General features: G+C 39.2%; 4 protein-coding genes and 1 long non-coding RNA gene across 21 annotated transcripts; 3 read left to right on the top strand and 2 right to left on the bottom strand.

Annotated features, from left to right (window-relative positions):
* Positions 1-67,017: 67,017 nt before the first annotated feature.
* Positions 67,018-90,232, bottom strand: YTHDF3 (YTH N6-methyladenosine RNA binding protein 3). 15 transcript variants are annotated; one of them, XM_032222999.1, is made up of 8 exons: positions 89,947-89,991; positions 88,444-88,468; positions 85,826-85,857; positions 83,575-83,660; positions 76,872-78,476; positions 72,170-72,238; positions 69,138-69,192; positions 67,024-68,174 (listed from the first exon to the last, which is right to left on the bottom strand). In XM_032222999.1, coding segments are annotated over exons 3-8 (1,836 nt in total). In that variant the 5' UTR covers positions 85,845-85,857; positions 88,444-88,468; positions 89,947-89,991; the 3' UTR covers positions 67,024-68,172. The 15 variants fall into 15 exon arrangements, with proteins under 15 accessions (XP_032078884.1, XP_032078890.1, XP_032078889.1 ...); XM_032222998.1 differs by lacking the exon at positions 89,947-89,991 and adding an exon at positions 89,726-89,792; XM_032223001.1 differs by lacking the exon at positions 89,947-89,991 and adding an exon at positions 89,374-89,718.
* RNF4 (ring finger protein 4) lies at positions 89,811-100,057 on the top strand. Of its 2 annotated transcripts, none has more exons than XM_032223010.1 (2): positions 89,811-89,899; positions 97,147-100,057. In XM_032223010.1, exon 2 carries the CDS (start codon positions 97,193-97,195, stop codon positions 98,045-98,047), a length of 855 nt encoding a protein of 284 aa, XP_032078901.1. In that variant the 5' UTR covers positions 89,811-89,899; positions 97,147-97,192; the 3' UTR covers positions 98,048-100,057. The 2 variants fall into 2 exon arrangements, with proteins under 2 accessions (XP_032078901.1, XP_032078900.1); XM_032223009.1 differs by lacking the exon at positions 89,811-89,899 and adding an exon at positions 90,251-90,341.
* LOC116512492 lies at positions 98,521-108,312 on the bottom strand. Of its 2 annotated transcripts, XR_004255888.1 has the most exons (3): positions 108,227-108,312; positions 102,347-102,553; positions 98,521-101,668 (listed from the first exon to the last, which is right to left on the bottom strand). It is a non-coding gene; the product is annotated as an uncharacterized LOC116512492 (long non-coding RNA). The 2 variants fall into 2 exon arrangements; XR_004255887.1 differs by having other exon boundaries at positions 98,521-102,553.
* A 223-nt stretch (positions 108,313-108,535) lies between these two features.
* Positions 108,536-122,621, top strand: TTPA (alpha tocopherol transfer protein). Its single transcript, XM_032223012.1, has 5 exons — positions 108,536-108,880; positions 113,260-113,413; positions 116,100-116,293; positions 117,485-117,595; positions 119,109-122,621. Exons 1-5 carry the CDS (start codon positions 108,680-108,682, stop codon positions 119,277-119,279), a joined length of 831 nt encoding a protein of 276 aa, XP_032078903.1. The 5' UTR covers positions 108,536-108,679; the 3' UTR covers positions 119,280-122,621.
* Positions 122,622-127,665: 5,044 nt separating this feature from the next.
* Positions 127,666-142,739, top strand: GGH (gamma-glutamyl hydrolase). Its single transcript, XM_032222245.1, has 9 exons — positions 127,666-127,872; positions 131,157-131,268; positions 132,217-132,267; positions 133,757-133,841; positions 134,571-134,709; positions 135,772-135,878; positions 137,059-137,146; positions 139,223-139,360; positions 139,939-142,739. The coding sequence occupies exons 1-9, from the start codon at positions 127,767-127,769 to the stop codon at positions 140,058-140,060; spliced, it is 948 nt and encodes a 315-aa protein (XP_032078136.1). The 5' UTR covers positions 127,666-127,766; the 3' UTR covers positions 140,061-142,739.
* The last annotated feature ends 1,440 nt before the right edge of the window (positions 142,740-144,179 follow it).

The following is a 144,179-nucleotide window of genomic DNA, read 5'->3' as shown; positions in this document are numbered from 1 at the left end:
CCTGCAGGAAGCCAACTCCAACCTGACATCTAAAATTGAAGTGCTACAACAGGACGTTGAAAACGCAGAAAAACAACTCATTATGACAAATTATAAAAAGATGGAGCTTGCTTTAAGAGTTAGGGGATTACGTGAAAATGAACGGGAGAACTTGAAACAGACTTTTTCAGAGGCTTTCAGTCGTTTGGTGGGAAGTCCGGGACTTAACTTTGATTGGCAGATCCAAAAAATTTATCGCCAGAATTCATGGGCGGCAAAACAGAGACAGCTTCCGAGAGACATAATTATATATTTCGCTACAAGAGAATCCAGAAATGCGATACTACAAGAGTTTTATAATACCAGGCTGCGAATTGATGGACAGGACTTGATTGTTTTCAAAGAAATACCACCCCAAATGTTAAGAGCTAGGAGAGACTATGCTTTTCTAACTAAAGAACTCAGAAACCGTCAGATACAGTATAGATGGGATGTGCCATTTGGTATTATAGTTACATTTGATGACCAAAAATATCGTCTTAACTCTGTTTGGGAAGCCCAAGATTTCTATTATGAGACCCTAAAGGCGGGACACCTTGAATCACCTGGACTTGGAGAAAGACAAAGAGAAGGAGAAGAGAAACAACAAAATACACAATTACAAGATAGGAAGTATTGCTTTCCCCTTCCGGAAAAGCAGAAGACCAGAGAACAAGGATCTAGCCGTGCTCCCAGACGAATTGAAAATAAAGTGGATCATAGCAACATCTATGAACATCAGCCATTGATTAAGGAGATATTCATGAAACCTTTATAAACATCTTGCTATATTAAATAGCCTTAAAATGATATAACTTCTTTGCAAGGAAATTATACTAAATTAACTGATTTAAAATATTGGCTTAATTCTCAACTTGAACAATACTCTGTAACTTTTGTTTTGCATAAAATGGTATAGTTGTATACAGATGAAGAGACATTAATGCTGAAAGAACTGATGCTGATCTCCTTGGAAAATATATTGTAGGGGACTTAAAAAAAAGACTTGATGGATAATTTTGAACTTTTATATAAATTACTAATGAATTATTTTCCAGGGTGAGGAGGGCGGAGAGCTTGGTGTTTCTGGATCGTGGTTCAGGTTGGAGGGAGTTGGGAGGTGTGGTGCAGACGGGAGGGTAGTGGAGGTTGAATTAGAGCTTATTTTGAGATAGAAAGTAAATTGATTTTTGTATAAACTGTTATTTGATTATAATGCCTGGAAGGATACACCCAGGGAGTCTGTAGGAAGGCAAAGCATATATGAGAGGAGTACGGATGAAAATAAAATATATGTATGTGTATGTATATGTGTGTGTATATACATACATACATATACATGTGTATATGTATGTATATGGACACGGATAGAGGCAGGACGAGAAGAGTTGGAAAAGGAAACTGAGAGAAGAATTTGAGATGTGTTTACAAAAGGGACAAATTAAAGGTTTGGAATCAGACAGATATTTAGATAAAGAAATAAGGCCCCTAGCTAGAGAAGAATTCTATCTGGTTAACTTATTTGGTTTCAATACAGTTTGAAATCCTGCAAGCAATTAACCAACTGAGATTAGGAATGGCGTACATTGTTCAAGTCTTAATAATGATGGGAAGCTGAGCGCAACGTAAAGAGTTTATTGATTTTTCCTTTTTTTATTTTATTATTTCCTTCTTTTTTCCTTTTTTTTTTAATCTCTTAATTTTCAATGTACTTGGTTTTAATATACTCTAGACTGTGTTTGATAAAAAGCTAAGCCGGGTATGGAATCTGGGAAGTCTGAAGGGGGGTAGGGAGGGGGGATCATAGGGTGGAGGGGGGTGGAGGGAGGGGGGAAACATAGTTTCAATTTTCAAAACAACAAGAATGCACTTGTATACTGTTGCTCTTTTCCTTTCTTTTATTTTCTTTTTTTTTCTTTTCTTTCAATTTTAGTATAAAATACAAATCGAATATACTAATGAATAGCAGAAATACACCGAAGTGAGGAGTAGAGGGAAAGAAGAGGGAGGAGTAGAGAGGGAGTGAGAGGGGAATGGTAGGAGGGTGAGATGGAGGGAGGGGGAGAAAGGAACGTTAGAGGGGGAGGGGAAGTAGAGGAGGGGATTGCGGAAGGGGAGAAATGAAAGTTGGAGGGGGAGAAAGAAAGGGTGTATGGAGGGTTGAAGTGTTATGTTGGTTTTGTATTTTGGAATATAAGAAGAGTTGTGTTTATTGTTTCTTTAATTGCACAGTATATAAGTGATTGTATAAATTGAAAATGAAAATGAAATAAAACATATATTGGAATAATAAATAATCAACATTCCTAAAAAGGTGCAATCTGTTTATCTAGTTAACTTTACTATTTTCAAAGGCAATTTTGTTAAAGAAAAAAATATTCTGTTTTCTAAAAATTATTTTCTGCTTTATCCACTTGGAACATGTCACTCTCCAACAATGATAACTTCAGATTTTTAAATTCAGAGCTGAACCTCCCTCAGATTTTAAGAAAAATGATTCTGCAACTAAACTGTTAGAAAATAACTGTTTGGCACCACAAAATTGAGATGTATTCCACATTGTTAGAAAGCTTTCCCAACTTTTAGCTTTGTTGAATAGAAGAGTTAATACTCTTCTATTCAACAGTACTACAACAGTAATCAGTATATCTCTAGCAGCTGGCAATGGACATTGCAGTCCAACACATCTGGAAGCACCAGATTGGCAAGTGTTGGTCTTACAACATACTTTGCAAACAGTGAGTTAGATAACATAGTTTTCCAGCCATAAACAAGTACATACTATTTCATCAAGCAAACAGTCAAACACAAATAGCAAGCACAAGTCTAATTCATCTGGCAACCTGATCTTCCAGCATTATCATATGAATGGAAGTATCAGACACATTATGGCAGATAGGCACAATGTAAATTAGATTTGTAATATGCAACATAATAAAATATGGAAGCCAAATTACTATCTACAATGATTCCTACTAGACCAAGGTTTACACAACTTGCTATCTTCTAAATACAGGAAAATAGCAAAAAACTGTGCTGTGGGGAATATTATTGCCACATTGTTCTTAAAGTCTGATGGATCTTTTCCTCTGGATTTTAAATTAAGGCCCATGAACTTATTTTTGTTCTTCACAATCTTAATTCAAGAGGATATTATAGCAATACCATTGGACAGGTGCCAAGGCTGAGTTTTAAATGCAGCTTTGTTTGAATAGATCTGTAATGGTCACACATTAACATTTTGGCTCAATTGGTAAAACAAAATGAAACCGCACCAGGAAACAGTCTTTAGATTTCTTCCTCACATTGATTAAAAATGTATACATGATAACTATACAGTCAGATTCAGTTCAAAGCATGATTTTTTTCAGTTTATTTATCCATAGCAAAGATTATCGTCCTTGTACTTCTGTAGAATTTGGTATACAGTGTCTACAGTGTCCAAATTCTGTAGAATTTGATATACAGTGTCTACAAATGTTTGTATTTTTTGTTAAAGGTCATAAAAACGATCAGGCACGGAGTTTTGGATAATTGTGAATAGTTTCAATTCAGCCACTAAAACTTTTGTCTAAACTTTCATCTAACTGTCCACCACTATGATTCACCATCTTGCATTAGGTTCAGAGTAACTACTTATCACAGTGAACACAATTTTAGCCTCAAAAATAGTTCCAGTGAATTTCTTAGTATGATTTGTTAGAAACATTTATTGAAATATATATTTATTTAATGAAAAGTAATTGGGTCGGTTTGTGCAGCATAGTAAATCATAAATCTCTGGGATAGCCAATAGCTTTATGAAGTAGGAAAATGTCTGGAACGAAAAGCATTAAAATTAGGAGCATAATTGATACTCTTAAGGCTGGTATTTGCATAAAAAATAAATAAAAACAAGCATTATTTAGGAAATAATGTGGCTATAAGAAATTCTATCTATACTTAAGAGACAGTTGATAGTTAATTGGTAGTGACTCTTCCCCTAAAGGCCAATTCCTATGCTCTCCACATTCATTAAGGGCTTTCTTCTTAGTGAGTTAGGTAAATAGCCAAACCTCATAGCTCAGAAGAGGAAGAAGACTGAATTGAAAGTGAAAGGAAATAATAAAAGTTCTGAGGATTTTTCTTAATTAAACAGGAAGGATGTTATATGAAAACATGCCACCTCTTTTAGACAAGCAAAGGACATAAGTGTGCAGGGCTCCTCTGCTCTCTCTACATCTATTGTCCCTAAGGATCAAAAGGTTTATAGGTGTAGAGAGCTCATGGTTTACAGTAGAAATACTGGGCTCACAAAACATACTTGACCCAAACTATCATTTTACATAAATCAGATCAGAAGTTGTCTCATAGCTTTCTTGTGCATTTCTATAGATGTTTGGTCTGTGTAATTCAGGAAATGTAACTGGATAGCCCTTTGCTTGATCTCATGGGATTATTTTGTTTTCCTAAAACTATTTATTCCAGGAGATTAAAACAAAACAAAACTGGGCAAAATGACATTGATCACATGCTTTCAAGGGCTAGTTAGATGTTTGTTGGCTTTTGTCCTGATTTAGTTGTTTCATACATAACAAGGCTACGCTCAGAATTAGACATCTACTGTGTTTTCTTTTCACTTTTGGGAAAGGAAAAAAAACCTAATTATAATTACATAAATTCAAGTATAAAATCATTCTTGGCTCTTGTGCCAAGGGTTTTGAATGTGAAACAAATGAGTGTATTGGCATTCTATAAATAAACATGGAAGATTAAGTCACTATAGTAGAATGATTTTTGATTGTTAAGATGTATCCCAGTCCCCGTTTTATCCAGTTCCATAGAATCCTAAAGGGTCATTTTAAGATTCCATGTTCAATTATATGATGTTTGAGTTAAAAGAGCCAATTTAAACTCTTAAAGAGCTAGTGGTTGAATGAAGGATAAAATACAGGTAGTCCTCAACTTAAAACAGTTCATTTAGTGACCATTCAAAGTTACAATGGCACTAATAAAAGGGTCTTATGACCATTTTTCACACTTATGACTATTGCAGTATCCCCAAGGTCATATGATCCAAATCCAGATACCTGGATTTATGATGGTTGCAGTGTCCTGAGGTCATGTGATCACCTTTTTTTTTCAACCTTCTGGCAAGCAAAGTCAATGGGGAAGGGAGATTAACAACCAAGTGAATAACTTAACAATTGCAGTGGTTCACTTAACAGCAATGGCAAGAAAGGTAATAAAACTGCAAAATTCACTTAACAATTGTCTTGCTTAGCAACATAAATTTGGGGCTTAATTGTAGTCATAAGTCAATGAGTTCCTGTATTTTTAAAGTATCTGTCTTTTCATAATTATAGCCAATCACTCAATTAATGGTTAATAGGGTCATAAGGTATTCTGGGGTGTTTCTCAAATATTTGAGGTACAGCATCAACTTTTTCCAACCTGATAAACTCTAAATTCAGAGATGATAATACAATCATTAACTGTACCTGCTGGGAATTATGAGAGATGATAATAATAGAAGAGCGGGAGGTTGGTGAGGGCTATGTTGTACCCTAGTGTGCAGTATTTGAAACAGCAGCCAGAAAAGAACAATGAAAACTCAATAGGAAAAGATGGCAAAGCAAAGTGCCAAATAATTAAAGATAATCTTATAGAAAAGTCACTATACATTTTAACAGATTCTGAGGCTTCAAATATGTAATTTGTTATTTCAAACCTAGGTTACTTTAGTTAGATTTGATACAAGCAGGGACGTGCAGGCAGGGGAGGCAGAGCCTCGCCACTGTCATCATGAAAAGAAAAAAAAATGTGAAAGGAAAAAGGCTGAGCTAGTTGCTGCCAGAGTCACAGTGGATGACTCTGCTTAATGCTTAACTGTTTAAAAAAGCCTCTAAAAAAGTGCCCTCTACAGGAGGAGGCGGGAGAACGAGGTGCCTCATCTAGTCTGACTTTATGATCACTTGAGCAGAGCTAAGCAAGGGTTAAAAGCCGAAAAATTCCTGATGTAATGAGGCACGTAATTCTCCTGCCTTCTGTAGAGGGCGTTTTTTAGAGGCTTTTTTAAACAGTTAAGCAGAGTCATCCACACGGTGACTCTGGCAGCAACTAGCTCAGCCTAATCTCAGCTCTTACCTTTTTCCTTTTACATTTTTTTTCTTTTCATGATGGCAGGCAAGAGCAGAGTTGAAATCCTCTCTGAAACAGCTGGAAAAAATACGTGTGTGGGTCAGAGGGAGGGGGAGGAATTCAAACTTCATCCTCAAGTGTAGATCCTCCCCAAGTGTAGATTGATTGCATGCAGAGCTACATTGCCTTTACACACACACACACACACACACACACACACACACACACACCTGGATAAAAGTATATAAGCCCAGCTTCACTGATTACAAGTTTGAAAAGGCAACGTGGCTCCACCTGCAATCAAAGGCTCGGATTGGAAGGCAGCAGGGGAATTGGGGGGGCGGTATGGCAGAGGAGTTGCTTTCAAGCCATTGGAAAATATATCCAATCCAATTTCTGTGTTTGCGTTTGTTTGAGATTGAGTGAGTGAGAGATGGATCCAACTTCTCTGTGTGCGTGTGTCTGTTTGAGAGAGGGGGGAGGGTGGGAGAGAGGGAGGAAGGATGGGGAGGGAGAAGAAAAAGAATGAAAGAAAACTTTTTTGCAAAGGAGAAAAACAAATGCTGTCGCTTTAAATTGGAACTGAGCATGCCTGGCTATGGAATTCTGGGAGTTGAAGTCCACAAGTTTAAAAAAATTTGAAACCCCTATGTCAGTGCCTCATCAGCCATAAACCTCACTGCATGTCAATGGATACAAGTATATGTTATATTATTTCATGTTAAACTTTACCTTTAAAACTGGAATGAGCCCAACATTCAAAACTGATAATGCTAGTGTGTTCTTCCCTGGGATAGGATCTACTGAGTACAGTAACTCAAACTCTTGTCCATTCTTAATACGTATATTGCTGTAATATGCTGTACATGGGGCTGTCCCCGAAAGCCACCTAGAAACTTCAGATGATCCAATATTTAGTGCACCACATGCTTATTGTCAGTATAAGCAGTCTGTTATAACAGCTACAGTTACGGGTATATTCACATTATTGGATCCTACATTCGAGTTGTTGTATGCTACATTTAAAGCCCTTAACATCTGACCCTGGAAATCTAAGAGACGACCCTTACTAGAATAGTTATGTCCCTCCTGTTTGAACACTTGTGTCAGTGTTCCAAATATCATCCAGAATTAAATTAGAGTTCAAGGCATAGCTTTCATCAAAGATCCAATTTAATAAGAGAGACATGTTGGTACAATCTGTGGGAACCTGAATCTGAAAGTTTCCTGGGTTTCCACCCAGTGGAAAGTTCATGATCCTGTCCCTTCACCCACAGGTCCATCACATGGTCCAATCTTCCTCTGCCACGTTGGCATTTCCACCCAACTAGTTCTGATTGGAACTAGATAAAGAATGACCTTGGGCTTCTAGAAAGGAATGTTTTATTTTAACAACACATTCTACTCCTTACTATCCCCCCTCCCAATTACCCACTAATGAAACAGCATAGTAAAGAAAGAGTGTGTGTGCGTGTGTGGCAGGCCAAAGATCCTAAAAGGAATATGACTGCAGGTCTGACAACTTGCTTAGGATCTCCAGTTATTAGAAGGGTATTTGATGGGATGGCAAATGAACAAGCATTCTGCCCCGTCAATTTTTATGGCCTTCCAGAAAATCCTAAAGAGCTAGCCTTTCCAAATCCTGGAGCCATAAAGAGAAGATGTATAGTCTTATAGTAGTAGTAGTAGCAGTAGTAGCAATATATTACCTATAGTTTAATTGAATTGAGATAGTGTAAATGGTATTATTAAATTAAATAATAAAACTGTGCTAAGACATTGGGTGGCAACAGAACAATTCTTTTCCATGCAGAGAAGCAGAGGTGGTATTCTGCTGGTTTGCACAGTAGCAGAAATAGCAGCTGGCCCTGCCCATCTGCCCTGGCTCTATGGCATCCCATTTAGGCACTTTTTTAAGCCAAAGCACATGTGCAGAAGGCTGACCCCATGCACAAGGTGCACGTTCACATTTGTGAACTGGTAGGCAAGGTAAGTGAATACCACCCCTGCAGAGAAGGGCATTCAAATGAAATCAAGTCTTTGTTGTAATCACAGACTAGCATAAAAAGGGGTACTATGAATTAAAAAGCATAGAAGATACATCAGAGTCTGAAAAATACAAAAAACTAGAAGATATAAAAATAAAACAGAAAGCATATATAAGAAACAAGATTCTAAAAGAATCTAAAAGGAGTAGCAGCATTAGATAGGCATAGGAGAGCATAAAGGTTATTATGTGGAAAACTTTATCAAATTACAGAGGACTCTAACATGGCAAACTAGATGCTCATTAAATCTAGTTTTTGGCACAGTTCATCTTCTGATAGGGGAACACATTCTTCTCTTGGCTTGATAAGTTCTTTTCACTGAAAACGGATAGTATACCTGAGCCGGAATCTGCAATCAAATTATAGCCTGTCTTTTGAAATGCAAAGATGGAGATTCTTTAATAATAATACATTATGTATGTACTTGTTTCTCCCCCTGTGTTTAAAGGCCACAGATACTTGTTTCATTTCTTACAGAAAAACAGTGTTCCATTTAATTTTCCTTTGATATGCTTTTCCACAAATGGGTATCTCTTAGAGATACCTTAGAGATCTCTTACTTGGAACATTTTATTTTTGGTGTTGTCCAAATCCTTCTCAGAAGTTAAGATTCATACCACAGATACCTAAGGTGACCAGATTTTCAGATTGGTAACACCATTGACCGGGGGGGGGGGGGGGGGGGGCTTGATTAAAAATTTTATATTTTGTCAAAAGGTCACAAAAGGTGATTACATAACTCCAGGACACTGAAACCATCATAAATACGAATCTGTTGCCAAACATCAAAATTTTTATCACGTGACCATGAGAATGCTGCAATGGTCGCTAAGTGTGAAAAATGATCGCAACGGTCGTCAAGTGTGAAAAATGGTCATCAATCACTTTTTTCAATGCCATTGTAACTTTGGTCACTAAACGTTTTCCCCCTCCTCGAGACACCTCACTCGAAGGAACGACGAGACAGGATTGAACCTTCTGGCCAGCAAGAAAGAACTTTTTGGCTTACCTGCAGAGATGCAATGCAGGCAGGTAAAGGAAGTGCGCCACGTCCCAGGAGGGCAATAGTTGTTCTGGGGTCTGGAATGAGGGGGATGTCATTCAACCCCTATCCACTCTTCCTCGACAGAGGAGGTGCTGCAGGAGAGTTGCCAGCTGTGCTGACACATGCGTTACAAGGGAAATGAATATAACAAAAAGGCCAAGGAGTTTGCTTGCATTGGCAGCAAAAGCGAAAGTTGTTCGTAGTGGGAGGAACTCGCAGCCCGGGGGCTGCTGATATCTTGCGCAGAAGGGATGGGGGAGACAGGGGAACCCGAATGAGCTGTCAGCCTGACAAAATGTAATCCCTTCTTTTTCCTTCCATCCTTCCTCCTTCCTTCCTTCATTCCTCTTGCTTATCTACCTTCACCTTATCCGTCTTCTGCTCTTTCCCTCTCTTCCTTCCTTTCTCCTTCCATCCTCTCTTCTTTCCTCACTCACTCCCTTCCTCCTTTTCTCTTCCTTCCTCCTTCCATTTATTCAGCTTCCTTTCTTTTGCCTATCTACCTTCTCTGTCTTTCTGCTCTTTCCATCTCTCTCTTCCCCTTTGCTTCTGTTCCTTTCTCCTTCCATCCTTTCACCTTCCCTCCTTCCTATTTCTTCCTTCTGCCTTCTGCCTATCTACCTTTACCTTCTCTGTCTTTCTGCTCTTTCCCTGTCTTCCCCTTTCCTCCCTTCTTTCCTTTCTAGTTCCATCTTTTCTTCTTTCCTCTCTCCGTCCCTTTTTCTTTCTTCCTTCCTCCTTCCTCTTGCCTATCAACTTCATCCTCTTTGTCTTTCTGCTCTTTCCCTCTCTTCCCCTTCTCTTCCTACCTCCTTCCCTCTTTTCTCCCTCCCTTCTTCTTTTTCTTCTTTTCTTCTTCCATCTTCTTTCTTGTCCTTCCTCCTTCTTCCTTCTATTCTTTCTCCTTCCTTCCATCTTTTATCCTTCCATCTTCTCCCCCTCTCCCTTCTTCTTTTCCTTCCCCCCTCCCTCCTTCCTTCCTCTCCTTCCCACTCTCTCCTTGGGAGGGGACAAAAAAACCAAGGCCTAACGGGGTTGGGGGGCAGCAGAGACCAAATAAAGTCAGAAAATCTTATTAAAACTTTCCTATTTGTTGGATCTCATTGCTGCGAACTTATAAACCAAATCAGGGGAACATTTTGCAACCAAGGGTGCTGCAAGGAAAGGGGGGAGGGAGGCAGCCCTGCCATTTCCCCAGTTTTGCAAGGAATGAGAAACGGTGCTTTAATCTGAAGCAAAGGATGACTGCAATCGGAACCGCAGACAGGGAAAGAGAGAAAGATCTTTGTAGCACAAAAGCCACCTTTGCATGGTTGTGAGAACATATGTAAAACAAAACCAAAAAGCACAGCGTCCCTCCACCCTCTGAATGGGACTCAGTGTGACTCCAATTTGAATACAAGGATATGGAGCCAGGCGGGGAGATAAGCACCTTCATTTGCATTCTCTGCAACCATGATGCTTTGTGAGGAACATTCCCCGGGTTCCCCGTGACTTTTTGCAGATTTTTCCTTTTGTGCTTAAAAAAAAAAGAATGGGACTTCTTTAAAAGGCCACAAAATGAGCTATCAGCCTGACAAAATGCAACCCCTTCCTTCGTCCTTCTCCTCCTCCATCACTAACAGCTGGGGGCTCAGAAATCGGAGTGAAAAGCCAGTCCTCCATCTCTTCCCTCTTCCTGGATTCACTCCGAAGTTTTAAATCCCCCTTCTGTGCATAAACACTCCTTTAGCACCTCTCTCTCTCTCTCTCTCTCTCTCTCTCTCTGTGTGTGTGTGTGTATGTGTGTGTGTGTGTGTCTATCTATCTATCTATCTATCTATCTATCTGTTTGTCTCTCACTCTCTGTGTGGCTCTTTGCCTCTATCTCCCTCCCTCCCTCTCTCTCTCCCTCTCTGCAATTCTCTCTGTGTGTCTGTCTCTCTCTGTCTCTCTCTCTGCCTATCCTCCCTTCCTGTGTATGTGGGGGGGATCCCTGCCCCCACGGATTGGCTTCGGACTAGCGGAACCTCCTCTTCCTCCTTTTTAATCAGGCGATCTTTTTAACCAGGCGATCTTCGGCTGCTGCACAATCCCAAGGGCACGCGCTGCCCAGTTTGCTGAATCCGGCATGGCTTCAGAGAAAGAAGGCGTACAAGAAAGCACCACCCCCCCATCCTCGCTGCCTGAATGTTTGAATGAAGGAGGCTGCAGGCTCCTTTGTCCTCGGCTATGCGATTTTCTTTCGTTCTCTGCTGCCCGAACGAGTGAATGAGGCAGAGGGAGAATGAAAGGAGATTGCATCCCTTCTGTCCCCCCGTTGCTCAGAAAAGCAACTCTGGGAAGGTCCTTTGGTGGCAGCAGGCGTCCTAGAACCTGCCTGCTAGCAAAGGACCGTCCCAGAGTTGCTTTTCTGAGCAACGTGGAGACAGAAGGGACAAAATACCGGTTGGCAGGACGGGTATACAGGGCTAGGGGCGGGGCAGGCTTACTTCCAGGTCCGGTCACAAAAATCAAGACTTTTTAAGAACGCCCCGGGACGTGGGACAAATTGTGCGAAATCGTGACTGTCCCGTCAAAATCGGGACATCTGGTCACCTTACAGATACCTGTTTCATTAATGTTGCTTGGTATTTCATTAGTCCTGGAAAATGAGCCTCTGCTACATCAAGGAATCAGCCCAATAAAGATACATTACTGTCACTTTACTCTACTGAAGCAGATGGGTCATAATAGTATGTCAGATACCAATGCATTCGTGGAGTCATTTTTCCTTATCAGCTAGTTAATGAAATGAATTTCTATCAGAGCATCTTTAAAATGTAATACACTCACTACCATCTTCAAAGACCTATTTTGAACTAAATATGTTATCTATCAAAATACTCATTAAAATTAGATTCAGGCCTACAAGAAAAGATAGATTAAATCACTGAGGCATCTGGGCCTCTTATTCCTCTAATGTGACCTCATTATATCGTAATTTGTTACTGCAGAAATTTAATTTCCAAATGCTGTGGCATTACAGAGCGATTTTCACAGTTCCAGGTTTTTCATTCTTGTAACCCTAAACTTTTTGATCACTTGGTACAAGGAACCTGATTATTTAGAGACTTAATGTGAACTTTAAATGAGCAAAACTAAGCTAAAACCATGCCATGTATTGCCAATTACACTGAGATAAATCTCTCAGCCTCTTTAACACCTACTACAATTATCAAGCCACAAAAGAAATTTCCTAACTGCAACTGAGACAACATTTATTAAAAGATTCAGGTGCCAAACTCTTGATCATAAAATGTGTTATATGGGGGTGGGACTAATTTCAGCTAGAAGTACAAGTATCAGACAATTATCAGTAGTCCAAGTTCTTAAGATGGGTAGATACATACAGGTGTCCTTACAAAACAACCGTTCATTTTATGATTGCTTGAAGTTACAACAATGCTGAAAAATGTGAATGTAGGACCAGTCCTCACACTTACAATTTTGGTAGCTTTCCTGTAAATTATGCATTGATGATTCAAACACTTGTCAACCATAACACATTTACAACAGTTGCAGCATCCCATTTGTGACCTCCCCAGAAGGTCACAAGCTGCAGCCACATGATGTTTCATTTAACAATTGCTTTATGAAGTTGCGGTCCCATTTAGGATCATTAAACAAGAAGACTTTTTAAAGGTTCACTTTTCCAACAACCTTTGCCATCAAATATTTTGGACTGCTGTTCCTATTGCTTTTTGTCATTGTTCATGCTTTTTGAGACTGATTGAAGTTGTAGATCAAAACACCTGGAAGACTGCAAGTTGGAGAACATTTATTGAGACCAAGATTATGCAACTTAGTTGAGTGTTATAATTTATGTAGAATTACCATGTCTGGGCTGTGCTCATCAAGATATTTTTGGACCATTTATGGTAGGTATAAAGTAGCTTGCAAGGAATGAAATCCCAGAATTCTGCATCACAAGCCAATCAACTGATGAGCCAACAGCCAAATTAAAACTTCTGCAGACTACTCACAAAAAGCAGTTGCACAGAGTACAAATGGGTGATCTCATAATCTCTCTTTTCTCTGAAGAGACTTTGCCAACCAGAGCCTCCATTTTGTGCTAATTGCCATCTCACTTTCATCTCCAGTCCTTCACTGATATCTAGTTTGCAATAAATCTTCACCAGAACGTCCAGTTTTTCAAACCTTTCATGGTGTTTTGTGATATTTTTCAAATATTTTTTTCCAAAAGTAAAAATTCAAATACTGTACCTAAACTAGTCTATGTGGATTTTGCTAATATCAATTAAGTAGAAAAAAATGTCAAACTTAAAAGTACTTTTTGATCATCATAGTTCTATAGTTCCTATAATTCTGAAATTGTACATACCATATTTTTCAGAGTATGAGTATAATATGCACCAAGGTTTTGAAGAGGCAATTTAAAAAAAAAAAAAAAGTTTTTGCACTCTGCAAACCTCCCAAAAATGGCCCGTTTTTCGCAAAAACAGATTCATTTTTTTTTTCAAAGAAAGGACATGAATAGCCATTAGGAGGCTTCTAGAGTGCTCCTGGGTGGAGGGGCCAAAAATGAGCAAAAAATGGGCCTCTTTTTTGTCAAAAAAAGGGCATGGATAGCCTTTAGGAGGCTTAGAGAGTTCCTGGGGGCTGAGCAAAACACGGCCCATTTCTGCCCTCCCCAGCCCCCAGGGTTGCTATAAAAGCCTCCTAAAACCTATGCATGACCATTTTTGTGAAGGGGCAGGGTTTCAGGAGGCAAAAATGCTGTATATAAGACACACCCAGATTTTCAGCCTCTTTTTTGAGGGAAAAAGGTGTGCCTTATACTCTGAAAAATACAGTATGTCATAATATGGACATTTCTATGATAAATGTGATTTGCATACAAATTGATGAAATACTTGTATGTGTGTGTTTATGTGTATGTGAAAACAAACACAGAAAGTATACATGTGGGAGAAAGATTAAAAAAAGAATGGTGGATGAAAATCCTTCATTCTTTTATTAATTTCCCTGCCTTCACCACCCGTACCTATTATTTTCTACACAGATAACTCTGTGATACATTCCATTTTGTATAAATTATCCACAAATATTTGTTTACTGATACATTGTTTTAAACTTTCCTATTCTTTGGAAATTTTGCAGTTTATTTACATGCAATTACAAAATAGTATATGAATTTCCCACAAAACCAAAAGAGGGAAGGGAAATAAATTCCTTTAAGATTGCCACATAAATCAACTTTATTAATGCTTAACCTAGCAGTCATGGGTTATTCTGACCCATGGCATGAAACATGTCTCTTACAACAGCAAATTGAGAGCAGGCACTATCTGTGAATAAGAAGATCATTAGCTCTCAACGATCAATCTCTTTGTTGACATTATACATACATATACACAGAAAGAAATAATATAAGTATTTCTTTTGATATGTGGCTTTTGAAAATAAAAGCCTTGAAAATAAAAATAAGGGACATTTCTCAGACATCAGATATATAATGTTCTATACTCCAGAAAGAAAACTATGCAGAAACCATTTTTCATGAGGTTAAAATAAGAAATATTAAAATTCAAGGACTTTATTATTTACTTTTACAACTATGTAAAATAATGATCTGATGGGACTATTCCCAGTTAGATTTACCATGGAACCATCTTTTACCTTTGACAAGTAAATTAAACTACTTGGATCATTTGGTCTTTTACACTGTTCTCTATTTTAAATAAATTGGTCCAATCCAAATTAAAACTTTGTAGGGGTGGTGGTGGAAATAATCTACATTCAATGTATGATAGGATCTTCCTTATTCCATTGTTACAGCTCTTTCAAACTGGTTGTTCTTGACAGCTGCAAACCCAGCTGAAATCTGCTCCAAAATCACCACCCTCCCCCCAACACACACACACACACACACACACACACACCTTCTAAGTCTACTGCTATATTCTCTCCCCCCCTTTTTTTCAGGCTTTATTTGCCATTGTGATGCATTAATGAAGTAGAGCTGCCTTGTCAGACTTCATCAGCAATCTCGTGAAGGAAGAATGAAATCTTCTATTGACCCACTGGCATATTTATAGGTTCCTGTATTTTGCTGAGCTGGGTAGTTATCACCTTGCCTTCCCCATGTTGTGTTTATTCAGCAGCAGGCTAAATCACATCTGTGCACAAGTGGGACATTAATCAGGAAATGTAAGCCTCTCATAAAGGCTGCTGAACCTATCTAATTACCCCAGCAGCCAGAGTTTGCACATGAATTTTCTTCCCCTTCCCCAAACAATTAACACAGCCTTCTGAACTCATAAGTTTCACTATTTTCCCACTGCCAATTTCCATCTTTTTTTGCCCCTGATGGATTGGCCAACTGGGATCTTTGCATGATCAACAAAACATTGGAAGGATGGGAGCCTTGATGCTCTGGTCTCCTCATGCATAATCTGGATAGAAAACAGAGTTGTTTCTTCTGAAATTCCTATAGGAACCGTAACTAGGGACTTCTGACAATAGCAGCATCAGATAGCAGTACCACCTATATTTCCTGCCACAGAATGTTTTAAAAAAAGATGAAACTAGAAGAAATATTGGAATGGCACTTACCATATAAGACAGACCTTTTTCCCTCAAAAAAGAGGCTGAAAATCTGAGTGCATCTTATACACTGAATGCAGCATTATTTTTGCCTCTTGAAACCCCATCCCCTTCACCAAAATGGCCGTACATAGCCTTTAGGAGGCTTTTAGAGTGCTCCTGGGGGGTGGGGAGGGCAGAAATGAATGAAAAACAAGCCGTTTCTTTTGCTCACTTTTGCCCCCCTGACCCCAGGAGCACTCTATAAGCCTTCTAAAGGCTATGCATGCCCCTTTTTTGACAAAAAAACAGGCCCATTTTCATGAAAAATGGGCTGTTTTGGGGAGGTTTACAGTTTGCAAAAACTTTTTTTTTAATTTGCCTCTTCAAATCCTTGGTATGTCTTATACTCCAGTGCATCTTATACTCTGAAAAATATGGTATGTAAAATTTCAGAATTAGAACTATGGGAAAAAAATGGGTACATTTTTGCAAAAAAACAGGCCAATTTGGGAGGTCTGCAGAGTGCAAAAACATTTTTTTTTAATTTGCCTCTTCAAAATCTTGATGCCTCTTATACTCCAGTGCATTTTATACTCCAAAAAATACAGTACTAAGTTTTTTATAAATAAACACAATAAAGCCATATTTTAAACCAAATTAAACAGGGCTTGACCAAAATCTGGTTCTCGACTTTTTTAAGTTGGAAGCCAAGCCAATTATTTCCATGAGTGAAAAATTTCAGTTGATATTACTGGGAAAGTACAGTATGCATTTTTTTTCTCCTAATGTTTTCACACAAATGCAGAGTTTGCCCCTTATTTTTTGCTTTTGATCACTCTGGTATTGATCCATTGGTTGCCACAGGAATTAACCAAGGAAAAGAGAAAGGAAAGGAAAAAGGAAAGGAAATGGAAAAGAAGAAAGGAAAAAGAAAAGAAGGAAAGGAAAGAGAAATGAATGGGAAAGAGAAAGGAAATGGAAAAGAAGGAAAGGAAAAGAAGGAAAGGAAAAGAGAAAGGAAAGGAAAAAGGAAAGGAGAAAGAAAGGGAAATGGAAAAGAAGGAAAGGCAAAGAGAAAGGAAAGGAAAAAGAAAGGAAGTTAGAAGAAGGAGAGAAAGGAAAAGGAAAGAGTGGAAAGGATTGGTACTGCTCAAAAATCAAGTCTCAAGATCCCGTGGACCCCTTTGGCTCAGGCAGTCCAATTCCACGCTGCTTCCCTCTCTTCCCAAAGTGAAGGGATCGCAGAAAAAATGCTGAGCCCAGAACGGGGCTTCAGATGAGGCAATGCCTGAGAAACCCCGGATGTGCAGAGAAACGCAGGCTACAACCAGGGAATCCCGTTTTCCCAGGAACTGACAAAGCCCCAGAGGACCAATGGGAATTCTCCATTCTGCAGTGACATCGATCTCTGGGCAGAGTCTTCCTTGATTTCACCAATCAGAAATCAAGAGTTCAGAAGAGAGGGAAGGGGAATATTTTCAGTCACATTTAAAGGCATTAAAAAACACTGCACTGCACTTTGAAACTTGTGCGTGGTGTTTTTTTGTTACCTGCGCAGCCACTCACGCACACAGCTTAGAGGGAACACTGCCTAATGCTGAAAAATGTCCCTCCATGGCAGTGATCAAGAGGAAGACATGGGAGCGGCTGCAGTTCCTTCGGTGACGGAAATGTTGGTCGACCTGCAAGTGGAGGAACAATCTGTTCGATCCAGGTGGACTTGGGGAGTGGGACAGAAAGAGTAATCAGAAGAACCGTTAACTGGGATTATGGTGAGGAGACCCAGAAAACCAGCAGCTGACTGGCAAGGCCCTGAAGAAGAAAATCTCATGATGTCCCAAGCCATGAAACTTCTCGAAGGAGCATGGGAAAAATGCTGAACTCGAGAGAGTGGTATGGACAGAGGACTTGAGGAGGAAACAGAGAGAAGGTATACTTTGCCTAGTTTGAGAGACGCTAGGGGTGCCAAAGGGACAATTGCACAAGATGATCCAGCGCCAACCCCAATCCCTGTGGCTAGAGACATTCCAAGAGTGGGGGGGCCCTCGCAGATGCCGAATGGCTAAAGTCCCTCCTTTAAGTGTGAAATACGGGGGAGACCCTAAAGAACTTGGATTATTTCTAATTCAGGTGTGGAATTATATGCAAATGTATGGCCAAGATCTGGGGTCTGATGAAGCTAAAGTGAGAATTGTATTAATGGCTTTCGATAAAAAAGTAGCAGACTGGATGGTGGGGCTACATAATAATGACTCCCCTCTTTTAAGAGACTTTAACGGATTTATGGCAGCTTTGAGGAAGCGTTTTGATGACCCCCCTCACTGAGCCCAGACCAAGAATTAAATTTACAACCCTTAGACAGGGGAAAAGATCAGTGGCTCAGTATGTGCAGGAATTTCAGGAGCTGTCAGCTTATATGAGGGGTTGGTCTGAAGAAGCCTTGCTAGACCGTTTTCCTGATGGATTAAACAAAGAGGTTTACCAGCAATATGTGAACAGGAGACCCCCCTGAAAATTGCAGCCCTGGTATGAGGCAGCCGCTGATGTGGAAATTGACCTAGCCAGACTTTATTACAAAGGAGAAGGAGAGAGAGAGGAATCCCCTCCCCCTGCAAAAACCCCCTCCCAAGAATGCCAAAAGGGGGGAGGGTGGATTTACAGGCAAACCCAAGCCTCCTGTGTGCTTCTGCTGTGGGAAGGAGGGGCATCGTGCCATAAACTGCCGAGTCAAGATCAGCCAAAGCGCCCCACCCCCTTGGAAAGAGAAAAAGCTAGAGAAGCCTCCCAGCAGAAGGAAGGAACCAGCCTTCACAAGGGAGGATCCTTCTCGGTGTTTCGACCCGGAGGAAGGAGAAAATGAAACCCCCAGGTCGTCCGATGACAGTGACTCTGATGAAGCGGAACACTGGGTAAGTTCCCGTTCAGTGCCCATGACTGTCCAAGTTGAGCTTAGAGTGCCCTCTTCTGGCACGCAATAGAAAATTCTAGCTCTTTTGGATTCCGGTTGTTCACGATGCATTATGAGCCCGGAAATAGTAGAAAAATTGGGATTAAGACTAAAAACTTTGAAAATCCCAATTGCATTTTGCCAATTAGATGGCTCTATTGCGGGAGGAAGCCCTGCTCATTTTGTTACTGAACCTATTGATATGTGGATGGGAACCCACCAAGAAATGATATGTTTTATTGTAGCTCCAGGGATAGACCGACCCCTTATATTGGGATTACCCTGGCTACGTAAGTGGAACCCACGCATAAATTGGAGGAAAGGTTGGTTATGCATTTGGTCTGCTACGCCCCCTGAAGGGGAGGAGGGGGGTCCAGAACTGAATGAGACAGGCCCCAAACTAGTGGCCAGAGGATAGGAGAAGATTGAAGGGGAGGAGAAAATCCCAAGAGAATATTGGGACCTGAAAGATGTTTTCAGTGAGAAATCTTCTGATAAGTTGCCCTCTCACAGGCCCACGGATTGCAGCATTGATATTCTACCTGGAGTAAAACTCCCTAAACCCCAAATTTATTCAATGACCCCTAAGGAAATGGACTAATTAAGAAAATTCATTGACAAAAATTTGCAAAGGGGATTCATTGAACCTGCTAGGCCCCAAGTGGCTGCTCCAGTCTTGTTCAGAGAAAAGAAATATGGCTCCTTCTATCTCTATGTGAATTTTAAAAACCTTAATGGAATTTGTGCCCAAAATGTCTACCCTTTACCACTGATGAAGGACATGCTAGCCCAATTGGGGAAGGGGAAAATTTTTCACAAAGTTAGATTTGCGAGAGGCATACTATCAAGTCAGAATTAAGGAAGGGGATGAGTGGAAAACTGCATTTAATTGTCCTCTTGGCTGTTCCCGCCTGGAGTCCTATGGGATTTGGCAGCATATAAATGTTATTAAACTTGCAAACTTGCAAACTTGTTTCCAATTTTGAGTTATGCCATTTGGACTGCAGGGGGTGCCATCTGTTTTCATGCAATTAATTAATGAGGTTTTACATGACCACCTTTACAAAGGCATGATGGTCTATTTGGATGACATCCTTATTTACATGGAAACACGTGAAGAACACGTGAAACTGGTTTGCACTGTGCTCAAGAAACTTCACGCAGCAGAACTGTACGCTAAATTGTCCAAATGTGAATTTCATCAGGAAAAGGTGGACTACCTGGAGTATTGCATCTCCCACAAGGGGATAGAAATGGACCCAGCAAAAGTCAAAGCGGTCACCGAATGAGCAGCCCCCCACACACATAAGCAGTTACAAAGCTTCTTAGGTTTTGCCAATTTCTATCGTCAATTTATTCCTTCTTTTGCCAAGATTGCCCTGCCAATTACAAACCTCCTGAAATCAAAAGGGGGGGGATGAAACCCAGACCAAGTAAACCCTTGAATTGGACTATGGAATGTCAGGCTGCTTTCGAGAAATTAAAACATCTGTTTGCATCTGAACCAGTCCTCAAACACCCGGACATGGATTCACCTTTTGTGGTTCAAGCGGATGCTAGTGATGTTGTAGTGGGAGCGGTACTACTTCAGGAGAATGCACAAGGGAAGTTACAACCCTGTGCTTATACCTCTCGTAAGCTTACAGAAACAGAGAAGCGATGGGCTATTTGGGAAAAAGAAGCTTTTGCTGTCTGATGGGCTTTAATGACCTGGTGTCATTTTTTGGAAGGGACAAAACACCCTTTTGAGGTATGGACTGATCACAAAAAATTGGAGGCATTGAAAACCCCCAGGAAACTATCTCCTAAACAAATGTGATGGGCACAACACTTCAATAGATTTAATTTCACTTTGAAATATATCCCGGGGGGTAAGAACTTTATGGCTGATGCTTTGCCCAGATTTCCTCAATGTAACAGTTCAAAGCTGAGTGTTGTCCAACCTGTCATGCCAACGAGAAGCCTGGCCATTCCTGTTGTCACCAGAAGCCAGGCCAATACCGATTTTGAAGTCGCACATGACCTCGTTACAAAGCTCAAAGGAGCTCTTGCAGATGATGACTGGTTCTGCCAACATACGGATGAATGCACCATGAAGGGTGGCCTAGCTTGGATTGGGGCTAAATTGTATGTTTCCGCAACCATTAGAGCCATGGTCCTTCAGCATGCTCATGACTCTCGCATGGCTGGTCACTTTGGTTTTGTGAAAACCCTACATCTCGTCAAGAGGCAATTTTGGTGGCCCTCATTGAAAAAAGACATTGAATCTTATGTGGCTAGTTGCCCCACTTGTGCTGCGGCAAAGCGTCCACCAGAGAAGCCTCAAGTGTTGGTCCAGGCAGTAGCCCACCCTGAGGCACCGTGGAAGGAGATCTCCATGGACTTCATTGTTGAATTGCCAGAAATTCAAGGAAATACAGTGATTTGGGTTGTTACTGACTTGTTTTCCAAACAAGTTCATTTTGTTCCTTGTTCCAAGGTCCCGTCCGCTAAATCCCTGGCTAAATTGTTTATTACGCATATTTATTGTCTGCATGGGGTACAGGACCGCATCATCTCAGATAGAGGAGTCCAATTTACCTCCTTGTTTTGGAAGGAGTTTCTGAAGTTAATTGGCTCTGCCCAGGGCTTAAGCTCTGCCCACCACCCTCAAACTAACGGTGCTTGTGAGAGGACTAATTGTGTACTGGAACGATATCTCCATTTATTTAATCAATTATCAGCAGGATAATTGGGTGGAGTTGTTGCCTCATGCTGAGGTAGCATATAACAACTCGGTTCACAGCAGCACGGGATTTACACCCTTCAGGGTGGTGTACGGACATGATTTTGTGCCTATCCCCGAGATTCCTCGCGAAAAATCGCAGTTAGTATCCCTTTCCGAGTGGAGTGATCGCCTCCAGGAGATGCGGCCTTTGGCTTACCGGGCACTTCATGCTGCGCATCAGGCACACAAGAAACAGGCAGATAAGAAGAGGGCAAAGCCAAAGGAATATAAAGTTGGTGATCGTGTATATTTACCCACCAAGTTTCTTCAGACCTCTCAAAAGTCTAAGAAATTGGGCCCCAAGTATGTTGGCCCATTCCCGATTATAAAAGTCATCAACCCTGTCTCCGTACGTCTTTAACTGCCTAAATATCTTAACCATGTCTACCCTGTGTTTCATGTTAACCTCCTAAAGCCGGAATGCACTTCTCCATTGAGGACTCCCTTACCGGATCCACCTGTCCCACTCCTGGTTGAGGGTGAGCAACATTTTGAAATTAAGGAAATTTTGGACTCTTGAAAATGTAGAAATCGTGTTCAATATCTTGTGGCATGGAAGCATTTTCCTCCCTCTCATGCTGAATGGATCGATAAGTCCCATGTACGGGCCTCTCGACTTCTTCGTAGATTCTATTCTGCCTGCCCAAACAAGCCTTGACCTCCATTGATTTCTCTTTTCTTTCCCTTTCCCTTTTTCTTCTATGTTATGTTGTTCATTTGTTTGTCTGTATTTTTTCGTTTCTGCAGGCGTGATCGTCCCTTTTCTGGAGGAGGGCTGGATGTCAGCCTCTGTTTTGCTGCTTGCATTTCGGCTGCCATTGAAACGGGGAAGGAGGGCATGGTATTTGGGTGGTGATCTGTGTAGGAGGACTGTTAATTGGGAGTTGTTCTCACCATTCGTTTACACATGTGGAAGGAGGGGAGTTTCCCTCCAAGGCCAACTGTCCAGCATTGCAACCTGATGATGATGTTTGAAGATGTTTCCCACCTGACAGTTGTGGTAATATATGATTGGACTGTAGACTGGGGTACTAAGGGGAGGGGAATGAATCATGTATTGATATCTATTGCTTTCGTGCTCTTTTACTCAGATCCAGCTTTGCTTCGCTTCTCATCGTTTATAATCAGTAAAAGTACACTTAATTCTGAAACATGGCGTTGAGTGGTTTCTTTCTTGGTTATTAAGTGAAGGAGCTGTGACAGTCTCATTATATGGAGATTTTGGATTTTCTATATGAAAACTAAAAATGAAAGATTGATGTATGACTTCTGACATCTTTTAAATCTATTTTATTTCCATTGTATTATTTTGACCATAAATCATAACAAAATGGAATAAAAACGACAAAATAACAAAAAGAAAAATAAGACTTAACACAAATATGTAACAATCAATGAAGCAAATACATAATAGTATGTTTTTTTTAAAAAAGCCAGGTTGCAACATGAATATTCATTTAGTTTGCTGATAATGCAAATAGAACTGCCTTTTGCATTTCTTTGTCAATGATATATAAAGCAAAACAAATTATGCACAACTTGATCTTGTTTTTTTAGAAGAAAAATCAAAGTTAGGTACCAATGCTACCATTTGATAAAGCATATAATCTACAAGAATTATTAAGAGGTACTTAGCCTTTTCTTTTCACCACTGATTTTTAATAAATATATTAACATTAAATACATGCTAAGACTAAAAATGTTTGAGGGGAGAGAGAAAATTCATTACGTTTTATTCTATATAACTTTCAGCTTTGCTCCTTCACATAAAGCCTCTAAAATATTCCACATTTTTCCTTCACATTTTAAACAGAAGTAATCAGATTTTTATAAAAGCAAATAAAAAGTTGTTGCTAAAATTTGCATATCGCCTGATTACATTCTAGGCCTGTATTGTTTAACTGCTTAATAAATGATTTGATGAGGTCTGTAAAATATAATTATTTAATTTTCAGATATTATAAAAGTAGGAGGTGTAGCTAACATTTCAGAGGATGCCATCCAGATCCAAAGGGATCTCGACAGGCTACAAGAATGGGCAGAAATCATTCAAGACTAATTTCAACAGGAGCATAGTTCCATTCTCTGTGGAAATATATTTGACTGGTTCCAAAATATTTGACTGGTTCCAACCCTGTCATTCTTCAAGAAAGATTGCCTAGGGCATTTGAGTCATCGAGATTAGATATGTTTGTCCTGGGACATGCTGTTTATGTGGTTATGTTCTGATTTTGTTATTTGTTGTCATTACTTCTTTCTTGTTATGACATTGATTGGTGTTTACACCTGTAGGCTGCCTAGAGTTATGTATATTTTTGTGAATCAGGTGGACAAATAAAATAAATAAATGAAAATTCTTACATTTTCATAGGAAAAATCAAAAGAATGATCATGGAATGGGAGAATCATACTGGGCAGTAACAAGTTGGTGTGGGTTAGAGAAGGATCTCTATGTATCGAAGGATCAGAAACTGAATGTGAGACAAAGGATGATACATTTACTAAAAAAGCAATACAATCCTAGGCTGAATCAACAAAATTGTAGTGCTTCTATCTTTCTGGGTATCACAATTTAGGAAGGACATTTGCTAACCCACACATGTCCAGGAGAACTATTGATGATAAATAAGGGAAGGGAAGGAGAAGTATGAATAATAATTAAGGCAGGGAAATATGGGAGATGTTTTCGAGTATCAAAAAGATTATTATTTAAAAGACAAAACACAACAGTTAAAATTGATGCAAAAGACAGGACAAGAAATACTGTAGGATAAACTACAAATAAATAATGTCCAGCTGTACAAATAAAAGTTCCTATTGGTCAGAGCTACTTAGCAATGATACATCTTCAGGAGGTGATACTCTCTGGAGAGCTTCAATGGCCATCTGTCAGGGATGCTAGAATAATGGATTCCTGCATTCCGCAAGGGCTTGGATAAAATGATCTTCAAGGTCCATTACATTCTATGGCATCATTATTATGAATGCCAGTTATTATGTTTGCTACCAGAAATTATCATCACATCTTTTCTTTTCTACTTATTAAGAAGAAAGAGACAGCGTATATGTAGACTAATAATTTCCTGATGCTATTTCTCATCCGTAGTTTACAGAACAATAACTTTAGTGGGTCTTGATTTTTTTTGACACCCCACCTCCACCCCAAGGACCCCACCTCTGTCATTGTCCACTATGGCTACTTGGGCTGACCAGGATCCACCCACACATGGAAGAGGAGAAAGGGACACTGCAGTGCTAATCAGAAGGCCCTTTTGCTAACAGCCTTCCCCTTTAGACAAAAAATTAACTTGACCAAAGAATGTTAAGAGGGAAAAACCTCTATAAAAATCAAATATTCAAAATGTTTAGAATAGCATATATTTAAAATGTAAATTAAAATACTTAGGACCAGGTTTTCCTCTAGGATCATTTCACTGCTTGCATTTCCTAAAGTAGATAGAATTGTGTGGATTAATATCCTATTTTTTTATTTTATTTTGGGTTTTTTTAATAATTTATGAAAACAAGGCAGATTTTAGAAGGTTATAAAATGTGCCAAATACCTTTGTGGACATAAGGTCCAATATGTTTATAGTGGTGCACAGTCTAGGAAAAAACATGCTAAAATCTCTAATTATTATTCTACACATGATGTAGCATTTCTTTATTATCCCTTTTTGAATTGTGTAGATCAAACCATTGAGATATAAGTAAAAGATGCCTGCATGCATAATATCCTCACATTAATGTGAAGCAATTAACCTAAACATTTTTTTTCATTAATTAAATTAAAATAGCTCTCTTAAAACACATTTCAAAAAAAGGTTTTCATTGGGTACTTTTATTTTTGTCCAAATAAAAAAGGCCAAATATTTAAATTAAATTTTATCAGTTGTTTTAAACTGCATTATAATTTCTCAGTTTTATCAGTAATCGGCAATTTTCTCACAAGATCCTAGGGCTAAACCAGTTACAACATTGTTGTTGTTCTGTCCTTCTTTAAAATCACATGAATACCCTTCCTTCCTTGTTACAGAGAATAAAAAGCAAGATGGAGAAAGTCATGGCTATGGAGCACGTGTCTGTCTCCTGCTCCCATTTTACAGAACTTATTCAGCCAAGAGTTTCTGATTTTCAACATTATTTCTTTATAAGAAAGGAGAAAATTGTGCATTCAATGAACGCCCCATGCCTCTAAAACCTTTCCTCCACAAAGCTTCAACATTCCCTAAGAAATTAATGCCACCAATTTTGATGGTATGTTTGCCCATCCTAATAAAAGGCAGAATGATATAATGACAGAATGGAAGCATCTGTCTTCTAAAGCACAGATGGGGAATGTTGCTGGCTCAGGAATTCTGGAAGTTGAAGGCCACAAGTCATAAAAGGGCCATCATTCCCCCCTGCTTTAGAGGAAATGCACCCCCAAGAATCTCCCCATGTTTAGAGTTTCATATTTATAGGCCTTATGGACACAATGGCTTTAAAGGGTTGACAATCACAGATTGGATCAGTAAATGTGACACTCTTTTTACTTCCCTTATCCAGTATATTTATTCTCCATTTAATAAATGCCTGAACAGGGCTTGAGAGGGAGCCTCTGAGAAAACCAAGTGCTGTTGCAACTCAATGACAAATTAATGCTTCATTGAGCAATTATGGTGAAAAATTCCCCACTCTAATAGGCTAAATTGGATTTTCTATTCAAGTACAAATAATGGATCACCAGCATTTCCTCACAATGTCTCTCTGCCACAAGGAGAGACAAAAAACACGATTTGGTACGGAAGTACCTTGATACAAAGATGTTGAAGTAGAGCATCATTTATCTCTACCTGTCAAGAAAAGCGAAAAGTAGTAAACACTAATTTATTTTGCTATTCAACTGTCTAAACAAACAAATCTGAATATAATCTCATGCAAAATGTGCATTTATAAAGGATGCTCATGTCTCACAAAACATACCTAAAATTTGCAACATAGGCAAAATATTTAATATTTATTTATTTATTTAGCTGATGGCATACAAGTCCATGGAGGTTACAATGTTATGCCCAGACTAGACGTCCTGGAAGCCAACAGTTGCTAGTCTGTTTGTTGCACTGCTTTACCACAAGAGGAGAACTTGCCTCAAATCAGCTGGCCTGCAGCATTGTCAGAGGAAGTTGAGTCATCTGGGACTTTCCTCCACCAATCACATCCGGGCAGATGCAGCACCAGTTTCAGCTTTCCATGCAGAACACAGTCAGCAGTTTCCCACCACTGAAATGATGGTACCTATTTATCTACTCACAAACAATGCTTTGAAATTGCTAGGTAGGCAGGAGCTAGACACAAGAGATGCTGGTCACCCTGTCCTGCAGATCTGAACTCGAACCATTGGAGTGCTGGTAATTGCTTGCACATCCAGCATTAAGCCTCTGTGTTACCACATCCAAATTTAATTTATAAATTATCAATAAATACCCAATTTCAAGGTTAGCATATCTTTTAAAAATAGTAAGGAAAAAAAGGGATGTGGTTGTAGTGGCGTGCATACAGGGACAAAGGAGTGTGACTGAGGAAGGAACATTGCTGCTAATGATGCAAGATCCGTGTAGAACTCATTCCCAAAGGGATGGAGTTTGTAACTCAGTGTTGCTTTTTTATTCTGACAATTCCATCAAATCCACACACATTGCTGCCTGGAATCACCTCTTGGAGGCAATTATGGAGATAATTAAACCAAAGATAACTGAGCTACTATAAAAATCTGATAAATAAACCGCTACATTTAAATGTAAGCCATCACTAACTATTGATTCTGATAGCAGTATATTGAAAAGGAAGCTATCTACTTATTCCAGATATTTTAGATCACTTGTCCAAATTGTGTGGACAAGGAAATTGCTGCCTCAGGCTATCTGGGCCATATAGACCATACAGTATAATTGCATAATAATAACATATAGCCAATGGTAGGCAGTGAGATATAACTGGTCTTGGCTGATCTTGAAAACTAAGCACTGTCAGTGCTTAGATGGAAAATTGCAAGGAATCCAAGGACTATATATTATAATGAAAGTCCCATCACCTACTCTCCCACTAGAGGTGGTATTCAGCAGGTTCTCCCCAGTTCTGGAGAACTGGTAGTGGAAATTTTGAGTAGTTTGGAGAACCAGTAATTACCACCTCTAACTGGCCTATTGATTTTGCAGTAACTTCCCCTGGAGTGGGGGTGTGTGTGGAGATTTTACACTATCCTTCCCTTGCCATGCCCACAAAACCACACTCACAAAACCAGTAATAATTGTTTTGAATCCCACTGCTCCCCCACCCCTCAAAAAACCTAGAAAAAAGCAGCTAGGAGTATTGGAGTTGCAAGATGGGAAATGAGGACTCTGGTAGCAGAGTTCTGTGAATATATCCCCTGTGAAACAAAACGGTCAACCTGAGAAATAGAATCTGACTTCATTTAGTTTAAAATGATGACCTTGAGTTCTAATGTTGTCAGGAAGGGAGTGTTCTGTGATTGACCCACATTTTTAAATTATCACTTGGAAGAGAGGCTAGCTCTTCCTGTTTATTCTTGCTTGTTGTAAGGTAATACATTTTCTACTGAAGTCCCAACCAAGTAATTATTTCTGTCTTTTGTATTTGTAGGCCATCAATACCTACTAGACATTTTCTAATATGTAGTTTTCCTTTACTGATAACTAACTAAGCATCTCTGGGGGTTGAGGAGGAAAGGCAACAAAATTTGCCTATTGAAAGCAAATCCCTTTGTGACTCACATCCATGAACTATCTATGTCACCCCAATCCTGACTTATTGCAATGCTCGGAGGGGATGAATCCCCAATCCTGAAAATATAGGGACCATTTAATAATTATTTATTAATTGTAAGCATTCTGGCCTCTTCTAGGGCAAATACAAATGTCACCTAATATTACCAGGCCGTTCTTTCTCCACTTGACATCCTCTTGAATTGTTGACATTTAAACTCCTACAATTTTCAGCCAGCTTGATGAAGTCAACGCCCAACAAATCTGCAAAGTGCCAGCTCCTCCGTCCCTCTCTCCCTCCCATTTCCACAGCATGCACCTTCTTGTGAAAGATATTTGTCACTGGTGAGCTAATGTATGACTCCCCTGGTTTGTTTATAAAGAAGCCCAAATAAATGTTTCTAAACAGATAGCATTCCAGAGTCTCCCCCTTGTGTCAGTCTATGGATAATGCAGTTAAAATCTGAGTTTTGTAGTGATCATTTGAAATCACTACAGTGTTCAAACCCTGAGACTTGGTTGTTTCCTTTTCCATTCAACTAGACTGTCTGCTTTTATTATTTAAAACTTCTTAATGAAAGGGTTCCTTATTTATTTTATACCATCACACGTCTTCCTACTAAGAGTAGCATTCAGTATGACCAATAATAAAAAAGGTAAAACAAAAGCCCCAACAAATTGAAGACACTATTAAAATATAATTTAAAATTCAATAATGAAACCACATCTTCTTGGTTCAGAAATAAACCAATTGTTGTCCAACAATATTTTTTTTAACCTGATAACAGAAAAACCCATCTTGTGATGAAATTCTGGATTTCTGGTGCAGCCACTGTAAAGGGCTTGTCTTGTATGAATATCTGAACCTGGGCAGAGGACAATCTGCCCTTTCAGCCCAGAAGCTTTCAAATGATGGAGGCTATATAGGCCAAACTATTTTAAATTGTCTTTAGAACCAGGAAATCTATAAGTGGAACCATATTCACAAGACTAGTTAACATCCTCCACTATTCATTCTAGTCAATTTCAAAGCTATTCTTTGGGATGCCTGCTGAAGGTCCCACTTTGAAAGGAAAAGATGCTTAAGTATCTTACGGTCCACTCAAAATACACTATGATAGATAGTTCCAGTGTCTTCAGGAATGGCTGTAGTTTAAGGTGACCAGACGTCCCGCTTTTGGCGGGACACCCCCGCTTTTCAATGCATTTTCCCGCGTCCCGCCCGCCTTTTTAAAAGGCACGCTTTTTTTGGCGCTCGCAGCTCCCGCCCATCAGCTGCTAGCTTGCTGGGCTGGCTCATCATTTTGTTCTCTATCCTACCGATGAGCCAGCCCAGCAAGCTAGCAGCTGATGGGCGGGAGCTGCGAGCGCCAAAAAAAGTGTGCTTTTACCTACCTACAAATTTAAGCCAGCCCAGCCTGCCCGCTCACTGATTGGATTGGCCTGGACTCCAGCCAATCAGTGAGCTGGCTGGGATTGGAAATTTTCAGCACGCCTGCGAGAGTCTCCATTTCCTTTCACCAAAAGACGAAAGAGGTTGCAGCTGCGCTGACTGGTGAGTATTAAGAGCCGCGAGCGGATGGTGTGAGATCGCCGCCCGGTAGCCGCCAGAAGCCGCTCCCGGCCGCGGGCCCCTGCCCTGCCGCGTCCAGCGTGTCTTCAACAGCAAGCGGGTTGCCCGCCCGCCTAGCTGCGTTGCCCACATGCGCGGGGATTCAAGAAATCCGGCTGGATACTTTGAATCCCCGCGCATGTGGGCAACGCAGCTAGGCGGGGGAGGGGAGCTTCGCTTGAGATGACCATGCTATGCCCTCCATAGCCTGGTCCTCCCAAGCAGAGCCCGCCTAGCTGCGTTGCCCACACACGCGGGGATTCAAGAAATCCGGCTGGATACTTTGAATCCCCACGCGTGTGGGCAATGCAGCTATGCGGGGGAGGGGAGCTTCGCTTGAGATGACCATGCTATGCCCTCCATAGCCTGGTCCTCCCAAGCAGAGCCTGCCTAGCTGCGTTGCCCACACACGCGGGGATTCAAGAAATCCGGCTGGATACTTTGAATCCCCGCGCGTGTGGGCAATGCAGCTATGCGGGGGAGGGGAGCTTCGCTTGAGATGACCATGCTATGCCCTCCATAGCCTGGTCCTCCCAAGCAGAGCCTGCCTAGCTGCGTTGCCCACACACGCGGGGATTCAAGAAATCCGGCTGGATACTTTGAATCCCCGCGCGTGTGGGCAATGCAGCTATGCGGGGGAGGGGAGCTTCGCTTGAGATGACCATGCTATGCCCTCCATAGCCTGGTCCTCCCAAGCAGAGCCTGCCTAGCTGCGTTGCCCACACACGCGGGGATTCAAGAAATCCGGCTGGATACTTTGAATCCCCGCGCGTGTGGGCAATGCAGCTATGCGGGGGAGGGGAGCTTCGCTTGAGATGACCATGCTATGCCCTCCATAGCCTGGTCCTCCCAAGCAGAGCCTGCCTAGCTGCGTTGCCCACACACGCGGGGATTCAAGAAATCCGGCTGGATACTAGTCTCTGTGGAGAGCTTGGCAGGCAGCTGGCTGGACTTCTAAGAGGTGGGGGGGAGGAGCGGCAGCTCCTTGAAATGGAAAAAGGCTTGCTTCCTCCCCCTCCCCCAAATGAGACCGGGCTCCCAGCAGCGATTTGCCATTTGAGAGAGAGAGAGGGGGGGGAGGGAGGGGGAGAACGCGAGTGTGTGTATCCCTCCTTCCTTCAGCCCAACACTCTAGCTCGGCTTGGCTCCCGCTTCGTCTCTCCTGCCTCTTCGCTTCTCTGTTTGATTGTTGAAAGTGGGAGCCAAACCGGGCCATTCCTTCCAAGAGGCAAGTTTCCCATTGATTGAATGACTCGCTGCCCTAGACCCTCTGCAGTCCCTCTCGTCTGGCCAGAATGCCAGCAAGAGTGTTGGGCTGAAGGAAGGAGGGATACACACACTCATGTTCTCCCCCTCCCTCCCTCCCTCCTTCCCCAGCCAGTCCCATGCCTTCTCCCAACCCCCGCCCCGTTCTCTTAGCTGCCCCGTTCTCTTAGCTACGTTCTGCCTTGTGATTGCTGTCTCCAGGCTCTCCTCTCCTATTATCGTGGAAGGTATCTCATTTGGGGGAGGGGGGCAGGCCTTTCTCCATTCAACAGATCCAATATACAGAGTTTTATTTTTTGGCCCTAAAAATATTGTCACTGAGGATGAGAGAAATTTCTTCATCATTGCTATTGGCCTCAAGTAGCAAATAATTAAACATGGTTTTTAGTGTACTTAGTTAGTGATCTGCTTTTTAACATTACATGGTATCAGTTTCAAGAATGCATGCAATCCTGAAAATTTGTAACAAACTTGTTGAAGGGCCTATGAAATATTTTCTAGTTTAGTGTAGAATAAGTATTCTTAATAAAAGAAAAAGTCATTTTTATTTAATCAATTGCATTCCTGTTTATAATGGCATTAATTAACTAAACTGGAAATAAATCTATGTTTTGCTAGAGTTTTAAAATTAAAAAACCTTACATTTTGTTGCTATTATTTTAATCAGAGTTTTGCCAAGTGAAATTATATAATGGTTCCTCATGTCTCTGTAATTTTCTAAATCTCATCCAGAAGTACCACAGAATCTGGCATTTTCAGCAGAATGATGCTGATGCTAATAAAACATCCTGATTTTTGGTGAAAGGATGGAAAGAGGAAGGAAGGAGGAAGAGAGATCTAAAGTGCAGAAAGACAGAAGGCAGATAGGCAAGAGGAAGGAAGGAAGGAGAAAGAATGGAAAGGAAGGAAGGCTAGAAGGAAGAAAGAGGGAGGGAGGGAGGGAGGGAAGGAAGGTGAAAGGAGGAAGGAAGGAAGGGTACTTCCACTTGTAGGCCTGGGACTGAATGCAGGAGGAGTCTCTCCATAGGATCAGCTGCTCCTCTGATCATGGTCTATGAAAATGTTACTGCCTGCCTGATGCAAATTTAGACAGATGGTGCTTTGGGCTGCCCCTCAAATCCCCCCTTTACTCCTCCCCCTGTAGAATTCAGCCCCCTGAGTTTTGCCTTTGAGGGGCATGTGTGGTTATGGCGGATGGCAGAGTCAGCTGGAGGTTGAGAGGGGATTGGGGCTTTTGTCCGCCTGTGGAGTTCTCCCCATGGACAGGATGGGATGTTGGCATGAAAGGGATCCGGGCACAATCTCACCTGTTCCAAGTAAAGTTGCCTTTTGCAATTGGCTACCGGTAATCCTCGACTTACGACCAGGATTGATCCCCCAATTTCTGTTGCTAAGGGAGACGTTTGTTAAATGATTTTTGCCTCATTTTGCGACCTTTTATTGCCACGTTAAGTGAATCATGGTGGTTGTTAAGTCAGGAACATGGCTGTTTAGTGACCAAAATTACAATGGCATTGAAAAAAGTGACTGATGACCATTTTTCACACTTAGCGACCATTTTCACACTTAGCGACCGTTGTGGCATCCTCATGGTTACGCGATCAAAATGTTGATGTTTGGCAACAGATTCGTATTTCTGATAATAGTTTGAAATGGTGACAGTATAAATTATTGCTGGTGTAATACTTAACAATGGTTTTTAAGAATTTCTTTTATTTATAGAATACCTTTTTTATTATTTTGGGGGGATTTTTACTTTTAAATTGTTTATAAAATGTATTTACTACAAGAAATGTTCCTTTTTGCAAATGTGATCTTTGCAAATCTTTGTGATGCAATATGTTCAGACCAGGTTTATGTGTCTCAAAGTGGCTGCTATTCTATGGGCAGGCCAGGTTGGTGCAAGGCAGCTTTGCCAGATTTGGTGTGTTTCACCCTCATTGAATTTTATATCGTATAAAGAATGGAAGGAGGAAGGAAGAGAAAAAAGGAGGAAGGGAGTGAGTGAGGAAAGAAGAGGATGGAAGGAGGGAGGAAGGAAGGAAGAGAGGGAAAGAGCAGAAGACAGATAAGGTGAAGGTAGATAAGCAAGAGGAATGAAGGAAGAAGTGAGGAGTCTCGAGGAGGGGGAAAACATTTAGTGACCAAAGTTACAATGGCATTGAAAAAAGTGACTGATGACCATTTTTCACACTTAGCGACCGTTGCGACCATTTTTCACACTTAGCGACCGTTGCGACCATTTTTCACACTTAGCGACCGTTGCAGCATCCTCATGATCACGTGATCAAAATTTTGTTTGGCAACAGATTCGTATTTATGCTGGTTTCAGTGTCCTGGGGTGACCTTTTGACAAAAAAAATTTTTTTAATCAAGCCCCCCCCCCCCCCCCCGGTCAAGGGTGTCCCTCTTTTCCAATCTGAAAATCTGGTCACCTTACTGTAGTTGCTTGTTCATTAGCCTGAGCTCATATTAATTAGTTCAAGTATGAATCCACGACTGCCAATCTCAATTACTATTCCTTGATTTTCTTTATCCCCCCACTTTAACAGTCAGAAACCACTTCTTTGTTTGAATTAAGCTGAAGTTTGTTTAACTTGTCAATAGTTTAGCAATCAAACCAGTAACAAACCATTAACAAGTATGCAGAAACAAAGTTATGGCATCAACCGAAAGGAAGTGGGGAATATTGTGTAGTGGGCTTCAGTAGGAAAGAACCAGACCTACATAGCTGCAACAGCTTTTATTGACTCATAAAATTAGAATTGAGGAACTGTAGGCAAATGACTGTTATTTATACTCTAGGTCCACGGGGCCTTAACCAATCATAAACTAGAAAAAAACCCATTTCCATATAATTGTTCTGAACTTCCTTCCAACAGTTGGAGTCATATAAGTTTAACTTTTGCACAATCTAACAGTTAAGGTCATGCAAAGGTTAGTTTCACTTTAGCCCAATTCAACAGTCAGGGCCATCTAAAGGTTAATCTCCTTTAACATAACTATATACATTTAATACATAACAGGCAAGGTGTGACACAAGCTCAGTGAGGCTTGGGTAGAGTACACAAATGTCTGGGGAGGCCTAATGCAGGGGGTCTGAACAGCGCTGAAATTCAAATTCTTTACTACCAGTTCTGTGGCTCTAGCTTGGTGCACATAGCAGGGGAAGAATACTGCAAAATCTCCATTCTCGCCCCACTCCAGGGGAAGGATACTGCAAAATCTCCATTCCCGCCCCACTCTGGGACCAGCCAGAGGTGGTATTTGCCAGTTCTCCAAACTACTAAAAATTTCCGCTACTGGTTCTCCAGAACCTCTGAATTTCACCCCTGGGTCTGAGGGAGGTTGCATAATGATAATACAGTGTTCTGTGATTTCCTATTCTCTTCCTCTTCTTAGTTTCTCCAACTCTCTACAACGATGTTAGCCTGGCATAAGAAATTATTACAGAAACAGAAGAATCCACAAAAATTGCTTCTTCTCTTAGTAGAGATATTCTTTTGATCAAAGCTTTCCCACAAGTAGAATGCAAGCATTAAATACCAGCTTAATGTATTTAATTGAAGGCAGCTACCTTTTTATAACACATTTTGCATCAATTGTTGTCAAACTGCAAATGAAGTCAAGGCCTAAAAATATCCTGCTTTTAGCAACTGCTCTAAATTGAGATGTCTAAATCTGAGATAATCTGAATTACTGACCCAAGATGGAATGGATGTTTATAACATATTTTGTCCCCGATTTAAAATCCATCATGAAGTTTATTTCCAGTAGATCAGCCCATCATCTAATTAGTTACAACTCTAGATAGTCCTTGACTTACAATTATAACTGGGACCTGAATTTCTGTTGCTAAGTGATGTGGTCATAAGTGAGTCGTACTCAATTGTATGAACTGTTTTGCTGTGGTTGTTAAGCTAATCATTTAATGATAATTTAATGAAAATACTGTCCTTAAGTGAGCAAGTTTAGACTAGAAGACCTCCAAGGTCCTTTCCAACTCTATTATTCTCTAATTCTGTAATTATGGGGAACTGACTGGCTGTTTGGAATGACAGCCAGAGGTAGGTTCCTACCGGTTTGGAACAGTTCAGTAGTGGTTTGCCAGTCTGGGTCGACGGAACTGGGAGTGAGCTAGGCCTGCCATGCCTCCGAACTGGCTCCCCAATCGGCTCAGTGTGTTTTTTTTTAAATGTTCTGCGCATGCACAGACCTATTTATGTATAATTACGCAAGCGAAACGAGAGCGTGCATGCAAAATTGTGCATGCAAAATTGTGCATGCAAAATTGTGCATGCAAAATTGTGCATGCAAAATTGTGCATGCAATTTCTTTGGTAACTGTTCAAAGTTACAATGGTACTGAAAAAAGTGACTTATGATCATTTTATATATATAACCATTGCAGCACCCCTATGGTCAAATGATCCAAATTTAGGCTCTTGATTTATATCTATAACAATTGTAATATCCCAGGATCATGTGATTATCTTTTATGATCTTCTGATAAAAAAATTGAATGGGGAAGCCAGATTCCCCATTAGTTGGTAACCATGTTACCAACTTAACCACTTCAGTGATTCACTTAATAACACTGGCAAGAAAGGTCATAAAGGGGAAAAATTCACAACAACTGTCTCAGTGTCTTGTATGCTTACAATTTATATTGATATTGATTGTTTTCTGATTGCTTATTTGTATCCTATGACTATCATTAAGTGTTGTACCTTATGATTCTTGACAAATGTATTTTGCCTTTTTATGTACACTGACAGCATATGAACCAAAGACAAATTCCTTGTGTGTCCAATCAAACTTAGCCAATAAAGAATTCTATTCTATTCTACTTACTTAACAACAGAAATTTGGGGCTCAATTTTATCTTCCCAGGGCCAGTAAAATGAGGATCCAGATTATTGAGAGCAATATGCTGACTCTGTAAACTGCTTAGAGAGGGCTACACAGCACTATCAAGGAATATATAAACTATTGTTATTGTAAGTCGAGGACTCAAAGGAAACTATTCCTTGATTAAATACATACTGTAGAAGCAATTCTCCTCCACCATGTCAATGCTCCAAATTCTTTCAATGTATAAAGTATATAGTACCTACATTTTTATAAATGTAACTCTCTTGAGAGTCACCATAGAATACTAACTATTGGAAATCTATGGATTTGTTGCATCGTTTCCCTGTGACCTTAGAGCATCCACTAATTACCATGTTGCTCAGCAAACCAGCCTCTACATCAGCAAAACCTTGCTTTTCTAATGTTAACAAATTGGTAATATGAACAGATGACTTAATTAAAGCTATTGGAATGCAAATGCTCAGTGCTGTATAAGTAATTGGCAAATTCATGCAGGAGACTGAGGAAAACCTTCATCAAATGGAATAAGGAAGCACATTAGGCTTGTGGAGGCATCTTCCTATCCTGGAAAATACGCTAAATCATCAGACAAACCACAACTCTCTCATTGGTGGTTCTCTAAGAATATTTAAAATTTCAGTGTAGCTATTATCTTGAATACCAAACAAAAACAACTGACACACAGTCACAGAGATCAGAGCCAGAGCTGTGGAGGAATCACCCAAATTATTGTGGTCAGATCCTCGGAAGTACCCCCAGCTTTCCTTGAATCAGTCTGCCACAAAGCCTTTTTGACTTGCTTCTGCATCAATTGCCATCAGTCAATCAATTAATCAATAAATCTTCCATTAATATTTTTAAAAATCCTCAGTTGAGTTTACAGAATATGTATTTCTGTCTTTCTTTATTGTACAACTGAAAAAGAGGTCAGAGTGTAGCTACTTGTAAATGGTCAACTACTTTTTTGCCCACCCCAATAGGAAACTTAGGGTTTCCCTAGAACAGGGGTGTCAAACTCAAGGCCCGCAGGCCAGATCTGGTTCATGGGGTGGTTAGATCTCACCCATGGGGCTGCCCAAGAAACAATGAAGGACCAGTCTACAGTGATTCTGCCAGTGAAAATGGGCTCCCAATCTCTGTTATTTCCTGGGACGGCTCCCTGCAACCCTCTGCCAGCATAAATGGAACTGGGGAGGACCATGGCCTTCCCAAGCTCTCTTTTTGCAGGCAGAGGGTTGCAGGAGGCCGTCCCAACTGAAAATAGAGATTGAGAACCTGTTTTCGCTGGTACAGCACTTGAGCCACCACTAGTGACATCAAGATGGGTCACACCCACTCTTGCCATGTCCTCTCTGGCCCCTCAACATCAAACACAACCGGCCCTCAATGAAATCAATTTATTTATTTATTTATTTATTATTTATTTATTTGTCTTGTATGCCGCCCACTCCCGAAGGACTTCGGGCGGCTCACAATAGACAGGGGAAGGGCGATAAATAGACAAAGACAACACTTTAAAAATGCAACATTCACAATTTCCGTGGGGCTGGATGTTTCACAAGCCCCCCGGCCTGCTGGAACAGCCAGGACTTGGTGGCTTTGCGGAAGGCCGGGAGGGTAGTCAGGGTCCGGATCTCCATGGGGAGGTCATTCCAGAGGGCTGGAGCTGCAACAGAGAAGGCTCTCCCCCGGGGAGTCACCAGCCGACATTGGCTGGCAGATGGAATCTGGAGGAGACCTAACCTGTGAGATCTAATCGGTCTAAGGGAGGTAATCGGCAGGAGGCGGTCTCTCAGGTACCCAGGTCCGATACCATGTAGGGCTTTATAGGTAGCAACCAGCACCTTGAAGCCGGTCCGGAGACTAATGGGTAGCCAGTGCAGCTCGCGGAGGATAGGTGTGACGTGGGTGTACCTAGGTGCACCCACAATCGCTCGCGCGGCTGCATTCTGGACTAACTGAAGTCTTTGAACACTCTTCAAGGGCAGCCCCATGTAGAGCGTGTTACAATAATCCAGTCTTGAGGTCACAAGGGCGTGAGTGACTGTCTGAAGGGCCTCCCGGTCCAGGTAGGGTCGCAATTGGTGCACCAGGCGAACCTGGGCAAAGCTCCCCCTGGTCACAGCCAACAGATGGTGTTCTAAAGTCAGCTGGGGATCCAGGAGGACTCCCAAATTGCGGACCCTCTCTGAGGGGTGTATAATTTCACCCCCCAGCCTGAGAGATGGAATAGTTGGCCAATCTTTGGGAGGGAACATCAGAAGCCACTCGGTCTTGTCTGGATTGAGTGCCAACTTGTTTGCTCCCATCCAGACCCTAACAGCCTCCAGGCACTGGCACATCACTTCTACTGCTTCGCTGAGTTGGCACGGGGCGGACAGATACAACTGCGTATCGTCCGCGTATTGGTGGAACTTAATCCCGTGCCGGCGTTTGATCTCACCCAGCGGCTTCATGTAGATGTTAAATAGGAGGGGGGACAGGATCAAGCCCTGCGGCACCCCATAGTTGAGGGGCCTTGGGGTCGACCTCTGCCCTCCGACCAACACCAACTGCGACCTGTCCGAGAGGTAGGAGGAGAACCACCGAAGAACGGTGCCTCCCACTCCCACCTCTCGCAACCATCGCAGAAGGATACCATGGTCGATGGTATCGAAGTCTGCTGAGAGGTCAAGGAGCACAAGGATAGAGGGGTAACCCCTATCCCTGGCTCGCCAGAGATCACTGATCAGTGCAACCAAAGCACTTTCCGTGCTGTAACCAGGCCTGAAACCCGACTGATAGGAGTCTAGGTAATCGGTTTCATCCAAGGACCATCGGAGTTGAGAGGCCAGTTATTATATGAAGTTTGACACCCTGCCCTAGAAGAACCATATCAAGCCCAAGATTTACCTTTTTACAAGTTATGACTAATATTTAACTGCAGGCTACTAATACTTAATCAACAGGGAGAAAGTGAATGAAAAATATTGGGCTAGATGGGCAAAAGCTGACAGACCATAAAGCAACTTCGTGTGTTCCTTGACTTACTTGAATCTTCATATAATAACTGTCCAGAAGAGAGTATTTCCACTACAGCCCCATTTCTTAGAATATTATGTTTCATATAGTGTTTGCTATTCTCTTTAGATCAGGTTTGCAATTGAACCTGCCAATATTATCCGAATATAAATGGGAATAACTGTAGTTCTCCTATCCTGGAAACATCAACAATGTATAAATCATAGTCAAAATGATTTTCTGTCAAACCTGCAGACAATTTGCTTAATTAAAACCATGTTAACATTTGTAAATAATATGCTTAGGTATCATCTTTTTTAAAATGCCTAATTTTTAGGACAAAACTAATGAAGATTTTTTTTAATAGATTCAGTGTTGGATTTAAAATACAAACTTGAACTCACATGAACCTCAATACTCAGGCACAGAAGCAAATCATAATCTCTAAGCATTGAACCCTGAATTCAATTGTCCTCTTGGCAAAAGACCCTAACTCAACTGCAGATTAGAAACTATATTTCAGATAAGAATGTAGTCACAAAGACCAGTTGATTTCAGATGCAGTGCTCCATATGTACACAAGGTATGGCAAAACTGCTACTATAGAGATTATTGTATTCTTAGTAGCCCATGGCACTTTTAATATGTCTTTGTAATTCAAAGGCTTGACAGTTGGATTATCCATAGATTGATACCAGTTGCCGAATACTGAGATTGAAAAATATTCTTGAAGAGTGTTTGATAGCTGGTTGATTGATTGATTGAATGGATGGATGGATGGGCGTTGTTTAATTGCTGACTCAATTTATATAGCTGCCGATCTCATCTTTTGTGTGACTCTAGGTAGATTACAATAAAACTAGTAAAAGCACAAAATATATAATAAAAATAAAAGCACATGGTTATACAGAAAGGAATGATATTTTGCTGTAAATTCCTCCTTTTATTTTTTATTACAACTTAGAAAAACACACAACAAATGTCTCCATGGTTGTCTAACAGTTAAATATCAAACATTTCCCAAGGTTATATATCAAATGATCAGGATTTTCTTTAACACATTCTCATCTTCTCAGAATATTATAGTCAAGTGTATATCTCAATGACACCCTTTAGCCAAACAATTCCAACATATCCTTCCATTCCTTCATCTCAAACTCTGCATAAAGCCTCAGTGGAGTCCAGAGGCTAGGGGTAGGCAATTTTTCAAATTAAGAAACAACTATGTCAGAAAGCATTACACTTATGTAAAGAGTAAATACTACCCAATTGGGAGCTCTGAGAACCACATGAATTCAGCACATGAGCTCTCTGAAAGCTCTGATAGCTTTCATTTCCAAAAGGAAGTTGTTGATATATATTAGTTTATTCATTTATAGTTTTAAAAAGAGTTGATAACAGAACTGCACGATGAAGCTGAAAATAGCTTGCTACTGAGAAGCCACTCCGGATGGTCAGTGCCAACAACAATTTCTACAAAGCAGATAGAGAGCTGCAATGCAGTACTTTGCTCTTGAACTGAGCAACTGGATTTGAGTTTCAAGCTAACTGCAAGCAATGGTTCACACTGAGTCTTGGTTCAACAGATACTGTTTTCAAGGAGTCTGCTGTGCCTGACATGGCCATCTATCTTACACAGCTAATGATGCTTTCCTAAATTATTCCAAACTGTTTCATTCATTGCCCACACAATTAATATCCCATTATGATTGTAAAGGACCATTGGCAGTAGGAGATTCAGAAGCTCAAACATTTTGAAGATGTAGGTAGCTGTTTACAACCCTCTGGCAGGGCAGTATTTCATAGAAAACACATATCTTCAGGCATTCCAGAATGCCATTCTAAAATGAATTTCAAATTAATTCAGAAGTATGAAATTATCTTGAAATGGTAATCACTTCACTCCTAATTACTGACAATAAACATATCTATTTTTAGCCCTTAAAAGATGGATAGAAAGTATACCTTTCAATGACCTCACTAAAAAGTTTAGTTAGATTTCAGCTGTCATTCTGATTGTTCCCACTTAAGCAGCTTTATATTCTAATCAAAATTCAAGGCATGGCAAATGGTAAGTCTTCCTCAAAACTGATTTTGAGAGTTTTTAATTCTTTTTCACTGAAATGATTTTCAAAACAGAAAGGAAAAAATACATTATAGAAAACGTAACCAAGAGGATCCAAATATCTTTCTGTCTACCTCTACTCCATATAGTGTGTATGTATATGTGTATGTGTCTATCTGCCTATTTCTAGTACACTTGTGAATGGAGTGCAATAAGAAAGCTCTTCTTATTGGCAGGCAAAAAGAGACAGATATGGCAGTGGTGGGATTCAAATTTTTAAACTACTGGTTCTGTGGGCATGGCTTTGTGGGCATGGTGTGACTTTGTGGGTGTTGCTTTGTGGTCATGGCAGGGGAAGAATACTGCAAAATCCCCATTCCCTCCCCACTCCACTAACCTGCTTTCCAGTTCTGTTCTCCTGTTCAGGGCAACAAAAGAAGGTCAGCTGGGACGCTGGGAGGCAGCGGGGGTGGGGAAGCCTATTTGTCGGTTCTCCAAACTACTCAAAATTTCCGCTACTGGTTCTCCAGAACCTATCAGAACTGGCTGAATACCACCTCTGAGATATAGTATTTGATCCCTTAATATGTACTAGCCCATACATACATAAATAATCAAACTCAAACAGAAAGAAAGTTTCCACCATTACCAAGTAATTCATAGGAAAATATAGTCCTAGGCATGATAGACACAATATGTCTTAATATGGCACTTATGGCTGCTGTGGTTTGGGTGAGTTAGGCAGGCCAGTGATGTTTAAAAGGTAAGTATCTATGGCTTGGGAAACAGATGAAAGAGATGTTATTTGAAACAGAAACTCTGCCATTTCCCATATTTATCTAGTTTGTAGTAGTTTGTAGTTTATTCAATTTGTATGCCGCCCTATTCCCGAGGGACTCAGGGAGGCTAACAACCAAGGGGGGAAGGGGATACAAATAGGAAAATAAAGACAAACAAATTAAAACGACAAACAAATTAAAATACACAACAGTCGCAACATTCAACTGGGGCTGGAAATTCATCAGCCCCAGGCCTGCCGGAACAACCAGGTCTTCGTGGCTTTGCGGAATGCCGGAAGGGTGGTGAGGGTCTGAATCTCAATGGGGGGATCGTTCCAGAGGGCCAGAGCAGCCACAGAGAAGGCCCTCCCCCGGGGAGTTGCCAGCCGACGCTGGCTGGCAGATGGGATTCGGAGGAGGCCTAGTCTGTGGAATCTGATAGGTCGTAGGGAGGTAATTGGCAGGAGGCGGTCTCTCAAGTACCCAGGTCCAATACCATGTAGGGCTTTAAAAGTAATGACTAGCACCTTGAAGTGTGTCCGGAGGACAATGGGCAGCCAGTGCAGCTTGCGGAGGATAGGTGTAATGTGGGTGTACCGAGGTGCACCCACTATCGCTCGTGCGGCTGCATTCTGGACAAGCTGAAGTCTCCGAATACTCTTCAAGGGCAGCCCCATGTAGAGCGTGTTACAGTAGTCCAGTCTTGAAGTCACAAGGGCGTGAGTGACTATTCGGAGGACCTGCCGATCCAAGTAGGGTTGCAATTGGTGCACCAGGCGAACCTGGGCAAATGCCCCCCTGGTCACAGCCGACAGATGATGTTCTAAAGTCAGCTGAGGGTCCAGGAGGACTCCCAAATTGCGAACCCTTTCTGAGGGGCGTATAATTTCACCCCCAGCCTGAGGGATGGAGTAAATGGCCAATTTTTGGGAGGGAGCATCAATAGCCACTCAGTCTTGTCGGGATTGAGTGCAAGCTTGTTCATTCCCATCCAGACCCTGACAGCCTCCAGGCACTGGCACATCACTTCAACCGCTTCACTGAGTTGGCACGGGGCGGACAGATACAGCTTAGTATCATCCACATATTGGTGGTATTTTATACCGTGCCGACGTATGATCTCACCCAGTGGCTTAATGTAGATATTAAATAGGAGGGTGGACAGGATCGAACCCTGCAGCACCCCATAGTTGAGGGGCCTAGGGGTCGATTGCTGCCGTCCGACCAACACCGACTGCAACCTGTCCGAGAGGTAGGAGGAGAACCACCGAAGAATGGTACCTCCCACTCCCACCTCCCGCAACCGCCACAGAAGGATACCATGGTTGATGGTATCGAAGGCCGCTGAGAGGTCAAGGAGCACTAGGATAGAGGCGTGGCCCCTATCCCTGGCTCTCCAGAGATCATCAATCAGCGCGACCAAAGCAGTTTCTGTGCTGTAGCCAGGCCTGAATCCAGACTGAAAGGAGTCTAGATAATCGGTTTCATCCAAGGACCGCCGGAGCTGAAAGGCCACCACTTTCTCAACAACCTTCCCTACAAAGGGGAGGTTGGAAACTGAATGGTAGTTACTCAAAATGGCTGGATCCAAAGACGGCTTCATCAGGAGGAGTCTCACCACCGCAGCCTTTAGAAGGAGCGGGAAGGATCCCTCCCAAAGAGAGGTGTTAACCATTGTCTGGATCCAGCCACGTGTCACCTCCCCGCTGTTCGTGACCACCCAGGAGGGGCACGGGTCCAGTATACAAGTCGAGGCACTCACCGCTCCCATGGCCTTGTCCACTTCCTCAGGCATGACAAGTTGAAACTCAATCCATAAATTCCGCTCAAGGCCTTACCCCAGTACCTTGGCTGGCTCTGAGCAATTGGAGTCCAGGTCTGTCCGAATCCAAGCGACTTCATCTGCTAGAAACTGAACAAACTCCTCAGCTCTACCTTGTAAAGGGTCATCCGCATCCTTCCCTTTCAAGAGGGAGTGGGTTATTCTAAACAAGGCGGCTGGGCACAATTCAGCGGACGCAATAAGAGCGGCAAAATGCGCACATTTCGCCGCCCATATTGCCACGAGATAGGCTCGGACATAGGCTCTCATCAGTGCTCGGTCTGACTCAGAGTTACTGGCCCTCCAGTGGCGCTCTAGACATCTCTTTTGGCGCTAAACCAAGGAGCCCTCCTGGATCCGCTGCCTCGGAGAGGTCGTAAAGGTGCAATCCGGTTCAGAGCCCCTGTCGCCGCTATATTCCAAGCAGTGACCAAGGTCTCCACCAGACTGTGGACGAGAGCATCAGGTTTTACACCAAGCGCCGTCTGAAATCCCATAGGGTCCATCAGGCGCCTGGGGTGGAACCACCTAATCGGTTCCTCCTCCCTACAGTGGGGGATTGGTCTCCGAAAGTCAAGCCTCAGTAGGAAGTGATCAGACCATGACAAGAGCAAGATCTCAATACCCCTCAAATCTAGATCACATCTCCACTGCTCCGAGAGGAATACGAGGTCAAGTGTGTGACCCGCAGAGTGAGTCGGGCCCCGAATTACTTGGGTCAAGTCCATGGTTGTCATGGACACCATGAACTCCCGCGCCCCATCAGAGTGATTACCGAGTGAGGGCAGGTTGAAATCCCCCAGTATCATAAGCCTGGGGAACTCAACCGCCAGCTCGGCTACGGACTCGAGGAGCGAGGGGAGGGCTGTTGCAACGCTGTTGGGAGGAAGGTATGTTAGCAACAAGCCCACTTGACCCCCGAGGTCCAACTTCACCAGCAAGGACTCACACTCGACAAGCTCCAGAGCAGGGATCCTATGAGGAACTAAAGACCCTCGGATGATGATAGCCACTCCCCCACCCCTTCCTTGAGGTCGCAGCTGATGAAGCACCTGAAAACCCTCTGGGCACATTTCAGTGAGGGGGACTCCTCCCTCCGGGCCCAGCCAGGTTTCAGTAATACATGCCAGGACTGCCCCCTTGTCTAATATTAGGTCCCGGATGAGGGGAGCCTTGTGAACCACAGACCTGGCATTTAGCAACAACAGCCTGAAACCAGGGCCCAAATTACTCTCGCCATCTGGCCTTGGAGTGGAACTAGTAGGGCCGGAAGGAGGGATCGCTGTGACGTAGCGGACCCTCCTTTCCCGGTAATGGCTAGCCCTAAAGTTCCCGCCATACCTGCCCCTCCCCATCATGACCCTAATGTTCCGGCCCACTCCCATGTCCGTAGTCCCCATTCCCGCCCCAATAGCTACTGCATTCTTCGGCAGACAATTTAACTCAAGCATTCTAAGGCTGGGATTGGGCCTGGGCCTCCTAACACTTCTGCAATAGCACTCAGTGTAGGAGGCACCAGGTTGTACTCCCAGCCCACTCAAACATACACATCTATACTCCCAAGCAATTCCCACGCAACAATTAAAATACAAAATACAGCAATAATAGGTTAATAAAAGTGGGCACATTCATTCAATCACACCCATACCACATGCACTCCCCATACCATTTAAAAATTGTGCAATAGTGCAAAATTAAGTTTGTGCAAAACATCCTCGTGTGGAAAAGGAAGGCTAATGTTCCGATCTTCTCCAACACGGAGAGCAAGGTCCAAAAATCTGGAACAGGTGGTACATTAATAACAGTTGGAGGGAGGTAAGAAGCAATCTCCCTACCCATGTCCTCTTTGTCCCCTGCCCTCTCTTTCTGCTGAGATGGAAACACAGAATAATAAGCAGGAGCACAAACGGGGATCTGAGGGAGGCCGGAGATAGATTCAAAAGTCCCAGCTCACTCCCCAATGGTGGTCCAGAGGACGAAGGCAGGGGCAGGGATGGCTGGAAGGCAGAAAAGCCATAGATGGCAACAGTTATAACAGCGGAAGCCGAGAGGCCGCTCATGGTCGACAGACGGCCGGGATTACAGTGGTCGGAGCAAAGCCCCCCTGGCAGTCAGAGTAGAAACCAAAAGGACTGCATCCACGATGGAAGGGGGAGGGGGAAGGAGGGGGGGACCCCTCTCAACAACTGAGCCGCAACGTTCTCCGGCAGCATCAGCAAGCCAGCAAATCATCGGTCTAATAACCCCAACCCCACTCCTAACCCTAACCCTAACCAACCCTAACCCTGACCCTAACCCTAATCCTGACCCTAGCACTGACGCTAACCCTAATCCAATCCTAACCCTAACCCTAACCCTAACCCTAACCCTAACCCTAACCCTAACCCTAACCCTAACCCTAGCCTAACCCTAACCCTAACCCTAACCCTAAACCTAATCCTAATCCTAACCCTAATCCTAACCCTAACCCTAACCCTAGCCTAACCCTAACCCTAAACTAGCCCTAACCCTAGCCCTAGCCCTGACCCTAGCCCTAACCCCGCAACAGCACAGCAGTCAGGCAACGAAAGCAGGGGTCGCCCCCCCAAGACGGACCTCCAACAGCTGAGACCGCAGCGATTAGTGGCAGTCACAGTAGGATCGGGGCTCCCCCAAGCAGGCTCCTCAGGGCATCTGGGCCACAATATCCTCCAACAGTTGAGCCTAGGCGTTCACAAGTCACGGTGCTCTCAGGCGGCCATCAGATGGCAGCTCTGGTGAGGACGGGGCTCCTCCAGGACATCTGGGCCATGGCGTTCACAAGCCGCGGCGTTCTCAAGCGTTCTCGGCGTTCTCAAGCAGCTGGGCCGGCGACGTTCTCAGGCGGTCCCAGTGATCGCGGCAGTCAGATGGCTCCTCCAGGACAGCTGGGCCGCGGCGTTCGTAAGCCGCGGCGCTAACAAGCGGCCTCGTTCTCGGCGGCCTCAGCTTTCTCTAGCGACTGGGCTGTGGCGTTCTCAAACGGCTCTCCCTCTCATTGTGGGAGAGTCCTCCCATGTTGACCAACATGTTACTCTCCAAGATGCTCTGAAGAAGACCCATTATGGATCATCAACCCAGCATTCATACCAGTTGCCAAGCACCCAAACATTAATCATGTGACTATGGGGAATCCCCATTGGGAATGCTGCTCTTGTAAGTGCAAGGACCAGTTGTAAGTCACATCTTTCAGTGCTGACAATCGACCATCTGACTCTCCAGTGTGCATGTGCGAGGAACATGTCTGCCGAGCTCGCCGCTCAGGCCCCGTAAAAGAGAACAACTAGAGAAGAGGTGAAACCGAGCTCGGGAATTGAGTTGGGGAGAGGGCAAGGCAGGAGTGATTTATGGGGGTTCTGGTGGTGGCAGTGAATGGGAGAGATATCGCACTCCAAGGCTGCCGTTTGCGGAAGAGGCCGATGCCGTTTGGAGGATGCCGCGGCCCAGCTGTTCTGTGGAGCTCCGACCCTGCCACGACCGCCGCCCTGATTGCCGCAACCGCCGCTTTGCCAGCTTGGCCACCTTGGAAGAGCTTGGAGGAACCTTGGGGGGGGCTTGCTGGCTGCCGCTGCTCCGTCTGCTCTGGTTGCCGCGCCCACTATTTCCACCGCTCCGGCTGCTGCGGTCAAGTTTCACTGTTGGGGAGGAACGGGTCTGTTTGCCTCGGCCGCCGTGGGACCGTTTCATCTATCCCAGCCCCCGCGGCTCAGCTGCTCTGCAGCTCAGCTGCTCTGCCATTTCGGAGGAGCCTCGACCCTGCCGCCATTCTTCCTGCTCTGACTGCTGCGTCTGCCACTTCACCTGGCTCAGATGCTTGGAGGAACTTGGAGGTGTTTGGGGGGCTGACGGACTCTGCCGCTATTTCATCCACTCTGGCTGCCATGCCTGCCATTCTACCGACCCGGCTGCTACAGCCGAGCTGCGGCCAAGTTCTGCTGTTGGGGGGGAATGAGTCCCTGCCCTTACTGCTTTTCCCTTACTGCTTTTCCATCTGCTTTTCCATCTGCTTCGGCCGCCGTGACTGGACTTGTTGTTCGAGAGAGCCAGTCGCTTTTCCACCTACCCCGGCCACCATGACCGCCATTTCATCTGCCCAGCTGTTGCGATCTAGCCCTACTGTTTCCAGGGAGCCATCGATCCTGTTGTCTTCCACTTACTCTGGCCCCATGACCGCTATGCCATCTGCAGTCCTGGCCCTGTTCTTTTCCTTCTGGACTACAATGAAAATTGGAGGGGACGAGGCTACGAACTTGCCTCCTGTCTCAATCTGGTGCTTATGCCCCCTCTCCATCTGCAGCTGTCCCATCCATCATGGACTCTGGAGCTTGGCCCTCTATGGTTCTTTTCGGGACTTATAGGAAGGGAGAGGAGCAGAGGAGCTCTCCCCCTTTTCCATCATTGTTTCCATCTCATAATTGCACAAACTTACTGACTGGACCTAAGTCTCCTCAATTTTTACAGATGAGGTGTGTATGGTATGATGTTGATGCTTGTATCCACTTTTATTTAATTTATATTATCTACTGTAATTGTTCCATTGTATTTTGTATTTTTAATTGACTCTTGTGGGGACTGTATGAGTGAGTGACTGTGGTATGTATGAGAGGACTGGGAGTACAGCCTGGTGCCTCCTCCACTGAGTGCTGAAGCAGAAGTGGTAGGGGGCCCAGGCCTACCTCTCGTCCTAGAATGAATGATATAAATGGCCTGCCAGAGAGAACAGAGGCTACGGGAGGGGAAATGGGGTCTACGGGTGCGGGGATGGGCCGGCGCATTCCGGTCATGGTTGGGAGAGGCAGGTTTGACAGGAGCTATAGGGCTAGAAATTACCGGGGAAGGTGGGTTTGCTACGTCACAGCGATCCCTCCTTCCGGCCCTATTAGCTCCACTCCAGGAGCAGATGGTGAGAGTTGTCAGGGCCCTGGTCTCAGGCTGTTGTTGCTAAATGCCAGGTCTGTGGTTCACAAAGCTCCCCTTGTCCGGGAGCTAATATTAGACGAGGGGGCAGACCTGGCATGTATTACTGAGACCTGGCTGGGCCATGAGGGAGGAGTCCCCCTCACTGAAATGTTCCCAGAAGGGTTTCAGGTGCTACATCAGCCGCGACACCAAGAAAGGGGTGGGGAAGTGGCAGTCATCATCCGAAGGTCCCTAGTTCCTCGTAGGATTCCTGCTCTGGAGATTGTCGGGTGTGAGTCCCTCCTGGTGAAGTTGGACCTTGGGGGTCAAATGGGTTTGTTGCTAACGTACCTACCTCCCAACAGCATTGCAACAGCCCTGCCTGTGCTCCTCGAGTCAGTAGCCGAGCTGGCGGTTGAGTTCCCCAGGCTTATAGTGCTGGAGATTTCAATCTGCCGTCACTCAGTGATCGCTCTGATGGTGCGCAGGAGTTTATGGCTTCCATGACAGCCATGGACTTGACCCAGGTAATTCAGGGTCCGACTCATTCAGCGGGGCACCCGCTCGACCTTGTATTTCTCTCAGAGCAGTGGAGATGTGATCTAAATTTGAAGGGCATCAAGATCTTGCCCTTGTCATGGTCAGATCACTTCCTACTGAGGCTCGACTTTCGGAAACCAATCCCCCACTGTAGGGAGGGGGAACCGATTAGGTGGTTCCGCCCCAGGGGCCTGATGGACTCTATGGGATTTCAGATGGCACTTGGTAAGATACCTGACTCTCTGGCCCACAGTCCGGCAGAGTCCTTGGTCGCTGCTTGGAATATAGCGGCGGTGGAGGCTCTAAACCGGATTGCGCCTTTACAGCCTCTCCGCAGCAGTGAATCCAGGAGGGCTGCTTGGTTCATCGAGGAACTCCGGGAGATGAAGCGCCAAAAGAGACACCTAGAGCGACATTGGAGGGCTAGTAACTCCGAATCCGACCAAACACAATTAACAGCCTTCATTAGGACTTATCTAGTGGTGATACAGGCGGCAAAATGTGTGCATGTTTCCGCTCTTATTGCATCCGCAGAATCTCACCCAGCTGCCCTGTTTAGGATAGCCCACTCCCTCTTGAAAGGGAGGGATGCGGACGAACCCTTACAGGGTAGAGCTGAGGAATTTGTTCAGTTTCTGTTGGATAATATCGCTCGGATCCAGATGGACCTGGACTCCACTTGGACGGTACCAGCCGAGGTGCCGGGGGAAGGTCCTGATCAGATTTTATGGAGCGAGTTTCAACTTGTTACTCCTGAGGAAGTGGACAAGGCCATGGGAGCAGTGAGTGCCTCCTGTTTACTGGACCCGTGTCCTTCCTGTCTGGTCTCGACCAGCAGGGAGGTGACACGTGGCTGGCTCCAGAGGATTGTTAACACCTCTCTTCTGGAGGGATCCTTCCCGCATCCTCTAAAGGATGCGGTGGTGAGACCCCTGCTTAAGAAACCTTCCCTGGATCCAGCCATTTTGAACAACTATCGCCCAGTCTCCAACCTCCCCTTCGTGGGGAAGGTTGTTGAGAAGGTGGTGGCCTTTCAACTCCAATGGACCTTGGATGAAACAGATTATCTGTATCCCTTTCAGTCGGGTTTCAGGCCTGGTTACGGCACCGAAACTGCTTTGGTCGCGCTGATTGATGATCTCTGGCGGGCCAGGGATAGAGGACATTCCTCTATCCTAGTGCTTCTTGACCTCTCAGCGGCCTTCGATACCATCGATCATGGTATCCTTCTGCGAGGGGAGTGGGAGGCACCGTTCTAAAGTGGTTCTCCTACCTCTCGGACAGGTCGCAGTCGGTGTTGGTTGGGGGACAGAGATCAACCCCTAGGTCCCTCAAATATGGGGTACTGCAGGGCTTGGTCCTGTCCCCCCTCCTATTTAACATCTACATGAAGCCGCTGGGTGAGATCATACACCGGCACGGGATCAAATATCATCAATACGCGGACGATACCCAATTGTATCTGTCTGCCCCGTGCGACCTCAGCGAAGCAGTTGAAGCGATGTGCCAGTGCCTGGAGGCTGTCAGGGTCTGGATGGGAGCGAACAAGCTTCCACTCAATCCAGACAAGACCGAGTGGCTATTGATGTTGCCTCCAAAAGATGTCCAGACATTCCACCTCTTAGCCTAGGGGGTGAAGTTATACACCCCTCAGAGAGGGCCCGCAATTTGGGGGTGCCCCTGAAGAGTGTTCGAAGACTGCAGTTGGTCCAGAATGCAGCTGCGCAGTGATAATGGGTGTACCCAGATACACCCATGTTACACTTATCCTCCGCGAGCTGCACTGGCTCCCCATTGGTCTCCAGACCCGCTTCAAGGTGCTAGTCGTTACTTTTAAAGCCCTATATGGTATTGGACCTGGCTACCTGAGAGACCGCCTCCTGCCATTCACCTCCCAACGACCAATAAGATCACACAGGTTGGGCCTCCTCCAGGTGCTGTCGACTGGACAATGCCGGCTGGCGGCCCCCCGAGGGAGGGCCTTCTCTGTAGCTGCACCGGCCTTATGGAACGAGCTACCCACGGAGATCCGGACCCTTACCACTCTCCCAACCTTCCGTAAAACAACCAAGACCTGGCTGTTCCCGCAGGCCTGGGGCTGTTGATTAAAATCCAGCCCCATGTGATTGAATGGATGATTTTTATTTTAAAAATTGTACTTTTAATATTTATGTTTTTTGCTTTTGTTGTGAGCCGCCCAGAGTCCCTGGGGAGTGGGCGGCATACAGATTTTATTAAAGTTGCAAAGTTGCAAAGTTGCTGTTATAACTTTGAACTGCCTTTAAATGAATGATTGTAAATTGAGCACTACCTGTACTCACATGCCTTCAGAGCCAGTAGGCTGTGTTTTAGAAATGAACAATGGTATGTTAATTGTTATGTTTTATTTACAAGGACAGTACAGAACATGGGAGCCCTATTTCTCAGACCAGGGTTGATGGGGTCATCCCTAGGAGATAGATGATGACAGTTATGCCCAGGCAGGAGTCAGGAATAGTGAGCATAAAACCCCATGGGCTTTTCAGATAAAAGGTTTGTCCTTCAAGCCCTGCTGAGTTACTACAGTACAAGGTTCTTTAAGGACACAAAAAGAGGAAAAAATATTGACTGTGTGATGTTAATCTTTATATTTTTATAAGGCTCCCTTTCCATTTGAATTGGGTGGCATATAAATTTGAAAATGAAACAACAGATGAACAAATAAAGCAGTGGTGGGATTCAATTTTTTTTTACTACCGGTTGTGTGGGCATGGCATGGTGGCCGTGGCAGGGAAAGGATACTGTAAAATATCAATTTCATCCTGATCAGCTGGGACTCGGGAGGCAGTGAATAGATGGGGGCAGGGCCAGTCAGAAGTGGTATTTACTAGTTCTCCAAACTACTCAAAATTTCCACTACTGGTTCTCCAGAACTGGTCAGAACCTGCTGAATACCACCTCTAAAATAAAGGGAGAACTATGTATTGTATTCCCCCTTGATTCTCCAGAAGCAAAACTTAAATTTAATTAGTTTGTATGCCGCCCACTCTCGGAAGACTCAGGGCGTATTAAATAATACAACAGTTTTACTGGAGGTGGAAGCAACTAATCCAATTTGGCTAATCTCAAAAAAATAAGCAAATAAGGCCCTACATTGTAATGTGAGGTTTCAGAAATCCGAGAATAGGAAGCTATATTGGAAGGTTGGGAAGAAATCCTGGAATAAGGTAACGGCAAAAGCTTCTCTATAACAGCCAGAAAAACTACCTGGATCTATCTTTGAAATTATCCAGAGATGAATGTGGTTTAAAAACTGCCTGTCGTGGTGATGCCGACATTGAAGAAATTATATTTTAAAAATAAGAGGCTGATTTGAGTGATTTAGTTTGTATAACAAAGAGTTTATTGGGTGGTTTAGCAAAATTCTGATAATTTCCAAATGAATTATTAGAACCACAAACACTCCCCCACCCCCAAAAAAAGCTTTCTGATTTTGTCAAAATGATGAACGCAGCATCATGTCATCTTGTTGCAAACTCTGTGCCTTTGGGGAGCAGGATGTGACATCACAATGCATGCACAAAAGAGGCAGAGCTTATATTGTGGTGGTGCTACCCAGCAGTGGAATTAACTTACCTTCCCTAACAGTTCACAAATATGAGTGTGCGTGCATCTGCGCATGAACACCGCCTTTTGCAGGTGTACAGTGCTTGTGCATAATGTCGAGGTGGCAGGGCAGAGCCTCCCACAGCCACCGCTACCGGTTCCCCTGAACCAGCGAGAACGAGAACCGGCTGAATACCACCTCTGGTACTACCCTGCTTTTATCATGTAGCTCTTGCAGGTGCTACTGTCTATTATTATTAGATTTGCATTCCACATTTATTTTGTACAAGTCAAGGTAGTATGCATAATTCTTCTACCTCCTATTTTATTCATAACAAAACCTTGTAAAGTGGGTTGGGCTGAGGATACAATGATATGTGGGGATGACCACACAAGCAGGAGGAAGAACCACAGACTAGACAATGGCAAAATAAGAGGCAAACCTGCAGAAGTAATGGGAGCATGGCAAACATGTCCGAAGGGACCTTCCCTAGTTTCTTGGACTTTAAAAGTGAAAGAGGAAAGATGTACTTTCATATTTTCAAGATTTTACTAATGTAACCCTACAATAAAGTAGGAGTTCGTATTTCTGGGGGTGCTTCTTGTCTGGACTAGCTCATAAGGCTAGCAGAGAGGGAGTGGCAGTCCCAGCTTAGATATCCAAACCTCAGTTTTGCTCCCTGAAATCTTACCATCTAGTAGATCCTCAAAAGCATTCTTTTCTGTAGCTGCTCCTACCTTGTGGAACACTCTCTCATTTGACAAGGCTTCAAACGTTCTAGCTTTTTGGAAGGCCATTAAGATCTGGCTTTTTACTGAAGCACTGCATGAGCCATGATGGCGCAGTGGCTTGAATAGCAATAGCAATAGCACTTAGACTTACATACCATTTAACAGAGCTTTTACAGCCCTCTCTAAGCAGTTTACAGAGTCAGCATATTGCCCCCAACAATCTGGGTCCTCATTTTACTGACCTCAGAAGGATGGAAGGCAAATCAACCTTGAGCTGGTGGGACTTGAATCAGCAGTCAGCAGGAGTAGCCTGCAGTACTGCACTCTAACCACTGTACCACCATGGCTCCAATTATTGATTGGACTTGGATGTGTCAGAATCTATAATAGGATTTGTGATTAGAGACTTTTCATGTTCTGAGAAGGAAACAATTTGGAAATGAAGTACGGTATCTGAGAGGACAATTCAAGGCTCCCTGACCCGTGTAGTATCCTACATACATCTATCCTTCAGTAAAAGAACCATATAAATGAAACATCTTCACATGAAGAGCTAAGCCGTAAAGTCTGGTTCATGAGCAAATAGTATACACTGAAGAGACACAAGCTTAAAAGCCGCTGGTCTGAAAGGATACTATACCTTGTTGATGTCTCAGTTGAGCCACAGTGCCACCTATAGTTGGAATAGCTGCATAAAATCCTGGTGGATGATAAAAAGGAACATCACTGCCTCAGATTTGGAAGCCTGATTCAATGTAAGGCAAATTGTCTGCCTTGTGTCTTTTGCTATTTACTATTCTCCCTTCCTTACATTTTGTACCAGAAAGGAGGATTCTGAATAGTAGAATAAAGATATTACTTTCTGATGGTTTCATAGCTGAAACTGTTCAGTTGTAGCAATAAGACCTTATAGTAATGAAAACAGTTATGTTCTTACCTAACAAAGAAATAACAAAGTTGGGAGAGAATGTTTTCATTCATAAGTAAGTACACAGTTTTAAAAAGGATATTTATTTATGTGTTATAGACAGCTCCAGTTTAAAACATCTGGGTAGTTTAAAAATTATTAAAAACTCAGAAAAATATATTTCAATAAAATGCTTTATGTGATATCACAAAACACATTGTACCTTTTGATACCACATGAAACCTATCACTATTAGAAAAAAATGTTATAAAAATAACTTAGTAAGCTTACCCACCCACCCATCCCCGTAATCCAACTACATAATTACACATCAATGTAGTAGTTGAGGAAAATGAGTGGACATTTAACCTTTGGATTACTTTCATAGTATCATGTCTGTACTACATTTTTTTTCATGTCTTGATTAAAAGAAATTGGATACAAGGAATTGTTTCTTATCCAAACATTGACTTTTAAATCAATAATCTCAGCTTTATTAGAAGTGTTAAGAACCACCTAGGGATCCAGCCTGATAATGGAAAATTCATACTAGGAAATAATATCTTGAAAAATGTGGTTTTGATAAACTGATTATGTTAAAGAGGTCAAAGATCAAAGATAAAGTTGCAAAGCAACCATAATAAATTCTGAATAACTGATATGAAAAAATAATAAGCAAAATGATCCAGATGACTAGAAAGAATGCTGGGATAAAGCCTTTACTGAAGATCAAAAAGTTATTTAAGAGATGGAGAAGCATAATATATGAGTAAAAGTTTATCTGGCTGACTGTTATCAAACTTTCAATTTAATTTCTAAATGCAAAAGTTTTGTATTTCATTTTACAATAATTAATAGGTAATAAATACTGTGATTATTGCCAGTTAATTAAATGTCAATTAAATTATTTTAATATTGTGTGATTCCATTAATTAATTGATTAATTAATTAATTGTTGTAGTCCCTCCAAGTTCTTATCCGGGCAGCAGAGTGTTCCTGGGAGGAATAAACAAAGAATGCTAGGAATGTATATCAAGACAATATATTCCCAAAAGAGAAGGTTTGAAGGTCTCAACTGTCCAGCTAAAGCAAGAGAGCCGCAGCACTAAAGATAGTTGTTTGAGGTAGATCACTTTAGTGACAAGAGCAAAGTCATAATTTCATAGTGTGCAGGAGAAGGCAATGGTATACCATCCCTGTATATGCACCAGGAAAACCCCTCAGATTGGATGGCACTTAACATGCTACTGTGTTTCTCCCAAAATAAGACCCAATCTTATTTTCTTTTGGGCACCGAAATAAGCGCTAGGTCTTATTTTCAGGGGATGTCTTATTTCTTTTGAGTGCCACCATCACGAGACTGGGTTGTGGAGCTCCCCAACGCATCCTGCACCAGCTTACCTCAGGGTTCCTGCAGCCAGGCCATCCATACCCGTACAACTGCCTTACCTTGCGGAGGCAGCCCACTTCTTCCAGCACTTGGCCACCTGCTGCAGTGCCACACTGGTGCCAGAAAAAGAAGTGGGCTAGCAGCCACATGGACCACTGCTGCACATGGTTGATGGTGTTGCCTTTATGAGGCAATTGTCGGGGCATGTCTGCAGGGTCTCTGAGGTAAGCCAATGTGCACAAGAGGCAGCTCTCCCCCTCACCTTACCTCATGTCAGCAGTACTGCAAGCAACCAGACAGAATGGGTGGCTGGGTAGGCACTAAAGTAGGTCTTATTTGGGGGAGTAGGTCTTATATTGGGCGCACAGAAAACATGCTAGAGCTTATTTTGGGGATAAGTCTTATTTTCAGGAAAACATGGTACTAAGAAATAAGTAATGATCTTTGAAAGTACCTATGATGTTTATGACACAAATATATTCAAGGCTTCAGAAATCTAGTTGCTGAAGTTGCCATGCAGGAAAAGAAAATTGAAACCTTCAAAACAAAATTAGCATGGGAATTTGAAACATAAAATGAATGAACATGGTAAAGTTCAATTATGAACTATACATTGACATCTTAGGTATAAGTAGTCAATAATAATTGTCACCTACCTGTTAACTACATAATCAATCAATTAAATATTGTATTAGTTGTAAACACTAAAATACAATACAGCTTTGTAGAAGTAATTGTATAATTAGATCTAAGAAAATGTCATTTAGGAGCTGCTTTAGCAAATACTTTATAATTCAGTTTTATAGCCTGAAATATTATATTGTAATGTTATGTTTTTGTGCAACACTATTTTTGTGTATATTTTACTGAGATCTTATATTTTATAATAATAAATAAATTCTTGCTAATTCTAGAAACTGCAGAATAGAATCCACCTAAAAATCTTTCATTTGAAGTGCAGTAATGAGCTATTGTTAATTAATCAAAGACTTAAAATGGTGAAACTATAGGCTGATTATTTTAAGCAAAGAACAAATAATTATTCTGGGACTAGTTTGAAAATAAGATTGCACACTAAAGAATACAACATGTCATCTTTATTTAGTTGATATGTATATAGTTTTGCCTGTTTTGATCACTTTTAACTCAATTAAACCACAGCTTTCCTGGCTGCTAAATCAAGATAACCCTAAAATACCAACAAAGAGATGCAGGTAACTCTTTTCTGCCATCTAATGGTCAAATGCATTTTGCAATGCAGACTTAGTCCCAGAAAAACTCATCAGAACTGAAGAATCTTCTTTGATGAGAAGCGAAACCTTTTCAAATAAATAAGAGCTGTGGTGGCGCAGTGGTTAGAGTGCAGTACTGTAGGCTACTTCTGCTGCCTGCCAACTGTCTGCAAATTGGCAGTTCAAATCTTACCAGGCTCAAGGTTGACTCAGCCTTCCATCCTTCTGAGGTGGTAAAATGAGGACCCACATTGTTGGGGGCAATATGCTGACTCTGTAAAACCACTTCGACAGGTCTGTAAAGCACTGTAAAGCGGTATATAAGTCTAAGTGCTATTGCTAATTGCTAAAACACAAAGTCCAGTTGCCTTTTGAACAGCACCTTTGGGACAACCATGACCTGGATGATTGATAATCTCCATAGATATATAGACTTGATAGTTCTATTGTTTATTTGCAGACAATACCTTTGATCCCAAAAAGCTCAATGGAATCAAACAAAATAAATTATTTGCCTACTGGTAAATGGGTGTTTGGTTATTGGCCATACCCAAGTGTTGTGGCCCAGCAGGAGCTGTTGTGGCTGCCATCAGACTCCCACAGCGAGGGGCCTTATGAGTCGGCTCTGGAGGATGTGGAGGACCCTGGACAGGGTTCCGACTCCGAGCAAGGCACAGAGAGGCTGGTTTGCCACCAGGAGGCACCTGAGCCTTGGACCAGTGGGGAGGAGACAAGGGAGAGTGAGCCAGACGCCAGCAGTGAGTTGTTCCTGGATGTACGGCACCAAAGAGCTAATAGGCGTCAGGAACAGTTGCGCAGTTGCAGGAGGTAATTGCACTTAGCTAGTGGTCATTAGGCTCCTCTCCAGACTATAAAAAGACTGCTTGTGCACACGCCCCTCTTGCAGAAGTCAACGCATTGACTAAAAGTTGGAGAACTTTTGGAACTAGCTTGGCAGGCTGGATTGCTGCCGAGGCTTGTCTGAGTTGCTGCCAAGGTCCTTATCTGTTTGTTATGCTTGGCTTTCAGCCACCAAGGTTTTGGTTTCTTGCTATTAAAGAACATTCCAGTTAAACTTGTCTCGGCTTTCGTTACGGAATGGAGGAGGGGGTCAGAACACCCAAGTATATTTCTCCTATGTATATTTATTCATTTTTTGTTTTGTCCATGAAAAGGTTAACTAACGTAAAATTGCATAGGAAATCCTGCTGTCCAACCAAGAGGGTCTCAAACAACTTTCCTAGTTTTCCTGGCTGCTGAACGAAGAGGCGTTATGAAGATCTCAATTACTTTCTTCACCCTCCTTTTGCTTATTTGGAAGTCATGTGTAATATAATATAGTGGCTACCAGTTCTGGATTGCAGAAATTCAGACAATCATTAGCTGGAAGCAAATAGTTATTAAAAACCTAAATCTTTTAGTGTTATCAAGTGAACATGTAGACTTTTATAGCCCATATCTAATGATCCAAGGGGTAACATGACCTGGAGAATCTAAGAGAATGTTGCATGTCAATGCAAAAAGATTAAAGCTACTATCTGGATACGGAGTGTTCCTCCTCCGTAAGTGCTGAACTTTAACCCACAATCAGAGCCTGCATGGCGAAAAAAATATTGATAAGGCATAAACTTGTTTTTGTGTCATGCAAGAATAATGAGCTATTTATTTTGATAGAAGCCATTGCCTGTAACTCCATGCTCTGAAATGATTAAAACTTCATTTCAAATGTTTCTTCTTGGGAAGGAGCAATTCACTTCATAGATGAAAGGAAGGGACTTTCCAACAGCTAATCTAGTTTGTAGGTACAGGTGGTCCTTGATGCATGACAACTGGGACTGGAATTTTGGTTGCTAAGTGATACAGTTGTTAAGTGAGTGATCAAACCTGATTTTATAACCTTTTTTTAACTACAGAAAATTAGGTGGTCTTTCAGAAAATATGACATCCTCAATTGATATTGTTATAATTAGGCAAATTACAAATTGTGATCATGTTATGTATGACACTTTACCTGGTCATAAAAGTGAGACAGTTACCAAGTGCCTAGATTGTGATCCCATGACCATAGGAATGGAGCAACAATTATAACTTTGTGTCAGGTCTTAAAAATACCTTTTTAAAGACTATCGTATTAAACCAATGGTCGCAAATCAAGGCTCTCTGAATAATCATCCAATATTTAGCATGTATTGTACATGTACAGTATACTGCATGTTGCAAAATTCCTGGAGAAAGAGATTACAGTACATTTAGGAAAACTATATTCCAGGGTTAAATTCATCATGAAGTTGGCATCTGAATTGGCTTTGCATGAAAAGGAGACATTTTAATTCCTTTCTTTTAGAAAGTTTAGAATATTTTGGACTTGACGATTTCATCCATCATGTTTGACATGTTTGACATCTAACAGGTTGTGGGCTGTCTGCGGTGTCTCTGCAGGTGGCTGGTAAGGCCTATATGGGCATAAAAGGTTCTGCCACATGTCGGGCAGACATGTGTGGGCACCATTGTTGTGGCATTTGTAGGTCTGGCTTTGCCAAATTTTGGACTTAGTGCTATGTGTAAACCCAGTGAATTTCTGTATCCATGAAATGACTTAATAGTATCACTTTGTTAAAGATTTTAATTCATCTCCCCTTTGTTCTTTCAATCTTCTGTGCATGTATATATAGACATAAACACATATATTGAAGTTGTTAATATGGTTATTGGGGAGGAAAGAGAGGTGCAGAAAGATATTATCAGAAAAGGTTTGGGTAGGGTTGTTTTTAATCCAAAAAAATGACAAATTCTTAAAGGCCAGAAACAAATCTGGTTTTCTAACCTTTAGTGGATTTCTCTATAATTACTTGCCAACTATTAAAACAAACAAAAGTAAGTTGATCCAATTATGTGTAGACAGGTAGCCGATAAAGTGTTCATGAGATAAAAATTAACTTTCATCAAATTAGTTGTTGATGTTCTAATCTATGGTTTCAAAACTGGAATTCCTTTCCTGTGACATAATTGATTTTCTATGCCAAAATGTGGCCAGCCTAAGAAGTGTAGCAATACAATGTTATGTAGGATATTCTAGTTTCACAATTTGCAGTGGGGAAAACAGTGATCTGTTTTATAAATCTGTGTTTAATAGGTTATCAAGAAGAACAAAAAAGTTCTATAAGTCTTTAGGAAAAGAACAAAGGAAAAGAAATCAAGAGTAAAATTTAACATTGACCAAATTAATCTTGTGAAATAAAAGGAAAAAAGGGAGATGAACATTTAAATTCTGCTTCTTTTTTCTCTTTCTATTATGCAGGGCTTCAGCACTAACAACCAACAACTGGAGAAAGAAAGAGACCTCATTATGCTTATTTATAGCATTCCCTATTTTGCATTTATCCATACAAATGAAACCATAAAAGAAACAAAATATAAAAGAAATGTGTAGTTCTTTCATTAGCTTGTCTGCAACATGTATTGGTCCATAAATTAATCTGCATAAGGGACTAATAGAGATGGGGATGGAGGTGGGGAAGAAGAGGAAAATTCAAAGCTATGCCATTGTAATTACAGCTCTTTAAATATCAAAAGACACAAAAGATTCCTTTTGAAAAGCTTGCCGACATTCTTGGCAAGCTACTATTAAATACTTGCATAAATCTGTAGTCTGTTCTCCCTGGACAAGTATAGGTGACATTGCTTTAATAGTGTAAAGGTCTTTGTTAAGGTGCGGAGATGTTCTTCTTGGATTTTTATACTGCTGTGGTATGTACTCCATTGTTTCAGTTGTTTTCAGTTCTTAAGAAAACTTTAAAAACAAAAACAGGAGGAGGAGGAGGAGAAGAAGGAGGGGGAAGAAGAAAGTGGTCTCCAAAATAATTCAACTCAATGCTTGTTGCATAGGACATCAAAAATAATGAAAGATTCTTCTCCATCATTTAGCAGCGTAGTCCAAAACAGCAAGAAATACTGCCTAAGTAATCTCAAAGACAATCTAGCCCAATGATTAGTGTGCAATAAAAAATGAATAATTCTTAAATCTGTATAGTTCTCTAGTAAACTCTAAAGCTATAGGGCTCTGGTACACTGAACAAAGGGACACAGTGGCTCTATTTCTAAGACGCTGAGCTTGTTGATCAGAATGTCAGCAGTTCGGTGGTTTGAATCCTTAGCACCGTGCAATGGTGTGAGGTCCCGTTACTTTTCCCAGCTTCTGCCAACCTAGCAGTTCGAAAGCATGTAAAAAATGAAAGTAGAAAAAATAGGAATCACCTTTGGTGAGGTGTTCCGTACATGTTTGGTATTTAGTCATGCTGGCCACATGAGATGTCTTGGACAGTGCTGGCTCTTCAGCTTTGAAGTGGAGATGAGCACCGTCCCCTAGAGTCGGAAACAACTAGCACACATGTGTGCAGGGAACCTTTACCTTTACCTTACACTGAACAATATTTTTTGAGGTCTAGGGGTTTGGAATATTCTAAGAATCAAAGTTTTGTGCAAATGGTAGGCTCTGTTTTTTGTGTGGGAGTATCATTTCTCTGGGAGGTGAGAGGCATAAGCTAAGCACTATTCACTTATGCTATAGATCAGGGGTGTCAAACTCAAGGTCCAGGGGCCTGCGGAGTGTTTAGATCTGGCCCCTGGGCCACCCTGGAAACAGCAAAGGACCAGCCCGCAGTGCCTCTGCCAGTGAAAATGGATCTTGCAAGAGCTCCATTTTCGCTGGCAGAGGGTTGCAGGAGGCCATCGCAGCTGAAAACAGAGCTCGGGAGCCCATTTTCACTAGCAGAGTGCTCAGCCCACCACAGGTGCCCTGACACGATGTCGAGCTGGACACACACACACACACACACACACACACACACACACACAAACAAACAAACAAGATCAAACAGAACCCTGATGCCGCACTCAATGAAATTGAGTTTTATACCCCTGCTGTAGATTGTTGAAGTCAACCCAAACATAACAAAAGCTTAGTTACTCAGAAGATAAGCCGACCTGATCTGTTTTTCTACAAGAGGATTGAATGTCTAAGAAAGCCCATTAGATAAATTTTAGGATAGGAGCAAGTATTTGGTTGTGGGATGGACTTAACCATAGGGAAAGGTGCAGGAAATCTTTTGCAGTAGCTATTTTTAAGATTGGATAGCCATGGGATAGAGATGGTATGAGTGGTGTCCTGCATCAAGTAGCTTCTTACGTTTTATTAATAGGCTGGTTCATGTATGAAATATGTTATTAGTCAAAGATGTCCCCACTATAAATGAAGATAACTGAATTACAGAATCATAGGGTTGGAAAGAACCTTGGAGCTCTTCTAGTCCCATCCCGTCCTAGGAAGACATCGTCATATCATTGCAGACATTCAACATTGGTTTCAATTCACAACGGAGTACAGAGTTAAAAGTGACAGGATGTTCTATCCTTAAATAGCTCTCAGGATTAGTAAATCTCCCCTTATTTCAAATTTGATTTTCCCTCTTTAAAGCTTCCACCAATTCTTGCCCTATCTTTCTATTCTGGGAAAAAATTCTGACAGCCTTTTAAGTGTTTAAAGACAGGTCTCATGCCTCCTCTTACTTTGCTGTTTTTTTTACAGCCCCTCATTACCTTTATTGTTCTTCTCTTCTCTTTCCAGCTGGTCAGTATCCTTGTTGCATTGTAGCAACTAGTACTGGACAGTGTTCCATGGACAGTTTGATAAATTCAGAGAATAGCAGAAATATTTCCAGTGATGTCACACTATACCTTTGTTAATGCAGCCCAAGATTGCATTTGTTCTTTTGGCAGCTGCAGCACACTGGTGCTTCATGCTTCCACTGTGGTCTACCAAAGTACTCCTTCTCACCTAAACTATTGTTAAGCCATCTGTCATCACTCTGTACCTCAGTATCTACTTTTTTGCCCCTTATCTAGGGGCATCATCTTCATTTCTCAAACATCATTATTGAATAGAGCTCATTGTTCAAGTTTATATCATTTTGATTGCTGAATCTTTCTTCCGTTTTTCTTCTTTTCTTAGCAACCTCCCCCCCCCCTGCTTTGTGTCATCCATTTTATCCCCATATATGTCATTTATTAAAATATTGGATCTAAGCAGACAAAATCCTAAATTACTCCATTGTCTTCCCAGAGGTAGACATATATGTTAGATGTACATTTCAGGTATGATTGCTGAACCTGCTGAGAATCCATCTGATAGCGATAAAACTAAAACTAAATATATCACTTTATTAAGGAGGCTATGATCAATTTTATAAGTGGCTTATTGAAGTCTGAGTGTACATGTACTGTATATGCTCCTGGTCTATTAATTTGGTCACACAGTCTCACCAAAAGTAGATTTATCTTGCAATGCCTATTTTTAACAAATCCATGCTAGCTTCTGGTAATTTTGTTCCTTTTCAAGGACTTGTACACTCAATTCTTGATTATTATTTTTCTAGGATTTTTCTCAGATAGTGATGTTAAGCTGACTAGTCAGTGGTCTCTTAGGTAAATCAAAACATTAGCTCTTGTTGCATTTCCCATGAACTCCAGAAATACTCATAAAGTAGCAAGTGATTCTGAAATCACAATCTTCAGTTTCTTTAGTACTCTAAGAGGTAATATATGTTCTCAAATACTTAAAATTATTCAAAGTAGTGAGATGTTATCTCGCCAGTTCCTGCAAAGTTCGATAACAATTAAAATGCCTTTGCCATGGTCAAAAAGATTAGGAAGCCCAACGTACAAGAAGTACTAAAGCAGCCACTCCCAACTACGCACATACTATGCCTTTATCTTAGAAGGATGGAATAGTTTTGTTGATCTGTTTTTTCAGGTACTGTTCTGTTTTACCAGTGCTTTTTTTCCCCTTTTATTTTAAATTCTCAGATATTTAGAGCCTTGAATTGAATGCTATATAATCTGAAACAAACAAATGTTGACCTCTGAACTAAAAGTATTTGGATTTTGTTGTCAAGTTCTCATTCTCTCTCTCTCTCTCTCTCTCTCTCTCTCTCTCTCTCTCACACACACACACACACACACACTTCTCAATATAGGTATATTTAATGACAATGGGATCATGCCGTTTTGTGAAGAGGAATCTAGAACTCTTTGGTCCAGTTGAACAATTCCTTCTAATTAAATGTAATAGAGAATAGAGCAAGGGGCAAGTACACATGTGGTTGGCTGAACTTGCCAAGCCATTTGTACATCATTGGTCCTTAAAATATGAAACTCGTACAAAGAAATCGGATCAGAGTCTTGAGCATATCTCCCAATTTAACCACTAGACCTATAAACTCATGAAGAACTTGACTATGTTGCTCTCCAAGTATCTACCCAACAACTCACAGGAAGATGCTAAGGGTTTTATATGTTTTCTCTGTTGGATACAAGATTTTTATATTGTGGAAATGCTTGACAATATAAAGGAGGAAGTTGGACAAATCCATGGGCAGGCCTATCAAGAGCAAATAGAAGGAGGGCAGTGAACAACAACTTGGCTAGGTCAATTAACTCTGCAACTTATGAAATCTGTTTATATTTCTTCAGAAACACTGTGTGCCTAATGTCATATGGGTCATGTCATTTCTTCCACAGTGAATAAATATTTCTTTTAAAGGCGATGATGGTCAAAAAAATGATGGGAGCTCTCCAAATTCATTTCTTCTTTGTTCTGCAGATGCTGCTAATTTTGACATCCGGCAGCAAAATGTCTTACCTGATGCCGAATATACAATATTTCAGCCTTATTAACATAATTTGAAAGCCCTACTCTACTGCCATCTGCTGGTAAATACATGTTTGTTTTGTTTTAGCAAAGGGGGGTGGTGGTCACATTTTCTTATTAATGCAGTTCAGCATTAAAAGTTTCTGCAATTTCTTCCTTAATTATAAAATGTTAACTTAAACTTTAAGCATAAGGTAGACAATTTTACTGTGTGATTATAGTATGATTTTGTTAAATTTACACCCAATATACATATTTAAGCATAACATCTTTTCAGGTCTGTATGTCCTTCTGCATAAGCCTAAGAAACTTGATTTCAGGTTTATCAAAATCACACCAATATTCAACTAATGAAATAGTGAATGAGAGTGGAATACTTCAAATTCCAAAGTTGATTTTACTTTGAAACACATTGTTCCAACTTCCAAGCTGAAAATTCTGAACTCATAATAGAAAAATCCTTTAAATGATATAGAATAGAATAATCCATTTCAAGCATTCATTGTCTGATACACTCTTAGTTGAGAACATTGGATAATTTTGCATCAATTTCCATAATTCAAAACAATTACTATATTCATATTGTACATTGTAGTTTAGGATAGCCTATTTCAAATTACTGTAGGTCTTCTAAAGCCACTATGTTAACTGAAAAACAACAAAATGTTATTCTCCAAGATTCTATCAGCACATTTTGCAGTTACTAAAATGAGGAAAAAATCCATTTGTAGGAATAATATCAAAACAAACACAGAGGCATTGTTTTTCTAACTCAAGCAGCAAGCATGATCTCTGTTCATATAATAAACTTTAACCATGGTTCAAAAAAAATGTAGACTTCATAATGTGAAGATATAGGTGGGTACAATTATACTTGCTGGGTACATCAATTGACACTATTGTTAAATGTATTTTGTAATCTAGACCAGGGGTCTCCAACCTCCAGGTGATGGACCACTATCGGACCACGGCCTGTTCAGAACCGGGACACACACCTGGAGGTGAGTGGCAGGCAAGCGAAATTGCACATAGTGGGATCTAGTTTGCACACTCTTCCTGGCTCCGTCTGGGGAAAAATTGTCTTCCACAAACCATATCCTTGGACCAAAAATGTTGCTTCTAACATATATGCATGGGGTTTAGAGAATATGTAACTTATTTCAAATTAAATTATTCATTTGGAAATACATATCTAAATACACTTTATTAGAAGGAAGCCCCATAGAGTTCAAAGTATTATAAATCCATGCGTGTAAAGAAAAGCCTTATCAATCCCATGGAATTAGGGTGGAAGTTTTCTTCAGAATGGACCCATTTGGATTGTGACAGAGGAAGTGTGATGTCAGGATCACACTGGAAGCAGCTTTAGATTCACCCGTGTGATATAATGTCCAATATATGCCATCCTGGGTGATTTTTATTTTTTTATTAATTATCCTTTCTTCGGTTAAGGCAAGCTCAATCCAGCAGAATCTTTGGCAGCATTAACCAGTTGGAATGACATGATTTCTCTTTCCCTTTCTTACATAAAATTCTTCTAAAAGTAAAGCTATTGACTCGGACAATACATTTAATATGTGCAAGTAGCCCGCAACTTATGACTATAATTGAAACCAGAATTTCTATTGCTGAGCAAGGAAACTGTTAAGTGAGTTCCATTTGATTTTATGATCTTTTGGCCATGGTTATTAAGAAAATCACTGCAGTTAAGTAAATCATGCAGTGGCCGGTCGTTAATCTCATTTCTCCCACTGACTTTGCTGTTGGAGGTTGGTCGGAAGGTTGCAAATGATGGCCTCAGGACACTGCAACTGTTATAAAATACCTGCTGGCAGTTGCCAATGCCCGAATTTTGATCACGTGACTGTGGGGATGCTGCAATGGCTGTAAGTGTCAGAACTGGTTGCCAGCCACTTTTTGCACTGCTGTTTTAATGAAGACAAACAAACTAAACTAAACAGTTGTAAGATGAGAACTACCTGTACAAGATTGCCTTCAAGCATGAGGGCAAAAATAAAACCTTTTAAATCAAAATTACTATCTACCCAATTTGTGTGTGGAGAGAGGGAGGGGGAGAGAGAGAGAGGGGGGGGGATTACATTCTAATGTAATCCTAATACCATAGCAAGTTTTAAAACGAATGAAGAGTACCTGTTTCACCTCGACTCTTCTAAAAATGTAACACAATTTGATGGCATACTGCAGCTGTTTTTTACATAGATAATATAACTATTGTGTTTTCAAACAGTACTACTCACATTGATGCACAAGTAAACTTTTAAAATAAATTTTAAAAAGTAGCATAGAACATATTCAGGTGATTATGATTCCTAGGCTTTTATTATATAGTACTAATAAGTAACATGTAAACACAGCCATGAGAGCATACAAACTGAAACCATGAATAAACGTTTTATTTCCCAAAGTATTTTGAACTGAAAAAATAGCAGACTATTATATTCAGAATTGGGAACAAACAAAATCTGAGAAACTGAATATATGCTTGCTAAAACAAGAATAATGTTTATTTAGCTAGTGAATCACTTCGAGGAATAAATTTTCACTTCCATGATAGCAATCTTTTCAGGCTTGCAAACACCAGAAATAGGAATTAAAGGTTTTAAGTGTTGTTATAAAGGTCATAAAAAGTCTGATTTAGACTGAGGTACATGTACTCAAAATTGAGATTGAGTGTAGCAAACAAACAGTTCCTCAGACAAACACACTTCTTCTGGTATACATGTTACAGGGGGAAAAAAAAGAAATGTGCATTAACTGGTGCGGCCCACCAAGCTGCATATATTAATATTCTCTACACCAAACAGTTTGAAACAAGGGAAATGACATTCTAATATAATTTCATGTTATAATTCATTTGGCTAAACTGTAGCTCAAAGTTGCTTTGCCATATTAAAAGTTTACTACAATAATTTTCACATGAACATTTAGACTTGAATTTTACTCCAGGACTAAATATGGCATGATTTTGCTTTAAATTCTGCTGAATAGCTAAAAAAAACCTGACAATTAAAAAACTACATCAAAGAAAAATAAATTGAAGCAATGTGAATCTCACATCATTGAACCACTTATGATGGTTAATTGTTAGTATTTAACAAATTCAAAGAGTTAATGAATCCTTGCATTCGTTCCATCTCCTGTGCCTTAGCTAGGATGCATAATTACAAAAGACAGCAGATACTGGTAAAAGCTTCAGGACAGAAAGTGCTTGACGAAGTTACAGTTCTCAAGTGTGTTTGGTGAGAGAGTATAAGGGCAGATGCACTGATGAGAACCATTACAAGAAGAGTCATTTGTGTTAAAGTGTTCAAAGATGTCACCTTAAGCAGGAACAAAGCTTTAATAACGTCTTCTTAGACATATTAGGCATTTCCAGAGTCTACATCATTAGTGTTGTAATTCTAGAAGGATAATCTCCATATAGTTATTGTTTGTTTCTATTCCTCTCCTGCAGGACAGAAAAAAAAGGAAAATCATTAAAGCATTATCACAAAATACTTAAGTTCTATACAGTGGAACTTATAAACTCTTCAATTATAAGTGCTTCATAAAAACAAACTAACCTTTATCAAAACATGAAAGCAAAATCATTTCTCAACCTATAAAATTTGAACTTGTTAGTTTAGAAAATTCTATCCAATATTTTAAGAAAAATAAGTCTACATAGTATTTTATCAAAGCATAAACCACTCTTCCATAGTAATGTATATTTTGTATTACTTTAATTTTCTGTATAGGCCTAAGACCATGATGGCATTCATTATTATTAGTATTATTTATCAAAGTAGGGCCATTAATCATAGAATGAATAGAGTATTTATTGATGCTCTTTTTCAACTTAAACAGAAAGTCAGAGCACAGGGAAAAACCCTTTGCTATAATAATTAACTTTAATCCGAATCCTTAAAATAGAAAAATCATCTTAACTGTATTGAAACATGTTAATAGTCCGATTCTTATTGGGTGAAGGATCTTTTAAATTCAGGCATTATTTTTTTCATATAACACAATGGCTCAACCAATCCAATATGAGGTTGCATATTTTGACCAAGGGTACCTCTCTTCATAATATAAATGTTAAGAGTCCAGTCTAAAATAGACTCTGTCCTTAATCAGATTATGTGGAAGCTACTGCGGCTGGGTCCAGCTTGGATATCTGAGGCAAATTTGATTTCAATAAGCCTGAGGAAATGAACACAGCCCTTGGGGTTATTATGCAGCACTTCTGTGTTAGATCCATGTTCCTCCTGGCTGATTACAACCTCCAGAGGGGGGACGTGGTTGGGTTCTGGCAGCTGTTAATTTCTCTTTGAGGAGGTAGATAGTTCTGCTGTCTCAAGGGGCCATCGCTAGACCCAACCACAGCAAGATTATTGTATACACAAACATGGAAATATCTGGCAATACCTACAGTTGAGGAGTGGTTGGCGAAGTTGATAAAAACTTGTTGAGATGGCCAAATTGACCTGTTTGATTAGAAAAAAAATAATACCTATATTTATTGCAGATTAAAAATCCCTTATGGACTTTTGTGTAAAACAGAAAAAAAATCTATACTTTTGACCATCAGAATAGATTATAGAAAGAAAAGAGGCAATGATATAAGTTTATGAGGTAAATCTACAGTTGTACTTATAACTGTTTTAAAGAAAAATAGGAAACCACTATATCTTTTTTCTCACTTTTCTATTTTTCTTCTTTTTTTTTGCATGTTAGCTTTTTTATTTCTTCTTCTTTTTCTTTATTTTAGTTTGTATTAAAACTTTCAATAAAATTATATTAAAGGGAGGGTATCATTAAACCCCAGAATTCTGAATAATTTTTGTCCAGTTTTCGTACTTCCCTTTCTAAGGAAGGTTATAGAGACGGTGGTTGCTTTTGGAAGATGCTGGCTCTCTTCCTTCCTCCAGGATAAGTCTGTTAATATTGGTAGGAGGGAAAAGATACAGTGGTGGTAGACTCTCCTCTGTGGAGCACCTCAGGGATCAAATACTGCCTCTTCTCTTGTTTATAATCTATGAAATTGGATGACGTCATCTGACAGTTTGGGCTGAGCTTTATATCTCTACACGAGGATGTCTAAGTAATGCCATGGAGGCTCTTCTCAGGGCATGGAGAATGTGGGGCTCTGGATGGGGCAAAAGAGGCTTTAGCTCAACTTAAGTAAGACTGAGTGGCTCTGATATTTTGGATCTCCTAGTTCATGGGTCCTTCCATCTTTGGTTCTGTGCCAACTGGGAACTGGGTTCTCCAGGACTCACAGTTCCTACTTGAATAGGAGGAAGCAGCCATGGTTAAGAGGGCCTCTGCAACCTTAAGGGTTATTAGTAGTTGCACACATTCCTACACCAGAGAAGTGGCTGCCCATGGTCAAACATGTTATTTTGTTATCTAGAGTGGACTACTACAATGTGTTTTATGTGGAGCTGCCCTTGAAGAATATTTGGAAGATTCAACTGGTACAAAATGCAACATCACAGGCACTTACTGGTGTCAGTTACTTGGCACATGTGACGCCACTACTCTGGAAGCTGCATCAGCTTCCAATGTGCTTCTGCAATTCAAGGTTCTGGTTATCACCATTAAAGCTCTTCATGCCTTAGGACGAGGTGACTTATGAGACCATCTCTCCCCAATTGTTTTTGCTGGTTCTCTCGGAAGGGTATGCTCAAGATACTGTCAGCTAGGTGAGGCAAGAATCTTTTTTGCTGTGGCACCCTTGGAACATCATTCCCCCTAAGATTAGACTGTCCCTGTAGGCTTTTTATAAGGCCTTGAAAACTTGGATTTCCACCTAGGCATGGGCTAGAGCCTATCTCCTGGTTGTAATGATGATAAGTTAAATCATTCCTGATAGCTGTGTGTTATTATTACATAGTTTGAGGTTTTGTTTATTTTAAACTGTTTGCAAAGTGAGATGACCAATTATATAAATTGACTAGATAAATAAAAAGAACCCAATTCCCAAATAAATCTAATCAGAAAAATAAGGGGAGACCAAGATCCATTCTGTGGTAAATGGAATTACCGTATTTTTCTGAGTATAAGATGCACCAGAGTACCGTTGCAGAATACCACACCATGTTTCACAAAAACAGGCCCGTTTTTTTTTCCAAAAAGGGCATCAATAGTCTTTAGGAGGCTTGTAGTGTGTTCCTTGGAGGGAGGGCAAAAATGAGGAAAAAAACAGCCTGTTTTTTGCGAAAACAGGCCCCTTTTTGTTAAAAAAAAAAGGCATTAGGAAGCTTACAGAGTGCTCCTGGGGTCTGGGGGGGGGAAATTGAGCAAAAACAGGCTATTTTTTTGCTCATTTCTGCCCTCCCCAGCCCCCAGGAGCTTTCTGAAAGCCTCCTAAAACTATGCACAGCCATTTTGGTGAAGGGGACTGGGTTTCAGGAGGCAAAAAAATGCTGTATTTAGTGTATAAGACGCACCCAGATTTTCAGCCTCTTTTCTGAGGGAAAAAGGTGCATTTTATGCTCCAAAAAATACGGTAGTCTATTAGATACAACTCCATGTTTTTCATTTGCAAAGTTAATGGAAAAACTTTCAGAGATAAGCTTTGGGATTCTTTCTGTGATAAATATCATTTTCAAGTGTTTCTAATAGAGTAGTATGTTTCCTGTAGATACTGAATATCTTATAACATAATTCACAATATGTAGCACTGTCAGAGTTTATCATAACATTGTTTCTGAAGCGGAAAAAATTCATTCAATAGTAAATTCTATCATAATACATGCTGCAAAAATACAGTAGAGAAACAAGTATGCTACCTTGTGAACATCTAATCCTATAGTCTATTTAAATATACAGTCTGTTATATGAAACATGGTTACGAATGTCAAATAAAAATAGGTATCTTTATACAGACGTTCACATAGTGCAATCTGTTTTGCATTTATAATTTCAGTAGATCAGCCAAATTCTATGCTGCTTGTTGCATAATTTATTTATACTGAATGTAAAACAGTCAATACATAATTTTCCGTAAAAGTTGCCTAGGTTGCAACTGTTAACCAAGTATCTGGTTGAAACCAATTTTTATTAAGCATTTTTCAATGATTAATTTGGATTTCTTTAAATTATATATATAGGGCACTGTTAATTTTTTACTCAACAACGCAGAAATGGGTGATACCAAATATTATAGAATTATTTTCTTAGATAGCCATTCAAAAGCTTATTAAAAGGTATATGTGTTAACAGATTGGGATTCAAAAAGTGGTATTCTATAAAAAAAAGTTTCTCATTCCAAAAGGCAATTTGTTAGCTAGCAAAATAATGGGAAAAAACAACTCCCATCTCATTCGCATATTTATAAAAAAAAACTATATGCACAAATTTTCTTTTCAAGACTAGTTTTATTTTCTCAGAGCCCTGAATTCTTACTTTCATTATGCATCAAAATTATTCAGAGCACTTATCTGCAAACTGAAATACCTCATAGTTGGAAGGCAAAACAACCTCCTTCCCCTGTAGCCTCCCAAAATCTGGAAATGCAGGGATCATCTATGAAAATAAGGTATATGGAGAAGAAGGAATCCACAAAAATAATCAATGATCTGCTCCTTATCTACAATGAGGAATTTCCTCTGCCAGTACAAGGACCCATTTAATTCAGTATGTGAAATCTGGATTCAGTCTTTTTTTTTAAAATCACAACACAGTAATTAGCACAACCAACTGCACAAAGTTCTGGTTCCGTTATCAATAAACCAGATTGGTCAGTTTTTCAAAAACAAATATATGATGGGAGAATTGCTTTGGTCTTCAACAACTAAATATTTGTTTATATTAACAAATATAACACGATATATTTTCCACCTAATGCATATGGACAGAGTCTAAAGAAAAATAGCAATTCAGTTAAAAGGTCAAGCCTTTATTAGGCTGTTCTAAAATTTTGGGAACGAATAAAACATTTCATATTGTTAATTCATTTAGAATATTAATAAGAATCTCAATTTAACAGTGTTGGCTTTTACAATGGTGATCTGCAATCATCAGTGTCCATGAGGAGAGACCAAATCAAAAAAGGCCTAATGGCAGTTGCAGCAGGTTAATGAAACCCCTCTGCTTGTCATGTGTGCAATGCTGGCACACATACAACAGAAGTAGAGCTTTGATCATACTGCTACTAGTATCATCTTGCCATTCTGGACCTCCTTCACTTCCCCTATGGATACTGGTGTTCTCTAAAATAACTCCAATTAATAACCATCAGTTTGTGAATAGCTTCCATCAATCTTCTCCACTGACAAATATAATTTCAAGGCAATATAGTTTTTTTTTCAGAATTCCATTTGCAGTGACTATTTTTAACTAAGGAATTAGAATACTTATCTTTTAAACTATCTAGTTTAAGAGAATATCCCACTCTAATATTTTCCAGGTATGTTTTATATTCCAGATTTCCTTCCAAAATGACCAAAGTCATAGCTAACTAAAATTTGTGAGACATTATTCTGGTTAAATAATTATCTAGTATTTCCATATTGAAAACTAATTTTTCCACTTAATGAATACATTTATCAACAGATTAGCTTATTATTGTTACTTTTCTACTTCACTACTTTTTCAGTAGTAAACGGACTTACAAAAGCTAAAGCATTATGAATTCTCAGCAATTCTCTGTTGCTGATATTATATTTTTCCAAGTTTTTAAAAGCATATCAAATGGGAAAAGTATGAAGTTTGGCAAGGAGATTCAAGTCCTATCTGGGGCTTATATTCAAAATTTCCAATGGACAACCACCCTTTATTCATCTTTCATTGCAAAAAGCAATACATTTCAGTCTTGTTCTACACTAGCCTACAATGGTTACATCATGTAATAAGACTCAGCGCTGGGTTGGATTTAATTAAGCACATACAATATAAGCTTTGGTTTATCACACCAAGACACATTTTATAAGGAATATTTCACATTATAGCAATTAACATAAATGTGCAAACATTTAAACTATATTTTCAAGATTCTATAACACTACTTTAGGCATAGGTAATTTTACAAGTCTAATACTTTAAAATATTATACATATTTAGAAGTTAGATCCACTATATTGTTTATTTCTTATTTATTTTGTTTACATGTGATACATTCTCAAAGGCTCCAGGTGGTTAAAAATAACTCTGAAGCACATTTAAAAATATAAAGGCAAAAATATAAAATATCAAAAATAAAAATTTCATATATCCATGAACCCAACCTTCAATTACAGTATACCCTCTTGGGCAAGGTGAAACAGGTAGCCTTTACAATTTTCTAAAGCCCCAAAGCAATAAAGCAAGTCATCTCTCTGTTGGGAAGGAGTTTCACGCATGGGCTAGGGCTATTCAAGAGACCCATTTCGAAAGCTCCATCAGGTGACACTCATAGGGATGGGATTGGGAGGGAATATATTGTATTTCATCTGGTTTGATGTACAGATGAGTGCAAGAAAAATCAGTACCCCTGGTAACCAGATCTTTAGCCATATAGGGCCTGCCAGGAGAAAATCAGCATCAGTCCTCTCTTAACGAATGAATGGTTGTTCAGGAGCCATTTGAAATTGTAACAGCACTGAACAGAGTTACAAACTATGTCTGAAGTTATGACCATTGAGGTAGGTGTCCCTGCAATCTCATGATAAAAATTTTGTTGCTTGTCAGTGAACCTGTTCTTATAACCATGGGGATACTGCAATTTCTCCTCTACCTGCCTACCTTTCCACTATGAACAACCTGTTAGCAGCCCAGGTCTCCACTACAACCTTAGTGTTGCCAGTATCATTCAAAAAGACCACACAGCAAAAACAGCCTCCCCGGACGCCCTGTGGAGGCTTCAGGGACCTTCAGGAGGCTTCGGAGCGCTCAAAACGACCCTCCAAGCAAACCAGAAGTGACTTCTGCTTTGCTTGGAGGGTCGCTTTGACTGCTCCAGAGGCTTCAGAGAAGCGTCCCTGAAGCTTCCGAAGGCATCCACAGGAGGCTGTTTTCACCCTCCCCAGGATCCTATAAAGTCCCTGGAACCTGGGGAGGGTAAGAAAATAATGCAAAAAAATGGGGGGTTGTGCCTGTAGTGCACACATGCGCACTGGGGGGTCGCACAACGACCCCCCTGCACTCCCCCCACTTATGGCACGCAAGCCAGAAAAGGTTCGCCATCGCTGGATTAGGATGTAAGCACCTATATATGAGTAGGGCTTCTCAGTCTAGAAATGGTTGCAATTAGTACATTTAACTATGCAAAATCTATGCTAGTCACCACTACTACTTGCTCTTCAAGCAAGAATTGTGAAGCTAGGAAAACTCCAAAATTCCCAAGTTCAAGGAGGACTCAGAGGATTGCACTCATCAGCAAGCATATCCAATGCAATTTACTTACTATATTACAAACTGAATCCTGACTACCAAGATATAAATAATCTACTTTCTCTAGGAGAAATGGTTAAGATCACCCCTTTTTTCTAAGGAAATAGGTATAAAGTTGTACTGAGCCAATGTTTCTTGAACTGGAGGTATGCTACAACCATCTCCAGAAACTACTGATTACTGCCAGATCCAACCTTCTGCCATTTCACAGGAAGTCATAGCCAGCAGGAGCAGGGTTCTTACTGAAAAGTGATGAAAGTAACACTGTAGATAGAGCAGGGGTGTGAAACTTGATTTCATTGAGGAACACATCAGAGGTGTGTTTGACCTTGGGGGGGCGGGGATTGGTGTGGACAGGTGGGCATGGGCAGCACATCATTCATATCAGGACCACATGTGGAGGCCCAAGCGCTTCTCCAGCGAAAAAAGGCTTCCAAGCTCAGTTTTCAGCTGCGACGGCCTCCTGCAACCCTCTGCCAGTGAAAACGGAGCTCAAGAGGGCCGCACACTGCCCTCCCGAGTTGTTTTTGCTGGCAGAGGCACTGCAGGGCAGTCCTTCACTGTTTCCAGAGCAGCCCTGCGGGCCACATTTAAGTACTCTTCAGCTGGATCCGGCCCCCGGGCCTTGAGTTTGACACTCCTGCTGTAGAAGATCTGCTTTCCGAGACATAAATTCAAAATATCTCAGATCATTTCACAAGACAAGACTTCAATCACCTCTACTACTAGTGTGAGCCAGAAATCTAGCTTCTGTCAAACCTAAGCAATTTTGTCCACAAAAGCTGCAAGAAATTTTTAATAACCTTTCAAATGGTCTTGGCTTACTGTCAAATAAATGAATTACAGTTCAGTCTTTTTAAAAACTAAAAAAAGGGGGTTTTGTCTCCACAAAGACAAAGTGTTTTGATAATAAGCCATGTGTCTAAAGCAACATCCTTACTTGCAGATAATCCAAGGAAGAACAAGTTAAATTCGGATGGCTAAGAGGCTTTAGATCCAAATCAAAAGAAAGGTATTTATTGCTTTACCCAGTTTGATTCCTTTAGCCTTCTCAGAACAATCCAAGAATGGAAAAACACAAGACAGAGAACTTTTCTAAGTCACAAACACTGCGTCCAACAGGTGTGATTCCACCAGAACTCTTTGTTTCCTTTCAATTCCAAAACTAGCTCAAGATTTTGTGTAATTCAAGACATTTAAAGGATGAAAATGCGTGCCTTAAGCATCTCAAAACTATTGTTTCCTTACTTCCTGCTGAATTCTGCCAGCGTGAACTCAGACTCCATTAATTGGTTTAGCTGAGTTGTAGATTGTCCATTCCTAGTCTGCAATCAATTTGGATACAAATTATAATGCTTTTGAGGGAATAGGGGTAAAAGGAATTGTTCAGAAATGATTTTATTGATTTTATTGATTTTTTTGAAATATATTTTTATTTTGTATTATTTTTTTAACCAGCAATAGTGCTAGTAAAGGATTTCTTTTTTGTACACCTCAGTGTCTATTACAACTTAAATACTTTATATGAAGACACAGAACCTCATAATTACTATTAAATATTTGACCTTGCAGCTTATTAATACAGCTCTAAATTAAAATTAGGATATTTAAAATTTAATGCAGACAGCAACAAACATGTTGCCCAGAATATTTTATAACTCTCACCTAAATCTGTTAAGGTGGAATTATCACCTTAAATCAATTATCACCTATTAAATCAATTTCTACAAGCAACTCCATTTTTAATAATCAATCTGCCAATCCAGGAAAAAGTATTATGATCTCTTACCCTACGCATGGCTTCCTCCTCCTCTTGACGCTTTTCATAATGTGCAAAGTCATCAAAGATTGAGGTGGTATGCTTGAAAGTAGCAATTATTTTAAGCACTTGCTTGGCTTTTTCTAGGGGTACTTCTTGAGTGTCCCTTGAATTGGTAACTGGTTTGTTGTCATTATTTTCCAAGCGAATGTGCCGCAGCTGGTTGTTCGGAACGTCTTTAACAAAGATCCACTTAACATCAAACTTCCCCTTCCATTTATCCTGAGACCCACACTCAGCATACGCATTGTAGTCCACCACCGACTTCATCTCAGCTACTCCACAGAAGTGTCCACTGCCATTCACACTGAAAAGTAAATAGAGTGGGCCTTTTCCATTCAGTGAACGATATGCAGCATCCAAGCGCTTATTACCATGTTCAGTACTACACCAGATAGAATATTTAATGGAACGATGTATATCATCCTCTGAATAGCTTTTGATTATAAACACACGACCATTCTTCAGGTTCCAGTCAAAGTCTTTGGGATTATAGTTATTTATGGCCTTTAATTTTTCCAAAACTGGGTGTACTTCTACACCAGATGGTGAAGAGCTAACTGGTATAACACCTATACCATAGTTTTCATTGCCAGCTCCATTGCTCTGATTGAAGCCTACACCTCTATTGCGAGGAGCCACCCAGCGATTTTGCAGCTGTTGCTGCTGCTGCAGCTGATGAGGCTGAGCCTGTTGCTGAGGTCCTTGAGGCTGTTGTGACTGTGGTGGTGGCTGCTGTTGCTGTTGCGGCGGTGGCAGCTGGCTTTGCACCATAGGAGGTGGATGAATTAAAGGCTGAGGCTGTTGAATTATAGTCTGAGGAGGCAGTACTGGTTGGATTGGAGGAGCTTTTACCACCGACCCTTTGTCATCCCAAGTGCCAATATTCATGTTGTGTTTTATAGGTGGTGGCGGTACTGTAGGGCCCCCAATTCCCACATTACCTTTAGGTTTAAGTTTTGGCTGAGGCTTAGCAGGCTTTCTTGCAATGGCAGCCCACGAGGTTGGTTTAGGTGCTGAACTGCTAACTGCAGGCACATTATTTGCTGCAATGCTGGTCATACCTGTACTGGTTAGAGCTGATCCAACTGTTTTTGTTACAGCAACTGTCATTTCACCACCAATTTTCAATCCAGTCATACCTTGTTCAATGCTGCTAATTCCAGGTACCTTGCTCAAAGTATCATTGCCAAATCCAGCCTGTCCATCGGCTATAGCTCTACCGAGAGAGCTGGGTGGGTAGCCATAGCTGCTGCTATAAGCAGAGCTTTGGGTTGATTGCCCCTGAGATCCACTTGTCCCCCATGTAGAGAAATCTGCATTTCCAGGAAAAAAATTAAATCCATGCTGACCAAGAAACGGAGGAGTATTCCCTAAAGCCCCAGGTTGACTGAATACACCATCGGGAATATAGTGGTGTTCACCATTGCTCATCTGTCCATAAGTTGTCAAGTATGGCATTGGAGGATCTCCAGCTGTGGACCATGCTGCTTCACCCAGAGAGTATGGAAAACCAATGGAGGGAGCATAATAACTAGGCATGTATGGGTCTGACATTGGTGGATAGCTATTACTCTGCAGAAGAAGAAAAATAATAATAATTAAACTTTAATGCTGCATTTATAATGTTCATTTGTTACAAATCCAAATTTAAGAATATTTAATACTGTTCATGTCCCAAAACTTAGTCCTTGGCATATAAATCTAATAAACCATAAACCTAAAACTTAAATACAGGAAAAATATTTTCACATTAAAAGACATGGAATAAAACCCCTAAAAACCAAATATATAACAGTGGTTAATATAATTACTGAATAGTTAAAACTGCTTCACAGTGGTATAATTTTAATTACACCGATATTGCTTTCTAAAGAGAGAATCTGCACATCTTCTGGCACTGATGCACCTCCAACATCTAAGAATATTCCCGATGCCATTTTATTTTATTCCTTCTAACTGGGCTCCTGCCTTCTTCCTGTGGTTTTCTTCATCGTAAATCAGGCTATACATGGTAAGAGTTTTATTTATGTAATATGAATAGACTTTAGTACCTTCAGTATGTTTGAATTCACTATGTCTCATGTTAAGATGCTACTAAGTTCACTACGGAAAGATAGCAATAAGAGATCAAGCTATGGAACACCATTTATTTCTTACTCCTGAGAAGGAACAAAATTTGAGACTCCAAGAATATACATCACTAAGTAAAATGCATAGGCAGGACAGGACTTTTTGCAAGCTTAATTGACCCAAAATCTCTGAATTTTATACACCTTGTTCTGTTCATTCGACCTAAATATTTTTATTGTACAATGGTAGAAAAATTAAAACAAGCACAATAGTTTATTTTACGTGCTTTATTTTCAATATTTTGCCAACTTAGAGGAAAATAAAACGGGAAAGGTAACATTTGTGTTAAGCACAGATATTCTTGAGCCCTCATATGGCTGGGATTTGCATAAACTAAAAATTTGCGTAAAACAACATTGACCTGAAGTATAAATAATTAATCATATCACTTACACACAGCTAGCTAACTAGCTATCTTAGGATGAAGGGGACAATTTCAAGCCTAGTTCTTGTTTAATTGGGAATGAAATTTAAGGCCATTTTATTGGCGCACTCAAACCATCATATTAAAAAACTATCATATGAATTAATGTTTCTTGTATTCCAATGCAAATATGATGCTCAAATCACCTACTACCTGGGCAGAAACACATACAATTGTCTCGTCACAAGCACACATCACAAAGAACTTTTTTGCATTGAAAAAAACTCAACATATTTTAACATTTCAACATCTTCCAAATTTTTAACTATGACTTTCACCAGGAAAACAGTAAGCCAAAATTTAATCATACCCAACAAGGCATGCAAAGTTCCCACAATGCCTGAAATGCTCTTATCACAAACCCTTGTGAGATATTAGCATTGTTGCACAAGATTCCAGGTATGATTTCTAGTGTTTTTTAAAAATAGAGGAGAGGGAACTGTGTCCAATAGATCTCTACGACAACGCTGGAAAGTATTTTTACAACTGACCACTGCATCATTTGGCTTCTTCACAACCAGTGGCTGTTTACCACCATTGCAGCAATTATGTGATCATCATTTCAGGGCTTTACAGCTGGCTTCTGACAACCAGAGTCAAAGGAGACACTGGCAGTAAAGTCATAAGACATGAGATATCATGTGATATCTCATTGAATAACTATATTGCTTAGCAACGAAGTTGCCAATCCCAAATATAAGGACTCTCTGTATTACTGATACCATGTGATAAGTCCTGATGAAGTAGGAGACAAAAACTAATGACAGAAAACGTGGCTGCAACTGAAAGCTTATACATTGATTGGCAGATGAACATTCTAATTCTGTTTGTCAGAATTATATAAATATCCTATGCATATTAAATAGCATTTAAATTGGCATTTGTTTAGTGTCAAAAATCAAATATTTATAATTGAATACATACTGCTTGCTATGATGCTCAACTAGCAATAATAAGCAATAAAACTGCAATCCCAAGCTGGAAGTTACAGAAGGCAGCAGAGACAATCACAGGAATGGTGTATCAATCACTATTATCTAGGTCAGTGATGGCGAACCTATGACACGCGTGTCAGTGCTGACACGCGTAGCCATTTCGGGTGACACGCACATGCTCCCCAAACTTGTTTCAGCGGCAGCTCTCAGCCTGGGCGGCAGCGTCACGCAGGCTGTGGAAGGAGGAGGAGGAGGAGGAGGAGGAGGAGGGAACCAACCAAAGAGAGGCTTTTACCGGGTCTGCGCCCCACAGCCAGGATCGTCCTTGCGCCTCAAGCCACGTTTCTTCCTGCAAAGCCCTTCGGGCAACCCGAGAGTTCCGCTTGACGCCAGAAGGGCTTTGCAGGAAGAAACGCGGCTTGAGGCGCCAGGACGGTCCTGGCTGTGGGGCGCAGACTCGGTAAAAGCCTCTCTTTGGTTGGTTCCCTCCTCCTCCTCCTCCTCCTCCTCCTCCTTCCACAGCCTGCGTGATGCTGCCGCCCAGGCTGAGAGCTGCCGCTGCCGCTGCTGCACAACTGAGGGAGGGAGAGGGAAAGCAGAGGTAGCCTCAAATTCCACCGTTGGGACAGGGGAAAGGGCTTGTCCCTCAAGAGTGGGGGGGGGATAGAGATGGGAAGAAGGGGCCCGGCCTGTCCCCAGCGCCCCCCACAGACGGATTACGGATCGAACGCTTCTCTCTCTGCAGCCTTTTTCTGCAAGTCCCAGCTACTCAGCGGGGCGTCATCATTTCCGGGGGGTTGCAGTTTTCCAGCTCAGATATCAGGATCCGCCGGGATTAAGTGGGAGAAAACGCCGCTGGCCGAGCGGAACAAACACATCCAAAGGTTAATCTTATTAAACGAAAACACAACTTCCAAAAGTCGATCGTGGCCTCCGTCAAGAAGCTCTTCCCCCACCCCCCACCCATTCTGGGGTCTTGGTGTCCCTCGGCTAAGATCCACCCCGGAAAGCAGAACGGGGGCAGCCCTCCTGTAATTCTGGCTGGGTTAAAGAGCAGGGATGGAGGAGCCATATCACACCTTCATTCAAAGGGTGGGGAGGGGGAGGCCCGATAAAGTCCCTCCCTTGGGGTGTCTGAAGTCCCAGCTGAAGCAGCCGAAGGAAAAAGGATAAGCATCCGTCGCTGCCCAATGGCGCTTGGGGTAACCCCGCTGGGCAGAGCCAGTCGAGGCTCATCCTGCAAATGAGGGTTTCCTTTGGGGAGGGCCAGGTGGTTTCAAGCACCCCAAACAGCCAATCTCTCTCTCTCCGTCCCCCTTCCTTTGCTCCTGGGGCTGCAGAACTTTCCATGGGCTCAACAGTAATTGAGTAAAATTCTAAGCCACTGCAGTAGCTGCTTTTTGGTTTTATTTTTTTTTAATATTTATCAGTCTCTCTTTTAGTTGAAGAGTTGAAGTCCACAAGGCTTAAAGCTGTCAGGTTTGAAGACCCCTGGGGTTTTTTTCCTAAAGGGTTAGGGGTGCAAGGTTCTTGTAACTTGACAGCTTTAAGACTTGCACGCTTCAATGCCAGAGTTTCTGAGCCAACATTTTGGTTGCTAAGCAGGACCGTTGGTAAGTGATACTGATAATAATATCAAGGGCAACATACGAAATCGACTGATGAACAAAGAAGTTACTAAGCAGCTATGTTAAATAATTTGTTTTTGGTTTATTAAATACAATTATATTGCAATTATATATTTTTGTAGTTTAAACTATAAATTGCGCAAAATTATGTTTTTGTCGAAGTGACACACAACGCGAGTTATGCTCGATTTTTTGCCGATTTTTGACACACCACGCCAAAAAGGTTGCCCATCACTGATCTAGGTAGTTGCAAGGCCATTCAGTTGGAAAAGACATTCAGAAGACCACGCCATCAAATTCTCTATTGTACACATATAGTTTTGCTCCTACTGCCTTAGGCAAACCTGGATGAAAAAAAACTTCCTTGACTTCTGCTACACTGAAACATCCAGAACTTCAGTAGAAGCAAATTAAGAGTTTTTCAGGGAAAAACAAGGCCTTAAGTTAGTTCTTTGCAGCTGCTTGAGAAAAAAATTATATAATATATCAGCGAAACTCTAAGACAATAGGGTTGAGCTAGAATAGAATAACTAAACATATACATATGCAAATCCTGGTTCATTATCCTTATCTTTGCCTATGGCCTTTGTTAAATAGCCACCTTTGTAGAGCAAGAAGAAAACAACAGAAGCACCCCATGAGTTTAATTAAGACTAGCTAGACAGCTCTGGTTAATAATTCAGGCAAGAATTAATCAAGGCTTCAAACTCCTCCCTCCCATTGTTTTTATTTTTCATTAAAAAAAATAAAATTAACCATGCTCTTTGAAAATATAATGTATAACTTTAAAAATGCTCTTCTGCTTAAGAGTATTATATGAATGAAAATAGCCACAAGAAATGTGTATTAACTAAGCTCGTTTCCCATCCATGTCCACTGCAAGGTATACCCTTTGTATTTAGATTGTAAAAGAATTTAAGGAAAAATAAAGTTAACTCATTGGCACGTACCAAAAAGGCAGCAATGTTTTATAAGTCCCGTATTTTTCAGAGTATGATCCCTCAAAAAGAGGCCGAAAATCTGGATGCGTCTTATACAGTGAATACAGCATTTTTTGCCTCCCGAAACCCCGTCCCCTTCACCCAAATGGCCATGCATAGCCTTTAAGAGGCTTTCAGAGTGCTCCTGGGTGCTGGGGAGGGCAGAAATGAGCAAAAAATGGGCCATTTTTTGCCCCCCCCCCCAGCCGCCAGGAGCATTCTATAAGCCTCCTAAAGGCTATGCATGCCCTTTTTTTTTTTTGACAAAAAAACGGGCTGTATTTTGCTCGGTTTACATTCCCCACCCCCCCAGAGCACTCTACAAGCCTCCTAAAGGCTAATCATGCCCCTTTTGGGGAAAAAATGGGCCGTCTTTGGGAGGTCTGCAGAGTGAAGAAACTTTTTTTTTAATTTGCCTCTTCAAAATCTTGGTGTGTCTTATACTCCACAAAATATTCATGGGATATGAAATCTTTGAAAAGTTATGTTTTATTGTTATTAGATAATTAAAGCAATCTATTTTATTACTTATTACAGAGTTCCAAGAAATGTAATAATTTGGTAAATACTTGCCTGATTTGTCTGGCTACTCAGATATGGCTCAAAATCATCATCATTTACTGCATCCTTTTGATGAATCGAACCGTTTTGCACTGAAACTGAAATGCAACTAAAATTAGAAATAACATAAAAGCATTGTGTGTCACTGTGAACATCTAATGGAAATCATAACATTTTAAAATAAATCATAATAGGTAACATGCATGTATTGTGGAATCCTTAAATCAAAAAGCTGCAAAGGGTTGGCACTCTGTATTTATAGGATCATCCAGAAAAGAGATGGAAATGGGAAAATATTACATAAATAGAAGGTGGAAGGGTGAGTTTTACACTTTCAATGGCCACGGATTAGAATATAAAGCAAGAAAAAAAAAGCCTGAAATATTTTTTGTAAGACGGCCCTAATGAAAACAAACTAATTTGGAGAAGTATGTATATCAGAACAAGAGACCTTCAATGGATTCATAAAGAAGTGCAATTACAGCACTGATCTGGTCTTTAACTAAACACTGTTTAGTATTATACAGCACTTTATATGTATACTAAGTTATCTAATTACCTTGTATAGTATACCATGATTGCATTTTTCCCTTAAGTTCGTAAGAGAGAGAATAGATGAATGGCTTACTGAAAGCAGCCAATTTAATTTTTCTATACTGAAATAGATTGAATAACAGCAAAAAATCCAGCTTTGCTGTTAAAATTCACTTTCTAGTACAGCGACATTCCAACATATATCTACAATAACTTTATTTCAAAAATGAAATCAGCGAATGCTTGTATTAAAAAGTATTTCTACTTGCTTTATACATAAGTAATCTCAGACTCAATCACACAATCACTATGTAAAATTCCTGATTGAAATTCAGTGATACAATACTGACCTAGATGGACAAATGGCCGGATTTCCTATATATTACTTCAAATGTAGCTTGAAGTAATATGACAAAAACTGATTTTTAAAAAAGCCAATACCAATGAATTTGAACCATAAAAACTATAATATAAAAGTAACTGGTCCTATAAATGTGGCTTTAATAATCTGCCTGTGTATTGTTCCATGTCTGCCTGTTCTCTACAAAGACATCACAATGCATAAACGAGAATTTCAAGACAGATATACCGTATATTCTCAATATTTCCAAGTGTTCTATTTGGTTTCCACTTCTAGCAACAAGCAACAATGATTTTTTTAAAAAGTGAGATTGCACTGAAGGCGTACTAAAGGTATAGGTAGGGATTAGATAGCAATCTGCCAAATCCTTATATAAAAATTAGAACATTTTAATTCCAAACTTAAAATGAAGGGGAAATGTTTTCAAAAGGTAGTGCTTATACACTGAATTCCTGGTAACCAGAATGGATATTAAGGTTTACAATTTAACTTGTCAATAAAAGAATTCACAAATATATAACTATAACCATTCAACTGGCAATCTAGTTTATAGATTAGGTACTGCATCCCCTTATTACAATGATTATGCTAACAGATTTATACTCTGCTCTAATATTCTATTGAAACCAGATTGTTGAGCTATATATCCAACGTATCTCACCTTTTGTTTTGATAAGCTTGGTAGTCTGTAATAAAGTTACTTATCCTTTTAATATACATCACCATTAAGTATTCTCTTTTCTGTCACAAATAGCCAATTTTGGAGAAGACAAAAATGTGCCTAATATTTGGGTTACAAAATGGATATAAATACAGATATCAACACAATATCTGTAGCTCAGGGTTGAACCGTGGAGTCCTTAATGGTCTCTGAGCTTCGTTGTTTGTTTGCAGATGTTTCATTACCTGACTAGACAACATCATCAGTGCCAGTACCTAGTGCACTCATGGTATTACTTAACTGGGCAATGAAACAATGGCAAGCAAACAACCAATCTCAGACAGCACCCAAGACTCCACAATAAGCTTTATTGCAGTCCTACATGACACTCAAGAATCACATTTTCATTTTATTAGTTTCTTTAAAATTCTATTTCTAACATACTTTCAATTTCATATTTTCTTCATTAGACTTTTTTTCTTAAATTCTTTCTACATATATTTTTGTAAATTACAGCCTAAAAGTTTTTTCTCTGCTCAAAACATTGAATCTTCTAACATGATTTACATCACTTTGCACAATTCCTGTACTGAAAGGAAAAAAACAATTGGGTTTGTTAAAAACCACAAGTCAAAAATATAAGTCACATAATATTGCAAGTGCAAACACTAACTTTAAAATTAATAATATTCAAAACAAGTACATACCAAAATTGGTACAATTCATTCTAATAGAATATCTGACAGAGTAAGCAAAAGAAAAAGATGTAAATGTGCGATACAATTTTTAGAGAAAGGCACAATTCTCTACCAAGTATTTCAGAGAAAGACAACAGTAGTTTATCCTGTGATTCACCTTACAGGAATCAACTATGCCATATAACACGAACACGAACATATGCTACTAGCTCATAAGAACTAAAAAAATATTTTTTAAAAAATATCAAATCAATAACTGGTATGTCTCAGAACAAATTTTGGAACAAAAAATATTGCAAGTCTGATTAATTTACTCCCTAATTGAAATTTAGCTGTTAAAAATCTAAACCACAAAGTAGAAAGCACACTTACTATTAATTCAATGTAATATTCAGTGATAATATTAATATATATAGAATGTAAAGGTGTGGCATCCTGTTTCACTGGAAGATATTTTGACTATCATCATGAAGTTCAATCATGCTTATTTAATTTAAAAGAACTACAAATACAAATAAATACAGTGCATTCCTTAGTTCTTGGTATTTCTTTCCATAATATAGTAAAAAAAATATAATTAAAAAAATCTTATTTGCTCCTTGGTTTATTGCTTTAATATATTGTAATCAACCATAGTTATCTCAATAATTTAACTGGCATATAAACTGAATAAATACTAAATAAATAATGGGTTTTACTTCTATTAGCAATTTATTTTAAAAATTAAAGCAAAATGTGCTGTGCAATGCAATATCAGATTAACAGACATTTCAGGATTTTATTGAGAATTCTAATATAAGCAATCTGACATTGATTCTATAGATATATTTTATCAATTATTAAAAGCAAATAATTATATAAAGTATAATGAAGCTAGTAACTCATTTTAATATATTTAGGTCTTTTACTTGTAAATGAGCTGTACAAATATGTTCAGAGCAATAATAATAATAAACTGCCAAAACCTTGTCATAAACCATGAATGATTAAAACAAGAACATTACTAGTTGCCATCTTAATTTATAATATTATAAACTGTGTACAACCATGTTATTAACAGTGTTTTAATTTATTCAGTTCAATTACCAGTGTCTGAAAGACAAAATACACAGCTTTGCTTTCAATTCATTGCCTCAATCCTGTGGTTTAACGCATATGCAAAATATTCTCTAAAATATTATCAGCATATGTATCTTTTGCATAAATGTATAAAACTTTCAACTGTCTAATGTTTCATAACACTTTTAGGCATCACATCTTTCTTACTATTTGATGTTATTTTAATGAGGTTTTTTCACAGTTTTGCGGTGTTTTTTAAACTTATGTAAATCGTCTGGGGAATAATCTTTAAAACAAGAAGTATGGACTATAGGGAATTTATAGAAATTATTTCTGTATACTTCTGACATGGAAATGTTTAAACAATACATTTATGCATCCTTGTGCTGAGAAATAAGCCAACCTGAGATGACTGAGTGTATTCCAGAAAAAAGATATCATAATCATTTCTTCGTTTCATCCTTCAAACTTGAAAGTGTTTTATTGTGATGGATGCTATCAATGTTAATAGCTCTAAAGAACTATTGGCAAAGAACTGTAAGAAATGTCTGATAGCAAACCCTGTTGGAATTTATCATTTCAGTGATGTGCACACTTATATCACACAGTTTTAGTTGACACAGTGTTTACTGTGTATAATTTTAAATGTTTATGCAAGGTTTTTCTAGTCTTGTACAGCTTTCTTTTTATCTACACAAGGCCAAACCCATGCACAGACTTTAGTTACTAGAATTCAAGGATAAAAGTTTACAGTGGTCATCCACAAATAAATAAAAAGAACAAAAATGGCTTACTTAAGCTATCAGAAAGCAAAATGACAACTGTACCAAATCACCACAGAAGTCTTTGGAATGCTATTTTTAAAAACAAAAGTTTTCAACTGTAAGTTAGCTTAAAAAAAAGATTGAAACACCTTTCACATTCTCTTATCTCCCTGAAATTACAAAACCCCATCATTCTTCTTCAAAACACTCAACTTTAGATATATCCTGATCAATGTAAAATGCATAACAAGGGGATGCTGAAGAAAAACTGTCCAAACCAAACAGAGATCCAGCCCATGTATCCAGCCTATGTGTTCCACTTCTTTTCAAATTTAAACTCTAATCTAAATGCCTTCCTCCTGAGCTTTCAAGGAATGGAATGAAAAGGAAATGAAAATCTTTTTATGAATTTCCTTAAATTAATTTAATTTAGATGCTAAGATGAACTGAAAAAATATGCAATTATATCAAACCTAATTAAAGTTGAATGGTACTTGAGGCACTTAATATCTGAACTGGAAAATCAATAGGCAAAAGAAAATAATAAAGAACCTACGTCATTCGAATAGTCGATTAGTCCTATTTGTTCTGATGGCAGAAATAAAGAAAATGGCAAAACATTTAGGTAATTCAAGTTTATTAGAAATGTGAACAAATTGCAGAATTTCATTGGTGTAGCCTAATGAATCATTTACTAAATAAAAGTTGTCAAATGAATATCCTCACTCCCTATAGACATTTTTCAGATTAATTAAATAATTATAACAATTCACTGGGATTGTAACAAAAGAAAAATCATCTTACCTTTATTTCCCTGTCCTTTAGGTCTCTGTGAGCAATGAAATAAAATAACAATAAATTAAATATAGAAAATAAGTCATCTTATTTTAAAAATAGTAAACACTAGGACCTAAGCATCTAATGAATTCTAAACGGGTTAGTACGTGAAATATCACAAGAACTATACACTTTAAAAGATACATAATAGTTTAATATTTAAACATAAAAGTACACTATTAGCGCAAGCAATAAGACACAAAACTATTAGAACTTTTTATTTAAGCACTAGATTTATCATTAAAGCATAGCTAAAAATTAACATTCCACTGTGATAACATGATTATAAACAGTCCACTGTATATTATTCCCATTTTTCTCCTCTATCCCATTAGACTTAGAGACTTTGAAATTGTAATAATTTCCTTGTATTGGTGAAGCATAAAATCAATGCAGAAAAATCTATACTTGCCTAATTTTGACAAATACTAAAGTATTTTTCAAAAGTGAAAATTCAAATCTGAGATTGTTATACTGACTCTGATGTGACTGATTTTGATGTCTATTAAATTGGCTATTCAATACAGACTTCCAGTATCAAATATTTGAACAGTTTTCAAATATCTTTTAAAAAGATAATGTGTACACAGGGAGATAGAAGTTCATTAGATGGTTGCCAAGAGCACAAGGAGAAAAACAGCCCCCATAAAGATAAGAAGGTGGAATGGAATGTTAAAAGCACAGAAGAATGAAAACAGCAAAATTAGGAAAGGAAAAAAATAAGCAAGCAAAAAACAGTGTATGAAAAATATAGCACTGCATTTAAACAAAGCCATACTATCTGAAAAAAATAGCCATATTACCCTAAGGCGACAAAAGAGCAAGAAAAATAAATATTGGGGGGAGGGGGAGAAGAAAAGAAGCGCGGCAACAAAAGGCCAGCAGAAAATACTGTACAATGGAGAACAAACGGCAACGACTAACTGCGAATTCCACAGCCACGTCCAACCACAGTCAGAGAGGGCCAGGGACCAGCCCGAGCAAGGAAAGGGCCGGAGGTCGTGGATTTTAAGAGACTAGCGAATAAATTGCCCTCCCGTGAACACAAGCAAATGGAATCGTTGAGCCTCGGCAGGAAGGCCCCAGGCCCAGCGGCCTCCAGGCCTGCAGAAGGGGCGGTCCTGGGAGCAGGGGAGGAGTCCCACAGTCTCGGATGTAGCGGGCTCGGATCCCCGCTATGACCAACGGAAGGAAGGCGGGACGAGGGGATCCTCCACTCGGGAACCACGAAGCCGCGAGAAGGCGGTACCTGGTCGACGCTGGTGGCTGACATTCTTCACGGGGAGCCGCAATCCCCCTCACCCCGCTCCGCTTGGGCCTCCTCCTCCTCTCCCTCAGGTCGTCGTGGTCGCTGTTTCCGCCTCCTCTACTTTCCCCGCCGCCGCTGGCTGATTGTCTCCGCAGCCCGGACCCTCCTGTCCTGGTCAGTGCCTCCCAAAGCCACCCGCCGGACGCAGCGCGACTTCCCACCTCTACTCCGGGCTCCGGGCTTTCCCACAATGGCGGACGCGCTCCGGCTCCTACTTCCGCTCCGCGGCACCCTGACCTTCCGCTCTTCCCCACCTTCCGCTCTTCCCCCCCCTCCGCTGACGACGTCACCGCCTGACCTTTCCATTTCCTTTTCCGCTTTAAGTCACGTTGGGGAGAGAGAAAAAATAATGGAACTTCGCGCGTGCGCCAAAGGCCCATATAGAGGCGGCGCCTCGTAAGAGGAACGAGCATCTGGCGCAGGCGCATTAAAAGCTGGCTGGGACAGAGGAGGAAGTGAGCGAGGCTGCCAAGAGCTGGGCAGTTGGTTTTCGAAAGGTGGCTGCTAGGAAGAAGGGGCCGCCTACGGCCTTCTCCCGCTTCGGCAGTGGCCCGTGGTGCGTTTAAGACAAGGGCTCTTTTTCAGGGTGTGGTTAGTGAGTTTGAGCCGTGCAGCTTCATGGCCGGCGGGGGTGTCGCCTTTGAGAAAAGGCCTGCGTTATTCGGGTTAGGGGCTGCCATTGTCCCGGTTGTGATTGGGGCCCGTCTGGGATGGGCTGTGGACTTCGAAGCGGCGCTTCACTGGGAGAACCAAGTGGGACAAAGGACGTGGGAAGGTGGGGAAGGAAGGTGTGCCTTTGCTTTGTATTCCTAGCCTTTCCGTCTCCCATTGTTTAAAGGAGATCGGACGGAACAGAAGATCCCGCAGAGGCTTCTTCCCAAAATGGATTCTGTGGCAAAAGAGACATTTGGACAGATTGAGGATGGAATTGGGATTAGGCAGACAGCCAGGATCTTAAAAACAGGCTTTGTCTGGACTACTTCGAGGCCCTCTAATTTAGGCTTAACGGAAGGGAGGAACTCGTTGTTGTTCAGGAAGGGCAGGAAGTGGTTAGTAAATATTTGCATATATGCTTTCTTCTCCTCCACTACCAGCGTTATTAGATTAATGGAGAACTGGATTTCACGAGTCATTTATTTGGAGATTTAATTTTTATTGCTGAGCTATGACATAGCATCGACAGAGAAGGGTTTGGCTCCATTTCCATTTTAAACTCTTTTTTAATATCTGTCTTTTTCCAAGCCCCTATACAAGTTTTATTTTCTTCCTTAAACTCATTGTTTCAGTATATGTTAAATTTGTTTTGCTTTACTACTTGTTATTTTAAAGGCGAAGTCAGATAACCTTTTGGAGCAATTGAAGATATGTTTTGGGCTTTGGGAAATATCTGTATTTATTAATTGATTATATTTATATGGCCACCCAACTCCTCCTCCTGATCACCAACTAATCTCAGTCTTTACTGTCTTTAGCCTTTACTCAGCCTTTACTGTCATTAGCTACTGTCTAATGACTACTGTCATTAGCACTTTTGTTTTCCAAATTCCTTTTAACCCATTTCTTTCTCTACCTCTTTTCTTGTTTAGCACCAACATCCCCAGGCTTTCTACAGTTTAGACAAGGGGACAACTTTACTAAAGTACCAGATTGTTGCTATTTTATTTTTAAAATAATTATTTTACTATTCCAGAACACTCATAATCAATCGACCAAGAAAAAATGGGATACATCCTTTAAATTACTTTTTAAAATGGCCAGAAATTTTTTAAACACAGAGGAACCAGACATTTGAAATGGTGGAAAGTAAAAACTATCACAAAATAAGTCCTAGTCTATGAATGTTCATGGGGGGGGGGGGGACAAAACAATTTAAAAAATGAATCTCCATATGTGAATGAAATTGTTCCACTTTTTCCATTATGAATGCTGCTTTGCCTACTGGTAATACAGGTAGTCCTCAATTTACAACAATTTGTTCAGTGGCCATTCAGAATTACAAGTATTTAAAAAAGTGACATGATGTTTTTCATACAACTGTTACAGCATAACCATGATCATGTGATAAAAAATTGGATGTTTGTCAACTAGCATGTTGCAGTGTCCCGGGACCACGTGATTACTTTTTGTGACATTCTTACAAGCAAAGAATGGGAAAGCCAGATTCAATTAACAACCTTGTTACTAACTTAACAGCTGCAGTGATTCACTTAACAATTGTGGCAAGAAAGTGGTAAAATGGGACAAAATTAAGTTTACTTAATTGTCTTGCTTCAGTTGCGACCTTAAGTCAAGGACTTCCTGTACGAAACATAGAAATGGCAAGGTCAGATACCTTAACCATCTAGACAGCATAGAAGAATGCCAAGTGCCATTCCAAGATAAAATCATTATCTTACCTCCTCCAAGATTATTGCATAGTAAATTGTTGACAGTACGGTGACTGTTAACTAGAACACTTAGGTAATATATTGATGGGAGAGAGAACTAATGGAAGAAATACATAGAATTACATTCTAATTATTCCAAAGAATAATTTTTAATGGACATACTTCTCTCCCACCAAATTGAATGGTTCTTTAGGTAGAAAAAAAGTACTTAGCACTTAGACTTATATACTGCTTTACATTGCTTTACAGTCCTTTCTAAGCGGTTAACAGTCAGCATATTGCCCTCAACAGTCTGGGTCCTCATTTTACCGACCTCAAAAGGCTTAGCTGATCTTGAGCCAGGGAGAATCAGTCAGCAGAATTAGCCTGCAATTCTGCATTCTAACCACGGAATCCCACCTAAATACTAGCCATAGTAAAGGGGAAGGCTCTACACTCTTCTGCTATTTTTATGCTGGCTTAGAAAGTAAAATGACTGCTGTGCTGTTGTAGACAAAAAAAAGCATGATTGCCTTTCCATACCATAGCATCCCCAGGTGCTCCTGAGGATAACTGCACACATTTCAGATAACTAGGATAATACTTTCTCCCTTGTGACTTGCTTTCTCATTTTTACCAAGAGTCTGCCATTAAGATCAAATGTTAAGTAGCAGGCATAAAATGCAAAGCGATAAATAGCTTAAGAGACAAAAACTAATGAAGCAAAATGGGAAAATATCCATTAAATAACATTTAAATTAATTCTAAAGAGTGAAACACTAAGTATTCTAAATGGGAATCAGTGGAGAATTTTCATTGCATTGCAATTACGGCCTGGAATTTGCTTAACTGTCCAAGGCCATATCTGCTAGCTCTGGTATTCAGTAGTCTATGGTTGCCTAGCTACAAGGGGGTTGGGCTATACAGTTTGTTTCAAGTTGCTGTTTTTGCGCGCTTTGCCTCCTTTGCCTGAAATTTCTTGCTTTTGGTTCTTTCCTAGTAAAAATACTTTTCTCTAAATCTATGAATCTGAAGATTATTTCCTAAGAAATAGAGATAGTCAGTGGCTATTACTCTGAAGAATTTGCATATAGGGTTATGAGAGCCAGTTTGATGTAGAAGTTAAGGCATCACCTTGCACTAACTTTAAAGGTTTCTCAATTATCTCAGGAGAAAGTATTTCAATTAAATTAAAGGTGGATCTTAGAATTTCTTATATAAGCAGGCTGATAAAAATCAGTTCATTTGAAAATGTTATGAACACCATCATACCTTTATGCATTCATTATTTGAATACATAAAGTTAACATAGATTGAATACAAGGAACACAAACAGATTAGTTAACTAACTTCAGCTAACCTTAATATTAAATTTCACCTTACCCCCCTTATACACACATTTCTCTAATTTAAACCCTGGTAGGGTATGTGTTAAAGAAATGAAAATTTCCTACTATTTGTATTCATTGGGTTTGGTTCATATATTTTAACAGAATGATATAAAATTAAAACCAATGTAGATGACTGATAGCAACAAAAAGGAGCCCCTAGCTCTAGTTTTTATAGAATTTGGTTGAGGTAATCACTATGACTGAGATTAACATATTTTTTTAATTCTATAGTAAATTATAGGTATAGATTTGTATTTACTTATTTGGCCCCTTTATTTGCCAAAGCAACTATTTCATTTCTACTATTGTATTTTGGTCTGTAGCCTAATAAAGATTTTCTCCTACTGTTTTCAATTTTCTGCTTTTTTTTCTTTTTGCCCATAAATGGGATTATTTTTGCCCATTTCCCTGTATTTGTCTATTTTGTTGTTCTCATCCTGCCACTCTCATGTACTAAGCAACAGATCTAATTCTCAAGCAAGGTACCTTGCATATTTAATACTCCATGACTTGATTAGCATCATGGCTGGATCTGTCTCCCTCATTTCAGGACTATTCTATCCTTGTGCCTTACAATATATTTCTATTTTAATTTGTATGCTGTGCAAATAAGATATACTAGGAAGGCAAGACTAGTCTAAAAAAATAACCATGTATATAAAATCAGAATCTACCCTACATCCCCAGCTGACTCCTGCTGCAAATCATTATGGATATTTTCCCTATTGGTTTAATTGAGGCAACAAAACTAGATGGGGGGAGGGGAAATAATATGGTATATTCAAACCAGGACAACACCATTTGGCAGTAATTGAAAACAGTCATTAAGAGAAGAGATAGCAGATATAGCAAATTAGTATTTGCTTCTGTTTCCGAGGCATTACATTATGAGTAGCTCACAGTTGCCTTTTTAGTTTTTTTATTGTCAAACAGAAAGTGAAAATATTTTTGGAGTAAAAAGCTGCTTATCTTTTAACAATAGTAATTTTAAAATTTTAGACTGATTCATGATTCCTGTTGAATGTAATGCTGTTGTGTGAAATATATAAAATATGTTATTATTTTTTTAACAAGTTTGTTTTTCTAAGGATGGTTATGTAATCATTTTGGTAATAGCATTGAATATTTTTTTTGTGTGCCAGTTTAATGTTTAGTAGTTTTTTATTTCACATGTTCATGATAAAAGTGAATAGATGACAATTGTATATTCAAAATGGTCCATTTCTCTTCAAGCTGCACATCTTTTTAATGATCTATATCAATAGCCTATCTCAGTAGTTCTCAACCTGTTGTGTTGAAAACTACTGAGCCTGTAAGAGGCTGCAATGTCATCATACGGAATCCACAAAGGCTTGAAAATTTTTTATGATTTAAATCCTAATTCTTGGAGGTCCATGGTCACAAAAGGTATTTAAAGGGACCATCCAAGAAAAGGTTGAGAACCACTGGTCTGTCTAGACCTGCATCATCATCTTTTCTAACTGCTGCAAAAAAATTCATCTGATACAGAGAATATGCCTCTGCTTTCATTTTTCCTTTGGGACAGCTGACGGCTAAATCTGCTACCAAATGAGAATTGACTGAAGATATATTTTAGTTTTGATAAATTAGTGTATAGAATTATAAAGATTATAAAGAATTTGTCCAGTTTCATTTGTCAGTTGTTAACTAGCTGATAGTCTTGCACTTCTTTAGTGGTGGGAATGCTATATTTCCAAATCTAATGATCAATCAAATGAAAGCAGCAAAAAGTCCGAGTTTATTTTTCTTGATTACTAAAGTAGATTTTAGCTTAAGCAATGAAATAATATAAAAAGGTTAAATTAGTGTAAATATCTTATCTGTTCCTTATTTGTCTAAGTTAGGACATTCTGTTAATATTTATAAATAGATAAACGGGCACACGTAGCCAATTCTACAGAAAGTTGAGTTAGTACTTTCATTTGAATCATGGTTTAATATAAGAGATTTCTTAACAAAATATTTTGAAAATAAGCAAATCAATTATTCAAAGGTGGTGCCCCCCATTCACTGAATGAATTCAAATAAAAGGTGGACCCATTGGATTTCCTGTAATTGTGTTGAACTGGGATAACCTTGTTTCAATTTTGTAATTCTTGTCATCCTGTCTGAATTTGATGATTGCATTTGATCTTTGAACTTGAATTAGTTGTAGTTGATTGTGATTTAAATATACTAGTTATAGTACATACTATATATATCATAGCAGTTAACTAGTTATATATTTAAGCTAACTAGTTAGTTTCACAATAGTTAATAACATGTAAAAGCCTACATTGGCTTTTCAATAGCTTAGAGAAATATTAAATTGGAATTTTTAAAAACCTGTGCTAACTTGTTGGGTTTGAAGTGAAGAAAGCCTTTGAGTTATTTTTTATCTTTTGTTGGCAACATTTTTGAATGTGGCTTGCTGTGGCCTTCTCTACTAGGGCTGAGAGGAAGTGACTGGTCCGAAGTCACCCAGCTGGCTTCTGATGTGTAGGGCGGGACTAGAAGCTGGATTTCACCATTCATAGTCCATTGGCTTGGCCTCTAGGTCAATTTCTTCTCAACTTGCTGATATATCTAGAACAGGGGTTCAAACTCGTGGTGTCACAGTGGCGTTACATGATGTATCACAACTTTTTTCCGCTTCGCTAAACTAGACATGGGCTTGGCCAGCACGTGACACATCCAGACCATGGGCCGCAAGCGTGATAACCCTGATCTAAAGTAATTTTATTCTTAGGCAAATCTTATTCAAATTCAAAATTCACTCCTTTACACGTGGTGGAGTAGTCCTGTAAATTCTTCTTTCATCAAACTTTTACTGGCATAATTAAGATTTTAAAAATATAGGTATTACCTAAATTTTGTTTTTGTAATACTTTAGAATTTCTAAACATTAGAAACATTATTTTCAGAATTTGTAATAAATATTCTGCTTGCTATTTTTTCAGTGAAGTGGAATATAAACAATTCTTTAGACTGAGAATGCTAAATAAATATGAACATTCTGCTTCTATCTTCTCTGGCTCTTGTTAAATATAGATCTATTGGTGACTTACGTAGTTTTTTGTTGATAAATCTGCAGACTTTCAACTTTACTTACTGTTGACTCACTGAAAAAATAAGCCTACTTTAAACATAAGCTTATTTGGGTAAGCACTAAGGCAATAAATGTATTTATGCAATTTACATTCCAGAAATAATAGGAACTGCTATTCTAACTATAACATAAGACTAGAAGCTGACTAAATTTAGAGCCAGCATATGTGATGGTTAAGATCCAACTTTAGTCTTAAGTAATTTTGGTTCAGTCACTATTTCTCAGCTCAGCCTATCTCACAGGTTTGTTGTTATGGGGGGGAAATGGGTTAAGGGCATACAATACGCGCTACCTTTGTTCCTGGTCAAAAGGTATAATTTCAGTTATAACAAATAACATTGATAATGATCTATACAAAGAAAATTAGTGGTGTTTAAAAATAATTTGCATAGTAAAGTATGGCTAGTACTCTTGTTCTTTGGTTCATCAGTTGGAAGCACATGTAGTGGATTTTTACTTTCATCTGTTTTACTCATATATTTCTTTTACTCCTAGACTGCTTGTTTATTGGGAATTTGGTTTTCCCTGCCTATAGCCAACCATGAGCCCAGCTGATACCAAGCGCTGTGGGACCAAGCGTCGGAAAAATAAAAAAGGAGGCCTTGGCCCATCAAGCCTAGCTGGAGTCTTTGAGGTCAAATCTGTAGGACCATCTTCCAATATTGCTCCCTCCTGCTCCTCTTTCTCCTGCTCAACACCATCTACTTCTACCATAGCCTTCTTGCAGCCTCCCAGTACCAACATAGCTTCTTCTAGCACTGAAAATGGTCTTGTGCCAGTAGTTGCCACAGCTCCCAACTCGATTCCTAGTGAAAGAATGAAGAAGGCCGAGTTACAGAAAAAGCGCTGTGGAGGAACAATTAATTCTAGACAAACTTGTAAAAGAAGTGCAGTTAGTAACACAGGTTCTGAAACAGCTTCCCAAGAACCAATTGATGTTGAAGTTAACACTTGTGAAGAAGTAGTTGACCTAACTTGTGAATCTTCAGAACCAATAGTAGTTGATTTGACACACAATGATTCAGTTGTGATTGTTGAAGAAAATGTTTGTCAACCACAAAATCAAGAATTTAGAAATCAACTCCCTGACAGCTGTATATTAAGTAGTGATGACGATGAACCAAGAGATGAAGTGATTTTAACTAGCACACTAAGTAAAGAATTGGAATTGTTAGAAGATGATGTTCCAAGTTCCCACCGTTCAGGTACTGTGAGTTGCCCAATTTGCATGGATGGCTATTCAGAGATTATTCAGAATGGACGGCTCATTGTATCAACAAAATGTGGCCATGTCTTCTGTAGCCAGTGTCTCCGTGATTCTCTAAGAAATTCTAATTCTTGCCCAACTTGTAGGAAGAAACTTGGCTACAAACAGTATCATCCAATTTATATATGAAACTTAGAACCTTCTACAAAGAATCTAAACTGTACTCTTCTGAATGCTACATATACGTATATTTTCAGCAACAATAGAATATTATAATTTCTCAGATGCAACAGTTAACGTGGAGGCCATTATGGAGTTTTATTAGTATATAAGCTTTTTTTAAAAAAAAAAAATGGTTAATCATATGAAGTTGGCTTTACAGTCCACCAAAGTATGTAGATGTTTGAAGGACAGTTAGCTACAATGAAAGCAAAATGGTATTGCCATGCTGTTTTTGAAAAATGACACATCTTCAAGATAACAATTTTTTTTTACTTCAGATGACAGGATGAAAATCTGTTTTAATTTGCCCAAGATGCAAGTCATGCTTATGATAATGTGAGTAGTAGCAGCCTACATTTTTCTTTTTGCATTTCATTCTCAAAAAAATTGAATCCACGTTTGTTTCCTGATGATATTCTACCTTTTGCGTGAACTTCTGCATTTCCAAGAAGACTGTCTATTGTAGTCAAGGTGCACCACATTTCTAACATTAAATGTTTAAATCTTTTATTTGGAGGCTTTTTGGAAGACAGTAGTAGGACCATAATTAGAAAATGTTTGACTCTAAAGTATAATCATAAAGAAATACTTTCTACACGCACCTAACTTAAGAGAAGAATAAATTGAAACCTACTTCATCACTATCTCACAGAACAAGGCAAAGTGAAATGTGAATTCTGGCGTCAAGCTTATAGTTCAGATATTTGACACAGTGAAGATAATGAATGCTGTCTTTCAGTAAATGCATTTTCATACTGGTGTATTGAAGTCCTAATGGTTCTTTCAATTCTCTTCATATAGTCATAAAGTGCAGACTGAACATTTTTAATCTCTATACTATCATTATTGATCTAAACAGGTGCATTTGGGAAATATTAAGAAAGCCCGTATTAGTCTGGTTGCCATTAACAAATAATTAGAATGATATAGCATGAAAAATACAACAGTCAGTTTGTTATTAAGAATTTTAGTTTGGAGCTTCATATTTTTGCTATATGCTACATGGATGAAAATAGTAGAACTTGTAGTTTCTGCATAGGCAGAAGGAAATGAGCCATGCAGTTTGGATAGACAATTTATGTTCTATTATATTAATGATATTTGCTTATTGTATAATCATGAAGGGTTTGTTAGCAGCCACCTTCTAAATGAAAGTTATCTTTACAAATTATCACGAATACACAACATAGAAACAATCTCTACAGTATTAGGAATTTCAAAAGACAACTGAATATTTTTCCATTTTTAAATGTTAAAAATGATATGGATTCCCCTATCCGTTTATATTAGGGCAGTAAAAATTAGAGATGTGTATAAATCAGAAATAATATTTTGTTTCCATTTCATTTTGTAGGTTCTGCAAATATTCTTTGGTCCTTCACAATTCAGCTTTAGCTTTATTTATTCTAGGTTTTGGATGAAATTTGAATAGGGTAAGATTAGTACATATCACCCCTTTGTCCATTTCTACACTGCAGCTTCTAGTAAAGAATAAATAAGAGTCTTTTCTCCCAGGTATTTCCCCCCCCCCCCTCAGCAGCTTTACTGATATTCTAGAATAGCATGTCCTTTTTGCCCCTGACTTTACCAGATCTTCCTCCTTCCTTTCAGCCACCACTGCTGATGTTCCAGCAAGCATTGCCCACCTGGGCCCTAAACTTCCCAGCACCTTCTCTCACTATTTTCTCTCAGCTGCTGATATTCACTCCTGAAATCACTTCTACTCGAAACAGAGTAGTCCTATTTCTTCGGTATACATCTAAAATGTGTGTCTCAGTTCAGACCTGGACCAATTATTTCAGAATGATTTACATAAAATGTGAAACCTTATTTGTAATTTCCTTTGGGAGTTAAGAGGCCTGCTTATCCATGAATTCCCAGATGCTTGGAGGTTGCTATATAATCAACTGAATTCATATAATTGGTTCATTTAGATGCAATAAGAGCATTTACTGAAATCATTCTCTTAATACAAGTTTAGAAAGCAACATAGTTTTATATTACTCAGTTTTACTTGTTAAAAATTTCACTATCTAGGAGCACTTTTTGTTTCCTATATTTCAGCTCCCATATTTGTGAATTAACTCTGGATGATTGGGGTAACCCATGCCAATTAAAAATCTAGACCCTTTAAGAAAGTAAGGTTGAATTCTACTGAGCAGACTCCTTTTGATAAAATATGTTACAATCAGAATTCAAATCAATTAATCTGGTTGTCTAATAAAAAAGCTACACAATTGTTAATTGTTGTTCTATTATAATTTGTCATTAATTCAAGTCTGCTTGGTCTAGAGTGATTTTTTTTATTGCTAGCTTTTGAAAGTTCTAGTTAGCAAACAGATCATCTGTAGCATTAGATGTTAAATAGGTTTGAACTGTAATGTAATGTTAGACCATTGTTCAGTAGTCATACATGAACCTCAAGAGGATGTGTTATTTCTTTCACAATTGAAATCTACATTGAAAGCTTTTGCTTCTATTCCAAAATCAATCTTTTTGCTAGGGAATGGAAGCACAATAAAATTGATTAAACATAATTAACACTGTAGTCTATAATTTTAGCATTTTCAAAATAAAATCTAAACATTCTGAATTTGTTTTCAAGGTGATATTTATTTATACAAACATGCATAATTTTTTTAAAAATGGCAAATATCTGTATTCTCTTCCATCCCTAAATATGTAGAATCCATGCTTTTTTATTTATATGTATCTATATCATGTTTGTGTTGGCATATTGGACAAATTTTATTACAGATAAAAGCTTTTTACATACTTGACTCTTTCACACATTTATTATGCAAGAACATATATAGGGAGAATCTGGATATTTAATGGTGCAGGTGCTATTTATTTACAAAAATGGTAAGAATGCTGTGTTGTAATCAATTATTGTACTGAGCATCATAATTTGAATAAATACACACCATAAAAAGTGTCTTGGCTAATTGAGGAATAGATTTTAATAAAAACTCAAATCAGTTTCTGAAACAGAACTTTGATAGGATTTAATTCTCAAAGATACAGTTCAAGAATTAAAAACTTCTTTGTACATGATAACTATAAATTAAACAGACAAACCTCAAAAACAGGAAAAGGTAAGCTGACACATCAAACTATCTCAGAAGTGCTGCTATTTGGATATATTTTTCAGCTGAGAATGTTGTAATAGGCTTTAAAAGCATTGTAATAAGTGTTTGGTCACTTTCAAAATTCCAAGAAGTTGCTAAACCTGGCTATAATATATAGAATAAGGACTCAGCATTTAGTTTTTAATAACTTCATAATACTGAAACAACGGTCAACAAGCTGAGTTATTGCTTACCATCTGTAACTGCACTACAGGTAATCTTCAATTTGCAACCATTCATTTAACAACCATTTAAAGTTATGATGCTGGAAAAAGTGGTTATGACAGATCCATGCACTCATGACTGTTGCAACATCCCAATGCTCATGTGGGTACATGGCCACCAGCATGTATTTCTGATGGTTGCAGTGTTCCGGGTCACATGATTGCCACTTGGGATTTTTCCAGCCAGCTTCCAACAAGCAAAATCAATGGGGAAAGTCATTTCCACTTAACAACTGAAACAAAAAGATTATAAAATTGGGCACAGTCACATGATGCCTCACTTAACTGCATCACTTAGCACTGGAAGTTTCGATTCTAATTGTGATTGTAAATGAAAGACTATGTTCGTTACTCAACTGTGTTCACTGCAAAAGTCAATGTGAAGCAATTCTGTATGAGCATAAACACAGGCCTATTGAACTCAAGGGAGATTTCTCCCTTCTAAATACAAGCTACTTAGCCTAAAGCATCTTTCCTCATGCCACCATAGCTGTCTGTTGGATTGCACCCATTGATTCCTACAGCCAGTATCCATGCAGTACAAGCTTGAGATTTAAAGTGCATAGCTACTAAAATACTTTTTTTTAAAGTAAAAACTATTCAATTTCTACTCATCTAGTCTGTCATAACTTCCAAAGGATATGGGCAAGTGCCATCTGAAATATAATTATTTAATGTGGTTTTATCCTTTAACTTAGTTTTCCCCAGTCTAGTATCTTCCATATATGTTACAAATAACAATTTTCAACTAAAGCACAATGTCCAACACTTAGTGATGGTAATCCCAGCAATCCACATTGACACTGTTAAGCACTTAGACTTACATAATGCTTCATTGTTCTTTTCAGCCTCTAAGTGGTTTACAAAGTCAGCATTTTGCCCACAACAATCTGGGTTCTCATCTTACCAACCTCAGAAGGATGGAAGTCTTGAGTCAACCGTGAGCTGGTCAGATCAAAGTAGTGGCAGTAAATTAGCCTGCAGTACTGCATTCTAACCACTGTGCCACCACAACTCCATTAGCCAATGAATATCTTGGCAAAAGAATAAAGTTGGGAGTAACTCAAGCTTAACATCTAAAGTTCCAGTTCCAATAAGTTCCATAAGATAAGGACTCCCTGTAAAGATAACAAAGGATAACATTGCACTAATTTAGAATGGAGAAAAATATTTTAACACAGGATATATTTAAAAATATTTCTTAAGACAGAAGTTAATTTTAAGAGTGTCTTCAACCTCTATAGATAGACTGTTTCAAAGATGTTATGAAAGAGAAACAAGATAGGACTGATTTGAAAGTGGATTTAAAAACAAAAGGCTACAAGAACGATAAAGAAAAAGCAGCTGTACTGGACATCAAATGAAACTGGCTGATAATCTTAATTAAAAGGGTTATTCAAATAAACCAAGAGAAACCTTGATAATTTTGCTATTTAGGATTTACAAAAAAGACTTAAAGCTTTGAATAATTTTGTGAGAAAGGACAAAGAGAATTGAATTCTAGGTAGTTATTTAAAAGGACTAAAAACAAGGTTGTTATAAATAAAAGGAATATAAAATTGGTGGTCTCCTCAATAATCAGCCAGGCCCTTAAAATTGGTGAGTATTCAGGTAATTGTTATCTCTCAAAAATAGTGGAGCTTGGTGTGAAAATTAGAATTTAATCCCTGCTGTTCAGGTGCATGCATGCAGTTTTGCCAAGTAAATATTTCATCCCCTACATTCTGAAATAGTTGGTACCTTCTATTGTCCCTTCTATAAATATTGAGAATTGGGGAAAGGGCTAATAAACAAGTTCAGAATGCATTAATTGCTACAAATTGTGTTTTCCTTGGTTTTGAGCGCAAGATTTCATAAATTATCATGACTTCATGTTTGTGAACCCAACCTTAGATTAGAATGGCTATAGGTAGATTATTTTTTTCAGTTTAGGAAACAAAAATTTGTGTTTACCAACATTAATCTAGTGAAAACTTTACAGAAAAGATCCAATGAATCTGTTCTTTTGACAAAACTCATAGGAATGAACCCACTTGCTGCTGTCCTCTCTGCTGCTGTTTCTTATAACAGAATATGCACATTAACATATATATGGTGCTATCTTTAAAACAAGAAACACCATTCTTTTAATATTATCATTCTCTTCCATGTTCTGTTAATAATATCTATAATTGTCAACAGGGTGCAGCTTAGACAACAACAAAAAACTCTGGGTTGCAAAAAACCACAAAGAATTTTGAGTGTGAGCCTCAGGGATATAGACTAAGGACTGCTAGATTCATCACATAGTCCTAGAGTAACAGAAAATATACAGGTATAGGAAATCTTTTAAAAATTGCAAAGAGCTGTCCAATTCATTTGAATTTTATTTGCTCTTTCCTTATAAATGGTGGTTCAGTTTTTCAGAAGGTCAGCCATTAAAAAATTCATAGAGTCCTTTATAATTATCTATTATTGCATTGAAATACCCATCTATTAATATACATGTACTAGGAAACCTAACTAGAATAGTAAGATACCAACCTGGTTTCAAGTTTGAGTGACCTGTGGTGGAGTTGCTTATATATTTAGAAAGTCTGCTTGTTTCAGGGCCCAACCAGCTACATTCCAAGAGAGGGAAGAAAGAGCAAGATGTAGTTTCAATTTCCTGGCTTTCTCAGCCAACAATTTGGCTTGAAAAAAATGGTGATGGGGATGAGAGAGGTCTCCTGTTGCCAATTAAGGTGGGTGGTGAATTGAGGCCCAGGTTCGGGAGAACCCATAGCTAACGTTATAGCTGGTTCAGAGAACCTCCAAATCCCATCCCTGGCTGGGCCCTGCCCCCCCCCCAATCCCACCCTGCCCCTCCCAGGAGTCTCCAAGCAGCCCATTTTGGATGTGAGGTAAGTGGAGGGCCCACGTGGAGACTCGGGGAGGGAGAAAAATAGGCCTTCCAGAAGGCCAGAAACGGGCCTATTTCTGGTCTCAGGAGGGCATCCAGAGCCTGGGGAAAGCAGTTTTTGCCCTTCCAGAAGCTCAGGGAAAGCCTCCAGAGCCTGGAGAAGGCAAAACCATCCCACACCCATCACCATGGTAGAGCAGGCTCACTAGGCCACACCCACCATGGCCATGCTCACCCGCAGCCAGGCACAGAACCTGTTGCTGTTTTGAAGCCCACCCCTGAGTAATTCCATAGATAGAGTAAATAAGGGCTGAGTGTCAAAAGGCTGACCATGTTCAGTAGTCCTATGGAATTATCTTGCAAGGAGGAATATCAAATTATTAATGGGCAGTCATTGGAAGAATAAAATCAAGATTTATTCAGGGGGAAGCCTGTGGGAATGGACCTGAGAAGCCTTTGACAAGTCTGTTGTTGACCATCCAGTTGTAAGGGCTTTTTGCCTGTGAGCTAATCATCTGGGAGGTTATAAAAAGATTGCATTACATTGAACTACTTGGTATTTTCTTCATTTGTTTAAATAAATTTACATTGGAAAACCTTTTAGGGGGCTGTTTAAATAAATTTATATTGGAAAACCTTTTAGGGGGCTGTTAAGCACTCAGAGGGACACGGTGGCTCAGTGGCTAAGATGCTGAGTTTGTCAATCAGAAAGTTTGGCAGTTCGAATCCCTAGCACTGCGTAACGGAGTGAGGTTACTGCCCCAGCTTCTAACCTAGCAGTTCAAAAGCACTTAAAAATGTAAGTAGAAAAATAGGGACCACCTTGAGGGGGAAGGTAACAGCGTTCCGTGTGCCTTTGGCATTTACCCATGCCGGCCACATAACCATGGAGACGTCTTCAGATAGCGTTGGCTCTTCGGCTTTGAAGCGGAGATGACCCTAACCCTAACCCTAGAATTGGGAACAACTAGCACATATTTGCAAGGGGAACCTTTACCTAAGCACTCAGAGAATTCAGCATTTCAACAGGACAACAACTGGAGGGCAGTGATGAAATGTTGAGAAACTCAGTTGCAGTAGTCACTGACCAAAGCCTTGATTTAACTGCTTTGAGTTTATGTGCAATTGTTTTTTGTTCCAAACGACTGAGCTGGTTATTCTTCATTCTTCAGGGTTGACTGATATTTGTGTCTTTCCTTTAATTAAATCAAGGGATTGTATCTCCTGTGCTTATCTGGGCCTGACCTTGGAGTTGTTGGAGCTGCTGTGTAAGAAATTGCTGGCTGAGATTGCGAACTCTTCCATCCTGCCTTGGCTCTCCTCCCAGGATTTAGCAGAGGCTAAAAGCTATTGTGAAAAACACATAGAAGCGCAATTTGAAAACCCTTCACAAATTGTTTTTTTAAGTTGAAAAAATATTGAAGGCAGTGCATAATGCCTAAAGGTCAATATTCTTTCAATCCATGCCATCTGGGAAGCTGGAGATTGATATTAACTACCGTGTTTTCCCAAAAATAAGACAGGATCCTATTTTGACTCCTGAAAGTAGCACTTGGCCTTATTTTCGGGGAGGTCTTATTATTTTTGAGGTGCAGGAGACGGCGGCCATGGTCATCTCATGGCTGCTGCTGTGTTGCAATATTTTCAGGGAAGTCTTATTTTAGCACATGTACTCAAAAGCCCGATTGGGCTTATTATCTGGGGAGATCTTATTTTCGGGAAAACAGGATAATATTTTGCAATTAAGTCTTAGGAGTATAGTGCTGGTTGCCCCGTGTGCCACTTGTTCCCCATTAAGACTATTGGCAGCAGTCTGGAACAGTATCCCGTGTCCCTGAACAAATAACTCATCCATGACAATCATTTGTTTAATGACCAAAAGTTATGGCAGTGCTGGTCCTTGCACTTTTGACTGTTGCAGTATCGCTACAGTCATGAGGAGCGTTTAGCAACTGACATGAATTTACAACACTTTTAGTGTCCTGGGGACAAGCAGTAGTCATTTGCTACCTTCCTAGGGGATTACTGACAAGCAAAATCAATGGGGAAAGCCAGAGGCATTTAAAAACACCATGAAACAATTAACAACCCTGGTTAAAACAAAAGTGGTAACATTGGGTGTGACTCCCTTAATAACTGCATCATTTAGTGACAGAGGTTCCAGTCCCACTTTTGGACATAAGTTGAAGACTACCTGTAACTCTTGTAGTTTTTAAAAGGCAATTTTTAGCCATCAAGTCATACATTCATATTTAAATTATTGTGGCTTTCAAAGGGTACTACCATCTTATCTCCTACAGAAAACTTCTCACCAGAGGAAAAAATCATTTCCTAATGAAATAGGGTGTAGGATTTATTAGCAAAGACTGTGAGGGCAGAGAGGAAGGACAAGAAAAATTACATACTGTGTCCTTATGCTGGAACAAATAGTTCAGAGTTAGCTCTGGTGCCTTAATGTTCAGAATGTTTTGAATTTTCTCTTTCCATCATTTTAAACTTATCCTTCCTTTGGACTTTCCTAAGGGAATTCTTTTTCATTACTTTCCTATAGCCATTGCTGCCTCATAATCATCAGCAGATGTCTAAAGCTGTTGGATTCCAGACTATAAAACACCAACTAATCTTAATTCTCAAGTTCTTAAATTACTAATACCAATATAAGAAATAAAACTACTAATTGACGTAAATAAAACAAGCTATTTTAAAACTAAAAGAGTACTGAAATAGAAAAATTAAAAGGTCACTAAAATGCGGTCATTCTATGGCCATTTTGCTCCGCCTTCCATCCTTCAAAATGTAGGATCAGATACATGCTTTCCAATGGGAAAGCTTTTATTCTGGGGCTTCATTGTTTATCATTTAAACACATCATGAAAAGAACATATGTGGAAATGCTTGAGCATTAATTTGGATTTTCTAATAAGAGTTCAAGTGTTATTGGAATGCTTATTTTGACAGCCAATAGCATGAGTTATACATATAGTTTGTGGTTATTAAACTGCTGGAAAGAAAGCAGAAATTACATTATAATGAGACTTCCATGTACAGAGACATCCATATAATCAATGTCTAGGTTTGAAAGAATCTTAGAAATCATCTTGTTTGACACCCTGTCAGTTCACAAATACATTTTTTCTTATTTTGCCTTATAGTATCAGACCGTGATTCTGACCTTACCAAAAACAATGACCATGAAAATCTGCAATATTTTCAGATATGCACCTATTTTTGCCTTGAAATGTAAGTGTTGAGGCAGTGGAACATTTTTGGGCATCACTAAATTGTACTAGAGGGATGCAGTGGCTAAGATGCTGAGCTTGTTGATCAGAAAAGTTAACAGTTCGGCAGTTCGAATCACTAGCAGTGCATAATGGAGTGAGCTCCCTTTACTTGTCACAGCTTCTGCCAACCTAGCAGTTCGAAAGCATCTTTAGACAGCGCTGGCTCGTCGGCTTTGAAACAGAGATGAGCACCGCCCCCTAGAGTCAGGAACGACTAGTACAGATGTGTGAGGGTACAGATGTGTGAGGGGAACCTTTACCTTAAATTGTGCTAAGCCAAAAGGTGATCCTTGTTGAATGACTTAATCTGTGAAGTCAGAGTTCTCTCACACATAACTTTTGTCCCCTGCTCTAAACATAGGACTTTATTGTTTTATGGTAGGTAGTAAGAACCAAACAGGAGCACCACAAAACCAAACAAACAAACCCCTGCCTTGATATAAATCAGGTTCCAAAATAGTCACAGGACACCTCAACAATAATTAAGCCAGGAGTGCCACTCGAAGAGACCTTGAATATAACACAGCTTAAGCCTATAACAGCTTAAGCCAAAATTAAACAAAGTGCATTCTAGCTTTGTTTACAGCTAGGTAGCATTTAGCTTTCGAAGTGAATCCAGCCAATCCTACCGAGACTTCTGTAACACAGGGAGAGCGACTTTATTCTGCCACAATCTGCTTAACTACTCGGAGAAAAGTTGACTGAAGAAGCTGGCTTCGCTTTCTGCGTCCATGTTAGTAGCAGCCTTGGAGATTGGCAACAGCCGGGCTCTACTGTCCCAAAAGGTCCTTTGCTTCTCCACTCCCGTGTTATTCGGGTTGCGCAAGGTGCTCCTCCTGCGCCGTCTTTCTTTACCGAAGTGTTGGCTGGGGAATAGCTGAGCGTGGACCGTCCTAATGCTGCCCTTATTATTTGCCATGGGGTGGGGCACGGAGTATTGCTTCTTTTCGCAACTGAGTTGGCTGTGCCAGTTGTTTACGGGGCGAAGCTCTTCTTTTCGTTCCTCTCTTTTCCCGGTAGTTATGGGCAGGGGCGCTTAGGAAGCGCCTTCCTGCCTCTCCTCGGGACTCCCGTGCAGTGATATGGACCGAGACCAGCCTATTTCCCCGCCGGCTAACCTCAACGACTTGCCGGACGACTCCCCTCAGGTGAGGGCCGCTGTTGCAGCGCTGAGGTGGAGAGCCGTGGAAGAGAACCTAGAAGTCCGCCAGTCTGACCTTTCTGACGCCTGTCTGATCCGCTTTTTGCGGTGTCGAGACTTCGACAGCGACCTGGCCTGGAAGGTAAAGCGATCCCGGTCCCCAGGAGAAGAACAGGAACACGAACGCCCTCCCTCCCTGCTTCCTCCCTTCCTAGCTCAAGACTGGCGCGCGGGTTTCTTCAAGTAACTTTGCTTCGCTGTCTGGCTCGGACTCTTCCTTCTCGCCACCGTCGCACAGATCCTTCCATGCTAAACAGCTGGAAGGTTACCAGCTTATAAAGATCCTCTTGCTTTCCTCTTTGGCCTCCATCTGCTTCACTAGAGACGCTGAGCATTGCTCTTCTCTTTGTCAGAGACTTCCACCAATTGGAATGTGTTGATTCTGTAAATTGTTTTATGAAAGAGCCCAAGCAGGTGCCTACACCTATTTGAAACTAAGCAAGGTCTGGACTGGTTATTACTTCAGTGGGTGACTGCAAGGGAAATGCCGGGTTAGATTGGGAAGTTGAAGCCCATCAGAAAAAGACAGTGGCAAGGGGACAACAATGGCAAGGCACACCTCACCTCATCCTGTGCCTGGTTTTTGCTTCTTAATGGCTACCCTTCATCTTTTTCAAATTGCTCTTTCGTCTTGAAAGAATATTGAACTGCATAATCTTGGATGTCAGAAATCTATTATTGTTGAACCACAGGTGCTTTTTTCAAGAGGCAACTGGAGTTTCTGGTTTTCTTTGAAGATGTTTCACTTCTCATCCAAGAAGCTTCCACCACTAGCTTCTTGGATGAGAAACAAAACATCTTCAACAAAAAACCAGAAACTCCAGTTGCCTCTTGAAAAAGCACCTTTGGGACAACCATGACCTGGATAATTGAGAATCTCCATAGACATTATTGTTGAACAGTTGTCGTTCTTGATCTTTAGACCTTGAAGATAGGCCAGGTCATGAGATACTCCAGAAATGCTACTTTATTTTGTAGGACACATTAACAGAATTTTGAAAGCCTTTCCAAAACTTTCACTGCCCCCACCCTTTTTAAGGATAGCATTGGTCAAGTCAGAAACATTCTCTTCCAGAGTCTCTTTTTCATATTTTCTACTTTCCCAGTGTTTAGCAACCATTTCTTCACTTTCTTCTTACTCACCAGGAATAAATTCCTTTACACAAGGTTGGGGTGGCTTTTGTATCAGTTGGAAGCCATTCTTCACTTGTGTGGCACTGATCCTTTTTTTTTTTTCCAGTTCAGATTTCTTTAAGCATGGGTCTGTCTTTCCTTTTTTAAAGCACCACCCATCCAGTAGTATTTAGTTTGTCTTTCTTCTAGCTTTTTTGTGCTGTTAAAGACAGCTATAGTAATAACTTCCATCACCTTTGTACCTCAGAGCAATAAGGAGCACAGAAAAGACAATAAAAAGCTAAAAGAAGAATTTAAAATTCTGGACGCAATGCTCAAGGCACTGAGCTCAGATTCCTGAAAGATACTGAGAAAGAAAACTACAACTATACAAATAGTGACAGAGTTCATGTTTTCATGCGGTACATGTATGTTTTCCCTGTTTGCCTGTTTTTATTTCTGCCTCTATAAGCTTTTGTTTTCCTGTGTCATCTTATTTCAAAGTGAAATGTTGAGTTTGCACAAACCAGACATTGTAACCAGCTAGATTACCATATTTCAAAGAAATAGAAATAAACCTACAACACACAAATACAAATTCCTATTTTCACAATAATTGTGGGAAAGCAGACACAAGAAGAGAAGGTGGAATAAATAAAAACAAATATTCTGTTTCCCAAACCTTTGTTTAGTTTATTGTTACTACTTAGTTATATGGTTATTATTTAGTATTCTATCATTTCTCTGTCCTTTCATATGCTTTTCAAAGTTTTGCTCTCATCTTTCATATTCTTACTGCTGTTTGACAAATCAAGCTTTCTAACAATCAGTTTCAAAAACCTATAACAAAAATGTGTAGGAAATTTCAAACTTCCTCAGAATATGGGGAATTTTATAATGTGTATGAAGCAAACATGGGAGGAATTTATCATGATTTTTTTATTGCAGATGTTTCTAGTATACAGTTCTGGCTCTATTTGAGAAGGATTCTGTGTCAGATATACGATAGAAGAGGCAGTTCAAAATATTTTTATTTATTCCTTTAAAACTTTAGCCCAAACACTATTCAACTTTGCTGTCTGAGTTTATTGTCATCATGTGAGCATACATGTACATTTAATAAATAATAAACTTGGAATCCATTAACACGATGATCCCCAACTTTTGGATGCCAGATCCTGGTTCCGTGGAGGGTGGTTTTTCTATGGAGTTTCATGCACTGCCTGGGTCCTGCACCTGAGCACCTAGGCCTTTACTAGCTTGTGTTGCCTGTTTCCTGGCAGGCTATAGACCGATGCTGGTTCATGGACCAGGGACTGGGAATCCTTGCATTAACAAATAATATGGAGCTTTGAGCTATTAATTTATGTTCCAACTCACCTTTTGCAAAACCTTCCTGTAACTTGCACTCAGATCAGATCACACTGTAACTAAGAGCAACATTTATTTATATTGACATTTCAATCTATGCTAAGCACATATTTGATTCCAACCTAACTCATTTTGTTCACTAAGAAATGTATGTACATTGGCATTTTTATTATTGTATCTGAGGCAGGCAATTTGTTGTTACTATTGCATCCAATAGCTTTCCCGGGCCTATTTGTAAAAGTGCAGAGACAGAATATATTGCGCTCTATGAAGGTGATATGGAGCTGTGCATATTGATTGTCAGTTTTAGCAATAATAATAGCTTATTTTTATTAAAATCTAATCCTCACTCATTGTGTTTCATTCAAATGTTCCTTCTGATCTTCCCACACAATTGCCATAATACAGTTATTTAATATTCCATGTTGGTACTGTTGTTGGCTAGAATAATGAAATGCTTTAAACCTGAAGGCAAAAAGTTGTTGTAATAGTCCTATAGTATCCACCAGGATTATGTGATTACATTACCTACACCTTCTCATGTGAATCTAGAATAATATACATTTAACAATTTAGTGCTTGCCCAAACATGCTCCAAAGCATTGTTTTGCCTTAGAAATCCAAAGTATGTGTGGCACTAAGGTAAACTATTTCCAAAATGAAGACTAGATGGCAGTGTTATTAAAGTTTGCTTCATTCTATCATGGGTAACCCATAATGCAAAAAATAATCAATGGCAATATTTGGACAACTTCAAACTCTTATGTCCTGTTTTAATGTTTATAACCAATTCATGCCATTCCATATACCACTTCCATACTGGCTTTACAGAATAAAATTAATTTGTTCTGATGTATTAAATTTGAATAGCTTTAAGTTAGAATGTTAAATTATGAAAATTTCTTGTCTTCATGTGTGTATGTGTGAAACCAATAATAATTCTCGCTTAGTGGCCATGGTTGTTACAGACCCCCAAAAAATGTACTTACAACCCAGGTTCAGGTTCTGGTTGTCTGTCTCCCACCCTCAAGGTCCTGTGATTGCATTTTGGGAACTTGGCAATTATATCTGCTAAGTGATTCTATGAAATGCCTTACTTGAAAAGTAAGCAAAATCTAAAATGCATTTACTAGGAGGTAAAGCCAATTGAGTCCATGGTGAATAAGCATTCATATAGGCATAGACAGACATAGGCATAGACAAGAAAGTACCTGAAACTTTCCATAAACCAGGATTGTAGCATTAGAATCAGGGCAATGGACTACACTATAAATAATTTTTGGACTGCAAAAATCTAAATAAACACTAATGGCCATTTAAATTGTTGCACACCAGCTACGATAGAGTCCATATAAATATACAACTTTTTTTTCTTTCTCTATCTCTCTTTTTCCTCCCTCCCTCCCTCCCTCTCTCTCTTGTACAAGCACTCCTTGGGTTACAACCATAATGGAGCCTGCCCAGCATGGTTGTAACTCATGACAGTTGTAAAGTAATTTTTCTGCAATGATTGTTAAGTAAACATCATAGTTGTGAAGCAAACTAATGCTTGGTTTTGCTGAAAATCAGAAGTAAATGCAGACTTTGTAAAACTGTCATAAAATGTAGTTACATGAGTACAGGATCCTGCAAATGGCTGTAAATACAGTCAAGTTGTGGTGTGCCTGAAATGCAGTCATGTTCATTGGAACTTAGAATCTAGGTGCTAAGTACCCCCAAGTCAGTCCTTTGGAACTTTGAACAGAAATTAAGTGATCGGTTGTATGTTAAAGACTGGCTGTATAATCAACTTTGAAGTTTGGTGTTCAAGGAGACTCCTGAGAAGGCAGAAACTCACAGGAAAGTAATATAGGTCTAAGCTTGTGACATTCAAAATTTTAGTAGGTGATATCAGGCTGTTATTATCCATGAAATTATATATGTATGAAATTATGATATTATCTCATTTCCATCTCCTTTTATTATTTCTGTTCTTAGGTTTTCAAAAACTACCACAAATGGAGAAGGGACTGCCCAGAAATAACTGCAAATCTACATCCATCCTCAAGTCTTAGCTTGTTGCAAACAGGCTACATTGGAATTTTGAAAGAGAGGGATCCATGTGGTTCTAGAGTTGTCATTTATAGAATTGGCAAGTAACTTTTATGTTGATTATGGTGTTAGAAACTAGATAGGATACTCTAGTTTCTAACACCAAAGTGAAGGATGATGAAGGGGAAGAATGCACATACAGGGATAGTAGATAAATTGCCTTCAGACCTTATGATCAGGACCAGAAGCCACGGCCATGTCCATTGCACCTTCTACTATTTGCCCTTTGCTCAGTGAAATTGCTGATTCTGGGATTGAGGAGAAGAGAGTAATTCAGGTTCTCCTAGCTAGTTAACAAGGTTAGAAGATTGCCTGCAAAAAGAAGCTAAAGTTGACCAGCTGGAGAAGTGAAGGAAGAGCAGCCGCACTGGACCATATTTGATAACTTGCTTTCCTCTGTGTGTGTGTGTGTGTGTGTGTGTGTGTGTGTGTATGCGTGCACACAAGTAAAAGAAGGCTTTTTTCTCCCCTCTCCTTTTCTGCCTTTTTCTTAGGGAACAATTGACCTCCTTCCTTTCCTGTTTTAGTTTTTTTTTAATAACTTCACAAACATATCTTATTGTTATGGGTCTGTTTCAGAGGTGGGTTGCTCCCGGTTCAGCCCGGTTCGGCCAATAGTGGTGATTTGGCCTGGGTTGCAGAACCGGTAGTGATCCAGGCTAGCCACGCCCTCGAAGCAGTTCCCTGGTCTGTTCTGCCATTGCCAGCATGTTTCTGCATATATGCACATCAATTTAAAGTCAACTGCGCATGAGCGAGCAACGCACAGCAGGCGCATGCATGAAGCGAACTGGTACAGGAGCCCACCCCTGGTCTGTTTATAATCTATTTCTCTGTAATCTTCAGTAAAACTTTTTAAAATTTAAATATTCATCTATTTTCTCCAGGGAAATTTATTTTCCTTTATATAAATTGGAATTATATTGAAATACTTTTTGCATAGTCACATTATCTGTTATTATAGTATCACTCTCTTGTAATTTAAATATTTTTTCCATCATTTCCCTGGTTTATTTGAAATCTCATTTTTTTGTTTGCATAATTTATTTTTATTTCCATTTCTCTTAATGCTAACATAGATAATTGTTGCTGTAGAAATTTCATTGGTTGAGAAATAATTGTCTTCTCTGGAAACTTCTTTAATTTCTCTTCTTTTTAATCTCACCCAAAATAGTTTGTGTTTTATGTTGCCTTTGCCTTTTGAGTTCATTATTATGGTATATAAAGCAATAGCAATAGCACTTAGACACTTTAGAGCACTTTACAGCCTTCTCTAAGCAGAATCATCATATTGATCCCAACAATCTGGGTCATCTTACTGACCTAGGAAGGATGGAAGGCTGAGTCAACTTTGAGCCGCTGAGAATTCAACTGCCAAATTGTGGGCAGATGGCAGTTAGCAGAAGTAGCCTTCAGTACTGCATTCTAACCACTATGCCACCACAGCTCTTTCATGGACACTTTGCTTTCATTTTAAATGAATCTTACATCTGTACCTTTATTATTATTTTCAAACAGTTTGGAAAGGGAAATTTGTCTTAAGGCAAATGCTGCACTGAGATCAGCAGTAATATTTAGCCAACGTTCAGTCAAATAATGTACAGATAATTTTTGTGGGCAGTTGATTATTAAGGTATGGGGGGGGGGAATGGAATAAACATAGCCATAAAGCAATAATCATATAAAAACTAGAGAATGAAGAAAGAGAGTTTGTTTGAACAAGCAACTTGGAAGACTTGGGGCAAAATGTAGATTATAATACACAGAGACTATGCTTTTAATGATGTTGAATTAAATATTTAGGAGCACATCTGCTCAGACTTTACTCTCTCTCACTGATATGTTATGTGTTCCAAGAAATTTAAATAGAATCTAATTAGAGTTAAGCAGTTTTTAATTCTCCTGAAAATACAAGAAAATATAAGCAGTTCAGAGAGTATTTCTATGTTTGATAGCTGTAAAAGAAGATTAGATGCACTATTGTGCCCCTTTACTGCTAGAGTAGAATTTCACAGGTAAAGAAAGTCTGTTTGGGTTGTTCTATACAATAGTAGCGTTTAACCTGTGTTAACCAAGCCCAACTATTTCAGCAATTGGAAAATAAGAAAAATAAAGATCAGTTAGACTGCTTTTTAAGAAAACCCCTATCTAGTTCTTTTCCCTATGAAGAACTGACAGATTTGGAATTGATGGAGAATAATCTAGTATCTCATTTCCTTGTTCATCCATTCATCCAGTCTTTGAAATCAATGATGTAGACATTTGTAGTAATGCTTATCACACACTTATTTTTATTTATTGTAACTGTTTTCTTAGCAAGAATAATTATGATAAACTTTGTGAAGTGGCCTATAAAGTAAGGTTGTATTTAAATTGTGACTCCTAATTTGTCTTAATTGTTTTCACAGTATAGAAACTATAGGTGTTTTTAATTTGTGTTTATATATTAGCTTTCATAAAATTGATTCTCATTGTGTGTTAGGAAAATCATATCAGTTGAAAAAATAATGTATGATTGCTATTAAGCCTACCTAGTGTCTGGAATAGTTCATGATGCACAAGTTTTGGAAAACATAAGTAAACTTTTTAATGTTTCCCATTATTCCTGTTGCCTAGTTCAGAATTTTATTTAAGGGTAAATATTCACTTTGTGCAGAAAAATTGGCTTATTGTTAAATAATTCATATCTTTTTCTCTCTCTGTGTATATATATATATTTCATTTAGCACGATGGGATCCTAAGATATTTACAGCATATGATCTCTTTCGTGTAAGTATTATGCTATCTGAGCTTTTGGCAAGAGAGCCAGACACCCAACGTAATGGAGTCAAGACTATCTTGGATCTCCAAGGATGGAAATTTGCTCATGCATTTCAGGTCACTCCAGCAGTGACCAAGAAAATAGCATTTGCACTCACAGTAAGCTTTATTCTTATTTATTCCACTGAGGCATATTGTGCTAATTTCCAAGAACTAAAATCAGGTAGCTGAATTGAAGCAAATAAATAGCACCTTTTCAGCCCTCATAGCTTCAGCCCTTAAACTGTCTACTGTGGACCTCACACCCTTCCTAATAAGCGCACCAGCGTGCCTACCATCCCTATCCTAATGTGCCCATTTATTTGTACTCATTTCCTGTGTTCATGTCCATGTTTATACTTATACCTGTTATCTTGTACATGTTTGACAAACTAAATAAATAAATAAAGATGGAGAAGTATATTTTAGACTAATGATAGCCAGTAGCATGCATCCTTCCCATGTAAAACATAGATAAATAAATATAGCTTTATGCTACAATTCAAAATTAAACTCTCTTCAAACTGAATAAAGAATATGTCTGCCAGGCTGCCCCCATCTTGGTTTTTGTCCATATTCTAAATAGGCAGCTAGGTGTGAAGAAGAATGGTCCATAGATTTGCTTGGATGCAACCACTGCTGACTTCACTCTCTCCAGGTTTGTCCTGTATTATTATATGCTCTAAAGAGCTTGGTCATCTTGGATTGTCTGACAGATGTGTACTGTCTTGGGTTTGTAGTCAATAATTTCACATTGTCTCCATAGTTCTCAGTGCACTTGAGTTGACAACTGCTTGAATTAATTTAAAATATATTTTGATGATCCATAATCAAGTCTTAATAATTCAAAAGATATATCTGAAATAGATACAATTCTGAAATCAATTCTTTCACCTTACAATTGAGTATTCAGTAATTATTATATAAATACAGTCCATTCATACGTCAAAACACAGGTATGGTTGTCTATATAAAACAATGATGTTTAAAACCTTTTCAAAGAAATTGTTTTCTATATTGAATTTATTGACCTTGAAATATGTTTGAATATTAGTAGCTCGATTGGTAGTTAGGCTGTTTGCGCTCCACATTTGGCAATTTAGTTGCAAACATTTTGTCATCATTTGAGGAGACATTGTTAGTGTGTTTTGAATCATTTTGAGTTTAACTCAAAACGAACTGACAATGTCTCCTCACATGGTGATGAAATGTTTGCAACAAAATTGCCAAGTTCAGAACTCAAATCAATTATATATATATAACAAGCAAACTCACCTTGACTTTATTTTCTTATTTTTCCCTTTTTGGCAGGATGGTTTCCCACTAAAAGTTCGAGGAATCCACTTGATTAGAGAGCCTATAATTTTTTACCATGTTTTTAATCTAATTAAGCTTTTACTCCCTGAAAAAATCAAAGCAAGGGTAAGTGAGCGCAAATTCTTATTTGCTATGGAATTGATCCCTTATTATTTCAGCACCCAGCACTTTTTTCTTTTGAAATAAATACATCCATTTTCTTCTGATTCAACAATTCTTTTATTATTATAATTAACAGGAAACCACCTATAAACCTACTATTGTATCAGTTCAAAGGAATATGCAAGTTCATAGATAAAGGTGTTATTGCTAAGTGTATGTATTCTGCTGAGTAGTTTTGAGTGAAATTGTTATTTCCTGATGATAGAAATGTAAAAGATTCTTTTCCTGATTTCCTGATGATAGAATGATAGGAATGTAAAAGATTTTAATCCCAAATATTGCTGGGAGTCCTTTTTTTAATCCAAATAATCTAGTTCATATTTATTTCTTCCCAAGGAAAAAAACAAATCAAACCCACTTTTGAAAATGTATAAAGTACCTCAGTGTTTCTCAACTTCAGCAACTTGGTTACCTAATGATTTCTGGCCACTGAAATCCACATAGCTTAAAGTTGTTGAGGTTGATAAATAGTGCTATTGTCCATTTCCTTCTTTTCATAATAAAAATATACTACATGCTTGCAACATTATGGACTTTTTTCTGAAAGCCAGATTTTCTTTTGCAGCACTTCCTGGAAAAATCGTGTAATCATTTAATACCACATAATTACATAATTACAATTCTTGAAGATATCTCTTCCCCCTCTATATTTTCAAATTTTTACCCTTACTGTATTTTGTGGAGTATAAGACGCACCAAGATTTTGAAGAGGCAAATTAAAAAAAATAGTTTTTGCACTCTGCAGACCTCCCAAAAACGGCCCCGTTTTTCATTTTTTTTTTAAAAAAGGCATGCATGGCCTTCAGGAAGCTTTCAGATTGCTCCTGGGAGCTGAGAAGGGCAAAAATGAGCAAAAAATGACCCATGTTTTATTCATTTTTGCCTTCCCCAGCCCCCAGGAGCACTCTGGACGTCTCCTAAAGGCTATGCACAGCCATTTTTGCAATGGGGTTGGAGTTTCGGGAGACCAAAAATGCTGTATTTAGTGTATAAAATGCACCCAGATTTTTACCCTCTTTTTTGAGGGAAAAAGATGTGTCTTATACTCCAAAAAATATGTTGAGTGGACCAACAAATTTATATCTGATATATGTCTGAGAAAATAGAGCTCTTATCCTACAAAGTAAAGTATATGACATTTATATATTTGTATGTTTCTTTCTGATAGTGTTAATTCTGAGCTAAAGCTATATTAGCTGGCTATGGGGGAGGAGGATGGGAAAAGTACTTTCAGATGGAAGGCTGAAAGAGGTTTGCTTTCCTACCCTGTCCACTTATCTCAACTCCATATAACTTTATACATATTTTCTGTATAGATTTCTATTCATTGAATTGTAATCTTGGTCTATTTAGATTTCAGATCCAATCTCCTGGACTGGTGATTGGAGTCTATTTTCATGGTACCTTATGTCTAATTTAATGTGATTATCTGATTTTATCTGCTATCTAATTGTAGATTCATCTGCATGGGAATAACTTTGCACATGGCCTCCAGAAACATTTTCCAGTCAGCCTTCTGCCAGAAGAATTTAATGGTGAAGCAGGCCCTTTTGAAGAATTTTCTAAATATTTGATTGACTTTTTAATGGAATCTATAAACTATCTTCAAAGTATTTCTCTTTTTTGATAACCACTGACATGGAGTAAACTATATCTGGGCAGGAGAAATACTTATTAACCAGAATGAGGTACTGATGAAACTAATGCTTTAAGTTGCAGGATCCAAAGGTCATGGAAAATTTAAGCTGTTTTAAATAGGTATAGACCCAGAATACCTATCCCCAAAAGAAACAATTAATTCCATTTTTTTAAAAAAATACAGGTGCTTTTTGATGGTTTTGGTCAACTGATCATTTAAATACAAAATTAAATAAAGTTGTAAAACTCTCAAAAAAAATTATTTATAGATCAATATCAGGTGTTATGATTTGAGATAAGGTTATTTACAAAATAAAAATGAGAAAGTCTTTTATGTGAAAGGGGATTGTTTCATTCCTAGAAAATGTCATGCAACTGGACCATCTGCTGAAATTCGGCCTGCCAAAATGTAAATATAGCTTCTGCTTGATCAGAACAAGCATTTTCCTAGTAGCTAGGTAGATGCCATGGAGAAGCTGACAAACATGGTGAAATACTAATAAGCTGTTTCCTGTGTTCATATCTGATGCTGCCCCCCCCCTCGTTTTATGTGTTCTGTGAAATAAGTATTTCTTTATTCATTTTGGACTCCTTGTGAATGGTGATGTATTAAGACTATTAATATGTGAATGTTTCCTCTAAAGTAATCTTTATGTTCAGTGGGTTCTTTCTCAGTGGTATATTTGCCTACTGTGCTATAGACTGTGTTACCAAACACAAATGTCTGTGGTTGATATAAATCAAAAATTTACCAACCAAATGTACTAATATGTTATTGCAAAACAAACACTATTAAGCTATAATGTGATAGCCTGGTTGATATAGGAATACTGATTCATGCTTAGCCACTGTAATCTAAAACACATATAATATGCTTTGAAACTTTGTGTAAATATACCCATAGCTTTTAAAGGAACTTTCTCTCAGGTGATCTTAGATGCTACTTCATGATGCAAAAAAAGCAGCTCTATGTATCAGTTGATATAGCAATTACTCTTTTTTACTACTGATTTTTTTAAATCTTAGTTTTTGTTCATGTAATTTAATTGTACTTGACATAATTCTCAGGAATATAGGTTTGGGAGCTTCAAGTGCTGTAAGAAAAAAATAATAAAAAATAAGTACTTAGGCTTTTATACTAGAAAGCCACTAATGTTCCTCTAACAAAGGACATATACCATAATATTATCACAATTTGGGCACAATATGCATCTGAATCAGATATGGAGGTAGGAAGTAGAAATATTAATTTTTAAATACTTTTTCAGACACTATCAAGGAGATATTTAATAAAGTACTGAGTTTGAAATAATGTGAAAGCAGTATATACACATACACAAATCTAAGCATCCCTATCTGTGTTGGGTTACCTTTTTAAGGGAAATCAATTTAAGACTACAGAATTACATATACTGAGAATAACACTTATTTCAGTTTTCTAAGACTGTTGACCAGTTTTTGTCTTTTCCTTTTGCAAAAGAAAGGAAAAAAGGGTGGGGGGCAGAGGCAGGAAAATAATATCTGAATCAGTTTGCAATTCCTCTTTTACTGAGGGAATAGACTGAATTATATTTTCCCCCACCTTTTACTGACTGCAAGTTTTTTCAGTCACCAGAAAGACTGAAGGATTAAGAAAATGATTAAATTTCAGGTACCACCCAACTGGTAGGACTGAAACTCACAAAGACAAGTTCTGATAAGAAATCTTTACTGGAGAAAAGGTAGGAACTCATAAAAAAAATCTAGCAACGTCTGCCTTTTGTAAGTTGCATGTGTGGCAACTGTATTCAAGCCCTTTTCTGACCTTTTCTCCTTACCTTACTTAATGGATTCCACCTCCACCCCCTTCCCTTTGCACAGACAATTATTTTCCATCTGTGCCTTGATTTTGCTCAGATTGTTTTTTTCTGACTGTGAGTGCTAATTTCAAAGGCACAAAGTCTTCAATCTTGAAAGAAAGCAGGCCACAGAAAGCATTAGTTTTCAATGGGCTTCTGTGTCTGAACCTGCTTTTGGGGAAAAAAGTACAAAAAGAAACAGATCTGGCTTGCAGAAGGATGGTGACTTAGAAGGCCACAATTATGTACCTTGCAGTCTTATAGTAACCATAACTACTGCAGGAGCAGAAAAGGGCTTAAGGCATTGGAGTACTATTGATGACAAATTGTTCTGGAGTGCTAGCAAGCCTGCCAAAAAGCAAACCTGCCAGCTTGTGTGGCAACCAGTTGAGAAGTAGAAGAACAATTAATGCAGAAGGATGCCAGTATTGGGTAACTGGACTGCATTTCCAGCAAATCTTCCCAGATAACCCAAGTTAGAATTCCTTGTAGGGCGTAGAATTAACAGATGACTTTCATCAATAGTCTACAGAGGGATGCTTGAATAAAATCTTGCTTACTTCATCTGAATGATCCAAAATCCTAGTGGGAACAAACAGTATGAAAAACATTGAAAGTAAAAGCAAAGTCATGTACAACAAAGTTTCTTAACTTTGGCCACTTCAAGTTATGTAGACTTCAACTTCCATGCTGGCTGGGAAATTTTGGGACTTGGAGTCCATACATGTTGCCAAGGTGTTCTGATATTTTCTTTCAGATAAGCATGCAAAGTAATTTCTTAACAGAAAAAAAAATCAAATGACAACTAAGATAACACTTTAATGAGTAAAAACAAAAATATACATATTTACTGCATTAAAAATACAGAAAATTCATGCTGCCAACTTTTCTAGGTATCTTTCTAAGTATCATGCTTTCCTATTCTGATTTTTTTAGTAATGTTAAAGTTTATATTTCTATGGGAAAGGGATTAACCAGATAAAGACTATTTTGAAAATTGTTAAATCAGCTAAAAAATCTGAAGGCAAATATTTTAAAGATGTAAGCATAGCGCTTTCCTTGGAGCAAACCCGGAAGAACAATGGGATTTAGCTTACATAAAATTGCATTATCAAGAAATCAGTTAACTCAATAATGATGAGCTTAAGATGTTATACTGTATTTTTTTTATTTGTCTTTTGCAGTTCTACTATGCAATTTGCATTTTTATAAAAGTTACAGAAATATTAAAAACTTAACATATAATAAAGTGTTAATAATATAAAACCTTTTAATAAATGTCTTTTATTCAGTATGTTTTTGATTATATTCATACAGTATTGAATATCTTCCAATTAGATAAGCAAAGAACTTTGAATTCTTCCATGTATGCTTCTCACTTCGCAATTGCCCTAAATGGCTATTGTCATTTGTTCAGCATTCAAGTTCCTATGTGTGCAGTACATTCCTATGTAATATGTGTGTGTGTAAAATAAAGTTTGAAAGTCATTCAACATCCTGTGCCTGCACACTATGTATGAACCAGGTCAGATGTTCGAGCCAGTTAATAGTTGACATGGGAAAGTGTGTAATTCTGACTGATTCAAATCTTATTTATGGTTCCAATTTCTGATTTGCAATGATCATGAGGCTTCATTATGCATTCATTTATAATGTATCATTGACTCTTGCTCAGAGAGAATGACTCTTTATATTTCAGCAGTTTTGCCCTGTGACTGTAGAGTTCCAGGGACATTGGCAATTTTCTGGAAGTTGCTTGTGGCATTATGAACATGGATAATTGGCAACCCCAAAGTTGATCTTAATCATACTGGCTTGCTCGTCACCATTGCATTTATTTATTTTATTAAATTAAAGGCTACCCAATTGCAGATGGCTCTGTGCAGCTTACAATTTAAAAAGTAAGAAAACCATAAAGCGCCGGGGGGGAGGGGGGGGAGAACCAAGGATATCCAGATGTACATACTATACAGTACAATAGGAAACAAGCAGAAACTTATGCTTCAGACACTGTTGTTAATATCTCTTTTTTTACTACAGAAGAACAGATTTGTAGTGTTTAAGCCACACAACCCCACAATATATACATTTATGAATCCTTCTCCCCTCCTTTTAGAGATATGTCATATGATCAAATCAGTTTTAATTTCTCATTAATAGATTTCTGTGGGACAAAACTATGTTTTACATGGGAAGAATGCATGCTACTGGCTATCATTAGTCTAAAATATACTTCCCCATATTTATTTATTTAGTCAAATATGTATGAGATAACAGGTATAAGTATAAACATGGGCATGAACACAGGAAATGAGTACGAATAAATTGGGGCAATAGGACAGGTATGGTAGGCACGCTGGAGCGCTTATGCACGCCCCCTTACAGACATCTTAGGAAAGGGGCGAGGTCCCCACTAGACAGGTTAAAGTTATGGGGGTTTGAGAATGTAACAAAAGAGTCGGGTAGTGCATTCCAGGCATTGACCACTCTGTTGCAAAAGTCATATTTTCTGCAATCAAGTTTGGAGTGGTCTACCTTGAGTTTGTATCTTCTTTTCACATGGCAACCAGGATATGATTCAGGATGGCATATCACTAGAATGAGAAATCTGAATTGTCAAATATATAGCATTATATGTATCAATAACACTTGGATTTATATACCACTTCAGAGTGCTTTACAGCCCTATCTAAGCAATTTACAGCATATTGCTCACTACAATCTGGGTCCTTATTTTACCTTACCTTGGAAAGATGGAAGACTGAATCAACCTTCTTATCATTAGATGGCAACAGAAAGACTCAGAAAACAAACTTGTTTTGCAGCCCAAAAGAGATTATTCTGGGGAAATTCAAGCTGCTGCTTTAACATGCTTTACTGTAATCCACATAATGGTGCAGAAGTATATTGCCATACTTTGCTTTGTTCCAATAGGTGAAATCTAATCTGTCAAAGTAATAAGGCCAATAAAAAGTGTTGTGGGTCAACTTAAGCAAAGTAGATTTTTGCTACTTTGGGGGATGGGGTGTGGGATGGTAAGGTCCTAATTCATCCTATGGATCAGGTGCTTTAGCTCCTATGTACCCTAAGGATTTTCAGCAGATTATTGCATATTTCTCTGTCTTGTGCAGCTGTTCACTCTTGGTATTTCATGTACTTTCTTTCATGTTTCTCCTTCTTCTGCTACATCACCACTGGTTAGCGAGGCTTGAATTGGTAGAAGTTGAAACAATCATTTTAACTTTGGAACAAACAGAAATAGGGTTAGGTGGCTTCACTTATTAGGGTGGGAGAAAGGGCTGGGTTATGAGGGGATGTCCTTAAAAGAATGGTTGGTAGGCATCATCAAACTTATATTAAGGAACATATGGATGTTATTTGTGGAGAATATATTTAGTCCAGGATGAATTTTTAGGTTCTTGGTGTTCTTTCCATTTGCTTAGCTTTTCACACACATTTCACTGCCAGACTAAATCACAGCATCAGTGAATGGAGGAATGGAATTTGCAGACTGTTTATATGTAATAGCTTGCCCTACTGACCTTGACTGGGATATTGCTACTTCTGATTGCCCTTGGAGTGGAATATTCTTTTTTCCTTTTCCTGTTTATCTAGGGGTTGGTTAATAAAGGTGTGATGAGGAAAGATATGCTGAGAGCTTATTTATTTGATTTTGGGTTGCTCTATTTTTATTTATTATAGATGGAGCTTATTTCAATGGGTCTGTTAATGATTTATTAGAGTGCCAACCTCTGGGAATTTTCTTACAGTTTACTGGTCTAAAATGTCTAGAATTTCCCAAGTTAAACTGCTTTTGAATTTTTGTGTTGGAAACTTGGTGAGTTTGTCATTATGTTTTTTGAATGACTTCCTCTGCCAGTCTTCTATCTTTAGCACACATCTGACATTCACCAATGATGTTATGAAATCTGATAATGACATTCCTGCAAGAAGAAAAGGAAGCCCAGTGTATGGAGATGCCCATCATCCTAGAGCAGTGATGGCGAACCTATGACACGCGTGTCAGTGCTGACACGCGTAGCCATTTCGGGTGACACGCACATGCTCCCCAAACTTGTTTCAGCGGCAGCTCTCAGCCTGGGTGGCAGCGTCACGCAGGCTGTGGAAGGAGGTGGAGGAGGAGGAGGAGGAGGGAACCAACCAAAGAGAGGCTTTTACCGGGTCTGCGCCCCACAGCCAGGATCGTCCTTGCGCCTCAAGCCGCGTTTCTTCCTGCAAAGCCCTTCGGGCAACCCGAGAGTTCCGCTTGACGCCAGAAGGGCTTTGCAGGAAGAAACGCGGCTTGAGGCGCCAGGACGGTCCTGGCTGTGGGGCGCAGACTCGGTAAAAGCTCTCTTTGGTTCCCTCCTCCTCCCCCTCCTTCCACAGCCTGTGTGACGCTGCCGCCCAGGCTGAGAGCTGCCGCTGCCGCTGCTGCACAACTGAGGGAGGGAGAGGGAAAGCAGAGGTAGCCTCAAATTCCACCGTTGGGATAAGGGGAAAGGGCTTGTCCCTCAAGAGTGGGGGGGGATAGAGGTGGGAAGAAGGGGCCCGGCCTGTCCCCAGCGCCCCCCACAGACGGATTACGGATCGAACGCTTCTCTCTCTGCAGCCTTTTTCTGCAAGTCCCAGCTACTCAGCGGGGCGTCATCATTTCCGGGGGGTTGCAGTTTTCCAGCTCAGATATCAGGATCCGCCGGGATTAAGTGGGAGAAAACGCCACTGGCCGAGCGGAACAAACACATCCAAAGGTTAATCTTATTTTACGAAAACACAACTTCCAAAAGTCGATCGTGGCCTCCGTCAAGAAGCCCTTCCCCCACCCACCCCCACCCATTCTGGGGTCTTGGTGTCCCTCGGCTAAGATCCACCCCGGAAAGCAGAACGGGGGCAGCCCTCCTGTAATTCTGGCTGGGTTAAAGAGCAGGGATGGAGGAGCCATATCACACCTTCATTCAAAGGGTGGGGAGGGGGAGGCCCGATAAAGTCCCCCCCTTGGGGTGTCTGAAGTCCCAGCTGAAGCAGCCGAAGGAAAAAGGATAAGCATCCGTCGCTGCCCAATGGCGCTTGGGGTAACCCCGCTGGGCAGAGCCAGTCGAGGCTCATCCTGCAAATGAGGGTTTCCTTTGGGGAGGGCCAGGTGGTTTCAAGCACCCCAAACAGCCACCTCTCTCTCTCCGTCCCCCTTCCTTTGCTCCTGGGGCTGCAGAACTTTCCATGGGCTCAACAGTAATTGAGTAAAATTCTAAGCCACTGCAGTAGCTGCTTTTTGGTTTTATTTTTTTTAATATTTATCAGTCTCTCTTTTAGTTGAAGAGTTGAAGTCCACAAGGCTTAAAGCTGTCAGGTTTGAAGACCCCTGGGGTTTTTTTCCTAAAGGGTTAGGGGTGCAAGGTTCTTGTAACTTGACAGCTTTAAGACTTGCACGCTTCAATGCCACAGTTTCTGAGCCAACATTTTGGTTGCTAAGCAGGACCGTTGGTAAGTGATACTGATAATAATATCAAGGGCAACATACGAAATCGACTGATGAACAAAGAAGTTACTAAGCAGCTATGTTAAATAATTTGTTTTTGGTTTATTAAATACAATTATATTGCAATTATATATTTTTGTAGTTTAAACTATAAATTGCGCAAAATTATGTTTTTGTCGAAGTGACACACAACGCGAGTTATGCTTGATTTTTTGCCGATTTTTGACACACCACGCCAAAAAGGTTGCCTATCACTGTCCTAGAGTATAGCATTACAGCAAGAACTGAAGGAGACTTCTAGTAGTGCTGAAAGTTGAATGCCATATTGTGTATTATAAAACACATGTTCATGCATACAGAGGTTGTCAGTGTGGAGGTGTTTAACTCCAATCTTTCAAAAATGTTAGTTTGTTACATATCCTATGTATGAAATTTACATCTAAACTAGATAGGGAATCCTTTCTCCTATTCCTTTAAATATAATCTAATCAGAAATAGGTTAACCGTTGCACACATTAATAAGTGGTCTACCTAAATATACTTAGTAACGCACACATTCTTCTCCAGCATGTAAACCAATTTAGGAACCTGTTCTAAACCTTATACTACCCTTCTATTATTTATTACTACTTTTACTCTTTACTTCTTTTACTTATTACTACTAATTTTATTAGTCTTTTCTGTTTGCATGCCCACTTTTATTAGTCTGCACTCTATTAGTTGCAGCAGTTGACCGTCGATGTTTACACACTTAAGCTATGATCAAATAACCTGCAATACCATTTATACAATCAATTTTGAGGACAGTAGTTTGGAACTTTGTCTTAATTTTCACGGAATTTCCTTACTTCTTGAGCGGGCAGAAAAATCCATTCCCCAATAAAAAATTTTGAAGCTCCCTAATATCCACACAAATCTTTTTTCATTTATTCAAAACAACATTCTCTGAGAAGTAACAAAATGAGAGCTCTAGACGGAAGGCGAGAAGACCAGTTCCCTCTAGACTACATTTCCCAGCGTGCCATTGGTGGCGGAGAGACATCACAAGTGGGCGCGGCTGCAAAAGCTGGCTCGCGCCTGAGTGTTGGAGCAGAAGAGCTTTGCAGAGTGGGATTATTTCGAAAGCTTAGCTGCGTTCAAGTAAACTGGGCGAACGCCAGCTATGGCAAAGGGGCTGCAAGTTCGCGGGGCTTGGGGGCTTCTCGCCTTCTGCTGCTGCTCCGCGGTCTCCTTTGTGTTGCGGAATGAGAACGAGCGACCGATTATTGGTAAGTAGAAGGGCGCTGATGTTGCAGGAGTAGCGAAGCTGACAGTTAGCCACCCACGACTTCAGTGCTTTCAGTGTTGAGAAAGAGAAAGAGTGGGGAGGGGGTGGAAATTATTATTAATTGTTATTATTTAAATTATTAGTAACCTTGACCATCACTAAGTGTTGTATCTTTTTATTCTTGATGAATGTATTTTATTTTCCTTATGTACACTGAGAGCATATGCATCAAAGACAAATTCCTTGTGTGTCCAAACACACTTGGTCAATAAGGAATTCTATTCTATTCTAATTCTATTTATTCCTCGACCGAAATCCGTTACATTGGCTTCTTGGAAGAAGTGCATAAGGCATGAATAGGAATAGTCTGGATATACGTGTTGTTGTTCTACCTGTTTTTCTCTGTTGTGCCAATATTAAATAAAGGGAATATAACCTCAGATGGATGTGGTTAGAGGTAGGTTAGAATATGAGAGTTTTTTTAAAAAAATAATTAGTTAAGAAAAAACAGTACATAATCAAACATGAAATGAATATTTGTGATTCATTCTTGGATCCTGAAAATCTCTTGGAGTGATATATTTAGCATATATCAAATACAGCAATATACAAAGGACGCTGCTAGAAAGAACTGTAGAAAGGAAAAGCAGTGGGAGATGTCACAGAGACAGTTGGAGTAGCAATATACATAACTAATTGTTCTAAGTCAGTGTTTCTCAACCTTGGCAACTTGAAGATGTCCGGACTTCAACTCCCAGAATTCCCCAGCCAGTGAATGTTGGCTGGGAAATTCTGGGAGTTGAAGTCCGGACATCTTCATGTTGCCAAGGTTGAGAAACACTGTTCTAAGTTATGAAGAACAGGCAGAAATGACAAAAAATGAATTCTAATCATCCACCTTCTAGATGAATATCAATCATCCACCTTCTAGAACAGTGTTTCTCAACCTTGGCAACTTGAAGATGTCTGGCGAATGCTGGCTGGGGAATTCTGGGAGTTGAAAACCAGACATCTTCAAGTTGCCAAGGTTGAGAAACACTTCTAGAATGAGAAGGCACTTGGATTGATCTGATTCAATTGATCCAAAATTATTTCATTGTCCAAATATTTTGTTTCCAATTTTACATCATCAAATGCTTTCTGAGATTTTGATGAGGAACATAATGGGATAGTGATAATAGGTAATTAAGATTTACAGATTACAAGCAAGGCTTAAAATAAATATATGAATGCATAGCAGCTATAAAGACATTGATCTACAACTCTAGACCAACAATCAAAACCACTAATATATAAAAATAAGAGCAAAGCCTACTACTTTCTAGCATTGATGATATTATCTAGTTTGGGTAATGAAACATCTGCAAGAAAATCACCAAGCTCAGACAGCACCAAGGACCATACAGATTAAGTTTTGGATACAAATACAAAATGATGTTTCTAAAACATTTTATAATATGATACAAAATCTCAGTCATTTGGATATTGTATTATATTTCTTCAAATCAACCCTGTTGCTCTTCAAATATTTTGAACTATAATCACTCTAATTCCACAGGGTCTGAGAATTATGGAAGTTGTAGTCAATAACTCTATTGTATTGGCTCCTATTGTATTGTCATCAAATATATGACATAGATAGTATAATAAAAGTATTATATACTGTTTATTTTTGGAAGAGATACCCTTGACTTAACAATGGCACTAAAAGAAGTGACATGACCATTGTAGCATCCCCATAGTCATATGATCAAAATTCAGACACTTGGCAACTGACTCATATTTGTTCAGTTGCAGTGTCCCAGGATCATGTAATCACATTTTGTGACTCTCTCACAAGCAAGGTTAATGAAGAAACTAGATACACTTAGCTGTGTTACTAACTTAACAATTACTGTGATTCATTTAACAACTGTGGCAAGAAAGGTCTTAAAGAAAGGGGCAAGAGTCACCTAACAATTTTCTCACTTATCAACAGAACTTTTGGGCTCAATTGTGTTTGTAAGTCGAGGACTATCTGTCTCAGTTTAAAGTGAATTTATAAAATTGTTAGTGATTTTAGTGATTAATCTATTCCTATTTAAAGTTGCTATTTTATTTCTTATCACTTCTTTACTGTGTCACTGAAATCTTGGAACGAAGAAGTGTCAGATCCAGCATTTAGTGAATGTTGAGCTGGTATTTGGGAATGTTTTGAGCAGATGACTCTTTCTAATGGTTGTGCAATAGATCATGCTGTGACATTGCATAATTTACTGGAAAAGATTGAAAGGATTTCACCTTGTTTTGGTACACATCCTACGTAAAATAAAGGACAATGTTCAGGGTTTTTTTTAGAATCAATATAGAAAACATGTACCACAAATGGTAAAATAATTATTGAAATCTGTTCTTTATACTAAATTTTGAAGAACAAAGCTAGTCCAAGATCATATTTAAACAAGCTGGATTTCTTTAAAAAATGTATTTAATACAATACAATATAATACAATAGCAGAGTTGGAAGGGACCTTGGAGGTCTTCTAGTCCAACCCCCTGCCTAGGCAGGAAACTCTATACTGTTTCAGACAGATGGCTATCCATCATCTTCTTAAAACTTGCAGTTTGGGGCATTCACAACTTCTGGAGGCAAGCTGTTCCACTGATTAATTGTTCTAACTGTCAGGAAATTTCTCCTCAGTTCTAAGTTGCTTCTATCCTTGATTGGTTTCCACCCATTGCTTCTTGTTCTACCCTCAGGTGCCTTGGAGAATAGTTTGACTCCCTCTTCTTTGTGGCAATCCCTGAGATATTGGAACACTGATATCATGTCTCCCCTAGTTCTTCTTTCTCTTAAACTAGACATACCCAGTTCCTGCAACCGTTCTTCATATGTTTTAGTCTCCAGTCCCCTAATCATCTTTGTTGCTCTTCTCTGCACTCTCTCTAGAGTCTCCACATGTTTTCTACATCATGTTAATGGCAACCAAGTGGTCTGATCAAAGTTTCTAGAATTCCAGTCAGCATGACCCAGATGACCATTCTGACTGGGAATTAAATGCAGTAGTCCAAAAGATTTGAAAAGCACCATGTTCTCAAGTTTATGTAGAAACATGTGACATTCCTATTGCATAGCACAACATGTGATGCTGAGATAGATTTATTTTTGAAAGGATTCAAACAATTATTGAATACTTCAAAATATATCAATAATACAGCTCTATTATTTTAACATCAGCCTCTATGTACAGTCTTAGAATGGCACAAATATATAATATACATTCTCTCTTTTTCTGGATGGTTTAGGAATATTAGCTCAGGAAACTTTTGAAAATTTTCAGAAGTTTGGAAGTTCTTACATTGCTGCTTCTTATGTGAAATTCATCGAATCAGCTGGAGCAAGAGTAATACCAGTACGGTAAGCTGCTAAGAACTATCTGCTCCCATGCTATGCCAGAAATAAAAAAAAAACATATAATTAAATTTGTCTTCAAGATACCATGTGATACTGAATAATATCACACAGAAACGTACTTAGGACTTAATATTCAACGTTGAGGAATTAGAAGCAGCTGTTGTGAATAAGCTGCTTAAGAACTGTAATATCAGTCTTCAGGACTGGAATTAAATACTTTAATACTTCTTGGTGCTATCACAGTCACATATGATGTCATATGTAATAATTAGAGTCTTGTACTAGGAATAGGAATGTCTACATTCAAATTTATATTCAGAAACTCATCATAGTGAGTGCAATGGTTAAGATGGTGGACCAGAATTGGGGAAAACCATGTTCAAGTTCACCTCAGGCATGGAAGCTGACTCCTTTTAGTGCAGCTGTACTCACAGAGTTGTTGTGGAGGGCAACGGAGGAGGAAGCGCAATACACACTGCTTTAAGGTCCTAAAGAAAAGGATATAAATATATTCACCTACTGAGCCAAAAAATCACTAAAGTTATTATCTCTGAGATTGTTCTGAAGATAAAATTAGATGGAAGATCCAGGAGTATTCATATATGCTGCCTTGAAGATTCTTGGAGGAAAAAGTTGCCATTGCAATAATCCCATTAAAAATATTACAATACTAATACAAAAAGTATTAGTATTCCAAAGTGATTCAGTGATCAGTTTGAATTCAGGCTTCCTCCATAATAATCCATATGTGTAATTCATTTCACTTTCTAGTCAATCTACAGTACTGTAAGAAGGATAGTAACTTTTATTTTGAGTAGTTGATTCATATTGAGTAACCATTCTGGTATTACTAAAGATGAATTTTATTTGCATTTAGTGATTAAGACAATTCTAATCTAACATTGGAATGATACATATTCAGGCTAGAAATTTTCATTTGAATTATTATAGATTGAATCGTTCCAATGAAGAATATGATGAGATATTCCGTTCTATAAATGGGTAAGTAAAACACAGTATTGGGTTTCAAAAATTGTTCGAACCTACTCTGTGGGTGTGGCCTCCTTTGTGGGAGTGGCTTGCCACCCATGTGACCGGATGGGAGTGGCTTGCTGCCTATGTGACCGGATATGAAGATGCCAACGACACTTGTCAGAACCACCTTAAATTACCTCACATACAGCACTGGCATGCATAAGAATATGATGTAAACTTGTTTTTTAAAAGGCATCTTTGGTTTGTGTTAAAACAACTTCAACACACACAATGTTCTGATTGCACCACAAATGCAGTAGTCATCCTTACCTTTCACAGAGGCACTGAGTTTTATAAATATGAGCATGATAGTGTAGAATAATCATATCCAAGGACCAGTGGTGGGTTTCAAAAAATTTTGGAACCTCTTCTGTAGGTGTGGCCTGCTTTCCGGGTCCACTGGTGGAACCTCTTCTAACCTGTTCGGTAGATTTGACGCACCGGTTCTACCGAATAGGTGCGAACTGGTAGGAACCCGCCTCTGGTATAACAGTAAAGTTAGTTATAGGGGAAGGAGTATCAAGATATCAAAATGATACTGAAGATCTTGATTTTAGTTTCCAGCCAGGAAAATTCATAGGATGACTATTACAGAGAACAGCCTGCCTTATAAGAAACACAATTTGAGAAAATTTGTAAAGTACTTGATAAATAAAAAAGTTACTGAGGTAGCTCAGTGGCTAAGATGCTGAGCTTGTCGATCAGAAGGTTGGCAGTTCAGTGAGTTGAATCTCTAGCGCCGCATTCTGGAGTGTGCTCTTGTTACATGTCAAAACTTCTGCCAACCTAGCAGTTTGAAAGCACATAAGGCAAGTAGAAAAATAGGAACCACCTTTTGTGGGAAGGTAAGTGCTCCGTGTGCCTTCGGCATTTAGTCAATGCCGGCCACATGACCATGGAGGCGTCTTCGGACAGTGCTGGCTGTTCGGCTTTGAAACGGAGATGAGCAATGCCCTCTACATTCGGAAACAACTAGCACATATATGCCAGGGGAACCTTTACCTTTACATTATTGAGAATAATAAATTGTAGCAATGCAAATAGGAATATATCAGGAATATATCATTTTAATGATGCATGAAGTTTGGAAGTATGATCTCTGAAGGACTGAATGCTTCTTAGCCCAAAGTTAAATACTGTATGTTTCCAGAATGGTAGTTCATCTGTTTCTCTGGTTCTTTTAATAAATATAACATTGATTGCTGTTGAACTACATTCTAATTTGCATTTAAAGTAAGTGCAGACTAGAACTGGAAGACGTTTTAGATATTGGACTTTTAGAGCAATATACAAACTAATGAGTTATTAAAGAAGAAGCTGAAATAAAGCTTAAGTTGCATTTACTGCTGTAGCTTGTTGTATATATTAAAAGGTCTTACTTTATAACCCTCATTTAACTGAAATCAGCTGAGACGTTGTTCTTGATAATCAAATTGTTGTAACCATATTTTCTTAGAATACTTTTTCCGGGAGGTGGTGTTGATCTTGAAACTTCTGAATTTTCCAGAGTGGCTAAAATATTCTATACAAAAGCACTAGAGGTAAGTGTTCTAGCATTCAAGTCAAGCTGTATTAATGTTTGAGACATGAAGGCTGTAGGTGAGTCATGTTTACACATTTTTCAGCTTGCATAACCTTGTCAATAGAAGTATGTGTGCTTCAATAGTTAATTGAGGTGTGTGTGCTTCAATTGATATATCTACTATGTAAAACAGGATTATCTTGATGAGAGTGTGATACATGTAAATAAAATACTTCTGATAGATGCATTTCAAATATAAATCCTATTATCTTGCAACGGCATATTAAATTCCCTTCGCCCTTAGCCTCATTTTAGTCTGTATTAGTTTAATACAGGATTTGGGCCAATCAATGCTTATGTTTCTGCTAATTATAAACAACTGGACATTGATTTTTGAAAAGAAAATATGTCAATTCAATTAAGAAACCCTACTTGTGGAATGTTTGCCCACACTCATCGACTCTGTTCTCAAAGCTACAGTTATTGTGTTAATTTAATTTTGCTTGTTTGCTTGATTTATATCCCCCCACTTTCTCTCTCAAGGCAAAATATACTCTGTCATGTCTAGACTGCTTTGTTGTTTTAATGGAGAATGAAGGTTTTATCTGAATGGCTTTGGAAGTCAAATATAGTTCTAATGTGATGACTGCTGATTGGGATTGATGGATGTTATAATTCAAAACATTTAGTGATTAATCTATGATCTTGTGTATTGACCTGGTCGTTTTTTCCCATTGCCATTTTCTAGGCCAATGATAGAGAAGATTACTTTCCCATTTGGGGGACATGCTTAGGACACGAATTGCTCACCTATCTCACGAGTGGAGAAAACTTGCTCGTTCGGACAAATACAAATGGCTTCACAATGCCGCTGAATTTTACTCAAGGTGAAAATTCACAAGTTTTAGCAAATATAACATGATCTAAGCTCAATGAAGTAGTAGTTTAAGGAATGCATGACACAGGACAGTTAACCTTTCCCCTATGAAAATGAACAGAATAGCTGCATTTCCTTAGCTATTTGTAATAGAAATACAATAAGAATTCTTGACAGCTCAGCATATTCAGTAGTTTTTCCTAATAATATAATATTTTCAGAGTTAAAGCGAAGAACTGTATACAAATACTGTATTTGTACAGTATTTGGGTGGATCAGTGTCTTTCTGCTTCTATCTTGTGACTAATTCCTGAATCTAGTCCAAATCTAGTGCAGCTCAAAAGTACTCAACCTCTATGCTGACAATACCTTTTTGCTATAAAAACAAAAGTTTCTGCTTGTTCGGAATAGAAAGAGGAAAACGACACTCAAGTCATACATTCTTTTTAATGACAGCAGGACTGAGTTAGGAATAATACAGTGTAATTTCTAGCTCCCTACTGTTGTGACACTCATTTCTTCAGAAATATGTGGGTTATAATTTTCTTGATTAAATTGAAAAGCTGTTTACAAGGAATTGTTTTAAAATATGTATTAAGGACAATATATTTGAATAATCATGACACTAATACTTTCAATGTATAAAAGCTGAATGAGGAATAAGAAAATTTAGAGTCCCATTCAGGATCTCATTATCTATCTTTCATTATCTATCACTATTTTCATATGTGAGCATGTCAAATATGTCCCTCCGGATTGGCTGCTGGGCATAATTAAGCATTTGACACAAATTTCTGCAGCAGGAAGGTTAAGTGGCCATCTGCCCAAGAAGGATAGAGGCTTGACTTTGGTCTCCAGTCCAAATCTGAGCAAGCAAAAGAGTGCCTAGCAGTCAATTGGCAATATTGGTTGACACAATTCAGATGTTGCATTTTGACTTAGCAAGTTGGTGAATATAACGACTACGGTTTACAAATTGTGGTATGCAGCCTAACATAGAATTTGAACCCAATCATTGCTCTTCTCGATGTTGATGAGTAGTGTTTCATTTTGTTTTGCTTTTGGAAATAAGCTTCAAACCACAGTAAGATGTTCCAGGATTTTCCTGAAGAGATATATGAACTGTTAGCTTCAGAGCCTGTATCTTCACACTTTCATTTCTGGAGCCTATCTATGCAGGTAATTTCTTGTCAATTGCTGTCAAAGACCAGCATAAGGAGGAGGGGTATACAAAGAATTTTAAAGCATAAAAAAATATAAAATGCAAAAATAAAGTTAGAAAAAAAGCTAAATAAAAAATATAAAAAAGTCTAAAAGGAGGGGTAGGAATAATAAATGGGCATTAAAAAGCCTGGCAAAATAGATTTATCATAATATAATACATTCTATAATAATGGTCTAGGTCAGGGGTGTCAAACTCTCATTGTCATGGCGTTGTCACATGACATATTGGGACTTTTTACCTCTTCACTAACCCGGGTCTAGCACGTGATACATCCGGCCTGCGACCTGAGAGTTTTGACACCCTGGTCTAGCTGCTCATGAAACCTGATTTGTGGCACAGGTCTGACATAATTTTAAGCGTGAAGAATAGGGTACCATTGTATGTTGTATCAGGATTGATATCCTGAGTATGTATGCAATAATGGCGAAATGAGGCTAGGATGAATATCTTTTTAATATAAGCATTGTAGAAGTACATATTCTGTAGTTTCTAAATGACCAGAGTCATAGAGATGTTGTCTTTTTAGGGTAGGGAATCTCCCTGTATTAGTTTTCAAGTACAGCTGAGAAGAAGGCCTGACATTTTGTCAGAGTAAAGGCCCTTGGGTGGTTAGGTACTTGAATGTTTTTTAAATATGCCATGAGAGGAGGCGGACTACCTATTGGACTCATAGTTGATAAAGGTTGGGAACCTGGCTAGGTCCAATTGGTTCTCTGCATCTGATAAATGCTGTTTATTGAGAACTTTGGCCTAATCATATCCCATGCTGACTAGAAGGAAAGAATCCCAATGATGATATTTTAGATGTCACTGTTTTCTCCCCCATGTGAACTGAAAATCATCCCACATAGTTATTTGGACAAGACCAAGAGGGGGAAAGAGTAGTCTACCTAGTAGTTGAATATGGTTGCCCATACTCTTGCCTCTACTTTCATGAGACCTGTCTGTGGTCTCAAGGTGCATTAGAGACACAAAAGGTGGGTTGAAGGCCAAACTTGGAAATTTGGACTGAATAAGTTGGTGCAAAGTTGGAGAAGGGATCCACCTGGGCGCCACGGAGAAATTGTGATAAAATGATGCAGATAAATTTATTTTAAAAAATTAGTCTAAATCATGATTACCTTTTTTTTACAGAATTACACAAAAAATGAGAAACTGCGCAACTTTTATAAGATCTTAACAACTAATTTTCATAATGTGGAATTCATATCCACCATGGAAGGTAATACCTAATTAATTTCTAAATGCTGTCTAGAACTAAAAATTGTAGCCACTGCATGGGTAGCCTATTAGTGAAACAGTTTTTGTACTGACAACATGGTGGAATAGGTTTTCTCTTTCTTTTCTACCCACTTCAAAACATCTGCTGAAGGTCACAGAAACTGCCGTGGTGATGGGTTCAAAAATCAATCATACAGGGTTCGTTCCAAAATGCCTCCCTGCCTTTGCAGGGTTTATTCTTTTTATACAGCTTTTACAAGCAAAGCAATGTGCATATAGCAACAGCATTGTAGGTGTAACATGGTACACCCACGTTACACCTATCCTCCGCGAGCTGCACTGGTTACTGATCAGTCTCCGGATACGCTTCAAGGTGCTAGTCGTAACTTATAAAGCCCTTCATGGTATTGGATCTGGGTACTTGAGAGACCGCCTGCTGCCAATTACCTCCCACAGACCCATTAGATCTCACAGGGTTGGCCTCCTCCGGGTGCCATCTACCAGCCAATGCCACCTGGCTATTACCTGGGGGAGGGCCTTCTCTGTGGCAGCTCCGGCCCTCTGGAATGAACTCCCTGCAGGGATTCGGACCCTCACCTCTCTCCAGGCCTTCCGAAAAGCCGTCAAAACCTGGCTTTGCCGGCAGGCCTGGGGGTGATGAGTTCCCTCCCCTCTCGACATGTATGGTTGTGCGACTGTTGTCTACTTTTATTATTTGTATTTTGTCTTTTATGTTCCCCCCTTTTTTCCCCTTTGAATTGTTCACCACCCTGAGTCCTCCCGGAGAAGGGCGGCATACAAATAATAAAATACCAAAATACCAATACCAATAATTGGCATATTCTCCTTGTCAATCTCTAAGAACATCCCACCCAGGATAGAATCTCACATAACTCAATAGTTTCTGGTAGTGCCTGGTTCTGCTAATTAGGGGAGCTCATAGGTTAAGAGGTAACCAGTTACTGAGGTCATGGCAGTTTGCTGAGCATGTCTTTACGTAACCTTTCCTCTATCCCTACACTGTGGTCACAGTAAAGAAGAAGGACCCATTTGTTCAAATAATATAAGATGGATTCCAGAGGTTATTCTACCTCTGTCTTTTCCTTATACATTTAAAACTGCATGTTTTATTGTGTTTATTGTTAGGTCATTGCATTCCACTATTCTATTTTTACAAACAAAACAAAGGAGAATTAGAAAACATGCAACAGAATGATGTCATTTTACAGATTTTACATTAGTAGAGGAAATAGGAAGGCTGAAGAAAACATAACTCTGAAATTTTCTGTGGCCATCATCTATTGTTCTCCCTGATTTATGTACTTTCATATGTGTCTGACTAAAACTCTTATGCTCTTATGGCATGCTTATGTTAGTGGAAGTTAATGTAAATTGTATTTTATCAAGTAAACCTTCGGTGGAAGTAGACAGTTGCAAATGTTCTCATATTCAGTTGAGGTATATTCTTTAGTTTTCAGATTATTGACCAATGAAAGTGTTATCAAATTAGAATTATTATATTAATTTATGTTAGTTTAGTTAAATTAGTAGTATATACTACTATTTCTTAATTGCATTTTTTAAAAAAGCTGTGCTTAATAGTACCATAGTTTAGCAACAGAGTACTAACTCTATACCTTTAGTTTAAAATAATCATAGTTCAAGTGATCAAGTGAGCAAAGAAGTAAGCTACTGCCAAAACAGGCAATACTGGAATGGATGGCACAGTGGTCTCTGGTCTATATTCTAATTTTTAAAGAGTAGACCTATTAGTCTTTATAATCAAGACTGAAAAGAGACATTGTCATGAAAGCTTCTGTAATAAGAATTCCCTTCAATATAGCCATTTTGACAACATAGAGTCTTACTTTATGAAGAGTTATTGAGCAGTACATTGGCTGATAATTTTGAGATTCTGCTCTTTGTTCCTATTTATTTAGTTATTAAGTTTTATTTATTAAATTTACACCCCACATCTTGACATGAAGCAACTCATAGTTTCAAGATCTTCCAATAACTTGTCTCTGAAGATGATAAGGTGGGTAAGTTTGGTAATTTAGTTTTTCTGTTTTTGTAGCTTACAGATACCCTATTTATGGTGTTCAGTGGCATCCAGAAAAAAATCCATTTGAATGGAAAAATTCAACTGGCATTCCACATTCATCAGCATCTATAAAAGTAACATTTTTCCTAGCTAACTTCTTAGTCAATGAAGGTAAGTAACCTTGGTAAGGGATATGAGTGGATATAATGAAACATTTCTTTAAAAAAAAGAGCAAAAAGAAAAGGATCATTATGTTTTAACAGTGTTTGTACCGCAAATATGAAATTCTTATTAATGGAATATTTGTTGGAAATATAGCATATTTCATAGATTGTATTTTATTACTTGACTGAATGGTTAGATATGGGGGCTGCAATATTGAAAATTATACTTTACTTCAACTACACTGAGCAAGACTTATTCCACAATAACCTTTGACCAGTTGCTTGTCTTTTGTGAAAAAGACATCTACCTTTTACCCAATATAAACCTGGGATTTTCCAATGCTAATTTCAGTCAAATACATTTCCCCTGTTCTCTTTAAATATGGTGTTTCACAGAAACTACAAGGAGGGCAGGTTGAAAGAAGAAAGAGCTTTAAGTCTGGGACATATCCTCTAAACTGTAATAATCGGGAAGTTTTTGGATTATATTTAGTGTTAGAGTCTCTAAGCATAATGTTAACAAAAGAATTGGGATTGTACAAGATGATGACATGAAATAATCCATATTTGTCCAATATTTTGCAGCCCGGAAGAGCAATCACCATTTTTCCAGCAAAAAGGCTGAGGCTGATGCACTGATTTATAATTTTAATCCTCTCTACACTGGGACCTTTTCATCTTTTGACCAAGTGTACTTTTTTGATTAAATTGCCAGCCTGAAGAAGAACATAAGTAAATTTTAAAATGATTTAATATTTCTGTTTAAATTGATACAGTGTATTGTAAGGGCAAAAATTCAGATTGTGTGTAGGTCTTTGTAGAACTTATCCTTTCCATTCCTTTCTGTAGAATCATTCATGTTCCAAAGCGATGAATTTGGAAAAAGCTTCTGAAGCAACTTGACACTAAAAGCTTGTTGTGAAAGCCCTGAATCTTATGAACCTTGTGCAGGAATACTTCTGAGTGTCCCCAATAACTGTTCACTTGAAGCACAAACCCCTTATGGGTTCAATAACTAGAAATGGAACAGTATTTGTTAGTTTGGTGGTTACAGTAAATCATACAGGATTTGACTTACCGTTTCCTATTATTACAGGCTTGGCAAAGGGGGACATGTCCTCAGTAGAACTCACATTGTTCTGATCTTTATCATATCTGGAATTGGTAAACACTCCAGCCTTATATAACATTATATGTAGTTTATCTTTATGTTTTCATTAATTGCACATATTTCATTTGTGAAATTGCACTTAACTATTTGTGTTCATTTAAAACTCTTATTTAATGGGAAAAGTTGAAGAGGATGGCTTTTTAATGTGAATGGGAATGAAGACTTCTCTTCGATCAAAGAACTTCTGCTATAGTTGTTTCTGTCCATTAAGGAACAGTGTGATATAAAAATTCTCAGGTAACCCATTCTTAAATAAAGGAGAACATTTCTCCTTGGACACACATTCTGAGCCTCTCACTGGAATGCCTTTTTAATTTCATATCTTCAACCTGCCAATTGCTCTCTTCCCTTCCTTTTCTTATATCTCTGTTGTATGTGGTTTTAGTGTTTAGAGTAGACATCATTATCCACCCAAACAATGTTGTATTTTTTAATCCTCCTTTTTATGAGATTCCTTTCTTTTATACATTTTTCTTGGAATAATGCAGCACTTTAAAAATTATTTTGCTCTTTTTTTAAAAGAAACTATTGCCACAAATTCACTGATATACATGTATCTTCTATAAAGTTTACTATTATGACACAGATAGATAATCTCTGAGCCTCATTAGTTTTCTCTCCCCTACATTTTAATCACCTTCTTTGCTTTCTACTCATAATCACTTCCTGTGTGGTCCATGCACTTTAAACTGATTGGATTTGTATAATACTGTGGAGATAACTCATACTAAGTACACCCATTGTTTCCAGACCCATTCTATACATGAATCTTCTAGGGATCATGAAAACTGAAGTCCTGGTACATCTGAGAGGCATCTTCTTATGGAAGGTTAAGTTTTGCTTTGCTTTGAGAGCTTCAGGCAGCACTTTCCCTTGTGCTCTGCCAGCTGGTAACCTCATGAGACATTTAAACGGACAAGACAAATATTTTGAAATGCATTTTTGTCTTTGACGATGCTTACAAAAATTCAGATGGCATTCTACTCCTAAAACTTATCCACGATGGGAAAAAGGCACTCAATTTACCATTCAGCTGCATCCCAGCCTTCTCAAAATAGAAACTCAGTATTTCAGGTTGACCCAACCTGAAAGCCGTAAAGCGGTTGCTTGAAAGTGACTTTCATTCCATTCCAGGATTCTATCAATATCATTTGTATAGATTAATGGAGCTTGGGGTTTTCTACTTGAAATACTGTTTTTGCAAAAATTTGAAGCTCAGAGAATCCTTCTAAGATGTCATCTTATTTTAAGATGGACCAGATTTTCCCCATAAAAGGTTTTGGTTTTATTTACAATTAATGCATTTAAGATCTGTGGTTTTCTAAGATTTGTCATAACTGTTTAATAACTAAGGTGCTAAATATGCTTAGGGGCAGTCTGCATTACCCTGAGTACTGAAGTGAAACATTCCAATTTACCAAATATTAACAGGGTTTTCATATAATACAACAGATATGCAAATTTAGAAAACTAGATCTATATTTTGATATATAAAGTATTTGTGACTGAAATTCTCTTCTTGGGTAAAATATTATGCTAATATCTCAAATACATGAGTATCTGCTAGTGTGGCCTATGGGGAAAAAAAACCTCATAGATTTTTCCCTGTCATTTTCTTTTCGTAAATATAAAAACCTTGCATGTTGATGATGCTATTAATGTGAGTTAAAGATCAGCCTTTTAAAAAAATATATAGGATTATTTTTTTGTCTTTTTACAATTGCACTTTTTGTATTTCACTAATATATTGTAATAGCCTGTGGACCAGGCATGATCCACAAATTGTGCTTTGATTTGTTTTCTTGTTGTGGTTGTTTTGCAGTCCTTCTGATTATAGTGATCACACAAAATTGATAAGGTCTTCAAAAACATGAAATATAGGATAATACGTTAAGTTTTAGAATGGTCTTTAAAAAATTGTAATTCGCCTCATTCTCCCCCTCCCTTCCCCCCCAAAACTGGGATAAACCAATAATTATTGTGGTCCTTTGGGCTGTTAAAAAACTACGTTTCCCATATTAAAAGACCAAACCTGAATGACTAAATGACAGGAAGTAAGTGTGAATGTATTTTAAGTGTTATACAATTTGTTTAATTTAATACAGTTACTCAATTGTATTCTTTCATCATATATTTGACTTTGATCCTATGGCCTTGTATTCTTTGCTGAAATGTGTTTATTGCTGTATAATAAAGGAAATGCAACTTAATAGTGCTTTTAAGAATGAAATGCGTACATTTTTTCCTACTGTACCTTCTTAGCATGTCTCCATGCTACTTGCTATTCCATATGGATAATTTTGATAAAAATGTGGAGAAGAAAAGATAGCTCATTCAGATGTTTAAAAAGATGGTACTTACAGCTTTGTTTTGAAAGTTGGTGCTTTAAAAAAAAAAAAGTACGTCCTTTCAGCTCTTGTTATAAATAATTTTATATAATTCTATAATTCTATAGAATGCTAAGTTTCTTTGAAGGGAAGTGATAGGTTTCAACTGTCAAAATGTTTGAAAGGATCCAAAAGATCATGATTTTTCACTATACGATTTACCATCAACTAACTTAGCAATGAGGCACAATTTTTTTCTTGTTTGCTTATTGGGTTAGGATATCTGCCTTTATTATCACCATAATGTCACACCTCAAACTACCTTACTGAGGTTTGTGTGTACTGTACACATCTAATACAGAGTAAATGTTCGCAGACAACTTCCCATATTGGCTGTGGCTGATGGGAGCTTTAACCAGCCAGCTGGACATCATCAAGTTACTAGGACCTCTATCTGAAAGAGAGCTAGGCCAGACGATGCTTGTAAAAACATGCTTGAATTTATCTGAAAATCTGCTTCAATTAAGGACTGAATTAAAGAGTTTTTATCTCCATTGTGACTTTCACTGATTCCATACAAGCTGTATCATTTTATGAACATAATAAACTCTGTTTCTTTAATGTGCTGTAACATGTTTGGCACTAGGGGGCCTGCATAACCCATCTTGTTTGATTTGTATTTGTATTGGATATGCAACCAAAGCCTGGAGCCTTTGGGCAAGGTTTGTATGAAACAAAACTTCAAGATGCTCAATCAATCTGTATGATCAAGTAAGAAAGCATAACACAGATATGCAGATATGCGAATTACCTGGATCTAAATGTTAGGTATGCATCCAAATCCCCTCTATGCTTACTCCAGAATAATTTGGTGCAAAATTTATTGGGACTTGATCTCGGATAAGTCTGCATTAAAAATTATACTGTTTAACAAATCTCGTGATTATGGATCATGCAACAGAAATATTAGGACAACCTTACTAAAATAAGTAACCATGATGGTGCATCGGTGACCTATAACTAGTTAAGCCAAGTGGAAAAGAAAATAGGCAATAATGTGATTTCCTTAATTCTAAAATCTGTAAATATGTGGAGGAACTACTAGGATGAGTTGATGTAGCAGGGGATAATACATACCGTCCCGCAGGAGCATCGGCGGAAGTGGTCAAAAACTTCAAGACGGGGGCCATGCCTACATGCTTGTAGCCCTGGCCCATTTTTTAACATGTGAGGTAGAGTTTTAATCACATGGTCACAGTCAGCTTTTGACACTCGCCCCAACAACAGACACCTCTGTGTTCCAATTGCATTTGATTGCAAAATGAGAT

Source organism: Thamnophis elegans, chromosome 8, assembly GCF_009769535.1.
Source record: "Thamnophis elegans isolate rThaEle1 chromosome 8, rThaEle1.pri, whole genome shotgun sequence".
Classification (NCBI taxonomy): Eukaryota; Metazoa; Chordata; class Lepidosauria; order Squamata; family Colubridae; genus Thamnophis; species Thamnophis elegans.
Note: the sequence above shows the minus strand (reverse complement) of the source record. Positions and strands in the feature narration are given on the sequence as shown.

Bases quoted from the DNA above. Each gene is read 5' to 3' on its own strand.
- GGH (XM_032222245.1), top strand. From the start codon at position 127,767: ATGGCAAAGGGGCTGCAAGTTCGCGGGGCTTGGGGGCTTCTCGCCTTC. The intron at 127,873-131,156 runs GTAAGTAGAAGG...TGGATGGTTTAG, and splicing joins GAACGAGCGACCGATTATTG to GAATATTAGCTCAGGAAACT. The intron at 131,269-132,216 runs GTAAGCTGCTAA...GAATTATTATAG, and splicing joins GCAAGAGTAATACCAGTACG to ATTGAATCGTTCCAATGAAG.
- RNF4 (XM_032223010.1), top strand. From the start codon at position 97,193: ATGAGCCCAGCTGATACCAAGCGCTGTGGGACCAAGCGTCGGAAAAAT.
- TTPA (XM_032223012.1), top strand. From the start codon at position 108,680: ATGGACCGAGACCAGCCTATTTCCCCGCCGGCTAACCTCAACGACTTG. The intron at 108,881-113,259 runs GTAAAGCGATCC...TTCTGTTCTTAG, and splicing joins ACAGCGACCTGGCCTGGAAG to GTTTTCAAAAACTACCACAA. The intron at 117,596-119,108 runs GTAAGTGAGCGC...ATCTAATTGTAG, and splicing joins CTGAAAAAATCAAAGCAAGG to ATTCATCTGCATGGGAATAA.
- YTHDF3 (XM_032222992.1), bottom strand. From the start codon at position 90,213: ATGCGCCTGCGCCAGATGCTCGTTCCTCTTACGAGGCGCCGCCTCTAT. The intron at 88,469-89,946 runs GTGGGAAGTCGC...CATTGCTCACAG, and splicing joins GCCCGGAGCCCGGAGTAGAG to AGACCTAAAGGACAGGGAAA. The intron at 78,477-83,574 runs GCAAGTATTTAC...CTTCTTCTGCAG, and splicing joins TGAGTAGCCAGACAAATCAG to AGTAATAGCTATCCACCAAT.